The sequence below is a fragment of the Acartia tonsa genome, chromosome 2, assembly GCF_053477335.1.
Source record: "Acartia tonsa isolate MP-2025a chromosome 2, ASM5347733v1, whole genome shotgun sequence".
NCBI classification, from domain to species: Eukaryota; Metazoa; Arthropoda; class Copepoda; order Calanoida; family Acartiidae; genus Acartia; species Acartia tonsa.
The window spans coordinates 27,056,601-27,170,581 of NC_137261.1; the positions used below are offsets into that span (position 1 = coordinate 27,056,601).

Sequence of the window (113,981 nt, forward strand, 5' to 3'; positions counted from 1 at the left end):
ATTAAATAGTTTTTGTTGGAATGGTTAACTAATCTAAAAAGTCAAAAAAATGTGTCGTTATTATGTCAATTTGTCGATATATTCTGTTATCCGCGACCACTTTCTTTTGAAGACATATAGTATTCTCTACAATTAACTTTCTTTGTCCGTCCGTAACGCTATGGGGAAAATGCTGTAAGGAAGGGGACAGTTTATTACACTTGTCCCCAAAGTTTTGTTAAAGCATTCAACCTTCTAATTGTAATCAACAGAAGGGGCAATTTTGTGTATCATATTCATCATTGGGGATGTACACCAATTTAAAGACCATTGTCTTATCCCTTATCTTTAGATCCCTGAGAAAATGAGATTTTTTCTAGCTTCTTTGTAAAGATTATTACCCTTACCAAAAAAGCTTCCAGTTTACAATATACTTGGTCAATCGGACATGCAACATAAATATACATCATTTAAAAATTTGATTTTTATTTACTTCTCGCTTTTTCTGTTTTCCTAACTTACTTTGTCAGTTTGTCGGCATAAATTATTTTGTGCTTTGCTACTTATGGATGTTATCATTCTTGTTCTAATAAATATTCCATAATAGCTGATTGTGGCTTCGGCTGCCAAGGCCTGAGTTGTTTATTTCATGCAGTTCCCACTCTACAACAAGTGAGTGTATGTTTATAAAAAGCTTTATATGAAAACGAAGGTGTTCACAAAACTTCCGCGCTATGTCCAATGCACTTACACCCCCCTCCCTTCAGACCCCTCCACGACAATTTGATTTATAGCAGGGATTTAGAGATAGGACAATGGGAATAAATAAACCCCCTCCCCCCCACAACATTATCAATAGACAAAATTTAATTATATCTTTTTGGGGATTTAATTTTAGGGATTGTAGGTTAATTTGATTTTATTGTCCCTTCCTTTTCTCCCTGGTGAATGGTCTACATGAAAAAAGGGTATTTTTTACATATCATCCCCCCTCCCCCCCCAAGTAATATTTTTTAATCAAGTCTTTAAACTAAACTAAAAAGCTGTAATCTAATATTTTATGGTTATTGTCTTTAAATATTATTTTTGAATAAAAAAACAAATTTCTATTATAAGCAAGTTTTAGAAGTTTTTTTGAACAATTAAAATTTGAAAGAGACAGATATGGATATTCTAAAAAAATAAAAGTGAAGGAAAAAAAAATAATTCAAGACTGATTCATGTCAGATATAAGGTATAACCAACAAGCGAAATAAATCTAAAATAATATTTTGGGGGCAGATGGAGAACTCGTCAGTTTTACTATGTGTTGCCCCCCAACGAGAGCTGAAGATACGTTTAGGTTTCGTGATTTATTCGAATTAATTTCGTTGTTGGTATAAGCTGGATTCATGTATCGCTGAAATGAAAAGTTCTATCTTAACCAAGGAAGGAAGGGGACATTAAAATACTACTACTCTGGTAGTACCCTAAGTTAAAAAAATTTGGGTACTTTTAATGAATTCTGTCTCATTAGAATTGTTACGGTCTAACCTCTGCTAGGCCATATCGCTACGGGAATCTTTAATTCTGACCTAAATAAGAACATATGAAATTTTTTTTTAAAAAAAATAATGTACTTTGATTTGTTTATTAGTATAAAAATCCATGTGCCACTAAGCAGCGTCGTGTCGTCAAGGTGTTGCATGGCAAGTCAGGGAGGGAGGGGACATTGGGCTGTTTATTGCCCTTGTCCCCAAAGTTTTATGATAACGTTTTCTAATACGTATGCCTAACACCTTTGGGAGGCTTTTATTGAAGTTGGATTTGTTGGTTTATTCAGTTGAGTGTACAAAAGTTTAACCCCTAATTGTAATATTTAGAAGGGGTAATTTTGTGTATCATCACTGCTAATGTCCATCAATTAATGGTCATTGTCTTATCCCTTTAGATCCCTGATAGCGCGGACTTTTTTAGGTAGAGCGCCCAACTTTCATAATGGTCAGGTGTGGTTTCTTTATTTTTTTATTATCTGCATTACAGTGTAATCCAGACTTTTATTAACCTTATTATTTGGTGTGAAATTTATGTCCAAAAAGTTGAAGAAACCATCCCCAAGCGCGCGAGACTAACACCATGATAAACAAAATTTCAAATGAAATCTAAAAAGTGTAACATTTCAAGATTTTTTGGTTAAGGCAACTTTAAATATTTTTAAAAATCACGCTAACTTGGTAAAGTGGTAGGTTCATGTGTTGTGCATGTCCTTTAATATCTCGTAAACGGCTAAACAGCTCTTCCCACATTTTCAAGGGAGTTTTATTTTATTCCAGGGGTGTTTATAAGCTAATTGGTGGAGAAGGGAGTACTGTACGACACCACTTTTAGAAACATGTCCATAGACGTCCAAGCTTTTTATTTTTTTTTTTTTGGGGGGGGGGGGTAAATACCCCCTCCTAAATGGTTGGGGGTGCCAACGGCACCCCTAGGGTAGGGGTAAATTTTAAATGGGGAGGGGGGTAATCGCCCCATTAACCCCCCCCCTTGGACGTCTATGAACATGTCCCCGAGATAAGTATCCCCCACACCCCAAATAAAATTCTTTCTTTTTAAGAACAAAATTATCAATTATTCATAACACTACATTGGGCTATGGGCGCAACCACTCATTATTAGGTTCTATTGAGAGGGGTGGGGCAATTTTCTAGAGTGTCACATCTCAAGTGCTAGCAAAGATTTCTGCAGGGGAGGAGGGACCTTGAGTAGGTATGAGAAGACTTTAATTTCTCTTCTCGAGGAGGTGTTGACACTCAACTTCCCCCAGAATGAAATAGCAAAAATCCATGTTAAATGTATGCTGAGATTTTAAGCTTGTGATGGACAAATATAGTAATAGTTATTTATGGCATTATAAACAGCATTCCGCGGATATAAAAATTTACAATCATAAGATTAAAACGAGTTTTGTTATCCCCGAGATGTCGAAGGCACGCTAAAAAAACTGGTTTTAATATTATTATTGAACATTTCTTATATTCGTAGAAAACTGGATATTAATACGATAGGATGTATGATATTTAAGTGTGGCTGAGAACCGGTTCTTATCCACCGGAAAAAAATTTGTTTCGAAGCCATAATAGAAAATTATTGACTTGGTATAATCTATAAATGTTATATGATCAAACACTTTTTTAAAGAAATAATATTTATTTTTGTTTAGTTTCAATAAAGAATCATTAAAACATACATATTATAAAAATATAAATAAAACCTATTATCTCATTACAAAATTATTTCTATTACAATCTTTTTGATAACATCAAAAATATATCTTTTAAACTGCAATAGTTTTCCATAAAATAAATACATAATTTAAAAGTAAATGCGCTTTCCCCGAATGTGCCTTGTTGAGCAAAGAACCCCCCCCCCCCCCACCATACTTTCAAAATAAAATGAAAATAAGTGGAGAAGGTCTTTTATTTATTATATTATATTAGCCCCTCAGTTAAAGGCCCTGCAGGGTAAGGATTCCTGGAGGGGTTAGGAATAGAAGAAAAAAAACTATTTAATCTATTTAAAAAATAAGGGAGGGAGGTTCAGAGCTCGGCACGCACTTTGAGGGAAAGCATCAAAAATGCTCATACGCTTAAATTACAAAATATTTTTTACATACTTTCTCAAAATGCATTTGTTATCACTCTGACATTAAATATACATTAAAAACTTTAACATTTTGATCTTTTTTATCCAACTGTTAAAAACATTTATACTTGTTAAAAGTACAAATATTTAAATGCAATTTACAAGCTAATTTAACTACCCTGATAAAAAATAACATGTTTAATAAAATGCACAATCTTTCTGTATGACCGGTTTTGTTGAAAAATTAGTGGTAAATAAAGTTTATCAAATAATAAAAATATATCTTAAAGATAGCTGTATTTGATAAATAATAATAAAATTTTAATTAAAAAAAGGTTTAATTCCGCTTTTTAAACTTAAAAGAAAAATGTGAAAAAATCAACCAATTCATTGAATAATGAAATGAACGTGAATTATAAAACATTTTAAAATTCCTATAAGGTACCAGAAATTTCAAGATTTAAACTTAATAAATATCTGTTTAATGTACCTAAAGACGAAATATAAAAGGCAAGACAAGTTAATATTTATCTTTGTGATTATTTCTAAAACCCCTTTTGATCCACTGGTTTTAGAAAAAAAGGCAAAAGCATTTAAAAAATATATAATTAATAATACCTAGGTACTAACTTAATAATTTTTCTGGTTTTAAAATAAATTTTTGCTTGTATTTTTTTAATATAATATACCTTGCCCTATAATCTGAAGAAGCCTAAATTTGATGTAGTACAGCATGGTTTAAAATATATCTTGCTTCATGTTCAAGAACTTAATTTGGATCAAGTGCAGTTCACAGCAAAATGTTGCTGGTAACGATTATCTAAAAAAATCTCCAAAAAGACTGCTAACTGCCAAACGGCTGGACGTACATTTCATGCCTCACACAGTTTTAGCAGTAAAACAAGGCCTACAAATAATCTGGAATAGTCAAGATCCAATGATGCACAGGGAAAGCTTCACTGAAGAAAAAACGCGTAATATAAGCATTTTCTTGCGCATTTATGCGCACTGTGGGATGTGCATTAATGACTACTCTAGATAATTTGTAAGCCATCTCTTGACAGTTAAAATTTTGTTCGAACATAATATATTCATTCCACCGTTTGGCCGCTAGAAGCCTTTAAAGTTCATATATTTTGTGGAGATAATCCCTACTATGAATATTTTACCGTGAACTGTACTAGATCCCTTAATTTAATATGAATCATAGTTGAAATGCACAAGGAAAATGAAAACCTGCAACTCAATGTTCAAGACAAGGATAAGGATTCAACGATTTTTTTCGATTAAAATCATATAATATATGTATGTACTTTTTATGTTCACAGCATTTAACTTATTTTCTGTCGATAAAACCCTTTTTTTCATTTCATTAGTTTCTTTTCTAATATTTTTTAATATTTATTAATTTGTCCTTTATCACTGATTCGAACATATTACTTGCAGTAACCGAAATTCAAAGTAAATACTAAATAGAATTACACGATGTTCAGATACATAATATTTCAATATTCATCTTTATAAATATTCAAACTATAATATCAAAAATATTTGTTTCAGTATCAAACACCAATTTCTTTGATTGTCACATTTTCATAATATAAATAATCACTTGAAAATCAAGACTTGTTTCTTTCATTAATTACTATCTAAATCAATGTTTGCTTAGACAACATCTTCAGCAGACATAAGCAATGGGTTGACGTACTCGAATCCCTCGAATTCTGTCTGGTCAATGCGACCAATGATGCTTGGATCATCCGGTGTCAGCTGGACAGGTTCGTCTGTGAACTCTGGAGGGAAGTTTGTCAGGTCTTTATCGTTCTCTAGCCTGAAATTATTATTATATTAAGCTAATAATAGATTTATAACCAGAGATGGACTGTCAGACACAAAAATCCGTCAACTTAAAAAAAAAAACGAGGGAGCTACGAAATATTTGGACCATTTATTGTCCCCAAAACTATCTTTATGCTAGTAAATTTTTACTATTTATATATGCAAGAAATTATTGAACCAAAATGTGTTCTGACCAATAATATGGCTAGATTGTTCCTAAACTGTTTTCTTATTGGTCCAATTTAAGGATTTAGATCTCCGATATTATTAAAATATCTGATAATGTTTGGAAAGAAAAGGAAGTTGCGGGTTTCATCGTATTTTCACAGTAGCTTTAGAAAGGTTATTTTAGGTTTATTAGAAAAAGGAGAAAAGCTACTGCGAAAATACGACGAAATCCGCAACTTCGTTTTCTTTCCATGATCCTAATGTTTTTGTAAAAAATTATCTTAGTTTTATTGCAAACTATATTATTGACTTTCTTAAGAAGCACAAAGCAACAACTAAAAGACAAGCTTGATGATAATTTTAGGTTAAGCTAAAGTAAAGTAAGCCCCACATGGATAGTCCCCTGTAGGGCTAGAAGCATGATTTCTTCTTCAAAAATTTGATCATAGTTATAATAGCGATTAGTGTTAACAATTACAGCATGCAGCCTACCACTTTTTCTAGAAACAATAAATAAAGCAAATTTACCTAGGTCTATATGGGGGAGGAATTTGTTTCTGTTCTAATAGCTCCCACTCAATAGTTTTAAAGAAGGGGTGGGCCATGATCTCCATGAAGCCACCCTCCCTGTTGCAGCCCAATCTGTCTGCGGGGTTCTTGTTCAGGAAACCCTTGAGGATGCTGGCAGCTTTCACGGATAAGGATCTCGGGATACGGATGGTTTTCTCAAGAATCACCTGAAATCAATTAGGATAAGTGCATCATGAAAGATAAAGTCATTAACTTATATTCCAGTATGGCTGCAAAACTGATTAGGATCCCCTGGATTAGAACCGGTTCTCAGCCATACTGAGAAATCATGTATAGCATCGTATTACAGACGATTTTCCATTGCCGTTGACTTCAGCCCCTCGAGGCTAACAAAACTGGTATTAATCTTTTAATTTTTCACTTTTATATCCGCGGAAAGCAGTCTATCATAAAATGTGTAAAATAACTATAAACATTTTTACCCTAATTATTGAATAGCTGCACCACTTACAATTATGTAACTCTAGAACTTGTGATATGGGGAGGATTAAGATAATTGGCGATAAATTGATGTTCACTGAAATCCTCATTACGATAAATAAATTACACTTTCTTAGTTATTGATGAAAACGTTGATGGGACCAAAGCAAGGTTTCATAAAAGTCCCAAAAGTTTTTAGCCAACGAATTGGATAATGGTGTTTATAAAACTTTGGAGAAAAGTATAATATACAGTTCAATATCCATTCCCTCTCAACTCCCTCTCATTGATGACATAACTGTACAATGTACATTAATTTACCGTCCATTGTACTATCCCAGAAATCTATGGGTTATACCTACATCTGGTAAATTGTAAATAGTTAGCGTATAGATTCCGAATAGTATGTAAAGAAAACTTTTAATTGAAAACATTATTAACAAATAAAAGTTTCCATCAAGAAAAGATCAAATCAATCTTATATATAACTTTTTCTTAATACTTTTTTTTCTTGGCTTCTTAACTTGTTATAAGTTTTGGATGACTAGGTAGTTATTTTTTTTATTGCATTAATTCTTTCATATTAAAAATCTGAAAGTTTAAAAACTAGGTATTTGGTAAGTATAAATTTTTTTTTTGGTAATTTTAGAAACTTTTTTCCCCTTATTTTTTTTGTGTTTTTAAATTAACTTCTAGCGACTGCGCCCCTAGCATATGGCACATGGAAGGACACAAAAATAGCCTAAAACCATACATACCCACCCTTTTTATAAAAATAAAATAGCCTAAAACCATCCCGAGACCTATAAGTAGCTTCACTGTAAAGGAGGACCATATCGGTTTAGCGGTTAGAGATCCTTCGCTACAGACAAAAAAAAGCTTACTACTTTATACATTAGTATATAATTAAAGTAAAACAATAGAGGGGGGAAGGGGTTAAATAACTGTATTTCCCCCTCCCCGTGGACCCTGTGCCACATTAAATTGGATGTTAGTATATCAGCCTATAGCGTCGGAAATATTAACACAGCTCTTTCGCTACATAAGAGTAGAAAGCAATTTGCTAAAAAAGGTCCCCAACATAGGATCCAGATAGTTGTCTGGGTTATACATTTATACCTTATGTATACATTAATATGTGGTATTTCAAAATGTATTTTTAAATCTTGAAAAATATGGGTAGTTTTGAATTATTACATATACGATCGAAATAAATTCTTCTAAAAAACCATCATAATTTATGATCAAAACTTAAAACTCATTTTCAAATTTTATTTGTCTCTGAAGTCTTAAACATGTGTAGACAGCGCAAGGCATAAATTCTAAAGTTATAATAAGTTATCAGGCTTGAGCAATATAAGGGAATGGTATTCAACAATCAAATAATATTTAAGTTGTTTGTAATTGTACTTTAACTTTTTTCAGGGAGGGAGGGGAAATTGGACTGTAAAACTTAACAATGCTGGTCCTCAAAGTTCTATGAAATTGCTCTCCTATTCGTTGGCCTAAAAACTTTGGGTACTTTTATTAAATCCTGATTGGTTGGGTTATAAAAGCTGTGTCCAAACTTTTCAAGCAATAATTTTGATTTATAGCAGTGGTAATATTGTTTATCATCATTGGAGACATAAACACTGCAAATACGCACAAACAGTCCATAATTAAAACTGAGTAAAATCTGGAAATATATGTCCCTGTTCTCGGCTTGGAGAGGGGGAAATAGGAATTATAAATCTTAAGTTTGTGAAAATTTCTCTGTTTTTCTCCTTAAATAAGATAAATGTATTGTTTGTGTCTTGCAGGGATCTAAAGGGATAAGACAATGGCCGCTGAATTGATGTACATCCCCAATGATGATGCCAAAAATTACCCCTTCTGCAGATTACAATTAGTGGTTGAAGCGTTTAGATGCTCATCTAATTAAAACAACTAATCATAATTCAAAAAAGTCCCCAAATTTGTTAAGCCAACAAATAAGAAAACGTTTTTGGGGACTATTATAATAAACAGCCCAATGTCCCCTCCCACCCTGGTGTCTTTGGTGTTTTACAAGACCAAAAAAAAAATAATTGAAAAAAATAGCGATTCTATTAATAATCTATATAATAAGTTAAGTAAAATTATTTATATCTGTCTGTACCGAAGGATCTCTCTAACCGCCGAACCGATATGGTTCTCCTTTAGTGTATCTTCTCATAGATCCTGAAAATTTTGTGGGACAGAAATCACCAAAAAAAATAAAATAGCGCCGCCTAGCAAATATTTTTTTTGTAAACAGCTGATCTTAACATAGATTAAAAGAAAAATATTTTAAGAGCATCTTGAGACCTCTAGGGTGTAGCCTCTAGCCCTGTGTTATAAAGCAGTTGGTTTTTTGCATGTACTTTAATATATTGCTTATCGGTGAACCAACGAATGAAAAAAACGTTTTTTTAAGATCAAGTAAGACAGTATTGTCGGTTAGAAAATTTTGTTATACTAAACTATTATTTTAATTCATTCTTTTATGTGTACTACAGACTGGCCAGCCAATTTTGAAAATAAAAAACGTACAAAACGTACACACAAAAAATACGTTACGTACATAAAAAAACGTACAAAAAACGTACAAAACGTACATTCCTAATAAAAATGATGTTTATATTTTCCTAGTTACCTATTATCAAAACATTTAAGTCTACTAGCGGAGAAACACCATAACGGACCATAGCGGACTGACAGACACAAGATATCCTATTACTTTATTAAAGAGAACTAGCGCCTACTCTCCTAAAGACCTCTAGGGGCACTTGAGAAGGGGAGGGTTGAATTCAATAACCCAATTTTTTTTATTTTAGATTTAAAAAGAATAAGTAAAAAACATGGATAACAACATACATAAGTAGCGAAGCTCTAAAGTTTTATATAGACATCTGGAAAAATTTAACTATAAAAAATCAGTGAGCAATTAAAGTTCTTTTTTGGGGGGAGGAGGTAATTTTTTCTAAAGTCGATTTCTCTTGGAAGGGTGGATGGTGATACTCTTCCCCAAAATAGTTATAAAACTTCCAAGAACCTATGAGAAGCTATCCTGTTAAGGAGAACCATATCGGTTCAGCGGTTAGCGAGATCCTTTGGTACAAATAAACAGACATCCTGTTATCTATAATACAAAGTAGAAAGATGTCTGTCCGTCTGTCCCTTAAGATCTCGGTAACCACTGAACCGATTGGATTCTACTCTTCAGGGTATATACCTATTGGTCCTGTGGAGGTTTTAAGCTATTTTTTGGGGGGGTGGGACACCCCCACCCCCCCAAAAAACAAAAAAAAACAACCCCCCATTTTGTAGGAGATATCCTTAGTCCTTTGTAGAAGATATCCTTTGTGGAAGATTTCCTTTGTAGAAGATTTCCTTGGTCTTTATTTTTTTTTTTTACAAATTTCACCTTACTCTTTTTTGATCACCTCTTGGGGCAAAGCCCCTAGAGGCTAGGGGCGAAGCCGCTAGTTATCTAGAAAGTATATCCTATTATAAGGACCAGCGACTACGCCCTTAGAGGCCTCTAGAGAAACTTGATTAAGGGGGAGTTGAATTCAAACACCCAATTTTATATTTTCTATTTAAAAATAAAAAGTAAAACACAAGGATGACAACATCCTTAAGTAGCTAAGCTCAAAAGTTATGGATGGAAATCTGGGAAAATAAATAAACTAGGCATAGAGTAGTGTCATAAAAAAAAACATTTAGCTTATTCAAATAAATCACAAAACCTTTTTAAAAAGCGCAGCCGCTAGTAATAGGATATAGGGTTATTTTGCCTAATGCTAAAGATCTCAGAAAATACTAGTCTTTAAAACAATGTCTGTCTGTCTGAAGCTTAAGATCTTGGTAATAGCTGAACAGATTCGGTTCTACTCTTCAGGGAATATATCTACTGGTCCTGTGGTGGCTTTAGGCTATTTTCTTGGAGTGTGGAAAACCCAACCCCCCAAGAAAACCACCACCCCTTAATTTATTTTTGTAAACTAATGCAAATAAGCTGGGTGGGGCCTAAATGAAAAAAAATCATCACAATATCTTTTTTTCGTTTTTTTTTACTAATTACGAACAAACGATCCTATAAAGGAGGGAACGAATCCTCTAGAGGCTAGGGGCGAAGCCGCTAATCCTAGTAGTAAGTAAAAAGCTTTAAGTGTCCCACCCCCCAAGAAAATAGCTTAAAAATATTCCCTGAAGAGTAGAACCTAATAGGTTCAGTGGTTACTGAGATCTTAAGCTTCTAAAAGACAGACGGACAAACAGACAGACAGACATCATTCTACTTTGTATTATAGATAATATACTATTTTCGTAATACTTTTTATACAAATACAAATACATATACAAATACTTTTATACTTATATTTGATTCTTATTCTTTAAAAACTGAAGATACCAAAAAGTAAGACTTCTTAATCCTAAACTGAACACCATATGATATCTCGGAAAATTTACCTAAGTAGATAGGTATATAAAAAATTTGAAAAAAAATATTGTTAAATCTATTACAGGTTAGTTGCACAAAGTGCATTTAGACTTGAAAATAGTCAACTGCATATCATTTTCTGTTCAATTCTTTAAACTATATCTATAAAACATATATTTCAAATCCATAAATTTAAACTATAAGTTCTAAAAACATACATATATCACATATTTTACCAACATATTTTTGTTCTATGAAAATTTAAGATATTATTGAATTTATTTTTTATAATACACCTATAGTTATTGTTAAAATTTTCGTACAAAACATACAAATTACTTTTCTGCTAATATTTGATTCTTATTATTTTTAAAAAAACGTAAAACGTACAAAAATACAAATTTCAAAATACGTTACGTACACATATCAAAATAACGTCCAGAACGTACACAGATTCGATGCGTAACGTACAAAACGTACAAAACGTACACTCTGGCCAGTCTGGTACTAGCTGCTTCGCCCCTAGCCTCTAGGGGCTTGGGCCCCAAGAGGTTTAATCAAACCACATTTTCGTATTTTAGATTTAAAATAAGAATTTAAAAAAAACTTTTCTTTGGGGGGGAATTTTTCATTTTTTAGGGGGGTTGGGGGACGGGGTGTCCCACCCCCCAAGAAAATAGTTATAAACCTTCCCGGGACCTATGAGAAGCTACCCTGTAAAGGAGAACCCGATCGGTTCAGCGGTTAGCGAGATCCCTCGCTACAAACAAACAGACAGACAAACAAACAGGCAAACAAACAGACAGACAGACATCGTTCTACTTTGTATTATAGATTGCGAAAACTCTCTTAATGTCTAGGCAGTGTTTGTTTGTGTGGGAGGGGGAGGGGGGAGGATTGTTTGTGTGATCTTAGATTATTTCTATTTTCGTTTTATTCCTAAAATTGTAAATAATCTATTTTCTATAGGTACAAAGAAAATAAAAAGTAAAGGGTTACGTAAATGTTTTATACAAAAAAAAATTATTATTAAAATTGTATTCAGTGAATAGTCTTTCATCTGTTTGAAATTCAGTTTTCTTTTTAAGTTTTAAATACAAAACTTTTCTACAAATGATATTTTAGTCTTTTATAATTAATGCAATTATCAAAATATATTTGAACATTTTTATTTTATGGACACTTAATATTGGTGTTGGTCAGGATAGAAGATAGTTAAACCCAAGAAAGGGTTAAAACTACCCCCCTCCGACAAAAAATATCTTTGAAGTTTTTTTTCTTCTAAAACTAAAACCAATTCTCTGGGAAACCATACCACTCCTTCCTTTTTATAATGCGAAGCAACTATTATAACAGACTTAACTATTGAAAAGCTTTCGAGCCAAAAAAAACATTGAATGATTGAATAGGTTTGCTTAAAAATTAAAGTATGCACATTCATAAACTTCATAATGGCGAATCATGAAAATTGAGAATTTTTCCTTCTTTTTTCTTAAATTTGTTTTGTGATTTTAAACTTTATGGTTTTTCAGAAAATCAGAGATCTTTAGGGATAAGACAATAAATGATATAAAGATTTACATCTCCCTATGATGATAAACAAAATACCCTTTCTGTAGATAAAAAAATTTTAGTTGAAAAGTTTGGACCATCATTTTAATAAAAGTAACACTAGTTTTTAGGCCAACGACTAGGATACCGTGGTTATAAAACTTTGGGTACCAGTATAATTTACAGACCGAATGTTTTAGCGAACCTTCTCTACAAATCAGGACAACCCACCTGGAACAAATAGTCCTCAGTATTTTGATCAGGATTGTCGGATGCGCCTACAATATCGAACGGGGATCTTCCCGCCAACATCTCGTACAGCAGAACTCCCAGCGCCCACCAATCTACAGAGAAGCTGTAATCCTCAGCCCTACACAAAATAAAAAAGTTAAAAGTCGTCTTTAATTGAGTACAAGTAAAAAAGAGTACCTAATTACTCATGTGTATCTTGGAATCTAACCAAAATCATGACACTTTATGGTTAAATAAAAAAAAACGTTTTTAAAAAAAGCTTGATCCTAATGTTAATGATATGCAGGGCCCTAGAGAAAACGAAAAAGAAAACGTTTTTATAAGACTTAGGGGACTAGTGTAATAAATAGCCCAATGTCCCATCCCTTCCTGATGTTATGCGTCTTTTTTTAAAAAAAAAAGTTTTAATTAATAATATAAATACGTCAACATAGCAAGAATTAGTACTTAACTTATCTATCTATCTACTGACTGATCTAAAAGCATAGATATTTTACCCTAGAAGGTCAGTTAAACACAAAAAATTTCAACTTAAAAAGAACACCAGACATTAGAGTAAAACACTAAAGGGAAAAAGGGTTAAATAACTGTATCTCCCAATCGCAACCGTCTTGTGCGACCTTTCTATTGGGTCATTGAATATCAACCAATGGTATCGCTTATATTACACAGCCGAGTAGCAGAAAATAATTTAGAAGCAGACGAAAAAGGTCTTTGAAAAATGAAGGGAGGTAGTTGTCTGTATATACATCTATACTATAGATACCTATAGATACCTATAGATACTATGTTCACCAGACACTTACTGGTGGTTGAATCATTTCCGTGGTGAACAAATAAAAGCAATATTTTAGTCCCAAGTATCAAAAAATTGTTTTTCCTCCCATATAGTCAATTACCTTAAAATTTCCGGAGCGATGTAATTAGGAGTTCCACAGAATGTTGAGGTTGTGTCGCCAGTTCGAATACCCTCTTTACACATACCTAAACAGCAAGATAAATCATAAGATAGCGCAGCTACGTCATAATTTCCTTCATATATTTGTATTTTATGTTTGGATGTATACTAAAACTTCTTGTAGATCTTGTCTTTTTATATCTTTAAAAGGACAACAAAAGTAATTTTTTTCAGGGTATGCTTTTTTATAGAGTCAGGTGTGATTTTACTTGAAAGGTTGGTTAAAAACCTTCACGGGACCTACAATAAGCTTAACTGTAAAGGAGAGCCATAGCGGAACAGTAGTTACCGAAAGACACTCAAACAGATACACATCCTGTTACTTAATAAAACCGATGAAGTTCTCCTTTTCAGGGTGCTTAGTATAGGTTTTAGGCGATGAACATATTTAGGGAAAGTATATCCCCCCCTTAAATAGCCCTAGATGGAAGGGACGGAAACCCTACAAAGCAATTTAATTTTTTTCAAGACGTACTTAACCATGAAAAGCAATAAAGATATATTTATGATGAAAAAAACTTGATATCACGGTGACGCTAACGTTGCAAATTTTTTTTTGCAATGTCATTGAAGTAACCTATTCTTATAAGTATACTCAGAAACCCCACAAACATTCATATTGGGTTAAAAGCATGGGCGTGCGTATGGGGGGGGGGTAGGGGACAAAACTGTATCAAGTCAGTGCACTGGTTGAATGTGTAAATAATGTAAAGATTTGTAGTCATATGGAAATAATTAAGCAATTTGAATAGGTGGAAATTCAACTTTGAGGATTTTTTGAGGAAGACAATGGCCGATACATTGATGATACACAAAATTACAACTTCTTCAGATTACAATTAGTGGTTGAAATGTCTGGACACCTTAGTTAATTAACGAATAAAAATTCCCAAAGTCCCCAGTTTTTAAAGCAACGAATAAGAAAACGTTAATATAAAGCTTTAGGGACTAGTGTAATAAACAGCCAAATGTCCCCTCCAACCCTGGGGACTGGGGAGAAGCTGAGATAAAAACTTACCATAATCAGTAAGTTTGATATGTCCCTCATGATCCAGAAGTACATTATCCAGCTTCAAATCTCTGTAGATAATTCCCCGCTGGTGAAGATAGTTCAGCGCCAGACAGATTTCAGCAGAATAAAACCTGAAAAATAATAATACAAGGAAAAATCTCAAGATAATATGAAATTAAAAGCCTTCCTGGCCTCTCAAATAGAAGCTTGATAGGGTTCAAGGTTGACTATTTAATATTGTAATTTGAACATCTCCTAATGAATCAAAACCCTGTACTACAAGACAAACTCGTCTAAAAAATTAATAGTAGACCATAAATAATGAATGAAAGCTATTACCAATATGAAATGTTCATGTTATGTCTTCATATGCCTTGGTTTTATTAAATACATAGTATAAAATGATTAAATCATAAAATATATTAACTTTTAAAAATTATGCTAAGAACATAAATAAACATTAGTAATTTTCTAGTTAGTGCAGCTATTCTACAATTATGTTAGTTTACCTGGCGTGTTCTTCAGGTAGCCTGCGCTGTCTCTGCATGTGGAACATCAAGTCTCCACCTTGTACAATTATTTCTATTTACCTGGCGTGTTCTTCAGGTAGCCTGCGCTGTCTCTGCATGTGGAACATCAAGTCTCCACCCCGTACAATTATGTTTGTTTACCTGGCGTGTTCTTCAGGTAGCCTGCGCTGTCTCTGCATGTGGAACATCAAGTCTCCACCCCGTACTATTATGTTTGTTTACCTGGCGTGTTCTTCAGGTAGCCTGCGCTGTCTCTGCATGTGGAACATCAAGTCTCCACCCCGTACAATTATGTTTGTTTACCTGGCGTGTTCTTCAGGTAGCCTGCGCTGTCTCTGCATGTGGAACATCAAGTCTCCACCCCGTACTATTATGTTTGTTTACCTGGCGTGTTCTTCAGGTAGCCTGCGCTGTCTCTGCATGTGGAACATCAAGTCTCCACCCCGTACAATTATGTTAGTTTACCTGGCGTGTTCTTCGGGTAGCCTGCACTGTCTCTGCATGTGGAACATCAAGTCTCCACCCCGTACAATTATTTTTGTTTACCTGGCGTGTTTTTCAGGTAGCCTGCGCTGACTCTACATGTGGAACATCAAGTCTCCACCCCGTACAATTATTTTTGTTTACCTGGCGTGTTCTTCAGGTAGCCTGCGCTGTCTCTGCATGTGGAACATCAAGTCTCCACCACGTACAAACTCTATCACAAAGAATAACCGGGAAGAGGTCTGAAATAATTTTAAATTACTTGATTATAATCTTCCATTTTTATTAAATATTAGGAAACAATCTTCCTAGATGGTGTAAATATTTTACATTTCTTAAGTATTAATGTAAAAAAATAAAGTAGGAAGGGGTTAAATAAATGTATGTTCCAACCCCGTTGACCATGTGCCGAATTAGGTCTTTGAATATCAGCCAATACCGTAGCAAATATTAACACAGTCAAGTCGCTACAAAGGAGCAGAAAGCAATTTGCTAGCAGAAGAAATCTATACTTATACATTTATTCTTTAAGTAAAATACAAGTCACATTAAGATAAAGCTTTTCTTGATTTTTTTTTTATATGTATATTCTGTGTAGTTTTAATTATACATGATATAATATGTACTAAAATCAGCTATAAATTCTACCTGGAAGCATGAATGTAACCCAACCATGGATAATTACTGGCAGTTTCAAATACATGTTTTTCTGTTTGTACCCAGTCTATATACTATACACTACAAACAGCTATAAATCCTACCTGGAAGCATGAATGTAATCCAACCAGGAAGGGATGATTACTGGCAGTTTCGAATACATGTTTTTCTGTCTGTACCCAGTCTATATCTTCGTCATCTGTTACCAACTCTTTCTTTATCACCTACAACGAAAAATAAAAATTAATAGATTTAGAATAACAGATTGAAAATTGTATGTAATTCGATGCTATACATAACTTTTTAACTTTACTGAGAACTGGTTCTAATCCACAGAATATTAATCGGTTTCGACCCTATACTGGAATATGTTTCTACTGTGCTTTATAAATGTGGAACATTAAATTAAGTTTTCCTATTTGTAGCCCAAATACTTCTGTTCGTCCATTACATCCCGTGGGATTTTCCGGAAAGTTAAAACAGGTGGTTAGTTGTATGAACAGCAGGAAAGTTAAGGCAAGTGACATCAATTGGGTTGTCTTCTTGCTCTATAGCTGATAAGAAAGCTACTATATCTTATTATCCGGAATAAAATCCGATCATACCAGTCTTGAACTTTCCACAGTTACGACTTATATACAAGGGTCGTATATTAAGACAGTTTATTGTCTGGGGGTGTTGGTCCCTAAAGTTGTTTAGGTTCCTCTCTCACTGACACTTAACACATGACATGACAATTCTAATCCGAAATATTACCTTCATTGCATATATTCTCTTTGTTGATTTCAATTCAACCATTAAAACTTTAGCATAGGAGCCTCTGCCGATAACCTAGAAAATAACATGATTCAATTATGTTGTTACATTATTCTTTTTATCTTAGTGCAAAAGTTTCCAAAACAGTTACTGCAAAAAGTTCTTTGGATAAAAAAGTTAACAGGTAATAAAATATGGAGAAATTTCTTGTTTGAAAATTTTCAAAGGTTTTTTTTTTAATGCAACCATCTCGTAATCTATGATTAAATGGCACTTAGAATTCGAATTTCGATCTGAAATTTTTCATGAGTAATCCTTGGTAGGTCTATTTTCCCTAAATCGAACAAAAAGTTGGAAAAGTAACGGCTGGCGGCTCAGCCGTTTAGCCGTTTTTTGCCTATTTTCAGGGCAAATTCATCATTAATTACGTAGGAATCAACTTTTAAAAACATATTTTTGATTTAATTCATGTTAAATGATAGCAATGACCATTTTTAAAATTTCTAGTACCAACAGCTACCGGCTAGAACCGTTTGATAAGGTTTTTAAGCGAAAAAAATATTATATGGAGATAGGTTTCGTGACTAATGCTCTTAAGATTGGCAAAAGTTGGCAAAATAGCTGAGCCGCCAGCTGTTAACCGTTACTTTTCCAACTTTTTGTTCGATTTAGGGAAAATAGACCTACCAAGGATTATTCATGCAAAATTTCAGATCGAAATTCGAATTCTAAGTGCCATTTAATCACTGATTACGAGATGGTTGCATTAACCCCCCCCCCCCCCTTAAATTAGATTTGTTATTCTAGGTTTGATTTTTTGTATTTTATTGAAAACCTCTTTAACGAGTTAATTAATATTTATTTTTATAAATTGTAAAACAAACCTTAATAAGATCAAAGTCTGCCAGACTGACCATGTTGGACTTGGGTTGATTAGTTCCCTCTGCCCCAGCATCTTCACCTTTACAATAGATATATTAATTAGAGTAATAATAATAATAATGTTGGACTTGGGTTGATTAGTGTCCTCTGCCCCAGCATCTTCACCTTTACAATAGATATATTAATTAGAGTAATAATAATAATAATGTTGGACTTGGGTTGATTAGTTCCCTCTGCCCCAGCATCTTCACCTTTACAATAGATATATTAATTAGAGTAATAATAATAATAATGTTGGACTTGGGTTGATTAGTGTCCTCTGCCCCAGCATCTTCACCTTTACAATAGATATATTAATTAGAGTAATAATAATAATAATGTTGGACTTGGGTTGATTAGTTCCCTCTGCCCCTGCATCTTCACCTTTGTTGTTGTTGTTCACCTTTACAATAGATATATTATTTAGAGTAATAATAATAATGTTGGACTTTGGGTTGATTTGTTCCCTCTGCCCCAGCATCTTCAGCTTTACAAAAGATATATTAATTAGAGTAATAATAATAATAATGTTGGACTTGGGTTAATTAGTTCCCTCTGCCACAGCATCTTCACCTTTACAATAGACAGGTATATTATTGATTGTTTGAACATTACTAATTTGAAACTATACAGTATAAAATTAATATTCAACAAGTTACTCGTTTATTTTGGGTACCACTACCGGTATAATTTACAGTCCAATGTCCCAACACTCTGTGATTTAAGAAGGTATTATTGTTTACCTGCGCCAGCCTCGGCCTCTGTTACATTGTTGAGGTTGTTGAATGACTGTTCTGGTGTTTCGACCTCTGAGTGGTTGTGATGGTCGCTGGGCGGAGGGAGAGTGCTCACAGGCTGAACAAAAATTATGGAATAAGAGATTTTTAATGCCATTTTTATAGGCTTTCTTATGGTTCAACAAACTGGAATTTTTCCTATAACTTATTATTTAACTAATTGCGGAAAAGTGTCTTAAAACTGACAGGTTAATGCTCTCTAAAAGATTATCCTTATGACATAATAAGTGATATTTTCAAAGCCAAAAATTATCCAAACCCGACTTTTTTAATGACTTCCTTCATTGATGTGGGACATTTTGTATGAGAAAAATATATTTGGCGATTTTCAACAAATTCTGCCTTAAAAACCGGTTTTACCAAATTCATTTTTGGATCTTGACTAATTTAAAGAGTGTGCAAAAATGAGTACATTTTAAAAATCAAATTGCGCTGCTTGTTTTTATAGTAGTAAAATGTCACGCATACCGTTAGAATTACATACCGTTAGAACACATACAGGCTATTTGTAGTATAGAAGCTACATTGAAAAAAAAGAGAAATGTTGAAAATTTAAAGTAAGTTGGAACATTTTACCACGTAGCTCCTAAACTATACGTAGCACATGAATAGTTCTTAAACACCTAAAAACTAGAGTTTATGACGATTCTAACGATATGCATAACATTTTTCTACTATTAGCACAAGCCGTGCTATTTGATTTTTAAAAATGTACGCATTTTTGTAAACCCTTTAAATTAGTCATGATCCAAAAATCTTCCAAAAATAGGTTTGTGGAAAAACCGGTTTTTAAGGCAGAATTTGTTGAAAATCGCCAAATAATTTTTTCTCATACAAAATGTCCCACACCAATGAAGAAATTAAGATATAGATTATTAATTTCTGTCAATGGCAAGTGGGTTAAATTAAGCAATAATTTTAACTTATTAAAAAAAACACCCTGTATAATATACGTGGATTTATGAGAGGGGTAAATTGACGTCAATTAAGCTTGCTAGCATAGAACTCATTTACTAGTCAGTTTGTTCATCCAGTTGGAAAAGGAGGGGATGAGGTAAAGGGGGTGTAAGTGGGTAATCGGTATGTAAGCTATCTGCAAGTTCCACTTTATTAGAGAACATGAAAACCTCGTGTAAGATCCAAGTAATATTATATCCAGTCATTGTTTATTTTAATTATTAACATTTTTATGCAAAATAAAAATAACATGATTAATCTTATTTACCAAAAATAGATTTTGCAATTTTAATAATTAATTTAAGCTGTCAAACTGGATATCAAGATAGGGCGCCAGGTTTTTGTGTCTAGCTCTAGAAGAAAGAACATAAGATAGAAGAATAAAGCAAGGATAAAATTTTTTATAAAAGCAGAGTTTTGAACTCAGGATAAGAATTCATTTATCTTCTTGGTTTCTCAGGTATTAAAATTACTTTTTCAAAAGTATGGCTATAACACCGATTAATATCCACTGGATTAGAGCCGGTTATCAGCTATACTGAAAATCATGTAAAGCATTGTATTACAGACAATTTTTTTTTTTACAAATTTTGAAAAAAAATCATAAAATTAAAACCCCTGAGGTTTCAATCTTTTAATTTTAATATCAGTGGAAAGCTGTCTATAACACGATGCGATAAATAAAAATGATGTAAAAATTCAGTCTAAATGTAGAAATGACCTGAACATAACATTCAAATTCACTAGAGAAATGTAACTGGGTGTTTGATAAATAAAGAATTTAATCATTTCTAAATTGGGTATTCTTGATCTTTATTGATTTTTCAGACATAAAAATAAATATAGAAACACTTTGCTTCTAGAGCAAAAGAAAAATCTTACCCTCTGGGCACCACAGACCACCTTACTGAGTTTGTGACATTTCTTGTGGATAAGAAGTTTGCACTGAATACATTTAAATCCTTGTCTGCCCAGGCCCCAGATACGGTCTCCACAGTATTCACAGTTTGCCTTGCGGTTGAATCTTTTAGCCTGAAACATTGACTTGATAAATAAGAGATAGGCAAACCATATCATACATATGGTTCGGATCATGAAAAGAAAACGAAGTAGCGGGTTTCGTCGTATTTTACAGTAGCTTTTCTCTTATTTCTAGCAATTGTGGGGTCAATTTCCTAAACCTGCGGTGCAATAATTAACATTTACCTAACCTAACCTAAAATAACCTATCAAAAGCTACTGTGAAAATAGGACGAAACCAGCTCCTTCGTTTTCTTTCTATGATCAAATTCTTTTTAAAAATAATTATCATTTGTTCTGAAAGAAAATAGAATCACGTGTAAGCAGTCAGAGAAACCCTTTATAACTAATTTTTCATTCTCCAGAAGTTTACTAAGTAGGTTGTATAAGATAACTAGAAATATTTTCATAACACTAGATGTAGGTAACAAATATGTGACAAAATGTAAATGATATTTTGCCTAGGTATGTACATAAAAAAGCAGGGCTCGTCAGCCGCGCACCAGCCGCGTGTAAGCCTAAGTGAGATAGTCATATTACAACTACAGAATTCGGCAGGATGTCTGAACCTGTTACTTAACCAGACAAAACATCTTTTCAGAATTTATTTTTGGCCAACAAGCGGGCTTAAATTTGATGCTTATGCGCGGCTGAGTCGCGGCTGCCGAGCCCTGAATAAAAGGAAATACAAACAAATATTTTAGTAACTACATTAAAAAACCTAAGTATAGGTACCCTAAAATATTTATGATATTTTGTTAATGCTTAGTAAATAAAATAGAGGGATCATACTTTACCATGAGCATAGAAATCCTACAGACAACCAACCTTTTGATTGCACAAAGGGGTAGTTTCACGACTAGTGAACTTAATTTAGTGAACTACATATTTTTTTCTGTTCAATAGTTCGAACTTTACAATTTTCTACCAGGAAGTTTAAAAAAAATTAAAACTTGAAAATAATTTCTTTTTATTTATGCAACATAAATTGCTGTCCTGTTTTCATAAAAACAACATGATGACTATTTACGTGCTGCCTGAAGGATTGCTATATATTGTAATACAAAATTAAATATGTTAGATGGTATTCTTGTTACTTATGCTTGCAATCAAAATTTTTAAATGCAATTCATGTAATAAATATGACTAACTATTGATTTTAATTTTTAGTAATACAATAAAATGTCCAAAATGTATGTATAGTTTTAAATCAATAGAACCATCCCATCAATTCAACTTTAACCAAACATAAAACAACCTTATTTAAAATCATGCACAAAGCACATACTTTTAAAAATACACAAATAACTTTAAGCACGTAATTCATATCAACTAGGTATCAGTCTGAATTCTGATATGAAACTCCTCATCATTATCAAAAAGTCAGCCTTTTCACTATCTTGCTCATTTTAATACTCATATATGTATAACATAAAAACCAGGGATATAAAGGGCTAAGACAATGGCCGCTAAAATGATGTTCATCAGCAATGCTGATACACAAATTATCCCATCTGTTGATTATAATCAGTTGTTGAAACGTTTGGATACACAATTCAATGAAACAAGATTAAAAATTCAATAAAAGTCCCCAAAGTTATTAAGCCAAAGATAAGAATATGATAAAACTTTGGGGACTAGAGTAATAAACAGCCCAATGTCCCCCCTCCCTCCCTGCATGATAACACATATATATATCATGTAAATAAAAAATATAACACAAGCCTAACAGTCATCCAGAAAGGGAAAGAATAATGATAAAATCAATCTACAGTTCTTGTCCCCCATTACAATCATAAGCTAGCAAAGGCAAGATTTCATTTTGAGGCAGATTCAAATTCCTCGTCAATTGTCCCTTCCCTGATTCTTACACAAACAAAAACAAACATAAGCATAAAGGATGATGTATCATAATGTTTAACATTTGCAAAAATTTTGGCAACATCCCACCAAATTAAAATGTAACACATACTAAAAACAAATTACAATAAGCATACAAATTTTAGAATAGACTGTATTTTGAAGTAAAACGACGATATTTCAGAAACTTTGAATATTTATGCCTGCAAACTAATATTATTTTCAGTGTTCCCTCCCTCCCTACTTTATTCTTACTTATATAAATATTTGGGTATAGTCCCTTTCGTAACATCGCACCTTATGGGGCGATTCTTCGTATTTTTCACAGTAGCTTTTCTCCTATTTCTAGCCCCTGCGGGGCCAATTACCTAACCCTGTGGGGCAATCACCTAACCCAATATAACCTAACCTAACCTAAAATAACCCATAAAAAGCCATTTTAAAAATACGACGAATCGCCCCTTATGGGGCGATGTTACGAAAAAGACTATTCCCGAATATTTTTTCGCTCATATATGGGATATGTGTTTTTTTGTGCGATTTCTCTTAGGAGGGTGGTGGTACCCTCTTCAAAATAGTTATGAACCTTCCCAGGTTTTTTAAGACACTAGGTACCCTGTAAAAGAAAACCATATCGGTTCATCGAGATCCTTCGGTACAAGTACAGACAGACAGACAAACAGACAACCGTCCTCTTACTTTATTATAATCTAAGCGCGTATTAGCCCTCACATTCCTTTTGAAATAAAAGTGGGGTTAAAGAGAGTCTGTTCGAAGTTTGAAAGAAACTGAACATTAAATTAACGATATCAAGTTTTGACAGACAAGACATAAAAAAAGAGAGGAAAAAAAGAGTTACTAGATAAAATCCTACTAGAATCATAAAGTGAAATGAATCATTGTAAAAAAAATAAAGAAACTCCAATACCCAAGACATACTACTAATCTTATTGATACTTATTTTCCTTAAAAACCTTGCTGATTTTAAAAAGTTGCGCTTTTGACCCCCTTCGATCCCCTCCCCTCCCCCTTACTTAAAAGAAATACAAATTTTTAACTATTATATGATCCAAATAAAGTATACCTAGTCGTAAAAATGTGCAAAATAGCAAGATAAAAAAAACATAACATGCGCTAAAAATAATGTCTTTTCACACGCAAACAATTCATTTTATTATAACATAACATGTTCAAAGTAAAAAAAAATACCTACAGAAAATATGTTTTCTAAACATGATCTAACAAGGATGACAACATCCATAAAAGCGAAGCACTGAAACTGTAGGACAAACGGACATTAACACTTGTATAGTGTCTGAACTGAATAATCAGAATATAAAAGTATAAGATTCGAAGCAAAATTGTAAGTAAATTTGTTGAAAAACTGCTTGATACAGGATAATGTTTATGGACATACTTACATCTTTAGGACTTGATTATAGAGTTGCTTCGCTTAAAATATTGTTCTTTGTTATACCAGGAATCAACATACCAAAAATCAGATCAAACGGATAATTAGATCACATAAAAATTTGTTGTTAAAAAAGTAGAAAAATCAACATGTTTAAAATGGACGTACGGACATTCTGGTAATGATTATAGAGTTGCTACGCTTTCTAAATCGTACCTAACTACTACAGTAATCACCATGCAAAGTTTGAAATCGATAGGACAATTCTAACATGCCTAAATTAACGAACAAAAGCTAACTATCTCGGACGGACGGACCGACCCTAATTATAGAAAAGCTTCGCTTTTAAAAAAGGTGTATGTAAATATGAATCTTACCTGAAAAATATGACCATTAACCTTGTACATTTTTCGCCACCTTCTTGCCCCTCGACGATATATTGACCTAAAAAATAAAAGTATAATAGGTATAAATTGGAAGTTTTTTACCTTCAGAAACAACTTGCATTTTTTGAGGTGGGGGGGGGGGTATTGGCAGGGAAGGGAAAAACCCAAGTTTTTTTTTAAAAAGCCAAGAACAACCCAACCCGTAAAACCCCCCAAAAAACCCTTAAAAACCCAGGGTTTTAAGGTTTTTTGGGGTTTTATTGGGTTTTTAAAAAAAACCCTGGGTGGGTTTTTTGTATGCCCACCCTGGGTATTGGGGATAAGTTGGGTTGGGTAATGTAACTAAAAATTCGAATTCAAAAATAAGGAAGTTGGTGGATTTTAATGCTCGACCTAGCACTTTGAGGGAAACCGTTCAAATATTTCTATGAAAAAGGTATTAAGGATATCTCAGAAATGAATATATTATTAATTGAATATTACACCAGATTTTCATGTTCTCTAATAAAGTGAAACTCGCAGCGGGCTAAAATAACGATGACCTCCATCATCAACCCTCTTTACACCATTCCCTCTTCTCCTACTGGATGAACAAACTGACCAATAAGTGAGTTCCATTTTAGCAAACTAAATTGACGACAATTTTTCCCTTGTCATAATATCCACGTATATTCTTAGTCCATTAACTTAAAAATTGTATTTATTTTGCCTGAATTGCAGACTTGATGATAGCAATACTTATTGACTTAACATCCATACAGGGATGAATATTCTGCATAATTGACCCTGCAAAAGGAGGGGGGGGGGGGGGGGGGGGTTAAAAAATAAAAGATATGTGGTTGAGGGGAAAAATGTAAAAACTAAGAGAACTGAAAACATTTTTTTTCCATTTTTCTCCCCTCCTTGGTGTAAAGAACTAATAGAATATGCAAGAGGGCGGATAATATGAATAAAATTAAATGATCTGTAAACATTTTTCCATTTTTTCTCCTTCCTTGCTGAAAAAATATAGGAAAGAAAAAATAAATAAAATTGGAGCAGGGGGAAAAAATTAATCTTGTGCAGATGTACTGTACACCCTTGCCATAATATTTGCAAATTTACCTATCCTCTCCATGGCAAGGTTGGCCAGGTGCAGGGGGGAGTCCAGGGAACACGTGCACAGACAACTCAGCCTCTTTGTTGACCTCATATAACCTAGATGAGAGTACAATATTGGATATATTAAATCTATAATCTTATTAGAAATATTTTGAAGATTTAGTAGGTTATAAGTAGGTATACAATTTAGAATTAGTTAAATGTAGTATTAATATATTAAACGGAAAACTCATTAAGAGTATTGAAATTCAGTGAATCAAAATAAGTTCTAATGGTTAAGATTTCTGTGAAATAGTGGGACACCTGTAGTGCTCAAATCAAGGTTATTAAGGGAAGGAGGGGTCATAGGACGGTAATAAAAACAAAATCTTAGTAGTTGTCTCTTAAACTTTGGGTACTTTCATTAAATTTTGATAGATTGATTCTAAACTAATAGTGTCCAAACTTTTAAACCAATGTTTATAATCTACAGAAGGGATAATTTTGTTTATTGGGATTTTTAACATTTATGTATGAATCATTAAAATGGAAATGAGTACCTAGGTAAAAAAGGAATTTTTTTAAAATTCCATGATTGATTAGGTACACATAAATTTTAGACATAAAAACACATAAAAACAATAATTTAACACAAAAAAGAACAATGAAAGCTAAAGAATTAACCTGATAGCCTCGTCTAGCTCTGTCTGTGACTGGACTATGCAAGGATCACCCTCCTCATCAACCCATTTCACTGTCAGGTCCTAAAACAAATTATTTATTAAGCAAGAAAAATAATACAAGCTAAATATTAAACAGGAGAAAATATATAACAAAGTTAGGTAGAGGAAATTAAATTATGTTCAATCGTCAATGCAAAGACAGACTTGAATATATACATTATATTACATTGTTATATACCTATACAATGCTATGGTACATATACAGTAATTGAGTAGCTTATTTCAATTATTTTTAATGCTTTAATTGAACAATGCAAGATATAGGTTAGGTAGGTATTGTAACTATAATAAATAGTAATGTTTACTAACTTTGTAGGGAAAAAAAAAACATTTAAAGGGGGAGAGGGGTAGGTGCGAAAATGACACTTTTTGAAACCAAACCTAAAAGTCAAAGTAACACTTTAAAAAAAGGTACAGCACTGAAATTTGGCAGTTGCTCTCGAGGCCACTTTCCGCAGAAATAGGCCATTTTCGCCGAAAGTTCGTATCAGATAACTCAAAATTGTCTAATTTGTCGAAAAAAGGCAAACGAAGGCGTAACTCTTTTTAAAGCTGACTTATTTTGATTTTAGTTTAGGTTTGAAAAATGTCACATCCACCCCCCCCCCCCATTAAAAAAGTTTAATCACCTGATCTGGCATAAATCCACAGAGCTCCTTCATCTCTCTCATTAGGTTGGTGTAGGTCATCCCATGGTCGATATACGTTATGTATACCTAAATTAAGTGGTAAAATTAAACAAAAAAGGTTATATATGCCTAAATTAAGTTAAACAATGTAATGTGAGGTCTTCATATCATTAAGCTTAGGAAGGAAAGACATACTTAGTCAATATAGTAAGAAATTAGGATCATGGAAAGTAGCAGGTTTCGTCGTATTTTCAACGTATCTTTCTCCTATTTCTAGCCCCTGCTGAGGCTGTAACAATGCAGGGTCAATTTCCTAACTCTGCGGGGCAATCATTAACATTTTCCTAACATAAAATAACCTTTCAAAAGCTACTGTGAAAATATGAGGAAATCATCCCAAAAATTCAGATAGTTGAACTAACCTGTCCATTATAAGCAGTCTTAACCCTGATCTCCGGAATATCACTCTCATTGTGGGCTGTGTTACCTCCCCCCCTCATCACTTCGTGGGGCATCTTCACTGTCACTTTTACAACTACTACTGCCACTACGTTGATTAATTACGGTTGATTACTTTGCCAGTCATCAGCTGTCTTTTATTATTATTTACCTGAAAAAAATCTTTAAAAGCAACAGATTTAGCAGATTTTTGTTTGAAAGCAGAGCTTTCTCACAATTAGGGTCGGTCAATCCTTACCTTTAGTTTTAAGATATTTTGGAATTTTTCCTCTTCATTTAAAAAAAATATGATGATTCCTGTACCGGCTAGGTATAATTTAGAAACCATAATAATGTGTAATACGTTGCAATATAATTTTAAGCTTTGCGCGTACGTCTGTCTTTCTATTTGTTAAGCTTACTTTCATGGATGTTGTCATTCTTGTTTAATTGATATGTATCTAGAAAAAAAATTTGGAGCATAAACCAGATTAAATAAAATAAGAATATTATCTAGATGTACTTTATTGATATTTGCAATCTTCAATTCAATTTATTAAAGTACAACAAAAATATAATAAAAAGAAAATTGGAAAAAATTACATTTTATGCTTAAAGATTTCTATTTCAGTTGTAAATATAAAATATTTTGAACTATATTTTTATAAAACACATACATATATCATATTTGATATTTATTATGATTTCACTTTGTTTCAAATAAATCTGTATTTAGGAAGAACTATGGTATTTAATAGGTTTTAATTTGAGCATGAATAATTCTTATTTTACAAAGTTTCAGAGAGTAAAGGAAGGAAGAGGAGAGAAAGAGCTACAAGTACAGACAAGACGTGTATATGATGTAGTAAAAATTAAATATCCCAAGAATAGCAAAACAAATATGTCCAATTTAGGAATTCGTTAAAATATACATAGTTATATTATCCAGAATGATTCATTTTGCTTTAACAAGAACAAGTGACAAAAACTATAAATACCCCCCTATCATTTCTTAAAGTTGTGCAAAATTTTGTCTATGGTAGCCTGTAATTCATCACTGAAAATTATTTGACTACATTTCTAACAAAATGGAAAGATTGAGTTTGGTCAATTGAATTTATGAAATATTTAATTCAAAAACTCTCTTGGAAATTTAATTCGTATTTACCCTAAAAACTTGACAATCAAGATAAGCTAAGTAATTAAACACAAATATTACATGTTTCAAACCGAACAAAATCTCTGAATTTTAGTATCATCAAGAAAATACAGGTGTTTTTTTAGCTATTTGTTTATTTCTGCCGTAACGCAAACACATTAACTGACGAGGGGAAAGAGACATGTTGCGCCTGGGTTATGGAAAAGGAAGGGTCACGCGCCGCATAGGTGAGAAGGGGGAGTGGGAGATGAAAGGGCTGGGGGTGGGTAAAAGGTGAGTCAAAACTCCCCGACTACTAAACTACCTGACTACACCATATTTACTGCCTAGGCGGATATTTTGATACAAATGCGATCATGGATTATTTTTAATATTATCCTGGATCTAAAAAGAGCCAAATGATACCTAATCTTAAAACATCAACTCAAAAGTTAAATGCAAGTAAAATTAAATTGTAAAATTAATTAATTCGTAAAGAAACCAAGGACAATAAAGTCCAAAAGTAAAATTTATTAATAAAAGCAATTAAATAACCATAAACAAAACTTTTATTAGTAGGTTTAAACGTATTTTCCCCTTTAAATCCTTTTTTGTACTTCTTTCATTTTCAATTATCATTCAGAACATGCTAGCAAAAAGTGTAAGATAAAAAAAAGACAATTAAACAAGCCTATAAAATAGCTTCGCTCCTCATTAATGTTCGTGTTTTGGCATAAAGTTAAATCTATGTTATTCTTATTTAATGAATAATTTTATAAAACAAGCACAGGCATGTGCATAAATAGCGTCGTTTCTTAACTGTAATATAGAAAAATATAGATAGAACTAATATTTCAGGATATTTATAAATTAAATATTATGTAAAATGATACAAAATCACGGTAAACAAATATATCAAATATCACATTTACCATTATTTTTTTTCTATAAAACACTTATTTATAGAGCTGCTTCGCTTCTAATAAGCGTTTAGCCTTTACAAGTGTGGGTGATAAGAATTAGTAACCTAATATACTTTAGAGTTATGTATAACTATCAAATGGATTTTTATTCATATTACTAAAATTATTGCTTCAAGAATATAGGGATAAACAAATTGAGTCCTTGAAGTCGATTAAGAAATCAACATATATTCTTAAGAATTATTGTAGGTATAGAAAGCAGCGTGTCGGAGCCGTTTAATTTTGATGCGGCTCCGGCTACGTGGAGCCGTATCTGGAAATACGGCTCCGGCACCTACCTTAAAATTGATATATCAATTTTTGTTCATTATTGAATTTGATAAAATAAAATAAATAATATAAAATATTTTGCTTTTATTTGATTAAAGCTATATAAAAGTAGAAGGATGTGTGTCTATTTGTTAAGTAACAATAGTTTTTCAGTTTATTATATGGAAATAGACCGATGCCAAATTATAATATTACTTTCAAAAAATCATTTTTAGCTAATCTGGAGCCGGAGCCGTTTTTAACGAAAAATACGGCTCCGGCTCCACCAAAAATGTTGCTGCTCCCAGCTCTAAAACGCTGGAAAGAAGTTTAAAAGATATTTAACACACTTTTCTCTAGATGGTTAATCTTTTAAAAGCGAAGCTTTTCTATAGTTAGGCACGGCCGGTCCGTCCGTAACGGTTAGCTTCACTCGTTAATTTATACATGTTGGAATTGTCCTACTGATTTCAAACTTTTCATGATGTTTCCAATAACATTTAGGTACGAATTAGAAAACAACTTAGCAACTCTATAATCGTTACCAGAAAGTCCATTGAAAAGTCTTTCTTTCTAAACGAAATAACACCAATTTTATAACAATCCTATTTAACTGTTTTTTGGATTGTTTCCTACTACAACACGGTACAATGTACAACAAGCACTTTTGCAACAAATTTACTCACAATTTTGTTCAGACTTGTATCTTTATATTCTTCTTTTTTAGTTCTGACACATGTGTTAATGTTTATTTGTCCTACCTTTTCAGAGCTTCGCTTTTATGGATGTTGTAATCCTTGTTTAACATATATAATTCTATAGCGATTAAAGGATAAGCTAATATTTTGATGAAAAAAATGTGAATAATTTAAGCTAGAAAAAAAAATTTAAACATAAACCAATCTTTAAACTTTATCAATTTTTAAATGAATTAAATGATCTATTCGAGTACCACTTACAAGAATACTAATATCCTACTGACATAAAGGTGTTCTCATTTGCACATGAAGCCATACAAATTATCCTACACCTTTTTATATTCAAAAGAAATATTGTTTGTATTCTTTGATTTTATCCACTTTTTGCTAGTAATAATGATCAGATTTATGTGTTTTATTAATTTTTTTAACATACATACTATTTATGATAAAAGCAGCTTATTACAACTGATAGTTCCTTCCAGCGTTTCGGAGCCGGAGCAGCAACATTTTTGGTGGAGCCGGAGCCGTATTTTTCGTGAAACACGGCTCCGGCTCCAGATTAGCTAAAAATGATTTTTTAAGTAATATAATTTGGCAACGGTCTATTTCCAAATAATAAACTGAAAAACTATTGTTACTTAACAAATAGACACACATCCTTCTACTTTTATATAGCTTTAATAAAAAAAAAAGCAAAATATCTTATATTATTTATTTTATTTTATCAAATTCAATAATGAACAAAAATTTATATATTAATTTTAAGGTAGGAGCCGGAGCTGGAGCCGGAGCCGCTTTAAAATTAAACGGCTCCGAAACGCTGGTTCCTTCGCCACTAGATTAACTAAATAATCTAAGATATTTATAAATACTCCCCGAAAAGTAAATTTTGGATTAGCAATTTCTGATATCTTCAGCTCCAGACAAAAAACTTACTACTTTACTTTTTAGGAGGATAACTTCAAATCTTTTAAAAGCCAACAAAAATATTTCCATGAAGGGCTACAAAACCTCAACAAAACAAAAATGACAATCTCCACAAAACCATAGATCAACAAATCAGACATTAAAACGAGCATCATAAATAAATATAGAATGACAGCGCTATTAATATTGAGGAAACAAACAAATATTTCGGAGTATGAACAACATAAAGTTTATCATAAGAAATTGCTCTAAATGTAGCATTCTTTCTTAGTCATACTTATTATCATTATTATGTTTAAGGTTAGATTCTTAATGCAAGAACTATAAATTATCATTTTAAAATACACGCACCACATACGTTCTTATTTTAATTACAGAATTGCTTCGCTTTCACAGTAGTACCTCATTGTTACAGAAATCCTTATTCAATATTTGAAATTAATGATCAGAGCTAAAGACAGACCAAATGGCCAAAATGTTCTTTTCAGACAAACAAACATTACTTAGGACTAATATAGTAAAGTTACAGTAGCTTCATTAAAGCATCTTACCTTTTCAGCAAGCAAATTTAGATATTTTGATCAACACATATTATCTGAAATTTTTCAAAGTACAAGACTAAAATGCACAAAACAATAATTAAAAATTAAAATTTGAATTTATATAATTTCAATTAAAAACATTAATAATTAATTTAATTTAATCACACCTAGACATCTAAAAATGGGTGAAGTATTTTTGTGCACTATAGAGTAGGTACTATAAACTTTATATAGACTAGAATAAATATCAATGAATAACAATAAGATTTCTAAAAGAATGAATACAATAGAAAATAACAAGGACAAGACAATAATAAAAAGACGTGGCGTAGGAAGCCTAATTTATGACTGACAAAATTTTGTATTTTTGTGTTATAAAATTGTAAAGAAGCATTATTGGAAGCTTGTAATGAATGCCTATCATTTGTGTCTAGTTTATTTTTTTTACTAAGAAGCTCTTTTTTGATTTGTTATATGAAAAATGTATTTCAAGCATATTGATTTGTTTTTGTTACATTTGCTTTACTATCGTCTACTCTAAAATTTGTTTTCCAGTATCGCTTCGCACTATATACAGTTTTCTACGAATATAAAAAATTAAAACCAGTTTTGTTAGACCATACCTTCGGCATCTCGTGAATAACAATCTAATAATTGTACATTTTTATATCCGCGGAAAGCTGATTATGATACGATGCGATAAATAACCATTCTAAAACTGATCTAATAATGAAAAAATAGTGGCATAGAAATAAGCTGCATAAAAATAGAACAACAATGTGATAAGGATATTTTTATGTTGTGTAGAGTCTCCGCCTCTTTTGATTATTCAGTTTTCTTGACTCCGCCCATAATGGCTGGTCTACAGTCAGCTGCACACTTAGCTAGAGAGCTAAATACACGGCTGATTCCAATTTCTTTGGGTTTTTCTAGGCCTCGCTTGGCGCGTTGCTTCATAACACTCACAAATTCCCTAAAACAAAAAATAATCAAACATTGTATTTATTAGTCAGGGGTGTGTTATTGAAGTATCTATCATGTTAATTTATATTTATTTTTAAAATAAGAAAGAGTGACTTTTGAAGGTTTAATATTTAATATCAACAGTTTATTTGCGAAACAAAACCAGTGATTGAGAGCTTTGTTTACATTTACGATTTACCAAGTCAGCTGATTCTAGTACGACGAAATCCCTATTTAAAGTATTATCTCGTATTCATTGGAATCCAGTGGACAGAAACCGGTTCTCATCAATACGAAAAAAAACTATGTCTAGCCTTCGGCACCTCGGGGCAAAAACTGGTTTTAATCTAATAATTGTTCATTCTATATCCGCGGAAAGCGGTTTATAATACGATGAAAGAAATAACTAATCCATATTTGCAAAAAAAATCATGTAAGGCGTTGAAAACGATTAATATCCACTGGATTGGAACCGGTCTTCGGCCATACTAAAAATCAAGAATCGTAGCATAGAAAATTTTCTACAAATAGTAAATTAAATGAAAAATCTTGGGTGTCTTTGGGGCTAGCAAAAACCAGAATTAATATCAACAGATCTTTTTTAATATCCGCGGAAAGCTGTCTAAAATATAATTAGAATTTTACTTACTTGTTAGAGAGCATACCATCTCCATTATCATCAAACAAAGTAAATACAACATCAACTAAATGTTCAGACAAGTCGACATGGGCAACAGTCCTAAAAAATAATAATACGAATGAATCTTTTGTGTCAAATTAAAGCAACTAACCAACCTAATCTTTTATTGACCGAGTTTCGTTATTTTTAAGGCAATTTTTAAAAAGTGTCACTTGCATTTCCCCCCCCCCCCCTCACCATACTTAATTTTTTTGTATTCAAATCTAGCCATGTTTATTGTTTAATCAGAGAGAGGAAAATTGTTTATTACACTAGTCCCCAAAGTTTTTTAAAAACGTTTTATCATTCGATGTCTTAACAACTTTGGGGGCTTTTGTGAATAAGAGTTAAAATGTTTCAACCACTAATTTTAATCAACAGAAGGGGTAATTATATATATTATCATTATAGATTGACATCAATTTATGGCCCAGTGTCTTATCCCTTTAGATCCCTGTGTTTTATGCCTCTAGTTTAATAGTAACAATAATTTAGCTTGAATTACCTTGAAACATGTTTCATAGTTGACCGTTCAATAGGCGCGCCAGCAATTGTGTGAAAGGTCAACGCTGTATCAATGTCGTTTATACAGTAAAGCACCTTAAAAATAATATTATTTTATTTGCAAAATTATATTTGTCGGATAGTAACACTAGCGCCCAAAGTTTTATTATTCGTTCACTTAAAAACTAAAAGTACCTACTTATATTAAATTTTGATAGGATGGTTCGTAAAGTTGAGTGTTCTAACATATCAACCAAAAGTTTTAATCTTAAGAAGGGGAAATTTGGTCTATCATCATTGAGTTCGTACATCAATTTATCGTCTATTGTCTTATCCCTAGCGATCTCTACGTATTTTGAATATTTATAAAACTACCTGGTAGAAATTAAGATAATCCTTGAGTGATATTCCCTGGCTGGTCTCCGGATCATACGACTTTTTCACTCTACGCAGCATTTTCTGCTTTTTCTTGGGAGAAAATCCGGCGTAGGCAATCAGTAAATCCGCGAAATCCCGTTCAGTTATGCGTCCCTTGTCGCTGGGATCCTTGCGTTTGAATTCCAGCGCTAGCATCTCTTCTTGGAGTCTCAGTTGGAAGTCGAGAAACCTGTAGCAACATTAGTTTTCATATAAACTTCTGCATTTTAAACATGACAGAGAGACAAAAATTTTGGAGATCATTGTTTAGGAGGATAGAAAACTTGAATTAAACTGAATGCATTTATGGGAGTGGGGTTGATGTTTTAGCAACTTCATTGATTTTTGCATTTTTTCCGCTATAAAAGGGGGGGGGGGGGGGTAGGGAATGAAATATTTTTTCTAGTCGGCGAAAAAATTTAATCTTGTGCAGAATAGGTATACACTAGGATATATAAGTTAGAAGGAATTAATGTTAGGGGGAGATTTGAAATCTGCATCAAATTTTAAGGATTTTTTTTATAAAATTCGTTTTTGTATAATTCTTTATCTAAAAGCGGATATACAATTTAAGTTAATTAATTTTGACCAATAGGATAGGTGGATTAGAAACTACCTGGGCTCTAATTGGGTAAATGATGTACGACACTTTAGCTTCTCCAATCAGAGCGCAGATAGTTTTCAATCCACCATTCACAGATGTCAAAATTAAAAAACTTAAATTGTATTTCCGCTTTTAGATAAAGAATTACCTATACAAAAAACGAATTTTATAAAAAAAATCCTTAAAATTTGATGCAGTTTTCAAATCTACCCCTAACATTAAAATTCCTTCCAACTTATATATCCTAATATACACCCCTGTAATTTATAAAACTCATCCGTATGCAGAAGGTTACACATAAAATCAACTTTACTAACACACTTTAAATTTATAATTTAATTGGTAAAAACTGCAGCCCTAAATTACCTGTCAACAGTTAGTGTGCCAGTTTTTTCTTCACCAAAGAAATAGGAAATAAGTCCAGAGTTGATTCCCTTCAGTCAATAGTTAATAACTATAGATAAGGAATTATGTGGTTTATCACCAGTTAACCTTATGAATTAAACTTAAATTAAAGTTGGAGGGGGGGGGGGGCAGGGAAGACGACCCCCCCAATTTTTTTCCCTTTTCTTAAACATCTTTATAATAATAAATTAGGTCATCGAATTCAACTCCCCCTCCTCAAGTGCCCATAGCTGTAGCCACTAGTTAATTCTATAGTATTCTGTGCCTTGAATGTAGATCCAGTATTACCATGATCCCTGTGCCTGGCACCTGTACTGGAGCTAGACCGCAGCAACGTGTTTACCTGGCCAGGTAAAGAACAGTTCTTTAGTAATATACAAAATTCATCATCACACAAACATAACTTGGTGTCGCATAATCAAATGTCTGAATGATTGATTATGCTTGTAAACTCACAGAAAATTAAATCATTTTATTCAGAACATGTTATTTTTTATTTATGTAATTGTAAAGATCTGTTTCCTTTTCAAATTCTTCAGCATCTACGGTACCATCTCCATTTAGGTCAAACATCTTGAATGCTATCTCAAAGTGTCTAAAAACAGAAATTTAAAAAAAATACATTAATTTAGATTGGCGGATTTTGTTTTAGCTTTGTTATACTGATATGAAAGTTAAGGATGTTTGTGTCTGTTTTTCACGATCTCTAAAAGATATGGTCCAAAAGCTCCCCCCTCCCTTAACAATAGTGATTCCTTAAAAATAAAAGCAACTTCACTATCCTATAAGCTTAAAAATAAATGCATGTCTGCATGTACACTAGAATCTCGTGTACAGCCAAACCGACTTTTCCTCAATTTTCAGAGAAGTTTTATATTGTTCCCTAAAAGGTTTAAGGCTATTTAGAGAAGAATATAATAACCTTACCTGCGAGATGTAGAAAGAACAGTGAGTAGAAATATATAATCTGAGAATGAGATGAGTCCTCCGGCTCCCAGCTGGTAGAAAATACTTGATTCATCTAGATTCTTTAGTGGAGTCATGTTGTTGACAGCATCAGAGCTTATCTAAAACAAAATATTTTTTCTCTCCAATATAGGTAATTGGTTCATATTTTGGCTTAAAAACCTTTTTCTCTCATATACCTTTTTTGGATAAGTTTTTGTAATATTTATATTCTATACCTATACCTATAAAGGTAGGATAATATTATCATTTTAAATATACCAACATTAAAGATTATTTTTTTTATACATTTTTCTAAAATTGGCTAATTTATACTCAAGGATTCTAGTTCCGGCACAAACATACAACACATTTTGGATTCAGATAAATACAACATGCAAATAAATCGGTTTGACATAAATTACATTAGAATGAACAATTATGACGGGTTCAAGGAGACTTTAATGCGCACAACACCCCAAAATGTGACGGGCAGACTGACAGAACTTTTTGGAGACCTATGTTTTAGAGGTCCCAACGGGTATATGTACAAACAACGAGAATAGTTATTTCTCGCATCGTATTATAGACGGCTTTCCGCGGATATAGAATGTACAATTATAAGATTAAAACTATTTTTTTAGCCCCGAGGTGCCAAAGGCACCAGCTAAAAAAAACTTGTTTTAATCTTATGATTGTACATTTTTATAATCGTAGAAAGCTGGATATAATACGATGCTATACATAGTTTTTTCGTATGGATGAGAACCGGTGCCTATCCACCGGATTCGAATGAATACGAGAAATTATTTTAAAATTTTTGATGGCGTGTTGTGATAGAAGGCGTAAAAATTAGCTGAATAATCCCAAGCTGATTTGGATATTCCTCACTGACACAAATTAAACAGATTTTTTTATTACCTGGTGGTATTGATCTAGTCCAAGATGTTCTGGCTGTTTCTCTCCAGGTGATATTGACCTAAAATAAATTTTGTAAGAATGAATGTATGCGCCAAAAAACTACCTCACCGATATTTTATTGACATTTTAATTTAAGTTTGCAAAATTTTTTGTCTTCTATAGAAATAAAGCTGTATGTTGTATAGGTTACTGAAAAATTTAAATCATTGAAAGAAAACGAACTAGTGGATTTCATCGTAATTTCAGAGTAGCTTTTAACATTTTTGCTATTTTGGGTTAGGTAAATGTTAATAATTGCCCCGCAGGGTTATAGCCCCCGCAAGAGCTAGAAATAGAAGAAAACGTACTGTGAAAATACGACAAAACCCGCCACTTCGTTTTCTTTCTATGATTCAAAACTTTTTCAGCCCTGATGTTATAAAATTTTTCTAAATAATCTTTTGTTACCTAAGAAAGTCTTCAGGTGTCATCATGACCTCACCAATGCCCTTGTCATCTGTCAGTTTGTACGTGGCAAAGTAACGGAATACCTTAAAAGATGAACTCATATTTTCTTAGTTTTTCAAAACATGATTTGCAACAGGAAAATAGGACAGGTAAATATAACTTGTAAGGGTGCTTTCCAACCTATTTTTAATCACCAAATCCTTCCATCCTACTTATTATTATCATTTTATGAAAATCTTTTTTCTAGCCCCTACTCACTCAATCTAGCCCGCCGGATCTTCTTTTTAGTTAAACCTAACCTTACCTTAAAAACAAGGATGAAAATTTTCGTTGGTGGCCTAAATGCAATAAGAAGAAATCAGCCAAAGTTTCAACTTCTTAAAAGCTTCTGCATACTTTTTGTTAGTAAGATTAGGAAGGATACAAAGCAAATAACCTTTACTAATCCATAAAAAGTAAACTGTTTAAGGGCGATTTCTGGTGAATGTTTTAGGTTATCTTAAAATGTGTTATCGAAGTCAACATACCCCAACAATATTAATTAGCTTGTTACCTTATCAGGTGTTGAATATTGTCTAATTCTATTTTCATATTCAATAATCTTGCGATCTCTGAATCCTAGTTTATCCACCTTCTCTCCTTCCTCCAGACTCTAGAAATATATAATAAAAGTGGTTTAAAATAGAAGTATATAGGTAGGTAAAGACGTAAACCAGCTAAATTGAGTTGGAAAAGCAAAATAAATGTATCCCCCCCTCCAACCCTCCTCTGTCTCAAAAGTTCACATCTTTCATAATTATTCCACTTTTTTCTAATAGCTGCTGCGCCCCCAAAGCATCTAGGGGAAGGGAGGCAGTAAAATAGTATATTATAACAACTTAACCCTAAAAAATAATTTAAAAACATACAGAGATCAATGTAAAGCTTCTCTAAAATTGAAAACTTTATCGGTTCAGTGATTAATTACATCTAAACGGACAAACCATACTACTTTGTATAATACTAGTGGCAATGCCCTTAAAGGCATCTAAGGACACTTGAGGGGGGGGGGGGGTCGATTCTCAACTAGTTTTCTAGTTTTACAAACCCACAAGCAGACATCCTGTTCAAATAAGGATAGGATAAAACGTATACCAAGGATTTTACATAATTTATCGGTTTACCTCATTCAAAATTTCCACAGCTTCTTCGGCTTTAACAACAAAGGGATTTCCCTTGCCTGTCTCACTTTCTAAATAAAGGAAAAGAAATATTCAAGGATATGACATTTGAAGAATTTTTAAATTTTGTCCCAAATCTATTATACGGTGTCATGGTAATACTTGCAATTATTCTTATGAAAAAGGGGCAAAGTAGTATTCCTGGTAAACCTAAGTTTCTCTTTAAATAATAAAATTGAAGTATGATGTCTGTACAGTGTTCAAACCAACTAGGAGGGAGAATGAAAAGGAGGGGACATTGTACTGTTAGTTATACTGGAACCCCAAGCTTTATAATTAAATTATAATCTCTCAATTGTTTGAACTTTTATAAAATCTTAATTGGTTGGCAGAAAAACGCAGTCCTCAAACTTTTCCACCAATTACATTAGGTAATATACAGAAGGGATATTTTATTAATTATAATTGTGTTTGTAAATAAAGGACCAACCTTGTTTTTGATCAGGTTGTATTAGTTGTTTAACTTCTGGTTCCTCCGCAATGCCCAATGCAGTAGCCACCTCAGCTACTTCTTGCTTATACCTGGCAAATTTATCATCAGCTTAAATATTGATTGACATAAGTGACTATCAGGGTTGTCATATTGGGCATTTTTTTCGATAACGGGCCGCCCAATTGCCCAAAAGGGTTTTGGGCAAATGTCGTAAAAAGCATATAAAAAGGATAAAAAATTCCCTAAAACCATACCAAGACTTATTATTAGAAATAAAATAGCCTAAAACCATCTTAGGACCTATAAAAGCTCCAATGGAAAGGAGAACCATATTGGTTCAACGGTTTGCGAAATCCTTCTCTAGATACAAAAAAAGCTTACTAGTTTATATAATAATTAATAAAACCCAAAAAATAGGCCCCCCCCCAAAAAAAAAAAAAACGGTGTGTGCCCAAATCTGCCCATAAGGACCGATAAAGGGCAGCCCAAAACCGCCCGCCCGATTTGACAACCCTGGTGACTATTCAGCTAGGGTTTCTATCTAAAAACGTCAGTGTTTATGTGTGGCTGTAACCATAGTTTTAAAGAGTTTGGACCTTAGTGGTCCTGGATTAGGACTTTTGTTTACCAGGGCAAGCACATTATGAATTAACACTCTGTCTCGTGGGAGATTCTTTTTCATTACTTTACCCTTTCACCGAGTATGGCAGGAAGAAAAAATACTGTAGCTTCATTTTCAAGCCTCATCATTATTTTACCATATGGCTTGTACCATAATTCTAGATGAACTTTCTTTATCATTCATTCATTTATTTCTATCATATAACTAGTCACCAACTTAAAACTTTTACTAATGCAATTCTTTTTTGTTGTTGTAAATCTTACAAATAAATAGTAATTATTCGTTAATATTATTATTGATCTTGTTTTATCTATTAACATAAAAGGTTCAACTTGTAGAACTTTCTACCAACAGAAGTGAAAATGTTAAACAATTTAAAGAAAAATAAAAACACTTAGGTACACTTGATGCATGAATCCAGTGAAGATGTCATCTTTGAAAGTTAAAAAGTTTGTTAATAGACACTTTTTAGTTCCAGAGATAAAATGATATTCCTTTAAAGAACCTCTAGGTCCACATTATTTTATAACAATCAAATCAGTTACCTCATCTTGGCATCCGCCAGCATCATCATGTGGAAAAACTTCTCCTTATCAGAGATATCCTGTCCTTTCACCTGCAATTTTACATTTTTCTATGTAGATACATGCAATAATTCAGGTTCTGGAACCAAATGTAAATAAAGCCCCCCCCCCCCCTTAAAAAAGACTAATACCTAAATAACCTAAGCTTTGAACTTGAATCTTAGGCCTAAAAATACCATAAAGAAAAAACATCGTATAATGGAAAGAAAACAAATTAGCGGATTTCGTCGTATTTTCACAGTTGCTTTTCTCCTATTTCTAGCCCCTACAGGGTAATCATTAACATTTACCTAACCTAACATAAAATAACCCATCAAAAGCTACTGTGAAAATACGACGAAACCCGCTACGTCGTTTTGTTTCCGTAGTCCAAAATATCAATATCAGGTTATAAAAGGTTATTATTATAAACCTATAGGTGTGCCAGACATGATATTTTTAAATAGCTAATTTATAATACCTCCTCCCAGGCCTCCTTAAGAGCATCAATACCGGCCTCTCCATACTTGTCATACATAGTAGCAGCATAACTTGATGGAGTTTTTTGTAATGCGTCAGCGTGTTCCTTTATATTGTGATCAACAGAGCTATTGAAAATATTCTTCATCAGTAGCTAAAACAAAAAATAAATATTAGTTTCCATGGAAATTTATACATATATTTTAAAAAATAGGTATGTCATATTAAAAAAAAGATCACTGGCCATTATTATTAAAACATATAAGACCCATATAACAGTTTCAGTTTTCAGTTTAGTTAGAACGATAAAAATAATTCTTGATCAGGGGCTGGGATTCAGCAATTTAATTCCATTTGAAATTACTAAAAATTTGAATATTTTAGGGTGCGCCACTTGGCGTAAAATTTGTTTTGTGCTTTAACTAAAGAGAAGTGAGTAAGAAGTGTGGAGGGGGGGGGGGGGGCACAGCGGTCTAAGGCCGGACATTTCGCCAAAAATCAACATTGGAATTCCTCAAAATTAATAATTTATTTTGAAAATATATACCCTATCTCATATGAAAACGATGAGTTTTTGTCTTTTCAACTACTGGTTGATGAATTATGAACTTTGAAACATGAAGGTTCAGGATTATTTTCACGTCATGAATTTTGCCTTTTGAATTTTCACCATCTTTAGAAAAAATATTTTTTTTCAGTGTTACATTGATACAATGAAGTTTCTTAACCTATTTATATTCATAATATTACATGATATATTAGGAAACTGGGGTTTTAGATTTTTTAAAAACTTATTTCATCCATTTTATAGTTGCTTTTAAAAAAAAATTATGTCATTTCCTAAAAATTTTTGCAAAAATTTTTGGCAATATTTTTCAGTTTTTTGAGATTTTCACCAAAAACCGGGCCCCGCAACATACCAAACCATATATTATTCTTAATATACAGGTATAATGCCATAGTTTCATGTTTAGTTTAGGTTGTTGCAGGGCACGGTTTCTTTCAAAATTTTAACTTTAATTTTAGGGGCCAGACTCTAAAATTCCAATATAAGAAAAACATTTTTTTACAATTTTTTTATTTCCTCTGTTAATTTTAATTTCTGGTACATTGAAACTGCCCACAAAGAGCCTATGCTAGATTAAGAGACTTTCAGAGATTTAAAATGAATGTTTTAATTTTTTTAAGGGGGGGGGGGAGGTTTAATGCATCCTTTTCGTAATCCATGTGCAAATGGCACTTAAAATCGGAATTTCGTTATCAAACTTGGCATGAGTATTCCTTGGTAGGCCTATTTTCCATAAATCAAACAAAAAGGTGGAAAAGTGATGGCTAACAGCTGGTGGCTCAGCCGTATAGCCTTTTTTTGGCCAATTTCAGGGCAAATCCATTAGTTATTACGTAGGAAACAACTTCTTGAAACATAATTTTGCTTTTATTCATGTTAAATGTTACCAATAACCATTTTTAAAATTTCTTGTACCAGCCACTTAACGGCTAGAGAACCAGTTGAAAACGGCTGAGAGTGTCCAAGAGTATAATGTGTAGATAGGGCTTGTGTCGAGTCAAGGGGTAGATTTTCATGGGTGCTGAGCTTAAAAATTCTCTCAAAAATAGTAGGGGCTAATTCATATGGCAGCTGGGTAACGGCTGCTTCTCAGCTGTTAGCCATTTTACAAGACTTTTTAAAGATATTTTAACATCAAATGTTTAGGTATAGTCCCTATCCTAACCTAAAATAACCTAACAAAAGCCATCTTAAAAATATGACGAATAGCCCCTTAAGGTGCGTTGCCACGAAATGGACTATTCCCAAATATTTCAGTAGAATTAAACTTCTTCAATTAATTTTCGTATTCTAATTAATTTTATTGGATATATTAATAACAAAATTTTACAATTTCTAGATTTAGCTATTAAACAGCTGAAAACATTAGGTACTAGATTAAGTATTATTACTTATCTAAGAGAAAATAACTTCGTAAAAAAGGTGAAGAAACTTCAATTAGTTGTATCAAATGTATGTTGCACAAAGTTTGGTGATTGGGCATTTACCTTTATATAATCATTTCTACAGTAATGTTTATTAATGCTGCAAGGTTTTTAAACGTTTTATTGCTTAGAAACATCGAATTTAGGCTATCTGCCACTTAAGAAAATAGTATGAAATATGAAATTTTAGCTAAGTTTCAAAGTATTTTCTAGACCAGTTGGCTTTTGTTTTTCTTTTCTAAATGAATATACAAGTTGTATTGAGTAATAATAAGGCGCAGGCTTTTTATTTTGAACGATTCTATCAACTACAAGCTGAGAAAATTGACTTTGAGTAGAGGTAGGTGAAATGTCCACCAAAATGCCAAAATAGACCACTGTGGGGGGGGGGGGGGGAAGAAGAAAGAAGTGGAATGTAGGAAAATTTTCACTTAAAATTGTTTGTCACAATCATTGTCTCTTGTCCCTGGAAGTGATAAATATGTCGATGCAACTTAGACGCAGGGACAAGGATATGATATTCTGACAAACAATTCTAAAGGAAAATTTTCCCACAACCCTCTTTCTCTTTTCCTCCCCTTCTTACCCACCCCTCTTCAATTACATAAAAAACAAAATATACTTCCAAATTACTCAAAAAGGTTTCGTGATTTTTTTTGTAGAATTGATTGTTATAATAACTACCTACCCCTGACTTAGACGAACCTCATACAACAAAACATTGGTAAGTAATATATTTTTACCTGTAACACATAAGGCATCCAAGTTTCTTCTGGGTCCTCCGGTATAACATAGGACCAGTCAATAAACACTCCCAGTAAACAAAGCATCAAAAACAATTGGAAAAAATTGATAGGAGCGCGTAGTCCAATCTTCCTTCCGTGTGCAAACACATTGTCTGGCCTCGCATCCCATCTTTTAAAATAACAATACAAATGTATATATATATATGTGTGAGTATAGGATTTCTCTAACCACTGAACAGATATCAATGGTTCTCCTCTACAGGGTAGCTTCGCATAGGTCCTGGGAAGGTTTAAAGCTATTTTTATTTGTTTTTTTCCTACAATTTCTCTTGGGAGGATGGTGGTGCCCTCCCCAAAAATAGCTATAAAGCTTCCCATGAACTATGTAAAAAAAATTTTGTCTATAGTTCTTTTCAATAAGAAATACACATATTTCGTGAATATTATCGTTCTACTACTACTAAGCCTTAAAACCAGGGTGTCGGAGCCGTATAATTTTGATGCGGCTCCAGCTCCGGCTTCTACCTTAAAATTAATATATCAATTTTTGTTCATTATTGAATTTGATAAATAAAATAAATAATATAAAATATTTTGCTTTTATTTGATTAAAGCTATATAAAAGTAGAAGGATGTGTGTCTATTTGTTAAGTAACAATAGTTTTTCAGTTTATTATATGGAAATAGACCGTTGCCAAATTATAATATTACTTTAAAAAATCATTTTAGCTAATCTGGAGCCGGGGCCGTTTTTAACGAAAAATACGGCTCCGGCTCCACCAAAAATGTTGCTGCTCCCGGCTCCGGCTCCGAAACACTGCTTAAAACACACACCTTTACGGATTCTACCAAAAACCTACCCCTCTCTTTGTTGCTTCGCCCTTAGCCTCTAGAGAAGGGTGAGGGAGGTCAGGAAAATAGCCTAAAATCATCCCACGACAACTATAAAGCTTTTAAAAAAGTACAAATAATTTGGAGCATTATTTTCCAAGATCTTTGTTTTCAGACAACAAAATCTTACTGCTTTATATTAAAGGATACAATTCAATACTTATAAGAGAAAAAAAAACTTTATAGAATAGTTATTTATTTTAACGTATTATAACCAGCTTTCCGCGGATATGAAAGTGTACAATTATAATAAAAAAATTGTTTTTTTATCCCCGAGAGTCAACAACACTGGATTTAATATTCGTAAAAAACTTGATATAATGCGATACAATACATGATTTTTCAGTATGACATACAACCGGTTCCAATCAAGCGGATATCAATCGGTTTCGAAGCCATACTGGAAGACAAATTCTTACCTGAAATATCTGACATTCTGTCCAGAAAGTTTGCATCCCAGGAACTTGACACCTGGTCCAAGTTTAGGATATCCTCTCTGCACAACCAAACAGGTAGAAATTGTTCGCGGAAGGTTTACCAGCAGAAACTGGCGTCTTAAGAGTGCACCAGATGTAAAGTATTTAGAATATATTGTCATCTTGGCAATATTATTTCATCTGAAATCATATAAATCAAACATCTGAATTAATTTTTAAATGCACGATACGTCACGTGTATGGAATAGTTATTTATCGAATAATATAATAAACAGATTTCCGCTGATATTAAAATGTACAATTATAGGATTAATACCAGTTATGTTAGCTACGATACTGGAAACTAGATATAACAAGATACGATTCTTGATTATTCAGTATTGCTGGCTTAGAACCGGTTCTAATCCAGCGGATATTAATCTGTTTCGTAGCCAAACTGGAAAATCTTTTATAACCTGTTACACTAATAAACATAGGAATTATTTTCAAATAATCAATATCTTTCTTCATCTATATAATCCTTAAAAATCAAAGTTTATCACAAATTATCACAGAAATCGTTATTCAAACAAAGTAAGATCACATCTAATCATTTTCAAGATACTACATGCTATGTAAAAAGTATAAATCTAAAATAAAATAATCTCATGCAAAGGCAAAATTTTTAATGTATTCTTAATTTGTGTCAGTTGTTGTTTTTGAACATATTGACATAGTTTCTATAAATTTCCAGTGTTTCCTCGCTTGGTTCATTCGGTCCTTGTTCTCCAACCTTAAAATAGAAAAAAATTATCAGCTGTTATTGGTACACCATTCTACATTTCTAGAGAATGGAGAGATGGGACAAAACAGTGTTACCTTATTTGTTCACAAAACTTGGGTATTTTTGTCAAAATTTGAATGGTTGAATCAAAACTATTAGTTCCAAACTTTTTAATCATCCCCGATCTTTAGGTAGACAAAGTAGTGCTTCAGAAAAAAAACAAGATATAAATTGTTTACTGCATAGATGCTTGTGATGCGTAACTTTTGAAGAAAAACCTAAATCTAGACAGTAAACAACAAAAAGAAAGAAAGAATAAAGGTTGAAAGTCCAGACATAAAACAGTTACAGAGTAACTAGGTATAATACAATCTCTTGGCTCCAAAAAAAAACCAAGATAGATACCTTAATATAATTTTCATAAATTTTCAAGCTTTCATCAGAGATAGGTGGCAGGAGGCAATGGTCGTAGTCATGTACAGGTATAGGACAGGCACGGGGTCGCAGTATGGGTCGGGCCAAGGGATGAGGCACTGCGTTGGCTGACACTGTGCGAGAACCTTTAACATGAAAATCAATCATTTTGTGCCTTAATTTCTAATAGATAAGGAGTTTGTTATTTCGATAATCAAATATTATCGACAAATTTTCACTATAAATCCTTTATCCTCCATAGCTCTATTAAATAACCCAAAAAAGTCATACAGTTAGAAAATTCAGCCTTTTTTCTTTAAATGACCCGAGAAAATAACATTTGAACGGATCCTTTTACTAAAATCATACAGTAGGAGTAGATTTAGTAGTGAAAAATAAACATTTTAATTAAAATACTTTTTAGAAAGACAGTTTATACCAACAACGAAATTAATTTGATCGCAATAATCTGTATCTTTCACTTTGTTTATTCTACAGATATTGTCCCACTGTGAAATGGTGTCCATACAAACTGGCAAATATTGGAGCAAAATAGCAGCTAAGAAATTAATTCAAAATGAACACAAAATATTGTAAAAGAGTTTTATAAAAATAATGTATACTGTGTACTATATAAATATATATTTAATCATTGGAGCCTCTGTTAATCTTACACTATGACTGTACCCAGCCATCCTGTAATGCATTAACAGAGACTCCTGTTTATTGCAGGTTATTTAGATAGATATGGCTAGCGGCTTCTTAAGCGCTTAGATATAAGTTACATTCCAACAACATCCTTGTGTGTCATCAGTAAATCTTCATTCAACAGCATAGAGGCGTACACAGTGGGGGCTGACGTCAAACCAGCTCGCACCACAAACAAAACTTAGCTGTTGGAGAATATCTGCTGAACTGTAACAACACACAATACTTTGAAAGGTGTGTATACTTACGGATAAAAACCTATACGATATTATCAGCTATCGTTAAAGGCAACACTAAGACATTTTTTCTGCCCTCAATATATTATTTGAGAAATTGAGATTTATTTCGCTTGTTGGCTATACTTTATTCCTGAAAGAAAGAAAATAAAGATGTACCTGGCAATGGCCCTGAATCTCTGGAAAGCGCGGCATTCCTTCTGTACAACTGCATATCCTCCTTGTTAGGTGCTACCAGAGCTGATCCATATACACTCTCAAAACTTGGGAATACTGATTCAAAACTTATATATCCTAAAATATAAAAATAAGACAGTGTTAGAATATATAAGTTGCCTTTGACAAAGAAAACTATTGTGTCAATGTTGGGTAAGGTAATAATAAGTAACATTAATATATATCAATATGTAGGGATGTAATTTGTGATTAAGGGGGGGGGGGGAAGTTCTGACACATTTGCGTAAACGGTGATTATTGGCTTTATTTTTGGACTGAGAGGATAGGTTATTAGGGATAAAATCATTCTTATATGATGAATTTCCCCCAGATTTAAGATTTTTTCGATAGGCCTCCAGGTTCCGGAGCTCCAGGCCTCCAGGTGGTCTCTGTACAGGTAAAAATTAAAAATAATTTTTTTTTTTTGAAGAGTTAGAGGTTAACTTATAAAACAAAATATGCTTCTTTTTGATTGTTATTCACATATTTGAAGAAAAAACATACATATTTTGTCTCATAAGCTGACTTCTAACTCTTAAAAAAAAAAAAAATTTCCATTTTTACCTGTACAGAGACCACCTGGAGGCCTGGAGCTCCGGAACCTGGAGGCCTATCCAAAAAATCTTAAATCTGGGGGAAATTCATCATATAAGAATGATTTTATCCCTAATAACCTATCCTCTCAGTCCAAAGATAAAGCCAATAATCACCGTTTACGCAAATGTGTCAAAACTTCCTCCCCCCCCCCCTTCTTATTCCAAACTTCTACAATGGCAGTTGACAGGACTCAGTTGTTTATCACGTCAGTATTATGAGAATTAAATCGAAAACTAATTAAGGGGGGGAAACTTACATGGGGATGAAAATAAGTATTTATGTTTGGTCTTTGTTAAAATAAAAAAAAAGTAGGTAATAAATGTTCCTCTCCTATGAAACTGCTGATTCTATGATTTAATTCAAATGAAAAATAAATTTTGCTTTAAGTTATTCCTCAAAATAGTTACTACAACATTGCAAAACCTTTTGTTAAGTAAAAAATTAATCCAGAAAGTTAATGGATCAAAAAGTAACACTAATGGTAAAAACAGAATAGGCAATAACCTGACGTAGTTTCTCCTTCCAGACTGTCCAGCTCCGACTCGCTCCTCTCAGAGTCAGAACTGTCAGAACCAGATTGGTCGGAGTCATCCTCTGTGCTTGTGTTAGAACTCGTTGATTTTCCCGCCAGATTTGGGTTTTTCAACAGCAGGTTTGCCTTGGCGCTTGACATCTCTTCCCGCTTTTTTCCTAGCCTCACCCGCACACTAAAAATTATCTTGATGTTATTAGAGTAAAACACTAGAGGGAGAAAGGGTTAAATAACTGTATCTCCCCATCGCAACTTCTTGTGCAACCTTCCTATTGGGTCATTGACAATCGACAAGTGGTGTTGCTTATTTTAACACAGCCAAGTAGCAGAAGATAATTTAGAAGCAGACGAAAGAGGTCTTTGGAAAATGAAGGGAGATAGTTGTCTGTATATACATCTATACTATAGATCTGTTTTGATGTTAACATATTTATATAACAATACTAATCAATTATGCACAAACGGATAAATGACGACTGACAATATACTATTTCAAACACAAATATAAATATCTAAAACTAAGACTTATTCATTTTACCCATAATTCTAAGAGATTTTTAAATTAGGAAAATCAGCATGAAACCATTAAAAAGCTTCACACTCTGTGACAAGATCTTTAAATGATGAAGAAAGAGACAAGAAAAGAATAATATGGAAATTTCGAGTTGACTATTTCCTTTTTAGTAAGATGATTATTGAAAATATAACCTGAAGGGACTAAAATCAGTAGTACAGTTTGGCATATAGTCTCGTACAGAATGGTTTATCTCGGCAAATGCAAATAGATCCTGAAAACAGAGGTAAAAGTTATCTTTTATAAAAAAAAAACAAGATTAGTTTTCATGAAAACTGATGACTTAAAAAAAAATAAAAAAAGATCAGATATACAAATCTCATAGAAAGTATGGCACTAGAATTTATTGTGCAAACTTTTGGATAAACAGACATCCAATTACTGTATAGAACAATAAATATCGGCACTTTTAAAAGACCACTGTTTTTGAGGTCCATAGGACCATACAAGTGAAAAGAAGTCATTAAAAAGAAAGTGATGGAAAAAGAAAAAAAATATTTTTTTTCTTTTACAAAAAGGATTAAATTAGAGATTTTTTACTAACCTGTAGTACTGTTAATTCAAAAGGATGATAATAATCGTCTGTTATGTCGTTTATACTCTGTGCTCTTTAAAAAGGTTTCTTTCTTTAATAGGTAATAGGTAAAAATTTTCTGTAATTTTTCTTCATTTTTATTCATTAGGTAAAAACTTGCGGCTAGAGGCCTCTAGCGGATCGTCAAATGTTTTTTTTAAAATTAAGTTAAGATCACTTGTTAATCAAAAATATTTTTTTGCCGCTAGATGGGGTTGGTTGTGTTGTTTTCTTCAACTTCTCCCCCAAAGTTGCTATAAACCGTACCAGGGCATATGAGAACCTTCACTGTAAAGGAGAACATTATCGGTTCGGCGTTAGCGATATCCTTCGGTACAGACAAATAAACATCCAGTTACTTTACTAAAAGTATTTATTGCAAAAATTTACTGCTCTATAATGCTTAGAGTTCAGTAAAGTAGTAATTTGTGGATTTGGATGAAAAACTTTTAAAAACAAATATATCAATTTATTTTACCTACACAATTTAAACCAATTAAAATAGTTTGATATCGATCGCAGTTTTTGTAAAAGAATCTTAAAGGAGTAGTTTCACGAAATGCATTTGAACTTAATTTAGTGAACCGCATATTTTTTCCTAGTTAATGGGTTAAGCTACATTTTTTTATATAGCATATATTTGAAATAAATTAAATTTTCTACCGCGTAGTTTTTAAAATATCAAGACTTGAAAATTGTCTTTTTGTGATATATGCAATTTAAAAAGACGATTTTCAAGTCTTGATTTTTTAAAAACTATGTGGTAGAAAATTGAAATTCTTTCAAATATATGCCATATAAATGTAGTTTAAACATTTAACCAGGATAAAATATGCGGTTCACTAAATTAGGTTCAAATGCATTTCGTGAACCTACCCCTTTAATTCTTTCAGCTAATTTATCATAATTCAAATTAAATATGAAACCTTCCTGGAAAGCTCAGTACAAGTTTTGCGACCAATATCCAATGAGAAGGGAAGAAATTCTAACAGCTCTGGGTTCCACCATTGGGTCAGGGGTTTATATTCTCGTAATGCTTTCTAGAACATAAAATAATTATTCATTTTGGTACTAAAGGCGAATAATGTGTTACTGTTAAGAAACATTCCAAGAATATTTGAATTTATAACTAAGGTTTCCATAAACATATACCCCCTAGTGAATCACTGTGCACGCCACTAATTTTAAATTAATGTTAGTAATACCTAATAATCAAATTCCCCGTTGTTCTAAGCGTCCATTTTGTAATATACTTTTACCGTCGGTCTGTCAGTCATTATACAAAATATATGTAGTAAAAAATTAATAAATATATTAGAAAAGTTTCGTGATTTTTTTTCAATAGCCCATTCTTGATTTTAACAAATGCTTTTTAAATCTCCTTGACCGTATTCCTATCCATGATTTTTTTGTGCTTCGCTACTTATGGATGTTGTCATCGTTGTTTACAGTACAAAGTCTTACTTGATGATGTAGATAGTAATCAAAGTTGAAATCTTTCTCCCATATGGGAGGCTTGCCATGCTCGGGTACAAAGATTCCAAGAAATACATTCATTGTATTCTGCTTCTCTGCATCACTAGAATATACATAAGAATATATACAGACTGGCCAGCCAATTTTGAAAATAAAAAACGTACATAACGTACACAAAAAAAATACGTTACGTACATAAAAAAAGTAAAAAAACGTACAAAAACGTACATTCCTAATAAAAATAAGTTAAATAATTTCCTAGTTACCTATTATTAATACATTTAAGTCTACTAGCAGCTACCTGTAAAGGAGAACCATAGCGAACTGACAGACACAAGGACACAAGATATCCTCTTACTCTATTTAAAAGAACTAGCATCTACGCTCCTAAAGGCCTCTAGGGGCACTTGAGGAGGGGAGAGTTGAATTCAATAAAAAAAAACATGGATGACAACATACATAAGTAGCGAAGCTCAAAAGTTATTTATAGACATCTGGAAAAAAATTAACTTAAAATCAGTGAGCAATTAAAATTCATTTTTGGGGGGAGGAGGTATTTTTTTTTCTAAAGTCAATTTCTCTTGGGAGGGTGGATGGTGACACTCTTCCCCAAAATAGTTATAAAACTTTCAAAAACCTATGAGAAGCTATCCTGTTAAGGAGAACCATATCGGTTCCGTGGTTAGCGAAATTCTTTGGTACAAACAAACAGACATCCTGTTATTATGTACAAAGTATATCCTATTATAAGGACCAGCGACTACGCCCTTAGAGGCCTCTAGAGGAACTTGATTAGGGGGGGGGGGGGAGGAGTTGAATTAAAAACCCATTTTTTTATTTAAAAATAAAAAGTAAAAAACAAGGATGACAACATCCTTAAGTAGCGAAGCTCAAAAGTTATGAATGGAAATCTGGGAACTATATAAACTATAGAGTAGTGTCGTAAAAAATAAGCATTTAACTTATTTAAATAAATCACAAAACCTTTTAAAAATATATAATAACGTGAAAATCTAGAAATAAATTCAGCCCCCCCAACCAATAAGCAAATCTCAATGAAATTTAGTGGAAGTATTGAGAATGAAAACTAATACAATCACTGAAAATTACAACCGTCTATCAGGAATATGAGTAGAGAAAATCACAAAAACCTATACATCTAGGAATCGATCTAGCACTGCAACAAATAGACAAACCTTAAAGAAACTTTTTGAAAATATGTAAAATGTGAATTTATTTATTCCCTGAAAATTTCAGCCGTCTATCTTGAATAGAAGTAGAGAAAACCATGAAAAAAAGAAAATCTAGGAATAGATCTTCTAGCACCCCAACCAAAAGGCAAATCTCAATGAAAATATGTAGAATGTGAACTTATTCAATCAAAAAAAAGGAGCCGAGAAAATCACGTTTCTCCGATAGCATAACGGACTGACAAAGTGATAATAGAGTAGCTTCGCTAATAAATTTTTTAGTGAGGGAGGTGGGAGTAGACCACCCCCATTTCTGATTTCAATTTTAAAAAGAAAGAGAAAATAGGGGAAGGGTGGTGATTTTTTTCTAAGAGTAATTTCTCTTGGGAGGGTGGTTGTACCCTCTCCCAGGACCTATGAGAAGCTACCCTGTAAAGGAGAACCATATCGGTTTAGCGGTTAGCGAGAACCTTCGGTACAAATAAACTGACAGAGAGACATACATCCTGTTATTACGTACTAAGTATATTCTATTAAATAAAGTAGTAAGTTTTTTGTCTGATGCTTAAGATTTTCATAACTACTTCATACAGTTACCGAGATGGTTTTAGGCTATTTTTCTACTATTTTGAATACAGGTTCTTGAAGGGATATGGAAGGACAGAGAAAATAGCCTACAACCTTACAATGATCATGTCGGTTCAGCAGTTAGCGAGATTCTTCGTTACAGAAAAAAAGGATTTATAGGATAAATATATAATAGGATATAGGGTTATTTTGTCTATTGCTAAAGATCTCAGAAAATACTAGTCTTTGATACAAAGTAAATCAGTGCCTGTCTGTCTAAAGCTTAAAATCTTGGTAACCACTGAACAGATTGGGTTCTAATCATCAGGGAATATATCTACTGGTCCTGTGGTAGTTTTAGGCTATTTTCTTAGAGTGTGGGAAACCCACCCTCCAAAAAAATCAACCACCCCTCAATTTATTTTTATAAACTAATGCAAATCAGCGGGGTTGGGGAACCCCCACCGCACCCTGGGGCGAAGCCTAAATGAAAAAAATAATCACAATCTTTTTTTTATATTTTTTTTGGACAAATTTCCAACAAACGATTCTATAAAAGAGTGGACGAAGCCTCTAGAGGCTAGGGGCGAAGCCTCTAATCCTAGTAGAAAGTAAAAAGCTGTAAGTGTCCCTCCCCCAAAGAAAAACAAGGATGACAACATCCATAAAAGCGAAGCTCTGAAACGGTAGGACAAAAGGACATTAACACTTGTATAATGTCATAACTTAATAATCAGAATGTAAATGTATAAAAGTCAAAGCAAAATTGTAAGTAAATTTGTTGTAAGGATAATGTTTACGGACATACTTACATTTTTAGGACTTGATTATAGAGTTGCTTCGCTTATAATATTGTACTTTGTTGTTCCAGGAATCAGTATGCCAAAAATCCGACCAATCGGATAATTAGGTCATATACAAATTTGTTGTTAAAAATGTAAAAAAATCAACATGTTTAAAATGGACGTACGGACATTCTGGTAATGATTATAGAGTTGCTACGCTTTCTAACTCGAACCCAACTTCTATAGGAATCACCATGCAAAGTTTGAAATCTATAGGACAATTCTAACATGCCTAAATTAACGAAAAGAGCTATCCGTTACGGACGGACGGACGTACGGACCGACCCTAATTATAGAAAAGCTTCGCTTTTAAAAAGCAAAAAACCATCACAGGACTATTAGGTATATTCCATGAAGAGTAGAGCCCAATAGGTTCAGTGGTTACTGAGATATTAAGCTTCTGATATACAGACGGACAAGCAGACGGACAGACATCATTCTACTTTGTATTATAGATAATATACTATTTTTGTAATACTTTTTGTACAAATACAAATAAATATACAAATACTTTTATACTTATATTTGATTCTTATTCTTTAAAAACTGAAGATACCAAAAAATAAGACTTCTTAATCCTAAACTGAGCACCATTTGATATCTCGGAAAATTTACCCAAGTATATAAAGAATTTGAAAAAAAATTTCGTAAAATCTATTAAAGGGGTAGTTGCATGAAATGCATTTAAACTTGAATTTAGTCAACTGCATATCTCTTTCTGTTCAATAGTTTGAACTAAATCTATAGGACATATATTTCAAATCCATAAATTTAAACTGTAAGTTTTAATAACATATATGCATAATTTACCTACATATTTTTGTTCTATGAAAATTTAAGATAATATTGAATTTATTTAATACAATACACCTATAGTTTTTGTTGAAATTTTCGTACAAAACATACAAATTACTTTTCTGCTAATATTTGATTCTTATTATTTTTAAAAAAAACGTAAAACGTACAAAAATACAAATTTCAAAATACGTTACGTACACATATCAAAATAACGTCCAGAACGTACACAGATTCGATGCGTAACGTACAAAACGTACACTCTGGCCAGTCTGTATATAATTCTTTATCCTAAAAGCGGAATTACAATTTAAGTTAATTAATTTTGACATCTGTGATTGGTGAATTGAAAACTATCTGCGCTCTAAAAAGAGAAGATTGTGTGTCGTACATCATTCACCCAATTAGAGCGCAGGTAGTTTCTAATCCACCTATCCTATTGGTCAAAATTAATTAACTTAAATTGTACTTCCGCTTTTATATAAAGAATTATACAAAAAACGAATTTTATAAAAAAAATCCTTAAAATTTGATGCAGATTAAACATTAAAACATTAAAATTCCTTCCAACTTATATATCCTAATATACATCACAATATCAAAGACTTATAATGCCAATCTTACCGTCTTTTTGTACCAAAAAAGCATCAAAGCAGGAAAAGTTAAGTAAAGTCCTGGCAAAATTTAAATCAGAAGCTTTATTGGCTTAATTAATGAAACTTAATCTTGGCAAAAAATCACATCAATAATAAAGACTTTGAGTAATATTTACTTCCACTGCGCGACAAAAATGTTTACTTAGAGGTAATGCCTTGGTCAATTGCCAGGTGCAGCCCAAGCTCAGTTAGGACTCCCAGAAAAAGACGTACAATAAAAGAGTCGGTAGTTTGTAAGACGTTAGATCTCGTAATGATGCACTTCATTAGCAAGATTTAGTCCATATTATCCTACCATCAATCAATAGACTTGCAAGGTTAAATTACAAGTAAAAGAATAGATTTTCTCGCTTTTATTCGATTATTCTGATTAATATCCGGTAGATTACAAACGGATCTCAGATATACTAAAAAGTCATGTATAGCATCGAATTAGACAATTTTTCACGAATATTAAAATAAAAATAAAATTTTTGGGCATGCTCTTTATTACATTTAGCAACTTTTACCTTTAGGGCAGTTTTTGAGATAAATTTTGACAAACTTCCCAAAGTCCTAGGTTTACGTCCTTTTATGGCCTGATCGACTTTTCTGAGATCTTTCTAATGGTCTTGGTCCCATTTAAAACTGATAATTTTTTTTACCATCTATTTTTTTCAAAAAAGGACAGAGTTCGCCCCGCTTTACCCTATTTCTTATAGAAAAGAACTGCCTAAAAAATTTTTAAAAAAAGTTAACATAAATTGTTATCGTTCTACTACTGTTTATAACTTTACGGATTTTACCCGCATCATACTTTTCCTTTTATTCCCAGTTTTGATAGCCTGGGCCTTCGGTCCCGTATGGCAAACAAAACTGGTTTAATCTTAAAATTTTTGATTTTAATATCCACGGAAAGCTGTCTTTCTATAATACGTTACGATAAATAACTATTATCGAATATACTACTTAAAGAATACCTGAGTGTGTTACTATAGTATCTTCTCATTGTCTGCATTATGTCATTTCCTTTGCTTGTCCAGGGAGCCAATTTTCTATACACAAAAATTATTATTTTAGATTAGTTAGATATGTTCTATTGCATTATGTTAGTTTATCATCTAAAAGACTGTGGCACTTACAGCTCTTTTTTATCATCTTTTAGTGGGTTCCGCAGTACGCACATAGTCTCTATGGACTTAGTCCCTACAGGAGAATAAGGGAAACCAGCAGCTTTTTTGGAGGGGGGAAGTTTTGTCTAAAATCAAAATTGCAGTGTGGCCACAACCAAAAAATGCTGATACTGAAGAAAAAAAGGGAAATACTGAAAATACTGAATCCTAAAATAAGAAAAAATACTGAAATACTGAACAAAATAATACAAATACTGAATACCTAAGTATTTTTTTATATGATTTCTCATTTCAAAATTTCATATATCATAGCTTTATTATTAGGGGGATATTTTAAAGATCTTTTAATTTTGCCTCTTAAATTTTCTTGCACCAATTAAGCAGAAAATGACTGATAAATATTTTAAATGATAAAAAAACTTAAATACTTTTTAGTTGAGTTAAGAGCATAGACGTCCAACCTTTTTTTGGGGGGGGTGGGTAAAATTTTTGTAAGGGGAGGGTAAAATGATGCGCGAAGCACGCCGCAAATTTTTTTTACCCCCCCAAAATTTTGGGGGGGGGGGGGGTAATTAGCCCCCAGGAAATCTGTTGGCAGGGGTAAATTTTGTTTGCCCCCCCAAAATTTACCCCCGGGGTAAAATTTTTTTGGGAGGGGGTAATTTAAATTTATTAAATATTTCATATTAAAAATGCAAAAATTTTTTTTTGTTAGAGATTTTTTATTGTTTGGGGGGGTAAATACCCCATCCTAAATGGTTGGAGGTGCCTTCAATAATCATGCAAAGTACTTACCTTAGATTATTCATTCTATTAATAGACAAAAAAAATATCTGAAAAAAATACCTACCTACTGTATAAAAGCATCTCAAATATCTAAAAAATTTATATTTGAGATGAAATTGAAAAAAAAATGTATATTACCATAAAAAAGCATAATTAATGTACAAAGTTATAGGGTAATTTAAAGGAAAGTAAAGTGAGGCGCGAAAAGCCGAAAAAAAATCTGACATCAACTACTTGAAAAAACATCTTATTTATGCAAAATGTTTTGGAATTTAAGAAATAGGGTAAGGGGGGGGAAATTTCGGTATTTTTTCGGTTTTTTAAAAAAAAAAGTGGGGTAAATATTAATATTTTCAAATGAAACCAAGACCAGTAGAAAGCTTATGGAAAGGACTATCAGGTCCTAAAAGGACGTTATCCTAGGACTTTTAGAAGTTTGCGGAAATTGACCGCAAAAAAGTTACCGAAAATTCCCCACCAGCGGGAGAATTTTCGGTAATTTTTTTCAACCTAAAAAAATCGATGAAAAACGGCCAAACGGCCAGTCGAACATAAATAATCATAATTAGTATAGGTTATAGGGATTATCCACAAAATTTCATAATGATTGGACTATTCCTTCTATGTTAAAAATGAATTTTTTTGAAAGACGCGAATTTTCGATTTTTTTTTTTGAAAATTTTTTTTTTAAAAACTTAAAATTAATATAAGAAAAAAACGTATTTTATTACTTTTTAGGCCTGATCCTAAAAAAGCTCACATTGAACTATAGATTTAGACCAAAAAAACATGAAAATTGATTAAAAATTGACCACGATAATCGAATTTGAAGCAAAAGTGTCATCTTTGCAAAAAATCTTGACTACATTTTAACCTTAAAAAAATCGATGAAAAAAGGCCAAACGACCAAACAAGCGTAATAAATCATAATTAGTATAGGTTATTGGGATTAACCACAAAAAAATTCATAAAGATCGGACTATTCCTCCTATGTCAAAAATATTTTTTTTCAAAGGACCAGAAATTTTGATTTTTTCCTCGCAAAAATTTGCTTCAAAAAATAAAATTAATTTTTGTTTTGTTTTTTATCTGTTCTATTCATTTTTAGGCCTAATTCTTAAAAAATCCATATGGAATAATAGATTTGACAAAAGAAAACATGAAAACATGACCTTAAAAGTTGAATTTTAATTTCTTTTGAAATTACCGAAATTTCCCCCGGCGCCAATTTTGGTCATTTATGAAAAAAATATTACCCCGATTTTAAAGCTCTCAACAGATTTGGAAAGAGCGGGCAATTCTTAGTTCAAAAGGTTTTTACGGATCAGCTCTAGGTCTTACCAATTTTTGTGTACGTCGATCTTTACACACCTACTAAAAAATTTTTAGAAAAAAAAAATTTTCGTCCGACTTTGAGACCCTATAAGTACCCTTAATATTCATCTCACAAAAAATTCATTTTATACTTTTTGGTAGGCAATTTAATAAGGAACAAATTTGCTTTTATGTTTTTTTTTCTGTCATTTGAAAGGAACATGGAGAAAAGGGTCATTTAATGAAGGTAGGTCGAAATTACCGAAAATAGCCCCTTACCGAAACTTCCCCCGCCTTACCCTAATGAAAATACTGAATCATGAAAATTTTCAAAAACTGAAAAATACTGAATAAAATTTTCAAATACTGAATATTCAGTATTTACTGAAAATACTGAACCCCCAATTTCCAAATACTGAAGAATACTGAATATTTTCAGTATACTGAAAAATGTGGCCACGCTGATTAATTGTTTTAGTACTACCCCTCCAAGTAGCCAAAAACCTGAAAAGATGGGTCAAGATGTTTATAAGATGATCTTAGCGGACATACAGACAAACCAACAACCTGTTACTTCAGCATATAGTTTTTCTAACCTGTATGTTTTGATTCTATGAACTAAAGCAGAACCGCCATATTGAAGTGCAAGGGTATCTCCTTTAATGGTGATAAACTTTCATTTTCAAGTTTTGTACAGAATGTGCGGTTGAAAAAATTTAAAAGAACGATTGGGATAATTCTAAAATGCAAACAAAAAAATTACAACGGATTCCTTTATATGCCTAAAATAAGTTATAACAATTCAGTGATAAATGGTTGAATTTTGTTGAATTATCATGTAGTCCTGCCCTGCAAACCCTACCCTTGAAACCGTCCATCACCTCTTTTCATGCCCAAATAATCCCAACAATTTTAATCCTATGGACCAATTGCAAAATCCAACCCATGTACCTGCCTACCTAGTTTCACTAGCCTTAACCCAGCGAAACTTTTAAAAAAAGGTAGCAAGGTAGCATGCTACGTTGTTCGATATCGTTGGCGATAAACGTTGGAAAATCGGCCTTTCAAGAAAAGGTAGCATGAGAGTTCGCCATCGATATCTAGCAGAGTAGCATAAAGTAATGCTGCTTTTATTCGGTTCTTTCTAAAGTATAAAAGCCTCTCAGCTCTTTTTTCTCACTTCTTCTATTTTTATCCTCTCTCTCTCTTTTAATTTATGCTACTATTGTGTGACTTCGCCCAATACTCTGCCACGATATCGATGGCGAACTCGCATGCTACATTTTGCTTCAAAGGAAGATTTTCCAACGTTTATCGCCAAAAAATTAGGTGGTAATTCATGGCGAAGGGGATTGGAGGAAGCATGAGACTCGGTACATATATTGCACGAGCTCGATGGCGATTCCATGGCGAAATATCTTGCTGGGAATGGACAACAAAGAGCCACCATCACAACAATAATCATGTAGTACAAAACTTGAAAATACATAAGCTGGTCATTCCTTGATCTTCGTACATTTCTTCCAGCATTCGTACACAATCTGTGTCAAATTCTAATTGGGGCTCCTTCAAAACTCCTAAATACTATAGAATTTAAATACTTGCCATTTCAGGTAATTAGCTGGGGAAACTTTTTTGTAAACTTTATGTACTAATATAAAACATTACTAATTTACCTTTACTAAATTCAAGAAATATAAATAAAATAAAATGCTACCTAGGGCATGAAGTTGGAATGCTAGGGCACACTTTCCAATGGCAAACTGTGCCGTGTTTGTTCTATCCAGACAGTCCACACAATTGGTCCGGATTATACCTGTCTGTCTCATCTGATAAGCCAAACTTTCATCCTAAAACCATAGATATTACTATACTTAGTCTTAGTTTAAATAAAACCTGTATGTAGCATTGAAAACATCATTCAACATTTTAAAATGCTGTCTCAATTTTTTTTGTTGAATTTTGATTGGTTGGTTAAAACCAGGGTTTCGGATCTGCATTGATTTTTTGCGGATCCGGATCCTCAAAATTTGGTCAGTGCGGGTCCGGATCCGGATCCTTGACAATAAAAATAAAATCACCAAACCTTTCAAAAATATTTATTCTTTAATTCGAAGTCAAAAATACTTTTAATTTTCAAGTCTGACCCTAAACCTTAAAGATTGGCTCTCATCAAGAGAATGTCTGAGATTGTATATAAATTTAGGTAGATTTTTCCCCTTTTTCTGCATTTTTTTGAGTCTAAGGATCCGAATCCGGATCCGCATTTTTTGCGGATCCGGATCCTTGGACTCGAAAATATGCGGATCCTTGCATAAACTGGTTAAAACTAGTAGTGTCCAAACTTTTAAACCAATATAAAGGATTTTTTATTAGCATCACTATAATTTATATCATGTTAACGTCCATAGTCTTCTCCCCTAAGATCCCTGTCAAAATCTGACACTTATCTCTAATTTAGCTTCTGTAGTAATATTAACATCAAGACTAAATCCTGCTATATAGATTGTAGAATCAGAGATACATGTTAACTTTTAAAGTAGTAAGGTTTTTTTCTGAAGATTTTTTAGGATCTTAATAACTACTGAACCAATTGAGTTCCCTTTTTTAGGTAATGGTTTTAGGTGATTCTATTTTCAGATTTAAGTATTTACTAACCCCTTACTGTCTCTTCGATTATAGAGCCTCTAGAGGCTAGGGCATAACCGCTAGTTAAAATATATATAGAACTTAAAAACTACGTATACTGCATTAGTCTTACCTTCTCTTTGCTAGCTTTAATGAGGTCAACTTTGTGTTTTGACTGCCAAGATTTTTGTAGATGGACGAAAGGAGTTGGTTTACTGTGAAATATTCCAGTCTGTTTTACACATCTAAAAAGTAATAAATCAGATACAAAACAAAATTAAAGGCCTAATTGCATTTAAACTTGAATTAAGTGAACTGCATATTTTATCCTGTTCAATGGTTTAAACTAAATTTTTCTGTCATGTAGTTTTAAAAATATCAAAACTTGAAAATTGCATTCTTATGATTAGCGTGGCGGAGCCGCTTGATTTTGGTGCGGCTCCGGCATAAAATCAAGAAAAACTCGACATATTTTTTCCCCATAAAAAATATTAGGTAGTTATTTTTTACTTTTGAAGGTTTTAAAAGTTCAATTTTTGATATAAATGAACTTGAAAAACTTAAAAAGGGCATTTGCACATGACAAAACAGAGTTTCCAAATTATAATGTAGAAAAACCTCTTTGTTTATCTAGTCTGGAGCCGGAGCCGTTTTTTAACGAAAATTACGGCTCCGGCTCCACGGCTCCCGGCTCCACAACGCTGCTTATGATATACTATGTGATACACCATATATAAAGCTGGCTTATTTTCACAAAAACAGCATGACGACTTATTTAGTGATGTCAAATTGTTTGTTTTTTATTGCAATACAAAATCATATATGTTTGATGTAATACTTGTAACTTGAAATCAGTTTTCTGAATTACACTTCATGCAACTATCCCTTTCATTTAAAAATAAAAAATAAATAAGTTATTTCAAAAAAAAATAAAAGGATTTTATCTAATAATCTTTTACAGAATATCTAAATAATGATCCATAATGACTCCTCATACTTACTGGTAAGCAATGTTGCTAAGCCTTCCCATGACATTGGCCTCCTTGGCCTTGTTACACCTCGCCATGTCGAAATGGATATACTGGATCTTGTCCTTGCCAGGTAGAAACTAAATATTAACAAAATTATAACACTTGTCACGTGATATGTGTAGTAAAACAAAATTCATCTTATTATTTTTATATACAAAGAGTGCAAGGGGGGGGGGGGGAGAATTATTTGAAATCTAAACACTCAGAAATGTCTGTAGGTCCATCAGGAAAAGTGATTTTCTCGTATGCTATTCGGGCTATTCCAGATAAATAAATAGTTTTTATGTAAAGATTCCCTATACCAATGTACATCCAGTATCTAATTTACTTCATCCGTTGGTTTGCCAGTAATACCACAAAAGTACAAATATCAAAACAAATAAAGAACTTATGCCAAAGGCAGGGTTTCGGATCCGGATCTGGATCCGGATCCGGATCCGCAAGGATCCGCATATTTTTGAGTCCAAGGATCCGGATCCGGATCCGCAAAAAAATGCGGATCCGGATCCGGATCCTTAGACTCCAAAAAATGCGGAAAAAATGGAAAAATCTACCTAAATCTATAAAAATCTCAGACATTCTCTTGATGAGAGCCAATCTTTAAGGTTTAGGTTCAGACTTGAAAATTAAAAGTATTTTTGACTTCGAATTAAAGAATAAAATTTTTTTGAAAAATTTGGTGATTTTATTTTTATTGTCAAAGATCCGGATCCGGATCCAGTAGGATCCGGATCCGCATCCGGATCCGGATCCGGATCCGCACTGACCAAATTTTGAGGATCCGGATCCGGATCCGGATCCGCATAAAATCAATGCGGATCCGAAACCCTGGCCAAAGGCTTAGTGATTTGTTTTCTATCTTATTCTTGATTAATGACCTCTGACCACCTGCCCTTCACATCTTTCTGTTTGGATTTTCATCCATGACGTTTTGTGCTGTTCTACTTATGAATGTTGTCATCCTTTTTTAATCTTAAAACTCAAACCTGATTCAAATAGCTGATCTGTTTGACAAACTCTTCACTCAGCAAAGACTCATGCTTCCTACTTTCTCTCTTCTTCACAAGGTTAATAACAATTATGGGGGAGCCATGCCTCTCTAGAAGTTGGTTAAAGTGACGCCCAGCTGTCGAGGCAAATGGCTCAGTTGTTTCTATGATAATTGGAGGTTTCGGCTGGATCTTGCTAATATCCTAAAAAAAAAATATGATCAGATTATGTTTTTGTTACTTCTGGTAAGGTGTCAGAAAAAAAATTGATTTAAAAAAATAAAATGTCCTTTTTTGTTGCTGTTTGTATATCTGATATCAATATTAGAGTAATACAATAGTGGTGTAAGGGGCTAAATAACTGTATGCCCCTACCCCGTTGACCCTGTGCCGACTTTCAATTGAGTCTTTAATAAAATATCAGCCAATATTAATGTGTAAATATTAACACAACCAAGTTGCTAAAAAGAGCAGAAAGCCATTTGCTATCAGACGAAAGAGGTCTCCATCACTGGATCAGTTAGTATCTGTAGTATATATCTATATTTATACATTTATCAATGAGATAGTATAAATTGTGTTACCTGGGCCCACTGTGTAGGAACACTGCCCCGCATATGTACAAAGCTAGTACAGTTGGATAGACTATCACTGCCAATACTTGCATCAGAGGCTATCTGCTCAGTTTCCACCTGCAATTTGAAATTTTAATTAAAACTGCAAGTTGCCTTCCAACGAAAAGATAACACAAAATATTGAATTGCAACTATAGACAATACTTTAATGTAACGTAGTAAGGTTTTTTGCTTAAGATTTCAACAACTACTGAACTGATAGAGTTCTCCATTTTGAGGAAGCTTTAGTGCTAAGATGGGTCAACAAAACCAGGGATTGGTTATTTACCAGGGATTTTAAGGGATAAGACAATGAACGATAAGTTGATCTAAATTCTGAATAATAACAAAATTATCATATCATAGCTTTAAAATTTTTTATATCTGCTAGTTTGATAATTATAAAAGTTATAACAGAAATGAATATAGTAAACTAGTAAGCCTTATCAATCAGACAATGTAATTGTAGAATGTTTACCTCATTGCCTGTGTCACCATCATAATTAGCCCCTCTCTTGAGGAACCTAGTGCCAGCAAACAGGCGTGATCGACGGGCTATCAGGGTCACATACACAGGTTTTCCATAGATACTAACATTAGCCTGAAAATAAAATTTGTTAGGTACACCTAAAAGTTGAAAGGTGTAGACAAAACTGTAACTAGGGAATCAATTTATCGTTATTTTAGCCAGCTACAAGTTTCACTTTATTAGAGTACATGATAATCTAGTGTAAGATCCAAGTAATAATAAATCCATTACAACAATGTTTACCTGATCTACAAAGCCATGGATAATTGGAAGTTTCCACTCTGAATCAATATCGTGCAAATCTAGGTTTAAAAGCTATTATTTTATATTGTACAAGTGGCTTCGCCCCTGAAGCCTCTAGGGGCATTTGAGGTAGTAGGAAGAAGGGATTCAATGATTCCCATGATTTTTTATTTTCTAGTTTTGATGTCAGTCTTATTTTCTAGGGGCGATTTGTCTTGGAAGGGTTAAGGTAACAAACCCAAAAATATTTTTAAATCTTTTCTGAACCAATGAAACCCTACATTGTTAAGGAAAACCATATTGGTTAAGTTGTTAGCAAGATCCTTCTTCGGTACAGACAGACAACCTATTACTTAGTTTTATATAAGAATTTTAAACAAAACTATGGAATAAAACAAATCCAAAAAGTAAAGATACCCTTTAATAGATGATGATTCCAAACAAATTTGTCTTGATATCTGGAAATATAACAGAAATTTCCACTAGTGGCTCCATCTACATCACTCAACCTAGATATTTACACAAGTTAATTAAGATCTTAAGAACGGCTGGTCCAATAAAAAGCTATATTTTATCAAGGCATATAATAATAAATGGGAGTCTTCTTTCTAAGTTTTTGTGTACAAAATTTATCAAATAAAGTCTGTTCTCAGTAGCGTAGCTACTTTATAACTTGGAAATGTTTTTTCATATATGAATGGATCTACCTATTCAATAAACAATAAAATAATTATGTATACATATTGTTACCTAACAGGCTCAGGCATGTCATTTTGCTGGAGAAAAACAGGATTGCTCATGTTGTACTGTAAGGTGTGAGTCAGATCATAGCTGTATGAGAAATAAAAATTCGAGGATAAATCAGTTGCCTGAAATAAATATTATTATTATCTTAAAATTAACATAAATATCAAAACATGATATCAAAATTCTTATACGGTAAGCGGAATATTGAAATATTTTATGGTACTTTATTTCTATGGGCGATTTCTCTTGAGATGGTTGTGGTACCCTCTCCCAAACTAGCTATAAACCTTCCCAGGACATATCATATGAGAAACACATTGTAAGGGTGAAACATATCGGTTCAGCGCTTGAAGAGATCCTTTGATACAAACAGACAGAGATTCTGTTACTTTAATATAAGGATATTAGATCCTAAGATTCATTCTTTACCTGGAACATTTTTAAATATCTTTGTTCGTCTGGATGTTGCTCCTAAAATTTTAAAACTAACTTATTAGGTATAAATAAACAAACTTTTAATAATAAAAATCAAATTAATAAAACTTTAAAACATAATATTCAAACTGTGCATATAAATCGTGCCGCAATAAGTCTAAGAAATATAAAATTAATCCGATAAGTGCATTTCATATTATTACTCAGAGGGAGGGGACATTGGTCTGTTTTTTACACCTAAAAGTTTAAAAGTTTCTAAGGGGACTTCTATTCAATTTTGATTAATTGGTTCATTTTGTTGAGTGTCCAAACGTTTCTACCACTATTTGTAATCTACAGAAGGGGTAAATTAGTGTATCGTCCTTATTGGGAATATTGCTATTAAGGGACTAATGTTCTAACAAATAATTATTTTATCTTTATTCTATGGCTTCCATCCCACTTCCCTTTGGTTACATTCTAAAACCAGTTTTACCCAGAATTTATCCCGACAAAAAAGTCAATATTACAAGTTGAATCAAATAGCTAAGTCGGGGTACTTGGTTTTGTTAAGAAAAACCAATATTTTACCTTGTATTCATTAGGTATGTAAATCATTGAGGTATCTTCAACTTTGTAAATTGTATGTTGGCCTATCAAGCCAACTTTTCGTCGCTTTGTAATAAGGATTATGTAAAATCCATCCAAAAATCTAAACATTAAATAATCTAAATGGGTTTAATATCACACAACAATTCATAGGTATATTAAACATATGTAAAGGAAGATTGTGCTTCCTATTTATAGAACAATAATGGTGCTTCCCTACGAAGTGCCTCTCCCTTCACTTCTTATATTTTTCAAATAAATTTAAAAAAAGGGGGGGTGGGTGCCTTACCCTGCAGCGTTTACCAGTTCCCAATATAAACCAACATTACCTGACCAAACGTAAAAATCAAAAATATCCTCCTCTTTTTTTTTTAAATTTTCAAAATTAAAGGAAGGGGGAGGGGGTAATTTGTTTTGTACTCAACATGGCACTATGAGGGATAATGCCTAATAGTTATGTAATGGCTTTATATTAGGACAAGCGGCTTTGCACCTAGCCTCTAGGGGCTTTGCCCCAAGAGGTTTAATCAACTTATTTTTGTGTTCCATCCCCTAAGAAAATAGCTTAAAACCATTCCAGGGCCAGTAGGTATATTTCCTGAAGAGTAGAGCCCAATCGGTTCAGTGGTTACTGAGATCTTAAGCTTCAGACAGACAGACATCGTACTACTTTGTATTATTGATGAATGATGATAGATATTCTAACTGACCTGACAAATCCAACTAGACCAAAAGCCGACACACTCTTGGTCAAGCCAGACCCCATCTTTTGACCGATTTTTGACCGGTTGCCCACATCTATCATGGTCAACAGGTCACGGATCTCCCGGGCATTATATAGTGTCCGGTCATCTGATATGTCCAGCGTCTTCGATTCGGAACGGTCAATTTTTAATACTCTAAATAAAAAAAAACATTTTCATATAGGTATGCATTTGTTATAAATGCTGAATAGATTAAAGTTTGAGTTGTAATAGTTATTAATCGTTGCTAAGAAAACTGGAATTCATCTTTACTTTTTATTTTAATTCGATGCATTTTTTTTCAGTATAACTCAGAACCTGTTCTAGTCCAGCGGATATTAATTAATTTATAGGCCATACTGGAAAAAACTTTACACCTGAACGAGGTTTGAGTGTTGTTTGATCCAACAAGATAAAATTTAGATTTGGTTTGGTAAAGAGCCATTCTTTGAGTGGCTTTTACTTTCATTGCATATTGACCTGAAAAAAATAACAATTTTTATAAATTCAATGCAGACAAGATTTGAAGTATAAAATGTGCTTTAATGGAAGGGAAAGTAAAAAATACTTGAAAACTGTAAATATTGCAGGGATGGAACCATTTCTAAAAACATCAAAAATCTAAATTCCAGTAATAATATACCGTAATCTGCTGTAGTTCCAAAAAATAAAAAAGTGTAAAAATGAGTAAAGTTTTAGAACGTTTGTTCAACAAAAGCACATTTTCATTTGATCCGACATTACAATAAAAATATTGTGTATCGTCCCTCTAGTGACAACGCCTCTTAAGGGGCATTTTATAGTATTTTCACAGTAGCTTTTGATAGGTCATTTTAGGTCAGGTTATGTTAGGTTTAGTGATAGCCCCAGAGGGTTAGCCCCCCGCAGCGGCTAGAAATAGGAGAAAAGCTTCTGTGAAAATAAGACGAAACGCCTCTTAAGCGGCGTTGTCACTATACCCAAAATATTTAGTTAGACACAAAATGAAAATAATACCTGTATCACTAGGCATCTTTTTGTTAGCATCATGAGGTTTTTCCATCCTATCTTCATCATGTACTATTTGTTCAGCCATTAAATCAATATCTGCACTTTCTACAACATTCCCTTCCATAAACAATGAACTAGATGTAGATACATCCATTTTTTTGTCTGAAAGTGAATCCATTTTTTTTTGTTATAGACTAGATTAATGTAATAATTCTGAATGTAAAAAAAAACAATAAAAAAAATACATTTTTATCCTGTCGAAGAAAAAAATGCGCTAAATATAAAAAGTAACAAACAATTATTGAGCAGTTTCTTCCTTAGGTTGATCTGTAGGTTTTTTACTGACAGGTACAGCCTCAAGTTCCAGAGTTACAGGGCCATCATTTACCAGTGCAACCTATTGTGAAAAAGATAATTTTAATGAAAACTAAAGCCTTTCTAAAATGATAATAAGGGGGGGGGGGAAGTTTTGACACTTTCGCTTACTCCGTGATTATTGGGCTAGGTATTAAAGTTAGACTATAGGTTATTTGGGATAAAAGTTTACTTTTGGTTAGTACTTCACGGATTTTTAATTATTTTTTGGAAAACCCCACCCCCTAGCCCCCCGGGGCTCAAAATCCCCCTAAAAATGAACCTAACCTTAATTTTCTCAGGAACCATTTGACCAAAAGTGATGATTTCTTAAACTTAAGCTTTTATGCTTATAAACTAACTTCTAGTTTAGAAGTCACCCCCCTGCCGCCAACCCCTAGCCCTCCGGGGCTAAAAAAAACCCTAAAAATGAACCTAACCTTAATTTTCTCAGGAACCATTTGACCAACAGAGATGATTTCTTAAACTTTAGCTTTTATGCTTATAAACTAAGTTCTTGTTTAGAAGTCACCCCCCTGCCGCCAACCCCTTGCCCTCCGGGGCTCAAAAAAAACCTAAAAATGAACCTAACCTTAATTTTCTCAGGAACCATTTGACCAACAGAGATGATTTCTTAAACTTAAGCTTTTATGCTTATAAACTAACTTCTGATTTAGAAGTCACCCCCCTGCCACCAACCCCTAGCCCTCCGGGGCTCAAAAAAACCCTAAAAATGAACCTAACCTTAATTTTCTCAGGAACCATTTGACCAACAGAGATGATTTCTTAAACTTAAGCTTTTATGCTTATAAACTAACTTCTAGTTTAGAAGTCACACCCCTGCCGCCAACCCCTAGCCCTCCGGGGCTCAAAAAAACCATAAAAATGAACCTAACCTAAATTTTCTCAGGAACCATTTGACCAATAGAGATGATTTCTTAACTTAAGCTTTTATGCTTTTAAACTAACTTCTGATTTAGAAGTCACCCCCCTGCCACCAACCCCTAGCCCTCCGGGGCTCAAAAAACCCCTAAAAATGAACCTAACCTTAATTTTCTCAGGAACCATTAGACCAACAGAGATGATTTCTTAAACTTAAGCTTTTATGCTTATAAACTAACTTCTAGTTTACAAGTCAGCCCCCTGCCACCAACCCCTAGCCCTCCGGGGCTCAAAAAAACTCTAAAAATGAACCTAACCTTAATTTTCTCAGGAACCATTTTACCAATAGAGATGATTTCTTAAACTTAAGCTTTTATGCTTTTAAACAAAGTTTAAGTTTAGAAGTCGCCCCCCTGCCGCCAACCCCTAGCCCTCCGGGGCTCAAAAAAACCCTAAAAATGAACCTAACCTTAATTTTCTCAGGAACCATTTGACCAACAGAGATGATTTCTTAAACTTAAGCTTTTATGCTTATTAACTAACTTCTTGTTTAGAAGTCACCCCCCTGCCGCCAACCCCTTGCCCTCCAGGGCTCAAAAAAAACCTAAAAATGAACCTAACCTTAATTTTCTCAGGAACCATTTGACCAACAGAGATGATTTCTTAAACTTATGCTTTTATGCTTATAAATTGAGTTTAAGTTAAGAAGTCACCCCCTTGCCGCCAACCCCTAGCCCCCCGGGGCTCAAAAAACCCTAAAAATGAACCTAACCTTAATTTTCTCAGGAACTATTTGTCCAATAGAGATGATTTCTTAAACTTAAGCTTTTATGCTTATGAACTAAGTTTAAGTTTAGAAATAGCCCCCCTGCTGCCAACCCCTTGCCCCCTGGGGCTAAAAAAAACCCCAAAAATGAACCTAACTTTAATTTAAATTTCTTATTTGAAGAGTTAGAGGTACACTTATTGAACCAAATATGCTTCTATTTGGATGTTATTGACATATCTGCTGAACAAAAATATAATCGGCCTCCAGGTTCAGGTGCTGGAGACAGGAAAAAATTTAAATTTCTTATTTGAAGGTTTACTAATATGAAATTCCGAAATCGACCCACCCTAAGTAAGTTGTATTTTTTGTATTTTTTAACAAATAATTTAATCTGCAAGGTATTTTTTTCAGAGTTCTAAAATGGCGACAATATTGCTCACTGGAGATAAGTAGCTATCATATAGGATAACTTTAGATTTTTTATACCTTGATTAAGTTTCTTGTTGTACATATTTTTCATTTCTATTTAGTAACCTTTCATCTTAATTCAAACATTACACATAAGGATTTGTACCTGTTGAGAAGGCTCCTGGAGCCTGTCGGGAACACATATTGAAGCCGTAAACAATAAATTTGACTATATTATTTACTTTAACCTTATTCTATTTAAATACCTTTCCTCTAAATTTCAAACTAACCATTTTAGATATTCACCTGAACCTGGAGGCCGATTCTAATTTTTTCAGCAGATATGTCAATAACATCCAAAAAGAAGCATATTTGGTTTAATAAGTGTACCTCTAACTCTTTAAATAAGAAATTTTAATTTTCACCTGTCGAGAGTGGACCTGGAGGCCTGCAGCACCTGAACCTGGAGGCCGATTCTAATTTTTTTCAGGAGATATGTCAATAACATCCAAAAAGATGCATATTTGGTTTAATAAGTGTACCTCTAAACCTTCAAATAAGAAATTTAAATTTTTACCTGTCTCCTGAGTGGACCTGGAGGCCTGCAGCACCTGAACCTGTAGGCTGATTATATTTTTGTTCAGCAGATATGTCAATAACATCCAAAAAGAAGCATATTTGGTTCAATAAGTGTACCTCTAACTCTTCAAATAAGAAATTTTAATTAAAGTTAGGTTCATTTTTGGGTTTTTTTTGAGCCCCGGGGGGCAAGGGGTTGGCGGCAGGGGGGCTATTTCTAAACTTAAACTTAGTTCATAAGCATAAAAGCTTAAGTTTAAGAAATCATCTCTATTGGACAAATAGTTCCTGAGAAAATTAAGGTTAGGTTCATTTTTAGGGTTTTTTGAGCCCCGGGGGGCTAGGGGTTGGCGGCGACTTCTTAACTTAAACTCAATTTATAAGCATAAAAGTATATTTTTAAGAAATCATCTCTGTTGGTCAAATGGTTCCTGAGAAAATTAAGGTTAGGTTCATTTTTAGGTTTTTTTGAGCCCCGGAGGGCAAGGGGTTGGCGGCAGGGGGTTGACTTCTAAACAAGAAGTTAGTTTATAAGCATAAAAGCTTAAGTTTAAGAAATCATCTCTGCTGGTCAAATGGTTCCTGAGAAAATTAAGGTTAGGTTCATTTTTAGGGTTTTTTGAGCCCCGGGGGGCTAGTGGTTGGCGGCAGGGGGCGACTTCTAAACTTAAACTTAGTTTATAAGCATAAAAGCTTAAGTTTAAGAAATCATCTCTATTGGTAAAATTGTTCCTGAGAAAATTAAGGTTAGGTTCATTTTTAGAGTTTTTTTGAGTCCCGGAGGGCTAGGGGTTGGTGGCAGGGGGCTGACTTGTAAACTAGAAGTTAGTTTATAAGCATAAAAGCTTAAGTTTAAGAAATCATCTCTGTTGGTCAAATGGTTCCTGAGAAAATTAAGGTTAGGTTCATTTTGAGGGTTTTTTTGAGCCCCGGAGGGCTAGGGGTTGGTGGCAGGGGGGTGACTTCTAAATCAGAAGTTAGTTTATAAGCATAAAAGCTTAAGTTTAAGAAATCATCTCTGTTGGTCAAATGGTTCCTGAGAAAATTAAGGTTAGGTTCATTTTTAGGTTTTTTTTCAGCCCCGGAGGGCAAGGGGTTGGCGGCAGGGGGGTGACTTCTAACCAAGAAGTTAGTTTATAAGCATACAAGCTTAAGTTTAAGAAATCATCTCTGTTGGTCAAATGGTTCCTGAGAAAATTAAGTTTAGGTTCATTTTTAGGGTTTTTTTGAGCCCCGGAGGGCTAGGGGTTGGCGGCAGGGGGGTGACTTCTAAACTAGAAGTTAGTTTATAACCATAAAAGCTTAAGTTTAAGAAATCATCTCTGTTGGTCAAATGGTTCCTGAGAAAATTAAGGTTAGGTTCATTTTTAGGGTTTTTTTGAGCCCCGGAGGGCTAGGGGTTGGTGGCAGGGGGGTGACTTCTAAATCAGAAGTTAGTTTATAAGCATAAAAGCTTAAGTTTAAGAAATCATCACTTTTGGTCAAATGGTTCCTGAGAAAATTAAGGTTAGGTTCATTTTTAGGGGGATTTTGAGCCCCGGGGGGCTAGGGGGTAGGGCTATCCAAAAAATGATTAAAAATCCGTGAAGTACTAACCAAAAGTAAACTTTTATCCCAAATAACCTATAGTCTAACTTTAATACCTAGCCCAATAATCACGGAGTAAGCGAAAGTGTCAAAACTTCCCCCCCCCTTAAATTAGATCAGTTAGACGATTTAACGCTAAGAGAACCAATGAAATGACAGAAAGCAGACGCCGAAGTGGGCCAGATTAATTAGGCTCTGTTAAACGATTTTAAAACCACTAGAACTATTCTTCTAGTCCTATTTTTTACATGATTAAAGTGGTAAAACCCTGCCTGACTAACAAGAAATATACAATAAAACATAAAATTGATAAATAGAAAAGAGAGAAAATAAGTTCATAAAGAGAGTTTAAAAGGTGTCCTAAAGCTTAGAAATTCTTAAATATACAAACGGAATTTGTATTTTTTTACATTAAAATAACTTACGTCCATCATAGCTCCAAAAACTCCATTCTTAATTTTATCCTCTTTATGGGCTTTCTTCATTTCAGTAAGAAATTGGTTATAAAACTGACTGGATTGTTCTCCTGCCATTGCTGATCTAAAGTCAGGTTTATTTCCCTGATTATTTAAACAAATTGATGACTTTATAATGAAAATAATTGTAAGAAGACCCGAAAAACATACAAAAAGTTATTTTTTACATGTGCATGCTGCAGTGTTGTGGATCCGGATCCGCATTTTTTTAAGTCCAAGAATCCGAATCCTGGGGCATAAATTTATGGAAAAATCTACCTAAATTTATATAAAATAGTCACTTACAAATTTTGAAAATCAGACATTCTCGTGATGAGAGTCAATCTTTAAGGTTTAGGCTCAGACTTGAAAATTAAAAGTATTTTTGACTTCGAGATTAAATAATAAATATTTTTTGAAAAATTTGGTTATTTTATTTTTATTGTCCGCACTGACCAAATTTGGAGGATCCGGATCCGCAACACTGGCATGCAGCATGGTAAAATATGATTAACTTTGATTTAATTAGGTAAATGTTAGGGTTGGGCCGGATATCCGGCTGATTTTTAATGCCAAATATCCGGTAATCTGGCTGGATATACCGTAATTTGCCGGATATCGAACGTTGGCCAGGATATCCGTTATTCTGTATCCGGCCCAACCCTAGTATGTTATCAATAAGTTTTCCTTTCCTTCATAGTATGATATAATGTAAATTGACTGACACACAAGATTTCTGAAACATACAAGATCATTAAGTTATAGTAAACAAAAAAAATATATTCTAAAAATATAATTTTAGATATATACAGTATGACCCTCGAAAAAGTATCTTTAAGGGTATACAGCCCTTATTTCTTAATGTATCGTAATAAATAGCATATGTCCTTGTTCTCTGTACATTTCTACACAAGCATATATAAAAAAATTAATTTTACCTCCATTAACACTGGAGATTTTTAGAGCTAAAGTTTTGAAAAAGTGACTGAGCAAAAAGTAACTTTTAACATAAATTGACTTTTTTGGCAAAATTAAGATAGAAATCCTATTATTTTTGTTACTAGCAGAAACTTTATACAAAAATGAAACAAAAAATTTAGGTTTTAAGTTAAAAGTCTTTTTTTACACATATTTTTGAGTCTTTCTTGTGTAATGATATTTTGAAAAACTTACTTATGAGGCAAAATTGTTTTAGATTAAAAAACCAAATAAATCTTTATGAATATAGCAGGAATATTGTTTTTGTTTCATAATCATAACTTTAATAACAAAAAAGTTATAAGGAAAATAAAATTACATTAAAATGATTTTTTAGTCTAAAAAGATTAATTAACCCCCTATTAAGTGATTGAGATGTCAAAAAAGGGGGCGGAGCAACTGTCATAATTAATCCTTTTCTTAAATAAGGGTAAGTAAATAGGCTGAAATTTGCAAATAATCAATTCATTCAGTAGTATTTTTTGCCTTTAAAAATTTATATTTTTTGGTGGAATAAAAAGAAATAATTAGTTACCATGTTTTTCTTTGTTTATCATTCTTCAGTTACCAGAAAGACATAATGTAACCATCCAAAAATAGTGGAAAACAAAAAAAAATTATTTTTCTCAGTCACTTTTTCAAAACTTTAGCTCTAAAAATCTCCGGTGTTAATGGAGGTAAAATAAAAAATTTTATATATGTTTGTGTGGAAATGTACAGAGAACAAGGACATATGCTATTTTTTGTGATACATTAAGAAATAAGGACTGTATACCCTTAAAGATACTTTTTCGAGGGTCATACTGTATAAGTACATTAAACAATAAACTAAATTGCTCATTCTTTTACTAAAATTATTAGTGGAGAAGTTTAGTCTCTACTAGTTTGTACTACATCTTTCAGTCAACGAATAATAGAACGCAGGGACAAGGGAATGATATTCTGACAAACAATTTAAAGGAAAATTTTCCCACCCTTCCCGTTTTCCTCCCCTTCTTACCCACACCTCTTCAGTTAAATGAAATACAATCGCCTAGGGTAACATCCATCAGACAACCAACCCTTTGATTGCACTACATTTGTCTGAGAAGTCCTAACTTTGCATGCATGGTATGAGTTGCGCCTGTTTTGGGCCAAGGCATTCCCCCTAATCTAACTATTTAAGTCGTGCACCTAACATAGCAACAGTAAGAACCATTTTTAACGTCTTTAGTTTCGATTCAATATTTAAATATACAAATTATTGTTCCTGGAAGTGGGTACCTACCTAAATCTAAATCTTTAGCAGATTTAGCCCACCTCCTTCCCTGGTCATCATCCCATAATCTGAGGGTCACAAGTTTCCTCACAATATATTCCATTTCTTTAACTGTGTCATCTCTGTACAACATAGGCTAGTATTTTTTCGTTAAAACTTTTTATATTTAAGTTATTTTATTTATTTTTATGATATTCTAAATTCTAATACCTAAAGTTTAAGCTATAGGTAAAGAAAGCTTCTACAATTATCTAGTTAACTGAGTAGGTACCTGGGTAATTTGCAAATGAAAAAAAAAATACTTTAGTCCAACTTTTTGCAGTAAAGCAACAAAATGTATTAGATTACTGCATTAAAGTTTAGGTACAATGACAAGATGCAATTAGTATTAAATAAAAAAATATTTTTTAGACCTAAAGAAACATCAAAATCATTAACATATTGTTCAAAATATATTTTTTTAAACAAACCATCTGGTTGAAATTTGTTCAATGTTATTTATTATTCTAAAATTGCTGGCCTGTGTATTCCTATTAGAGCTACGATGCCTTTTCCAATAGAAGAAACTAAAATTATTTAAAACAATTTTCAGTGTTGGTTATTTCTTTTTTAAGAGTGTAATTAAATCAGGGTTGGAATATTAAACCCAACCCCCCCAAAAGCTGGTTTTGTAATATGTAATAATTAACGATATTTAAGACGATTTTTCCACTTAATTGCACTTTAAATCGAGATATAAATGGATCTTTAGGCATTCAGTCTGTAATAATAAAAAAATATTGAAAAAGGTGTCAGTGTAATTTTATACATACTTAATTCTCCATCAACAGTTACACTGCCACTCTTAACCCTTTGTACAACAGCCTTCATTTTTATTCTGAAAAAAAATTAAAAAATAAATTTTAGGTACATATAAAAAAAACAACAATTTTATTTATTCATAAAAAATATAAAAATTACATTCTCTTCTTAAATTTGTTGGATTTCTTGCTGCCTTTTCCTTTAGATTTAGTGGATGATTTTCTTTTCTTTCCTTTGCCTTCGCCGCCGTCGTTTTCATCATAAACATTGCGGCCAAAATTAACAACTTCATTTCCGATTGTTGTTGAGGTTTCATAAATATCTCTCTTTCTGCCCCTTAAAGAAAAGAGGTTGATTAATTTTTAAAAATACTATGGGAAGGGGGGGGGGTACTCGACCCCACTATTTTAATTCTAGTTTATAGTTCCACCCCCTAAGAAATTAGTTATAAACCTTCCCGGGACCTGTGAGAAGCTACCCTGTAAAGGAGAACCCGATCGATTCAATTAGCGAGATCCTTCGGTACAAACAAACAGACAGACAGACACCGTTCTAATTTGTATTATAGATTATTATCTAATAAAAAATATCTAATTCGAACATTCCATCCCGTGGTAAAGTTAAAGTCGTTACCTAGTGGAAAAAACTAGTCACTGAAGGTTTGCACAACCCAGTTAAGGTTCAATAAAAGTTAATAGTTTTTAATGAGATGAAATTGTAAAAATTTGGGGGCCAGTACAGGAATAAGATATAGCCAACAAGCGAAATCAATCTGAAATAATATTTGGGGAGCAGATAAAAAGGTCGGCAATTCTACTATACGTTGCCCCCGGCCCCCAATTATAGTTGAAAATCACGTTTGGTTCCGTGATTTTTTTCTCGAATTGATTTCGTTGTTGGTATAAGCTAGGACCAATATAATTCACAATTCAATGCCTTACCACCTTATATTTATTAAGAGGTAAACAAGGATGACAACATCCAAAAGTAGCGAAGCTAAAAAATTACGGATTGATGTCCGGAAATTTTAATGAATCTTAGTAAAAATATATGAAGAATGTCAACATAATTAATCCCTGAAAATTTCAGCTCTCTATCTTTTATAGGAGCCGAGAAAATCAAGTTTACCCCTTTCTGTCTCTGACAGACTGACAAACAGAACGGATTTTTCGAATTTTAGAGTAGCTTCGCTAATAACAATGAAATAGAAATAGCTAGCTTACTTTTCTTTTTTCGTTGTTCTAAATCTGATGAAATTATCTTCTTCAAAGCGAGTTCTTTCTTGATCTTCATCAATCTTCCTCTTTTTCATTGTACCAGCCTGAAACCATTATAGGTAATTTTTGTTGGAATTCATATATCTTTTCTCTCAGATGATTCTAATTTGGCGGAGACAGAAAAACATCCTTTACGGGGGAGGGGGGGGGGGTTGTGAATAGGCAATATTATAAAAAATACATTTTAGTAAGGGTAATTCACACCCACCCATCCAAATAAGATTTATCACCCGTCCCTATACCCCTACTAAAAAAAACTGGGACATCCTCTAGATTGAGATTGAGATATATCTGTTCTACATTTAAAGCGTGTCTGTACGTCCGTAAAAGATAGATAGAATTTTTGTTTATTATTTTATTTTAATTGTAATTGTTTGTGTTCGTTAGTTCTCATCTGTTGAACTTCGCTTTATCATCGTTTTTAAATAGTATTATCAAAAAAGGGAATTTTTGTGAGAAAAAAATATAAATAGGTAATATGTAATTTATTTACCCTGTTAGAAACTTCTTCAGGGATATCCAGGTACTGTTCTTTGATACTGTCCATAATAGATCTTGATAGCATGTGCTTCTTTTTCTTCTCACCCAGCTTCTCCTAAAACATTCGTAAACAATTTATTACATTGATAATAAACAAGTACCTGTCCTTTATAATTTGGCTTTTAGTTGCTGGGTATTTCTTAAGAGATAAACGGAGATGACAACTTAATCTTTTAACAACTAGGTAGTAAGTTAAGTAAAATACTGAAAAATGAATAATTTCTATGATTTTAGGCTGCCATAAATTTTATCAACATGGGATATGTCTAGAGCTGTAGCACTCTGGAGAGGAAAGTAGATTCAAAATTCAATATTGCTTTCTCATTGTCATTGCTTGAGCATGAATTGTTTTTTTGTGTGTTTATGACCAAAACTGTAGGGTTTATATTGAAAAAAAGTAAAGCGATTATTTTATTAACACCCTTTAACACCGCTAACGCCGACCACCGCCATTTCACTTACCGGATCTGCCGTCTTGTCATCCTGGAAGAATTGTGGAACATTGCGAGTAGGTTTATACACGCCATCCCTCTTCCTTCCAGCAGTGCCCGCCTTCTCTTCTTCATCATCACCCTCCTCCTCCTCCAGCTTCGACATCAGGCCAGAAGGATTAGGCTTGAACCTGGAAATTTTAAAATTTAATTTAGTTCAGAAAAGAATCCTACATTAACTATTCACGAGTGAATTAAAGCTGAGTAGCTTCGCTAATAAAAAATAAAGAGAAAATGTACATCCCCAATAATGATAAACAACATAACCCCTTCCTTAGATTAATAGTTAAAAAGTTTGAACACTACTAGTTAGGAACCGACAAATGAAAATTCAATGAAAGTACCCTTAGTTTTGGAGCATTTAAGTTTACACCATGAAACTTTCGGTACAAGTCTAATTAATAGTTGAATGTCCCTTTCTCCCCCCTGGGAGTTTCCTCACTTCTAATATAAGGACCAACCTTAAAGGATCATTTTTGTCTATAGTACCACTCTCTGCAATGTTGACAAGTTTGTCAATTTGGTAGCGCAGCTTCTGGTCAATTGGACGCACCTTCTCCAGCACGGTTCTATAAATAAAGATAATGTTTAAAATGTTTTATTATTCATTTATTAAGAGGTGGGATATACTTAGAGATCACGACGCGATAAAATACTTCAATTTATGGCTATTGTCTATCATTTTTATTGACTTATCATTACTTATATCAAACACAATGGATAGTAAAAAAGGTACTCAAAATAGAAAAAATTTACAACAGCAAAAGAATATTTAAAACTGTTTCAAGAATGCCATATAAGAATTTTACCTTCCCAGAATTTTTCTAAATTTTTTACGTGATCTCTGAATAGTTCTCTTTACTTTTTGTTTTGTTTTGTACCTGATTTCTACTAATCTATCAATTGCCTTTTCTCCTTCTAATTCTTGTCCATGACATTTTCTTAGCATCAGTAGACCAAGATTTGATGAATAACTAAAAAAAATTATCAAATGATTTATTATATATATTATCAGGGTGGTTGGAGATATTGGGCTGTTTATTACACTAGTCCCCAAAGTTTTACATTAACGTTTTCTTATTTGTTGGTTTAACATATAGGGGACTGTATTAAAGGGAGTGGACGGTTGTGACTGTTTATGAATCCAAAACCATTAAAGCAACTGCCATACCAAATTTGAATTTCAGTGCTGTAACTCTTTTTTTTAGTTGAGTTCCTTTGACTTTTAGTTTTGGTTTCAAGAAGTGTCACAACCGCCTCTCCCTTTGGATTGGTTGGTTCATTGAGTTAAGATTCCAAATGTTTTAACCACTAACTGCAATCAATCTGAGGTGCAATTTTGTTAGGTATCATTATTGGGCATGTAATTGTACAATGTACATCAATTTATCGGCCATTGTCTTGTCCCTTTAGATCCATGATATAGGTATTATTCTTTTAAAAATATTATACTTATTATCTACAGGGAGTAAGGGAGAGGACAATGGGCAATTAATTCAATTTAAGAGGGTTCGCTGAAAAGCAATGAAAACCAGATTTTTCAAGAAAATTTTACCAAAATTGTAAAGGGATCATGGTAACCTAATTTAGAACAAAATTAGTTCTAAGAAAAAAATCATTTACTTGAAAATTAAATTATTAACACATCACAATGTAGTAAACATTCTGTAATTAATCACTAGAAAAATCTTGTTTAGAACTACCTCAACCCTTCTGATATATTTATAACTGACCCCTAAACTCAAGCGGTTCTTAGATTATTGTTGTTGTTTTGGCTGTTCAAAGTCAGTTTCTGGTCCGGGTTGTCATCAGTAGGGTGAGGGGGGGGGGGGGCGTGGGCTTATGGTGGGGGCTCTGGAGGGGGGCGTTGGAGGGGAGGAAGGCTGGTGAAACTTGGATGAGAGGAGAGGAAGGCAGCTACATGGGTGGGATTTTGCCAGAGGTCCATAGGAGTAAGATTTGTAGGATTATTTGGGCATGAAAAGAGGTGCTGGACTGTTTCTGGGGTAGGATTAGCAGGACAGAATGGGCAGTTGGGGGTAAGAGAAGCGTTGATGGAATGGAGGTAGCTTTGGAGTTTAGGACAATAGTTGGATCTTAATTGGGAGAGGATGGTTCTGTAGTGCCTTGGGAGTTGGATTTCGGATTTCTCTCTCTCTCTCTTAGATTATTTAATACATAAATATTATAGTAGAGTTTCTATACATGAAAAGACATTTTCTTGGGAAAAAATATTTGTTAAAACCAGCGATAAATAACAAACTTTTCTGTCTGCATATTCAAAACTAGCTCAGCTAGTTAGCAGGGCATTGATGCGCAAGTCCCCAAAATCAGTAAGAATCTGCTGTATTCGTGCACATTCCCTTTAAGCCAGTCCCCAAAGTCTGAGACTTCTTAAAAATTGAATATTCGATCCATTGTCCCCTCCCTTACTCCCTGTATTATCTACCTATTTATTTTATACAGAAACCAAAAAAAAATTTCCTTGTAACTCATTTAAATTAAAATGTTAGGTATTTGGAAAATGTGCTGTGCATATCAGAACTATAAAGCTATTATTTTCAAGCTTAGCGTCCTTCACTCAGCAACTCAATATTTAGGCGTAAAATAAATCAATCCTTAAGTACATAAAAATAATAGGAGGAAAGGTTTGGATACTGTCCATAAAAACCAATGAATTCAGATTGATTACCAACCAAAAAATTTGAAATTGATGAATTGCCTATCCCTGGAGCTGAATTGTTAATTATTTTCTAATCTTTGTGTGTTATGAGAATACTGGATTATAATGCTGGGTCTTGGATGATAAAAAATCTGCAAAGTACACAACAACAACACATAAAATACATCTTTAGCTTACGATACCTTGCAAGAAGTCTGTTCTTTATGTCCAGAAAACTTATTCCTTCTGTAGGTGGTTTCGCTTTCACAAAATCTATAATATCTTCAACACAGAATCTAAACAATTAAAATTATTTTGCGGAAAACTTGTCAACTTTTCTTATTTTTGGTGTAAATTCCTAATACTGGGCAAGCAGTCTGAGATGTTTTTAGGGAGTATTGGCTTTTTTGTTTTGATAAACTGGACATACATGAATAATTCAAGCATAAAAATTCAATGTTATGATGATAGTTATTTCTAACATCGTATTATAGACATTTTTCCGCGGATAGTAAATATATTATCATACCAGTTTTCTTAGTTCAAGGCCGAAGGCCTGGGCCAAAAAAACAGGAATTAATTTTATGAATTTTTATTAATTTTTCTTGGAAAATTATCTTGTATAATACGATACAATGTATGATCGTTCAGTGTGGCTCGGAACCGGTTCTAATCCAGTGGATATTAATTGGATTTCCAGAGCCACAATGAAAAATATCTACCTGGCAGATCTGGCACCCTGTGATATTTCTCTCAACAGTTTCTCCATCTCCTTCGCATCATTTTCTATTTTGGCGGATTCACTTTCGTTTAACATTGTCATGATGTTTTTTATCTGAAATTACATACCTAGGTATTTTTGTTTGTTTTAAATTTTGATGTAAAAATAGGGTCGCTTGTATTGAAAAGTAAGTAGCATAGCTCATTGGAAGAAAGTCATTTATTACATTTTATATTTTGATGTTTACTGTACTAACATAAAAGATAATTAAAATTTTCAGGACAACCAGAATGATGTGAAAGAAAGGAAATACAAACCTATCCTATTGTAATATAAAGTAAAAAGGATTTATTGTCTGAACCTAAAGATCTAAAAAAAATTATAAGTAAAAATGGGTTGTACTTCATAGGAGAGCTTTGTATTTATCTACGAGACAGACCAACAGTATTGACTTATGAAGCAGCAATGCTTTTACTATATAATGTAATTCTTCAATTCTTCTCTTCATTGTAGTCTTGTTTTCAATTCTTGGACTTCGTAGGTTCGTTGACATATGAGGTATTCTGATACTAAATGATGTAATACTTCTCTTGATTTTGAAGTGGTCTTTAATTCTTAGATTTGTTGATGTTGATGTTTTTTACTTCTTCAGAATTTATCCACAAAGGCCTCTGCAAGCTGACTCCTATATCTACGCTAATATCTCTTTTTTAAAAGCGAAGCTTTTCTATAAAGGGGGAGGGGTTAATGCAACCATCTCGTAATCAAGGATTAAATCAGAAGTTAGTTGCGAAACTTGACATGAGTAATCCTTGGTAGGTCTATTTTCCTTAAATTGAACAAAAAGTTGAAAAAGTAACGGCTAACAGCTCGGCCGTTAAGCCGTTTTTTGCTATTTTTTGGACAAATCTGTCATAAATTACGTAGGAATCAACTTTTTAAAACATATTTTTGCTTTAAATCATGGGAAAACTACCCAAAACTATCTTTTAAATTTCTAGTATTAGCAAATACTGGCTAGAAACTTTTGAAAACATTTTTGAGCGGCAAAGAGTATTATGTGGAGATAGGTTTCGTGACATTTGCCCTGAATAGAGCCAAAAAATGGATAAACGACTGAGCCGCCAGCCGTTACTTTTACAACTTTTTGTTCAATTTAGGGAAAATAAACCTATCAAGGATTACTCATGCCAAGTTTTGTAACGAAATTCGGATTATAAGTGCCATTTAGTCATTGATTACTAGATGGTTGCATTAACCCCCCCCCCCCTAGGGTCGGCCCTCCGTACATCCTTCCGTAACAGATAGCTTGTTTTGTAAATTTAGGCATCTTAGAATTCTCCTATCGATTTCAAACTTTGCATGAAGATTTCTGTGGTATTTAGGTACGATTTAGAAAGCGTAGCAACTTATAATCGTTACCAGAATGTCCGTATGTCCTTTTTTATCTTGTTTATTTTTAACTTAATGTAAGTAATTCTTAAATAGTATTCAATTGTATTTAAGAAGTTTTGCAACAAATTTACTTATGATTTTCAAAAAAAACACTTTTCAGTTCTGACACTCTACAAGGGTTAATGTTCGTTTGTCCTACCTTTTCAGAGCTTCGCTTCTATGGATGTTGTTTAAAAGGTTTTAAATCTTATGCCAAACATCTCAGTATTAATCGTATTTAGGGTTAACAAAGAAGTAAATAAAACTACAAAATATTTGAAGAGTTTGACTTAATTAATATGCCTTAGGGTTATTAAGAGAAAGCTGTTTTACTACATTATGAATTAACAAGGGATAGGTAAATGAAAGATATATAACAATCAATATTAGTATAAAAAAATGTCTAAAATATATTTATTTGTCATTTGCGTATCCCTGTATCCTAGAAATTACCGCTAACCATCAACTTTATTATTTATCCAAAATATTTGCTAACAAAAATACTAATTGGGCAACGGAAAAAAAACTTTTAAATCCAAAATTTCTATATGAAAACAATATATGTTTCTCATACACTGATACTAAGCAATTTTAATATCATGAAATATTTCTTTACATATTTTGTTGATAGCGGCTAAACCTCTAGCATGTTGGAGAGAAAGCAGTAAAATTGACTTAAACTAAAATAGCCTAAAACCATCGACGGACCTATTTGAATCTTCCCACAAATGAAAAACTCTTAAACAGGATACCTAAGCCTAAATCCTTTAGTTTTAATTCATTAACATATTTTTCAGCTAATTTTAACTAACTTGCACGTTTAAATTTGCTTGTTTCAATTTAAGCAATATAAAGTTATAGGTTGTTAAAACCCGGATTTTAGTTTAATGCAACCTGCCACAAAATATAGAAGGAAGCAAATACATACATTCAAAAGTTGGGAAGCTGAAACTAAATCTATTCACTTACAAAATTTCATCTGTTACAAATGAATAGGATAAGTAGACGTACTTACATAAACTTAGCGAATGAGCCACTAGAATCTAGGGAGTATGTATTTAAAGGAGGAGGGGGTGGGAAGAAAATAGCTTAAACCAACCATCCCATAACCTATTTAAAGCTTTCCTGAAATTAACAATTCAAAGAGATTATGGCTAGGGAGAATTTCATATAAAACTATTTTTAAAAGCAAAGCTTTTTTATAATTAGGGTCGGTCCATCCGAACGTCCGTCCGTCATTAATTCAACATGTTAAAATTGTTTTATTTATTTCAAACTTTGCACGATAACTCATATAACAATTCGATAGTTTTAGTGTTCGTGTTTTCTTTCTGATTTTAGAGCTTCTCTTTTATGGATGTTGCCATCATTGTTCTTTTTGAGAGTTTAAAAAAGAATGAAAACCTAAAACAGTATTTCCTCAACAAGGTGACATATGGTTTCATCCTCCCAACTGAACAAATAGATAAACACGCATATGAAGCAACATGGACCCGGATGAGTTTTTAAGTTGCTAAAATTCAAACATAATTACTTTTATGCCAAGAAAAGGGGAGTGAGGTTTATGCAGGTACTAAGGGATAAGTAAACGGACCTAAAACTATGATGATCAGGAATTTGCGTAGACACAACATTAACGCATTTAAATGGCTTAGATGATTTATGTCCTTCCATTTTAACCCTAATAACCTTACTTGAAATAATAAAAATTAAACCAATTTGCTAAATCGAAGTCCCCAATGCAAAGCAAATTGAAAAGCAAATAAATATTTGCTTGAACTTAAATTTTCAAGGTTTGGTAAAAAAAATCAGCCGTTTAAATCAACATGTATCATAGTTTAACTCCTTTACCATAAGAAAGTAAAAAAAAAATTTTAAGAACAAAGAATAGTTATTTCTATCAAAGTATTATAAACAGCTTACCGCGGATACTAAATGTAATTATAGGATAAAAACCAGTTTTTTAGCCCTGAGATGCCGAAGGCATGGGCCATTATTTTTCACATATTTACCTATTTCTTTATTACGGGGTAAATCAGGTCTTATAATAAAGATAGGAAGATATAAAGGGGAGGAGGGGGTGGTTTGTAATAATAATCTGTACTGCCAATTAACATTTACGTCAAAGTCGCATAGTAACACGTACTATTTCTTAAACTAGTAGCTCTGTTTCTAGCCTCTCGGGATTTCGTAACCCCCCCCCCCCCCCTCAGGGGGTTCCCTCCTAATTAAAGATTGTCAAAATATCCTGGTTTGTAATGATTTGGGGAATTCCAAATTATTTAAAATAAAATTTACTGTTATTCAAAGAACGTATTATGCTTAACCTAGAGTAATACCATAAATAATAAGCGATGTAAAGAAAAATGCCTCGACAATTAATAGGCCAACTTTGTTGTTTAATCCCCTAAAACATATAACTCATTACTTCTTTTTATTTTAATGCTACTTTTATAATATATTATATAGATCTTCCCAAATAAAAATTAAATTTCTTACAACAAAACATGGATGTTATAGGGCCTTTTAAGATCTTATTTCACCAAAAGAGACCCTATATTAATTATAATGTAATATCAAATTGAGTAAACTTGAAGACAATCCAAAATAAATTAAACTTTTGTACACCTATCTTCATAAGAATAATTTTTGTATAAAAGCATCATTTGTGTTACAATATACTCCAATTGCGTTAAGACTGTCAAAGAATGAACATCTCAAGCTAATATGTAAACATAACTTTAAAGCATTCCTTATAAAAACAAATAATAAATTAATTAAACTGAAATTAAGTTTTGTTATGCATGGAAAAGTGAAATTTTTTGGGGTTAAGTGAACTTTGAACATCACCTATATTCCCCCCTTTCCCCTTTTAAATACTCCCTTAAAAACAACCATTTTCTTGTAAACAACTTTCCCTTTTACCTTTTGAAACATGGCTAACCTTGCCTACCCCGCGACGAGCCCTCATTCCCACCTATTCCTTATTTTATTTGATATAGACACTGACAGCCTGATTCTTTCCCAAATTTCTTTGGGCTACTTTCGCCTGCCCTAATTTCTCTCTATATATCATCTTTTATTGCCTAACTATGGTCCATAAGAAAATATTACAAAACTAAGTTTAATATAGTTAACCAATTTTATAAAATAGTTAACTTAAAAGTGGTTTGCTCCCAAAATTGCAAAAGGTTAGCAAAGACTTTTTTTTCAGAATTGTGGTTGTGAAAATTTACATATAAGTTTGTGCCCAGGCGCACGCACAGTAGTAGTAACCACTCAACATTCATTCAGATCAGACGTGTGTGTTTGATTCCGTGTGCATATGTGTTAGTGTGTCTTAAAGCCATAACACACACACACACACACCCATACGGCCCGCGCACGCACGCAACTAATATTATACTATTTTCTTTTTGTGCTTTCTCAGTGGACAGAAGTTATTAAAGAAGGTGGAAGCATAAATACAAGAATATGCGGACAGTCTGGCTTTTAAGTTTGTCTGCAGCATCATTCATCAGGCAATTATTATTTTATAACATGTAGTTTTTATAAAAGTAAAAGTTTAATTGAAGAGTATACCCTATAGTGTGTCTGAATGTGAAAGGAGAAAGTTGTATCCACTTGAATCTTACACAAGTTATATCTTGACTTTATATGTACTTCTCAATAACAATACAAGTAATAATTTTGTTATTTACATACAAAATAACCTGATATTCTAATGTGTTTATAATAAAAGGTATGAAGTAAAATAAGAAGCAATAATTTTAATGTATGAAAAATTAAGTCAACTTATCTAAAACCTTTGCTGATTTTAAAGCAAAGTACACTTAAAAAAAAATAGATTGACCAAAAGTTTATGCCTAAATTGTTTGACTTTTTGTTTTAAAGTATTGCCAATAAGTCATACTCCAAATAAGTTTAGTAATATGCCGCTAAAAAGATAAAATTTTAAGTTTTTGATTAACTAAATATGCACAGACAAATACTAAACTTCCCTGAAATTCCACACAACTTAATACTTTATAGCATAGGATAAGAATTGAGATATTATTTTGTAGAGGGATAAAGTGACTCAAAAATCAGCATGTGACGCCATAAAAAATGAGGGAGATGAGAGAAGTGGGAAAGAAAACCCATAAAAAAAGATGAAAAATCCCTCATTTTTATGACGTCACATGGCTGATTTTGAGTCACTTTGTCTCTTAACTATTATTTTGTAAATATCCTAAAATTTATATAATGTCTGACAACAACTTAGATATTTTTGTTATTATTTCTTGTTAGGAGATTATTGGGTTAAAATAAGTTTTAAATTAAGCTAATGAGGTTTTTTGATAAAATATTAAACAAAATTTTTACTTTAGTGTTACCAACGGCCAAGATGATTCAGCTGCCTGGCTGGCAGTTATCAACGGTGAACAAGAACAGCCTATTGTCCCCCAACAACCTATAGCACCTCAACAGCCAATTGTGCCTCGGCCACCTCCACCTGTAGGTGGCAGACGAAGTCAGCTGTCGGCCCCTCCCCCTCTTCGCAACCAGCCTCCCCTACAGCCTGCAGTGAGGCCACAAAGACCACGCCCCTTGCCTGGCAGAAGGCCGCCCCCTCCTCAAAAGAGTCCGCCCCCTCCTCAAAAGAGTGGAGGCATCATAGATGGCATTAGGGATACTATTACAGTAAGTTATTTACTACCAGCGAGAGAGGGGACAATGGGCTATTTATTTTACTAGTCCCAAAGTTTTATTACAGCTCTCTCCCATTCGTTGGCTTAACAACTTTGGGGACTAAAGTGAATTTTGATTGATTGTTTTATTAAATTGATTCAACGATTCAACCACTAATCTTAATCTATGGAAGGGATAGTTTTGTGTATTATCATTGGGGATGTACATCAATTTAGCTATTGTCTTAGATCCCTGAGTAGAAATATTTAGATTTAACCATTTAAGGGTGGGGGGGGAGGGGGAGACTCAAAACCATTAATCTATATTGTCATTGTAATCTCCATTTTCTTAATCAACTTAACAAATAATGTATTGAAGTAACATTTCTTTTTATTTAAAATAAACAGGAGAAAGAATTCAATTAGACACTGAATTTGTCCTCTTTCCCACACCCCCTCAAAAAAATCTAAATTCAACAATTTTTAAGGGTGCTGTAGGAGATTTGAACTGCGCAGCCCAGAACTTATATGCTGAGGACAAACTGGAGGATCCAGCTTTCATCAATTATCAGATGCAATGTCTCCTGGACAGAGGGGAGTGTGATGACATTGGAAACCTTGTCAAACGTAAGTTCATATTCAAAAATATCAAAAAATTAAGCAGCTAAGAGGACATATTAATATTAGTTAGAGGGATAATGATTTATATTCCTTTTTTCCCCAATCCCTGTCTTTAAGTTCACTAATAAATTGGGGGCGAAAGGGACATTGGATGCTTTATCAAATCTTGATTGGTTAGTTCAAACTAGCAGAGTACAAATAATTCAATCAATAATTATAATCTAAAAAGTTTTTTTGACCTCTCCCAATAATAGTTGAGGATCAGACCAATTAAAGTAAAACGAAAGGATATTTATCTGATTGGAACTCTTGCTATAAATAACAGCAAAAATTCATTTGTCAATCTTAATATAATTTTTTAGGCATGGCTCCCGATATTATTCGTGGAGGTTGTCCTCCCCCTTGTGACGAATGCAAGAAGAAACAAATCCAAAAAGTGATGGCCACCCTTTCCAGAAAATATCCAAAGCAATTCCATGACATGCTCAAAAAGTTTGGAAACAAAAGATTCTAATAAGCTCTCAGTCAAAATTCTCTAATTTATGTGTGTGTTATTTTAATTAAATAATGTTCTATGGATAAATTGTAAAAATCAAATGATTTTCATCAAAATTATTCTATGGAATAATTTTTCATTAGAAGTATAAATGTATTTAGTTTAAACTCCAAAGATAAGGGAAAGTTGGTGCACAAAAAATACAGCAAAATTTTACCAATATTTGTTAAACAAATATTCATTCTAACATTCCTTTATCTCTGGAGTATTTTCACGTCTTGCCATATTTATATATTTTATAGTTATTGTAACATTCTTCCAAAATAAAAACAATAAAATTTGAAAAGAAGTAGTTTTTTGAAGAATATTTTTAAATGAAGGTAAATATCAAAGTAAGGTTATGTTATATTGGAAACTGGATAGCCCGCAGGTTTATGGCACAGCAGGTATAGGCCCCGAAGAATCAGGGCTCCTGGCAGGGGTTGGGGAAGGACTTTAAAAAAAATACCTTATCTTGTGATAAAAATATTATGAGTGTAACATATGATATTTATATGAATAGAATTTCCCTTACATTTTCACTGGACAAAAATTGATAGAAATTATTTCCAACATGTTTCAAGTGTTAAGTACACAACATATTATTATAAGTGATTCTATTGTAATTTTTTAATCCCAAATAATTTCTGATTGAATCTCATACAAAATTTCAGTGCTCAAACTCTTTTTTGGTTAAGTTTCTTTGTGATTTAGGTTTGATTTTAAAAAGTGTCTTATCCTCCTACCCTCTTCATTTCAAACATAAGGGGGAGGGAGGAGGGTTATTGCTCAATAGACACTTTGTTAGTAAATACTACAAGTATACTGTTTTTTGCATTATAATACATACATAGAAATCTAAAAAGATAAAAACAAAATCAACACTACTAAACTAACGCAATCCTTTCTACATCTTTCTCATACCTAAGAATATTCAAGAAAATATATGAAATGTATGTTTATTTTAATCTACAACATTCAAGTACAAAACGGGATAGAATTTCTCATTGCGTTTTATTCTTTTTTTTGAGCCATTCAAAGGAGTAACGTCCACACGGGTGAGAAAAAAAGTAATAAATAAAAAAATACAGGTATACAGTAACTAACTTAACAATTACAAAAAGTTTTTTAAAAAAAATAATGCCTTACTCGTAACCGTTTCTTAGCAATTTTTAAGCTAAGGGAAAAATGTAAAGTATAGAAAACAAATAGAAAATTATGAAATGAGAAGTTTATGATTTTTTAGAAGTTTTTATATTATGAAAGTAATACTTAAAACTTGATATAAACAAAAAAAATATTATTGTACAAAAAAATAACAGCCTGTGATATGAACCAAAGTAATTTTTAGATATTTGATATCCGGGTTAAAAAGACATAAATACTTGTGTAATTAAACATTTATAATTGCTTTAAGTAAGCTTTTTTCTTCATTCAATCATTTAATATTTGATGGGAAAAAAACCGTTTCTGTATTTATGTTCAATATTAGACGTACAATTGTGATAGAAATAATAACAAAAATGGTTAAACATCCATCATACAATCTGATATACAATTACTGGATTAGTTTAGAAACAGATATTAATCGATTTTATCAATTAAACTTTTTTATGTTCCCTTTCTATAACCCCTTTCTCATTGCTTTTCTCTCTTTTTTACAAACAAAATCGGTTAATATCTGTCCCCTACCAACCGCATGGGTATTATATTTGGAATTAAAGTAATTTGGTGTCTTTTAATAAAGAAAAATAACATGAAACTAATAATAACTAAAGTTGCACCTACTTTACCGCATTTGGTAGACCAGAAAGTGCTAAAAAGCGCCAAAAGTGATGTTACTTTTTGGTTTAGCAGGCGACCATTTTGAAGTTTATTTGTTGGGAAAATTGTTGATGGATGATACTAACAGAACTTCCAGCGGTTACCGCACTCGTTACAGAGGACAAAGGTGGTCATAGGTTCATCAGCTGATCTGGTCTGGATCTGGTTGTAGGTACAGTTGTTCTTTCTACACTTGCCACACTTCAACATGTCAGTCTTGGTGCCCTGGACATAAAATGGTGGTTATTAAATGTGGCAATGGGAGATGATTATAAGAACAATAAAAAACAAGTGTCAAGTGCAAATATAAGGTCGACTTTATTAAAAAATTATAAGTTTGGTTTAAATAATTCAAAATTGTTTAATTTAGCGGGAAAAAGAAAAAAATGGCGGGATTTATTATTATATAGCGGTTTTAAGCGCCAGCCGTTTCTTAACAGCTACATATTGTACCCCATTAAAGCAACTGCCATTCCAAATATTAAAAACATATTAACGGAAAATAAGCATAAATAATAATTTTCAATGGTGATATACACTAAAACCTATTTTGTAGATTTGTGTGTTTGATTAGCCATAGTTTCTTTAGAGTTTAGAGCTAAGACTCCTAGAGAGTATATTGAGACACTTTTGCATTTTGCTTTAGTTTAGAACCAACTAATCAAATTCCAATAAAAGTATCCAACGTTTTTTCAATCCATGTATAAGATAACTTGGTTAAAAAACTTTGGGTACCGTGCAATTGATAGTCAAATGTCCCCATCATTCCTGTACAAAAGTAAAACTATCTGACCTGTACAACTGCCAGCTGAGATTCATTGATACCCTCCTTGACGAAGGCCTCTCTCTGCTTCTTGATCTCGTCATTGGCCATCTCCTCACTGGTCATCTTGGACAACCTCTCAGCTGATAGGATACCACACAACAGGTTCATACGTAACATGGGGTTCTTCTTGTCCTATAGTAATATTTCTTATTTAGTGTTTGAGTATTCATTCAGAAGGAACATTTTCTATAATCCAATGAATCAAATACATTTAACTTTAATAAAGCTTGTAAAGTTTAATGAATTTAATTAAAATAGGAACTCGTAAAACTTTTTTATTAGGTATTAATTGTCAGTGTCACTTAAGAAAGGGGTGGGAGTTTGCATATTTGTAGGAAACGAAATCAGGGGTAAATCTTTGGACTGAGATAACGGGCTAATTTTTAAAGATATTGAACCAAAACTTTTTGTAAAATTTCTCAAATGAATGAGTCTACCTGTAAAACTTGAAAAATTATATTTTTGCCCTTTGATTCTAGAAGCTAGGGGAGTAAAACAACCAAAAACAAAATTAAATTGATTGCTTTATTTTTAAAGATATTGGCTATATTTTTTGAAACATACATTATTTCTAAAACAGAACTCAATGACATTTTTAAAATCTTTGGGCACTTTCCTCCTAGGGTTAGGGGTTTAAATACTCCCCCCCCCCACATAAAAAAAAACAAGTTAATTAAGTATATGCTTTAATCTTTAACTAGCGGTATCGCCCCCTAGAAGCCTCTAGAGGCTCTGAAGGTAGGTGGGGGAAAAGTCGACCTCATCCCATTTTAAATTTGAGTTTCAAAAAAGTAAAAAAAAATAATCTTTTGTGGGGAGGGGGGTATAGACACCCTCCCAAAAAATAGTGAAAACCTTCCCAGGACCTATAAGAAGCTTCACTGTAAAGGAGAACAATATCGGTTCAGCGGTTAGCGAGGTTCTTCGGGACAGACAAAAAAACGCTTACTACTTTATATAATAGGATGGCTAGATTATTTTAAACTTGCATTATTTCTAAAACAGAACTCAATGACATTTTGGAACTTTCCTTCTACGAGCTATGGGGGTAAATCACCCCTTAAACGTAAAATCGTAAGTATTAATTCAATACTTTTCTTTAATTCTATTACAAAAAAATTTTACCTTAAGGTTGAAAACTCTGGATCTCACTTGATTTTTGTATTTTGGGTTAGTTTGTTTATACTGGGCAAAGATTGCCTGTTCCAGATCCGTAGCTATGTCCTGACATTTCTCTTCACTGCATCCCTCTGGTAACTCACCCTCTCCCTGAATAAAAATCATATACTAGTGCACATGACTCTAGAGGTCTTTATTGCACTTTAAAGAAGGAGGAGGGTGGTAACATCTTAATTCCTACAACTTAGTATTAAAAATATTTTTTTTTGTGGGCGGGAGGGGCTATTTCTCTCAATAGGGTAGAACTACAACCTCTCCAAAATAGTAAAAAATCCTGTAAACAATAAGAAGCTTCATTATACAGTAGGGTAAAATCGCTCAAGTTATCTTAAAGGACAAACAAAAAAAATTAAAACTTTCCAAAAAAAAAAGGATTGAACCTTTGGAGTACAGTTTTGGCAGGGACAAGGGAATGATATTCTGGCAAACAACTCTAAAATAAATTTCTCCACAACCCCCTTCTCTTTTTCCTCCCCTTCTTTCCCACCCCTCTTCAGTTAAATGACAAAAACAAAGTATACCACCAGATACACGTGATTTTTTGTAGAATTGTCTGTTAGAATAGCTGCAACTGAGTTTTGCTTAAATTATTATTGAAACAAATAAATAGGCCAGGAAACTTAATGGTGGTAATATTCAAAACGCATAGACTAAATGACAATAATATGATATCTGTGCATTTGAAAACAAGGATGATGGGAAGGGGTTATGGGCGGAGGGAAGTATCCGTATAGCTAAAAGTATCATTGGAATCTCAATGTTAGCAGTTCTTGAAATCCTATAAAATAATTTGGTAAGGATTTATGTCTGAAGCGTAAGATCATTGACATCGCGGGGCCGATGTATTTTTTAAGGGAATGAAAACCCCCTTCCCCCTCAAAAAAATTTTTTTCAACAAAAGATAGGATTCCTATGACCAGTATCATTATCGAATTCAATCCGCTAGTAGTCCAAGAAACCTACCTTAATTGCATTTAAAAGCAGCTTCCTGCAGCTGGACCGAACCTCGTCCAGATTATAATTTCCTCCGCTAGGTGTCGAACTCGTCTTTACAGGTTTCTCCTCCCTTTTCTTTTCTTCTTTCTTTTCCTCCTTTTTCTCGGCGGATTCAGGTACAAGTTTTTTCCAGGCTTTGATCAAGCTTTTGGCGACAGTCTGGGTCTCTTCGTCTGTGCTGCTTTTCCTGTTAGAAAAGACGAATTTAAACAAAAAAAAAGTTCAGAACTTCTCAAGCGAAGAAAGCCTAGAAATGCTTAAAACTACTCCCAACACATTTTAAAGCTTTCCTGAAAAGTACAACCATTAATTTCAACAAAAGCTTTTTCGAGATATCTTTTTTCAGACAAAAATCCTTAGGTACCTAATACTTTTTACTTTAAGTTTCTAAACGAGGTAGTTCCACGATATACAAATGAGATAATTTGGTTATACCAACATTTTGTATATCTAAAAACACTTAAAAAGCTAAAAAACAAGGATGACAACATCCATAAAAGCGAAGCACTGAAAAGGTAGGACAACCGGACAGTATAGTATCTGAACTGAATAATCAGAATTTAAAAGTATTAGAGTCGTAGCAAAATTGTAAGTAAATTTGTTGAAAAAGCTGCTTGAAGCAGGATAATGTTTATGGACATACTTACATTTTTTGACTTGATAAAAGAGTTGCTTCGCTTATAATATTGTTCGTTGTTGTCCCAGGAATCAATGTACCAAAAATCAGATTAAACGGATAATTAGAACACTTGAAAATTTGTTGTTAAAAAAGTAGAAAAATCAACATTTTTAAAATGGACGTACGGACATTCTGGTAATGATTATAGAGTTGCTACGCTTTCTAAATCGTGCCAAACTACTACAGGAATCATCATGCAAAGTTTGAAATCGATAGGACAATTCTAACATGCCTAAATTAACGAATAAAAGCTATCTATCTCGGACGGACGTACGGACGGACGGACGGACGGACCTACCCTAATTATAGAAAAGCTTCGCTTTTAAAAATCATATAAATTGTTATAAACAGGTATTAGAAACATCAATTTGAATAGATATTTATAAATCTTTAATCTTATCGTTAAATACTGCAAATTGTCGCAATTTCAGGGGTGTATATTCTGCAAATTTGACCCAACTGAGGGGGGGGGGGGAGGGGAGGTAAAAAAATAAAAAATATGTGTTTGGGGGGGGGGGGCATAATATAAATAAAATAAAGAGTTCTGAAAATATTTTTCCATTTTATCCCCGTCCGAGCTGGAAAAAAACTAGGAGGGAAAAAAAATATAAAAATTTGCAGCAGGGGAAAAAAATGAATCTTGTGCAGAATCCTACACCCCTATTTTCTAAAATTTTTCTTTGAATAGGTAGGTACAAAAATGTACAGAACACCTAGTTTTAAGTTATAAGAAAACTCCTATCTTTGACGTTAATTGATCTTTTATATAAAAACTAATGGATTCGCCTCAAACATAAAGAAGGGAAGGGTAAAAATATAGCCTTAAACCTTTCAAGACTAGAATCTGAAAAACAAACTAGCTGAAAACCATCCCAGGACCTATGTAAAGCTCCTCCAAATGAAAAAAAAATCGGTTCATTAGCTATAAAAATCTGAGGCTACAGACAAAAAAAATCTTACTACTTTATATTATAGGATTCATTCCTAGAGCAGACCTAAACTCCACCTACCTGAGAGCATTGACGGTCATACCAATCCTGGTGCTAGTGAGTATGTTCAGGGTGATGTCCAGCTTACCCAGGCTTTTCAACAGGTCCAGAGCCTGGGTGGTGTCCTTCGTCTCCGTCATCTTCTCCAGCTGTTTCCGGATGGAGAGTACCTCCTCCTCGCACGACATTATGGCAGTCTGTCTGTAATTTTATTACAAAATAAAAACAATCATTTTTGTATTCTGGCTCTGTATCGTATTTATTTGATTTTAAACATTTTTGGATGTTTTTTTTAATAGTAAATGACAATTTATAACGATGCAAGAAAACAAGATCTAAATGAACCATGTTGTTTTTACTTTTTTTAAAGCCAGAATTATAATAATATCATATAGAAAATAAAAATGCAATAACAAGAAAAATATATTTTGGTGTTTTTTTTCTGGTAAATTTTTTAGTACCTATATAATTTAATATATAAAGTGACAGTTCTATAAGAAGCTTATGATCAACAGTTACTAATCCCAACTTTCTAAGTATTTATTTAAAAAATTCACTCATAAAGTTAAGACAAAACAGAGAGAATTATTCTGTAGTTTTAAAAACTGAAGAAGAAAAAATTACTTAACTTGATATCTGAAGGTTTAAAAATATAAGTAAAGTTTTGAAACTAGTAGATTGTAAAATACCTTTCATAGAACTATACCTTTAATGGAATAAACAAACAATAACTATGTGATCACATAAATAAACTAAATAATTAAATTAATAGGCCAAGACAAACGCAAAACTATCTTGAAAACTGTTGTGTAAAGTTATTTAAAAATTCATATGTAATTTACATTAATAAAAACGAAAATGCTAAAACTATTAATACATTTTACTGTTCCATTTACCCGGGTTACATTGATTTTACTATTACTGTAGAATATCATATTTATTACTGGTTATATTCAAAATATTAGTAAAAAGTTTGAACAAGTAATATTGAATTTTTAATAAACTAGGTATTATTTAAGTACCTATAGGATTGTATTTTGAGTAAAATAAAAAAGTTTACAACATGTATTTTATGTAAATTAATCATTTATTAAATTTTTTTAGTTGGTAACCTTTTTCAGTTTTATGCATTTTGATGAAATATTTTGGTATGATTTTACGATTGCATTTATGAGCAGATATACCAACTGTTGTGTACGTGGTAATCATAAATATGCTAACAGTATTTATATGAATTATGTGCAAAAAAGTTATTATTTTAAAAAGTATCAAATCATAAATTCATAAAGTGCTATATCCATTATAACTAAATCATATCAAACCATCCTCCACAATCTAGAGAGATTTAAGAACAGCTTCAACGTCAGAATAAACCTCTTCAGGAGTCTTGGTAGCGTCTATCTGAGCCACAAAACCTTTCTCCTCGTAATATTTGATAATGGGCATTGTAGCATTTTCGTAAGTGACGAAGCGTTTCCGTAAACTTTCCTCGTTGTCGTCAGTTCTTCCTGAGCCAGCAGCGCCACGAGCCAGACAACGCTCTGTGCACACCTCTTGCGAGCAGTGGAAGAATAGAACTTTCTTCAGATTCACCTACAGTAAAATATAAAATTTACAGTGTGATTAAGCCCTTAAAATTAAAGAATAAGTATACAGAATTTTGGTAGGTAAACAATCAAAGGCTAAGTTTGCTGTAAGTAAGTAGGCAAAACAGAAATTTAAATTTTTTAAACTTAAAAAGGGGCAATATTTCTTTTTGTGGGGTTTAGGGTGTCCCAACTCTCAAAAAAATAACTTAAAATCTAAAGAGTCGAGCCCATTCGGTTCAGCAGTTACCGAGATCTTAAGCTACAGAGGAAGGAACGAACAAACAGACCAACATCCTTCTACATTTTAGTCAAATAACAAGCTTAACAGGGTAGGTAAGTAAGTTTTAACATATTAAAAAGTTACTTACTTGTATTTCAATACCTATTGCATGTGTATTATTTTTTTCATTTTTAAAAGCGAAGCTTTTCTATAATTAGGGTAGGTCCGTACGTCCGTCCGAACGTCCGTCCGAGATAGATAGCTTTTATTCGTTAATTTAGGCATGTTAGAATTGTCCTATCGATTTCAAACTTTGCATGATGATTCCTGTAGTAGTTAGGTACGATTTAGAAAGCGTAGCAACTCTATAATCATTACCAGAATGTCCGTACGTCCATTTTAAACATGTTGATTTTTCAAATTTTTAACAACAGATTTTTATGTGATCTAATTATCCGTTTGATCTGATTTTTGGTCTATTAATTCCTGGGACAACAAAGAACAATATTATAAGCGAAGCAACTCTATAATCAAGTACGAAAAATGTAAGTATGTCCATAAACATTATCCTGTATCAAGCAGTTTTTCAACAAATTTACTTACAATTTTGCTTCGACTCTTTCGATACTTTTATATTCTGATTATTCAGTTCAGACACTATACAAGTGTCAATGTCCGTTTGCCCTACCGTTTCAGTGCTTCGCTTTTATGGATGTTGTCATCCTTGTTTTCTAAGTAGGTATACTTAGAGAATAAAGTTGTGAATTCAAGTTGAACTTTTGATTAGGGTTATAACTTACTTTTTCTCCCATAACCCTATTCCATCCAGAGAGATTATCCTCATTCCTTGGGAATCCATCTATCAAGAAATCATTCTTCTCAGATTTATTCATAGCTCTCTCCAGCAGTGAGCAGGTGATCTCCACAGGAACTATGGTTCCGTTGGTGATATGATGCTCAATCAGCTCACCAAACTGTGACCCGGGCGCTTTTCTTTCCTCCCGCAAGAGGTCGCCAGCAGAAAGGTGGACATAACCGAAATTTTCTACTATTTTAGCACACTGGGTGCCCTTGCCGGCTCCGGGACCTCCAAGAACAAAGAGTATGTTTGGCTTGCTCATCTGGATTAAATCATAAAATAAAGTCTCCACTCAATGTTAAGAATTATATGCAATGTACGGCAAACAGACAACAATGAATATCCTAATCATCTATTATATAGAGATAAGCTTTAAAAAGGACACTTTGTCTACAAAGTGTGCACAAAACAAATAAAAGTTTTATCCAATATCCAGACATGGCAATCTGGACTTAAACTCAGAAACCGCATCCGTGTTAGGTTCCATATGATAATGATTAAAAATTAACAGACTTGTCCAAAATAATATGACAATAGATTTTATGATTTCCTTGTGTGTTGATATTAGTCTAGCTGTTAATTTGTATTGGCTAGGGCTGTTTGGTTTTCTGTATTAAAAACATTGTTTAGTTTGGACGTTCATGCATAAATATTTCTATAGCAACTAATTTAACTTCTTTTTATGCGTTATAATCTAGCTATATATACTTCCTACGTAGAGAAACCATCCTTTTGAAATTTTCAAACAGCTGCTCCAGGCCTGTTTAAGGCCAAGGCATTGCATTGTTAAAAGGTCTATCTTTTGACGAAGCAGCTCTTAGGAAATTTTTGAATAATTTAAGAGGTCAATACCTACTAAAAGGCTTTAACAAGCAAATCAATGTTATTTCCTAAATGTAAATTTGCAGACAGAAACAAAATTTCTAATAAACATAAAAATTGAACAACTGTTAAAAACGCATAAGCACACGTACAAGAAACAGGTGTTATTCTGAAATTATTTGTTATTATCAACCAATTAATTAGGTATCACATAGATTAATATTTTCACTACTAATACACAAAAATTAAGCGCGTCACTGTAGAGAATAATTCAAAGAGATCTATTAGACCATCATTCTCGACCGAAAAGCATCAAATCAAAGTACTCACTTACGTACTTTATGACGATACTAAAATACCTTCAATTACTATTTTTTTCTTCAAATTATCACTAATGTGTTATTTTCTTTATGCCGCGCTACTTTAAAACTTAGTTCAATTATTTTTGTAAAGCTAACAATAAAATTATCGCGGCTAAAATTTCTCCGTTATTATACTTCACTAAATAAAACTTTTAAGTTTTTATTACTATAAATTTCACATTTACCATTTATTTTAAGCACAAAATTTTCACTTTTATTTTTTCCGATATATAACTGATATTAGTATAAGTAAATATAATTTGAATAATTAAAATGTACAAGTGTGTTGTTTTGATGAAGTGAAGCCATATGAATTAATAATAGATGATTGATTGATTGCTTTTGCGAGATGCGCAAATGCCCCGTCTAATTGTGCGGCTAATCTTTGGAAGGTCGTCTTTTGAATAAGTTTTATTTGGCCAAAACATTAAATAATGATAGTTTATGAATTAGGTAACTTTTTGGAATAGAAATAGTACCTTTATTCTTTTTGGTTTGTCAGTCAAGATCCTTTCTAAGGATCCTAGGGGCGAAATCACAAGTAGATACATAAATTAGAAAATGAGATTACTTTAAAATATTTCTAAACAAATCTTTTATATATATTTTAATTTTATGGCTATAAAAGATAAATAAATATGATATGTTTTTAAAACTATTTATTCATCAAAAACAACGATAAAAATGCATAATAAGCTGATTTTTTATTTAAGAATAAATTTAATGGAAAAAGGACCCAGTAAGTTATATATTGGATGCTCAATCTCATTAGTACATAGATCGAATCTTCGCCAAAAATAGCTGTATATCTTAAATAGCAGCTGACAAACATAGTGAAATAAAGAGTAGCTGCGCTACTAAGAACAATGTGTCAATCATATAGTATTTTTATTGTAAATCAGCATTTTACATAATTTTTCCATAAACCAAAGGAAAGAAGTCTTCTTTGAAAAATTTGTCTCCAAGATTCAAACCTCCAGTATATGGTGGAGATATCTAAAATATCATTTAACAATCTAAATTTTAAGTTGATATCTTTATTGTATTTATAATTAATATCAGAGAGTAAAAGACCAAAAAGTTAGAATTGTTTGGTCCTTTTTGAAAAGGTTGAATGATAATAAAAAATGAATACATTTTACCTCCCATCTTCTAGTGGCAAAAACGGCATTTTCACCAACCCACCGAGTAGATAAGACACGCCTAAATATGATGATAGCTTTTTAATGGCATTTACAGCTGCGAGCTCCTAATAATTTTAGTAAGGCAGCTATTTGTAATAAAAGAGACCGAAAAAAGCTGAGGATTTAGAAAGAAAAAAAAACAGTTTCTTTCCATGTTGATTTTATACCTGTGAGTATCTGAAGAAAAGTTTCCTCTGGCACCATGCAAAGTCAATCCATTGAATATAACTATGTCCCCTGGCTCACAGGCCCACTCTATAATCTAAATGAAAAACAATTAAATTTATCTCATAACTAGCACTTGAGGTGGTTGAATTCGACCCTCAAAATTTTTTATTATAGTTTTTAAAAGAAAAAGAAGTATTTATATATTTTAGGAGGTAATTTTTCTCGGGCAATTTCTATTGGGAGAATGATGGTCCCCACCCCCTAAAATGGATTGAAACTTCCTAGAAACTATGAAAAGTATATTGTAAAGGAGAACCATATCGGTACACACAGATACAGATCCTGTTCCTTTATTAAAAGGATATTCAGAATAATGAATACTTATTACTCAAGATCACTAAAATCTTATGTTTGGCTTTTCTAAAGTATGACCTTGAAAGAAAAAAAAACAGATTTCGCGGCATTGTAGATTAAGTTCTTTAGGTAGAGTTGGCGAAGATAGTCATCATACCTTTTCATTTTCCAGCTGTTCATCAGAAGGAACATTTGTGTAAGTATTTTTATCTCCATTTTCTCCATCTTTCATAGGATAATTCTTTAAAGTAGCAAATTTTCTAGGATAGAACCAGCCCCATTTATGGGATCCTGCTACAAACCTTAACTGCGGTTAAAAATTTTAGTCTATTTGATAAGAGATAAAAATATTTTCTAGACTAAAACTGCTTTTTAAAGTTTTTTTTATGTTATTGTATTATACTGATTACTTTATAAATATTAAAAAATGAAACATAAATCAAAAAAGTAATTTAAAGAAATTGTCCTGCATATTTTAGCTCTTAAATTTTTCCTGGATAAATTCATTCGCCTTGAAGATTTTTCTTTTAAAACAATAGTATTTAGGAATTTTGTATGCAAAGGGATAAAAAGGAGGCAAAAAAGTATGCTAAAAACATTCTAAGGCTTAAACCTAAAAAATAACCTAAAACCATTACAAGACCTAGGCGAAGCTTTAACAGCTTAATCCATTCAGTGCTTAGTGAAATCATAAGCTTCAAACAAAAAACCTTACTACTTTATATAATAGGCTAAAACCTACAGTTGATTGAAGTGGAACTGTATCCACAGGCATCCAGATACTGCACATTTGATCTCCATCTATTGGATAATAGGCCTAAAATACAAAAGTAAAAAAATATTTCATGTATCAATAAATAAAGTAACCTTCGCAAACTTTCTATAAAGCCCTAGCAAATCTTGAATTACCATAAAAATACCTATTAAAAAAAAGACTAAGCTCCTTTTAACCTAACCTGATTAGTTCAAAAGCAATTTTTTAATTTTTTATATTTTTAATTGTAGCTATATATCCCTATAAGAAAACTTAATACAAAGCATATGAATTGCAGAAAAAAAGTCGAAAAATATTTTTGATCTACATATTTATATTGAAAAAATAGCCCAAGACTTGAATATTGAAATAAAATAGCATAAAACCACTCTGGGACCTATGTGAAGCCTTCCTAAATTAGAGAACTTTATCTGTCCAGTGATCATCGAGTTCTTAATCTTTAGACAAATTGGCTTGGCTCATGTTTCCAATAGACTAAGTGTTTACCACATGGTACTTATAGACTAAGCATTTATCTGTAAATTGAGTTTAATGAATTATTGTTTTACCTGATCCTGGTGCCATGGGGTTGGATGTTCAGCCCCTAAAAATGTCAAAATTAGTAACAACAAAAATGTATTTTTTTAAATGTTAGTATTTTATTTTTTTCCATGAATTTACTCCATAACCTATTATGTAAAGTAGTAGGATTTTTTTGTTAAGATAGCGAGAACTGCTGAACCGAGTGATTATTCCATTTCAAAGAAGCTTCAAATAAGTGCTCGGATGGTATTTGGTTGTTATGTTTTCAGATTTAAGTATTGTTATGGTTTTACGCCATTTTCTGCCTATACATACCCTTCGAATACGTAGCCCCAAGATGCTAGGAGCGCAGACACTAGTAACTTAAAAAGTACTATATAGTAAAACTTTAATTAGCAAAAACTCTAGCATATAACAAAATCATTTCTTATACCTGAAAAACACAAATGAAAATATTTTCTATATTTTAGGTTAAGTGGTATTATATTTCGTGATCTGTAAAATTTGGTGTCCATATAAAACAAATTATACATTTTTATATTTTTTGCCAAATATCTTCTAAAAATTTGGTTGACGTATTTCTTATCTTCCAGTTCTTTTAAAATTTTCTTTGCCTCATATTGCACACTTCTTTATCTGTATTATCTTGTCCCTCCCTAACATTTAAGTTTTGTTTAAAAATGAATATTCAAGAAGAAAAAAAACTTTGTTAAAAGAAAACGAAGTAGAAGGTTTCGTCGTATTTTCAAAGTAACTTTTCTCCTATTTCTAGCCCCTGCTAGGGGCTTTAACCATGCGGGGAATCATTAACAATTATCATCGTTTACCTAATCGGGGAATCATTTACCTAACCTAACCTAGAATAACCTAAATAATCAAATGCTGCTGTGAAAATACAACGAAACCCGCTACTTCATTTTCTTTCCATGATTCAAAACTTTTTGAGTGGCTGGTAAAATTTTTGGAAATAATTCATTGGTGTATTAGCTATTTACCCTAAAAACCTTTCCATGACTGCATAAAGAGGAGTAAAAACAGTTTTTTTGCATCAGACAGAAAGACATCCTATTATTTTCATAACAGGATATACACACAAAAGAATTGTTGAAGTGTATAAATACCAGAACAAAGTAATCAAATATTTGACGGGTAATTGTTCACAAAGATGTATTATCTATCGCAACCAATATACAAATACACACATAATAAATACACACACACACACACATTATCACACACAATTTCTATGCCATTTGAATTTATTGAGTCACGCCTTTGAATTTTAATTTTGTGTAGATTTTTCTTCTATTCATATTAAAATCAGAGAGTTTTTCAAAAATTTTATAATATTTAGATGTATAAGTTAAATAATTAATGTTTTATTATCTATAATACAAAGTAGAACGGTCTGTCTATTTGTTTGTCTGTTTGTTTGTAATGAAGGATCTCGCTAACCGCTAAACCGATCGGGTTCTCCTTAACAGGGTAGCTTCTCATAGATCCCGGGAAGGTTTACAACTATTTTGGGCTGTGTTACAACCACCCTCCCAAGATAAATCGCCCCTAGAAAAAAAATTACCCTCTCCCTCCCCAAGGCCTCTTCTAGTTCTTTAAAGTAAGAGGATGTCCCTCTGTCTGTGTGTAGCAAGACGAGATTCAACCCCTTTCAATAGAAGCCTCTAGGGGCATGGCTGCCAGTGTCAAATAAAGCAATAAATTATTTATTTATTTTCAAAAGATTTAAAACGATGTTTATCCCTCTGAAAAAGATTTAAATATTTTTATCATCATTAGAAATAATCTTTAATCATTTAAAGGTATTTTTTTACCTGAATTATACCAAATTGTTCAATTAAGTCAATTTTACTAGAACAAAACTTAGATCAAACAGACAACCAACTCTTTAGTAAGTATGGCTTATACTATACCTGGCTCTTTATTAAGAACATGTTCATGATAGAAGACAGAGTAGCTGCTCCCCATGATGGCTGCAGCTATCTCACCAATTCCAGAGCAAAACACAAAATCCCTTCGGTTGAAAGATGTCGTCAGTATTAGTATAAGAAATATCTTAGGTTGACTCGGGAATGTGGTACAACCAATAAGCGAAATAAATATAAATGTTATATGGGGGGCAGATAAAAAGGTCGTCAATTCTATTATGTGTTGCCCCCCAACGACAGTTGAAAATCAAGTATAGTTTCGTGATTTATTCCCGAATTAATTTTGTTGTTGGTATATGCTTCGGTAGACTATTAGATGTAATCTCGTAGGTGATAGAAGGTAAATAAAAGAAAGTTTTACTGAAGAAAAGAGCTAGTTGTTGTTTTACATTTAAAAGCGAAACTTTTCTATAATGAGGATAGTTCCGTCTATAACTGTTAGCTCTTTTCGTTAATTTAGACTTGTTAGAAAAACTGCATTGATTTCAAACTTTGCATGTAGTTTCCTATAACAATTAGGTACGATTTAGAAAGCGTAGCAACTCTATAATCGATACCAGAAAGTCCGTACGTTCATTAAAAACATGCTGATTTTTAAACTTTTTGACAATTTTTTATGTGATATAATTATGCTATTTATGTTCATAATTAAGTCCTAAAAATGTAAGTATGTCCTTAAACAGTATTCTGTATTTATGCGGTTTTGCAAAAAAATTACTTACAATTTTGTTTCGACTTTATATTCTGCTTAACTATTCATTTCTTTCACTCCACAAGAGTTAATGTTTGTTTGTCCTACCGTTTCAGAGCTTAGTTTTTATGAATGTTGTCATCCTTATTTTTGAAATAAGAATACAGTTTAATTTGGTAAAACTCCAAATACTAACATCCCTGAATTCAGGTATTTTCTGCCAGTTACAATAATCATTGAAATATGCTCCCTAAAAATACATATCCAATGGGAGTATTATCTTTTACCTAATTGGGGTGGGATTCTCCTTTGCTTTCAAGTGATCATTTAATGGCAATACTCTAACGCCTACTGGTGGTTATTAGGTTAATCAACATTCAACAGCCAACCCTCTGATTGTACGACCTTTGTCTGAGAGGTCCTAACTGTGCATGATAATGATTTGCGCCTGTTAATGGGCCAAGGCATTCTTCCTACTCCTAATATTTATGTCGCGCACCGGACATAGCATCAGTAGGGACCATTTTAAAGTCTTTTGTTATGATGCGGTGTCGGGCCGAATTAAGAACCACTGACCTCCCCGACGACGAGCAGATGCGCTATGTGTTGAGCAGATGTTAATGATGATCGAGGATGAGAAGACGATGGGCTACACAAACAAACAAACAATGTGTTGAGCAACGGTCGCTGGTTTAGCTAATAGTAAAAAGTATTGCAATAAAAACCTTAATTTTACTTTCACCAATGTTCAAAACATAAAATATTAATGTATGATAAAAATAAGTTTAAGGAAAAATGTTGTAATATTGTATTTATTACCTTTCCAGAGCTTAGATTTTCCGAATATTGACTAGGATCTTCAATATTTTTCTAAAATATTATTTAATATTATGATACATTTTTTGGGTTTGGTTAAGTTTGGGAGATGTAAATAATTTCCCTTTTGCTTTTAGGATATAATAAAGAATTAATAAATCCCACATTCATGTAATTCAAAGAAATCACATGAGTTGAGAAATATTACTGAGCTGGATCTTTAAATGTGTAGCCGTTGGCGTGGCTGTAGCCGTGGCCGTAGTCATGGCTGTAGTTGTAGCCACACTAACGGACTGTGGTCACTTTTAGCGTGGTTAACCACGCTACGACTACGACCACGCGTTGCCAATATGATTTAAAGATCGCATTTTTTTTTGTGGCCACGGCAACGCATGGTTAATATGATTTAAAGATCGCTATTAGGTTGGTGGCTGTAACTCTGACCACGACTACGGCAACGGCTACGCTTTTAAAGATCCAGCTCTGGTAAATCTTCCTGGAAAAGAGGACTCAGCTCTTTGATTTCTGAGATTTTTAACTGATAAGCAAACTCCCTAAGAGGCGTGTATCAAACCCCCTGGGAAAATTAAAGGTGGTGGTGGAAACTCCCCCTACACCCTATTTGACAGAGATCTCTACTTTCCTAAAAGAGTCAATAAGGGTGTAAAGTTTAAAAAGTTCTACACCTCTATAAATTAAGGGAGGTTTAAAAAGACATTTTATATTGGCTATTTTGGTTTACACCACTCTGAATGTATGTTTTAAACAGTACCTAAGCCTCACATCCCCTTGCGATAATATAAAACCCCACTCTCTCGATTTTGGTTGAAAAAAGGTTTAAAATATCGTTTAAAGGAGAGTGTCAATATTTTCATACCCGCCAAGCAAAATCGTGTGTACGCCAACAGAAAGGAAGGGGACAATGGGCTGTTTATTACAGTAGTCCCCAAAGTTTTTAATAATATTTTCTTAATCGTTAGCATAACAACTTTGGGGACTTCTAATAAATTTTGGCTGGATCCTAAAGTTAAGTGTCTAAACGTTTCAACCATTTATTACAATTATCAGATGTGGTATTTGTGAATATCATTAATGAAGATGTACGTTAATTTATCGTCCATTGTCTTATCCCTTAAGATCCCTGGTACGCCATTTACCCTATAATTTTTAGAAATACCTGTATTCCAATTTGAATCTTCTTAATCCAATGTTCATCAAACACTTTTGGGATATACACAGCTCCATCTCTTTCATATGCAGCTTTGAGATTATCTTTTATCTCATCTAATATGTCATCCATTTTTATGGGTAAATCTAAAAATGATTCAAACTAACAACATTCATCATCATCGCCTATATTCTCTTGTTTCCAGAGCATAGGCCACGCACAATGGTTCTCGATTTTTCTATGGATTTAGCATCAGAAGAGGCATCGCTGAAAAAGGATATTTTCTCATCTTCCAGTTCACTTAGGTCTTTGGTCTACCTGGTTTCCTAAGAGTGTGCCCCAACCATCTCTATTTTCTCTATTTTATTGCCAGTTTGATGTCCGACATATCACTGCGATCTAAAGCTCAGCATTTGTGATCTTATTTGGCCAAAGGATCTTCTGGATTCTCCTGAGACATTTATTTATGTTTCTGTAGCTCTGAGACCACTGCTGTGTTTAGGAACCAAATTTCGGCCCCATACAGCAAAACAGAGAGAACATTTGACTTGAACAGTCTTAACTTGGTTTTTATGGAGATTTTTCCAAATTTTGAAGATAAAAACTATGGTATAATGTTATTTATCTTTATTTACGTTTCATAATAGTAACGGATAGCATTTAGGATGTAAAAAAACCAATCGCTTACAATTTTCCTTTTAAACCCTACAGTAATGGTCCAAACATTACACAAATTCTTGTGTAATTGCAAAATCAAAAAAAACATTAAACAACGAATTTACTTACCACCACTGGGCACCAAAACTTGAGTCGTAGCCCTACAGAAGAAATTTTCTTTATCCGGCACTTATGTATAAATATTCAATTATTATAGATACAACTTTGCTTTAAAGATGTGGTTATCCTTGTTTAGCAATTGTAACCTTCTAATGGTGCGATACTTATGATGTAATTATCAGGGATCTAAAGGGATAAGACAATGGCCGTTAAATTGATGTAATCCCTATGATGATACACAAAATTACCCCTTTTGTAGATTAAAACTAGTGGTTTAAACGTTTGAACACTAAACTTATGAATCAACCAATCAAAATTCACTAAAGTCCCCAAGTTGTTAAGCCAACGAATAAGAAAACGTTATTATAAAACTTTGGGGACTACTATAATAAACAGTCCATTGTTTCCTCTCTCTGCATAATTACGTTTTTATAACACAGTAAATTTAGATAACTTCACTTAATCAATGATTATTCAAGAATGATAGAAACAAAACATCAATAAAAGTGATAAAAATGGATTAACTATTAATTGGATCTTAAACCAGATTATAATGTACTCTTATAAAGTTAAAGGCGTAGCTGGCTAAAATAAATATCTTCCTCTTCTACCCCCTTAACCCATTCCCTTCCTTCCCACTAAATGAACGAACTGACCAATAAATGATGTCTATTTTAGGAACTTAAATTTTCTCCGTTTTTTTTTCAAAATATCCACGCATATTGTATATCCATTGTTATAAACTGTTCATTGACACATATGTTTCAAGGATAAAATCTAGTTTAGTTTAGAATCAAATAAAAATGTACTAATTTTGTGATAACAAATTTTTTGATGCACAAAATAGATGATTTCTAAAAACATTAGTCTATACAAAAAAGTAGTGAAACCGAAACAATCAAAGAAGCAGAAAGATGATTTTACAATTAACTTTTGTGTTATGTAAGTCTTCTCAGCTTCACTCTTTTGGAATTGTGGTCCTTGTTTGATTATGTCATGTCATTAACAAGGATGACAACATCCATAAAAGCGAAGCTCTGAAACTGTAGGACAGACGAACATTAAATCTTGTAGTGTGTCGGAACTGAAAATACAAAATAATAATACATAAGTTTTGACAAATATATACGCAAGTTTGTAGCAAAATTTCTTAAATACAGAATTCAGTTTAAGGACATACTGACATTTTTAGGAAATGATTATAGAGATGCTTCGCTCATAATATTGTTCCTTATTGTAATTGGAATCAGTTATCCAAAAATCAGATCAATCGGATGATTTTATTATTACATAAAAAATTGTTGTTAAAAGAGTAAAAAAACAACATGTTTAAAATACGGACGTACGGACATTCTAGTAACGATTATAGAGTTGCTACGTTTTCTAAATCGTACCTAACTACTACAGGAGTCATCATGCAAAGTTTGAAATTAATAGGACAATTCTAACATGTTTAGATTAACGAAAAAAGCTATCCGTTACGGACGAACTGACCGACCCCAACTATAGAAAAGCTTCGCTTTTAAAAGAATAATAATATCATATAATACAAATAAAGTAAGAAAATGCTAAAAAATCAAGTTCTCTAAAAATTAATTCTGTTCCTAATTTTTCTCATTCATATTAAAAGACGAAACTTTTTGTTTTTCCCAGCCAAAAAAAAACAGAAGAAATATAAATCTAAGGCAAAATTTTTCTTCCTTGCTTTATTTTGACAAAAAACTTTCTTGACAAATTTTAATTCCCCTGCGATATAAGTTGATAATCTACTTCTGGAAAAGTTTTTAAAGGGCATCTCTGAATAATGCAAACATTATCAAAACTTTTACAACAAATTCAGTTTTTGTGTTTCCATTGTTGTAAGTAATGAAATGAAATGTCACAGCTGGTCGCCAGTTTTTGTGACATTTATAAGTTTGGTAAAGTTTCTATATAAATAGCACTGGAGTTTTATAATATTTTTGCTATAAGTTTATTTTATCATATGAAGTAATCAGAGAGAGAGAGGGGACAATAGGATGTTTATGAAACTAGTCCCCAAAGTTTTATAATAACGTTTTTTTATTCGTTGACTTAACTTTGGGACTTTTACTTAATTTTGATTGGTTGGTTTATTAAGTTGAGTGTCACTGTCCAAACGTTTCAACCACTAATTGTAATCTACAGCATGGGTATTTTTTTGTTTTAACATTGGGGATGTACATCAATTTATCGGCCATTGTCTCATCATATGAAGTAATGCTATTATAAATTATGTGCACAATATGTATCAAGGAAAAAGCTAAATTAAACTTGATAAATAAAGTGTGTTTTAACATTTTTAAAATCACAAAACCTTTCCTGGAAAATCTAAAGCTTAAACTAAAGCTAAGACTTTCGAGTTAAACTTTCAGAGAAGCTCCCCCAAGGTTCTGATTTATTTTATAAAATGTTCATATATGATTTTTAAAAAAAGAATCGTAGAATCGGTAATTGGACAGTCTAACAAAAAATTTTTTTTACAATACTGTTCAAATAAAAATTTTAAAAAGTTATCTAATTATTGCATATTGTCTTTTAGTTATTGTACTTTATAATCTTCTATATATTCTATTTGTATGAAGAAAAACATATGAAGAATGAAAAAAGCATTATTATTATCTTTTGTTCAAGTTCAAGTCAGGAATTAAGTAACAGGTTTAAAAACTCCACAACAACACAAATGGTATTTTTGATAGAATAATTGTTATGTAAAGAATTTAGTTTTGTTATAGTTCTTTATAAAAAAAAACCTTTCAAGATAGTAGATTTTCTAAAAGACTGCAAAAGAATGGACATTTAAAAACTTTTTGTCGTGGGAAATTGTTTCCCTTCAATTACTTAATCCTTTATCCTAAAGTTCAAGTATGTATAAAGATAGAATCAAGGAGGACAATAACATTAGATGACATAGCTATGGAAAAACTATTGTAAGTAAAGGTTAGACTCAAATTTTATAAAATAGGATTTTTTTCTATACATTAAGATTTAAACCGCTGAACCGATGGTGTTTTTCAATTTAAGGAAGCTTTACATAGGTCCCAGCAGGGGCGTCCAAGATTTTTTATTTGGGTTGGGTAACATTTTTTAAGGGGGGGGGGGGGTAATTTGTGTTTAGGGGGGGAGGGGGAAGGCACGTAAAGCGCGCCGCAAATTTTTTTTAACCCCATTATAGCCATTTTATTAGTCACTAGATGTCTTTAGACCACCTTTGTATTCCTTTCCACTTCCTGAAAATACAGTGCTCTTATTTATTTGAAGCAAGGCCGTATCTAAAATAGAAGCCTACGGTTTAAAGTTTACGGCAGATTTGCTTTAGATTCTGTTGCAAAGATATATTTATTGTATTTTAATATAAAAAAGGGACGAAAAAAGAAATAGCGTTAGAGACAGAAAAAGAGACATACAGGATTTTTTTAACAGTAGCTTTGCTACTAAAAAGTGGGGTATATGATGGGGTGAATAAAAGTACTGAAGGATACATACTCCTACTACACAAACTCTACAAAAACACCAAAACTTCCCTCCAAGATAAATAGATAATATTATTCTTAGGGAAAAATTTAGTTAAATATTCATGTCTGAGAAAAGTTTGGGTCTTTATCTAGTGTAAGCTCTCTCTCTCTTCATGGGTTATAAAGAAATCAGAAAAGTATTGCATTATGGTTTTTAAACTATTATATTAAAAACCAGCGGCTACGCCCCTAGAGGCCTTCCCGGGACTTGTGAGAAGCTACCCTGTTAAGGAGAACCCGATCGGTTCAGCGGTTAGCGAGCTCCTTCGGTACAGACACACAGATACACAGACAAACAAACAGACAAACATCCTGTTACTTTAGTATAAGGATATTGGTGAATTATAAATATTAATTTATTGTGTTATTATAATAAAAACACAAGCATTTAGCATTATTAGAATAGAGTTATACAGTTGATAAAAGATTCTACTGGAAATATTTCATAATGTTCATAAAATACCGGTATTAATCTCATGATTGTACATTTTTTAATATTCGTAGAAAACTGGATATAATACGATGCTATATAAAATTTGTCAGTCTGGCTGAGAACTGGTTCTTATCCACCGGATATTAATCGGTTTCGAAGCGATACTGGAAAGCATTTTTTGTTGTTATTTGTTAGTTATCATTAAATTGGAAACACATATTTGAAAATTATTACTGTTTTTCTGTTAAATCCATATCTATGGATTTTATCATTATTGTTAAATTAAGATGTAGTTATATAGATATCTTACATACATACATTTACATCAGGGTTCTAAAGGGATAAGACAATGGCCGATAAATTGATATACATATCCAAAAATGAGTCACTAACTTACCCCTTATGTAGCGTAAAAAAAGTGGTTGAAACGTTAGAATACTTAATAAACCAACCAATCACAATTTACTAAAGTCCCCAAAGTTTTTAAGCCAACAAATAAGAAATCGTTATTATAACTTTGGGGACTAGTGTAATAAACAGTCGATAGCCCCCTCTCTCTCTCTGCATTTACATATGTGTTCTAAGATTAATGGAATTTATAGACAGATAATGGATAATGGTATACCAATTTAGATAGATGGATAAACAGTATTACCATGGGTTTACCAGGTGTTTACCAGGTGTACTGCATGTACGGGGTGTACTGCATGTACAGTGTGTGTATTAACAAGGATGACAACATCCACAAAGTAGAAGATACGAAGATAAGAATATATCATGCAGACAAAAGAACTTTGAAAAGCATAGTGTTACTGAAATTTAATATAAAAATAAAAGAATATTATTTGAATAGGTCTTTATATAGCTTAAATCTGGATATTTCATATCGAAATAGTAACGTTAAGAGTCAAGACTTGATAATAGAGATACTTGCACCATTGCATGGTGTATATTTCTCCATAATTTTAAAATATGGTTACAGGAATCACGTAAAAATTTGATCTCAAAATAATCAACTTGTTTCAAATGGACATTTAAAAAAAAGAATTGGTACGCTTTCTAAAATGTACCTAACTTTTCAGGAATGATCATGCCAAGTTGAATCGATAGGACAATTCCTTCATGTAAAAAATAACTATTAGATCTAGCTGTTACAAACATATCACATTCTATAATCGTTTGCAGAAAGTCTGTATGACTTTAATATAGTGCTTATTAAGTTTTGACACTCTACAAGTGTTCATGTCCGTTCGTCGGTTTCAGAGCTTCGCTTTTATGGATGTTGTCAGTCATCCTTGTTCTTAAAAAATTTTATAGGGAAGATAAAAATGATATTGAAATAAAGATTTTGAGAGCTAGTACTAGATAGATAATGATACGAAGATAAAGAATAATGAGGACAGGGAAAAATAATAGTAAAATTAATAAAAGAATATATCATTATTTTCTATCATAATTATCTTGATTATTTTAATTTTTAGTTTTTCTTATTTTCATGGAATTATTTGAAATAGATAATTAAAAAAAATATTTGTGAACTTTGAACGAGCTTTTTGCTTATTTTAGTTAATATACATTTTCAAATTTTTTACATTAATAGAATATTTTCTGCACTATTATAGTATTTATCAGAATATGCCTCCCTTGCCCCTAGTAGAGGGTGTTAAAGGGGGCACATGGTAAAAATCTCGCAACACCAAAACTAATCTATTTAATCTCCTTTATATAACTTTTTACATTAGCATGTAACGAGAGGCACAACAAACTTGGATGTATAGAGGAGTAATTTTCCCTACTACAGCTGGGCTGGGTATAACACAAAAGGGGGAGAGTCTTAAAAGTTCCCAAATTTGCTGCCCCGAAAAAAAAGGGAAGAAAAAGAGAAGCTGGTTACAATAAATTAATTATAAACAAAATGTGCCATTCTTATGTTGTATACTGCACATATTATTGGATATTTTTCTAATTCTAATAAATTGATTATTTCAAAATATTTTTTTCACAATTAATGATCATAGATTAGATTTTTTGTACTTCCTATTA

The 113,981-nt window shown here is 32.7% G+C and overlaps 9 protein-coding genes across 28 annotated transcripts; 1 reads left to right on the plus strand and 8 right to left on the minus strand.

Moving 5' to 3' along the window:
* Positions 1-3,145: 3,145 nt before the first annotated feature.
* On the minus strand, positions 3,146-32,118 carry aPKC (protein kinase C iota type). Of its 12 annotated transcripts, none has more exons than XR_013876038.1 (19): positions 32,056-32,118; positions 27,491-27,678; positions 27,069-27,155; positions 26,381-26,460; positions 25,721-25,813; positions 24,608-24,674; positions 20,822-20,971; positions 18,929-19,040; positions 18,149-18,225; positions 17,265-17,339; positions 16,613-16,732; positions 15,996-16,093; positions 14,845-14,969; positions 13,768-13,852; positions 12,848-12,986; positions 6,136-6,344; positions 5,098-5,431; positions 3,573-3,709; positions 3,146-3,345 (listed from the first exon to the last, which is right to left on the minus strand). XR_013876038.1 is itself a non-coding variant. In XM_080150248.1 (17 exons), the coding sequence occupies exons 2-17, from the start codon at positions 27,581-27,583 to the stop codon at positions 5,266-5,268; spliced, it is 1,776 nt and encodes a 591-aa protein (XP_080006374.1). In that variant the 5' UTR covers positions 27,584-27,678; positions 32,056-32,118; the 3' UTR covers positions 3,445-5,265. The 12 variants fall into 12 exon arrangements, 1 of the variants encoding a protein (XP_080006374.1); XR_013876002.1 differs by lacking the exon at positions 3,146-3,345 and adding an exon at positions 4,770-4,836 and having other exon boundaries at positions 3,445-4,368; positions 5,041-5,431; XR_013876008.1 differs by lacking the exon at positions 3,146-3,345 and adding an exon at positions 4,290-4,368 and having other exon boundaries at positions 3,445-3,709; positions 4,770-5,431.
* On the minus strand, positions 32,096-45,478 carry LOC145308082 (calcium uptake protein 1 homolog, mitochondrial-like). 7 transcript variants are annotated; one of them, XR_013875952.1, is made up of 18 exons: positions 45,298-45,478; positions 43,985-44,156; positions 41,251-41,403; positions 40,752-40,822; positions 39,582-39,673; positions 39,095-39,162; positions 38,485-38,583; positions 37,932-38,014; positions 37,485-37,542; positions 36,546-36,685; positions 36,140-36,213; positions 35,884-35,960; positions 35,580-35,647; positions 34,568-34,799; positions 34,194-34,288; positions 33,659-33,748; positions 32,755-33,019; positions 32,096-32,583 (listed from the first exon to the last, which is right to left on the minus strand). XR_013875952.1 is itself a non-coding variant. In XM_080150247.1 (17 exons), the coding sequence occupies exons 1-17, from the start codon at positions 45,474-45,476 to the stop codon at positions 32,872-32,874; spliced, it is 1,899 nt and encodes a 632-aa protein (XP_080006373.1). In that variant the 5' UTR covers positions 45,477-45,478; the 3' UTR covers positions 32,569-32,871. The 7 variants fall into 7 exon arrangements, 1 of the variants encoding a protein (XP_080006373.1); XR_013875958.1 differs by having other exon boundaries at positions 32,740-33,019; XR_013875946.1 differs by having other exon boundaries at positions 32,569-32,613.
* Positions 45,479-45,952: 474 nt separating this feature from the next.
* Positions 45,953-68,400, minus strand: FIG4 (polyphosphoinositide phosphatase FIG4). The gene is made up of 25 exons (XM_080150246.1): positions 68,214-68,400; positions 67,595-67,697; positions 67,185-67,373; positions 66,457-66,577; positions 65,881-65,922; positions 65,455-65,573; positions 65,122-65,213; positions 64,705-64,763; positions 64,411-64,533; positions 63,903-64,010; positions 63,316-63,522; positions 62,300-62,406; positions 61,432-61,543; positions 60,388-60,520; positions 60,171-60,247; positions 59,267-59,325; positions 56,418-56,492; positions 51,394-51,508; positions 50,860-50,969; positions 49,900-49,963; positions 49,490-49,569; positions 48,754-48,956; positions 47,596-47,730; positions 46,484-46,638; positions 45,953-46,087 (listed from the first exon to the last, which is right to left on the minus strand). The coding sequence occupies exons 1-25, from the start codon at positions 68,383-68,385 to the stop codon at positions 46,001-46,003; spliced, it is 2,847 nt and encodes a 948-aa protein (XP_080006372.1). The 5' UTR covers positions 68,386-68,400; the 3' UTR covers positions 45,953-46,000.
* Positions 68,401-76,346: 7,946 nt separating this feature from the next.
* LOC145308200 (neuroguidin) lies at positions 76,347-82,433 on the minus strand. Its single transcript, XM_080150250.1, has 8 exons — positions 81,971-82,433; positions 81,452-81,544; positions 79,468-79,560; positions 79,048-79,155; positions 78,558-78,717; positions 78,049-78,150; positions 77,502-77,599; positions 76,347-76,614 (listed from the first exon to the last, which is right to left on the minus strand). The coding sequence occupies exons 1-8, from the start codon at positions 82,069-82,071 to the stop codon at positions 76,434-76,436; spliced, it is 936 nt and encodes a 311-aa protein (XP_080006376.1). The 5' UTR covers positions 82,072-82,433; the 3' UTR covers positions 76,347-76,433.
* A 3,663-nt stretch (positions 82,434-86,096) lies between these two features.
* On the plus strand, positions 86,097-89,539 carry LOC145308253 (uncharacterized). The gene is made up of 4 exons (XM_080150253.1): positions 86,097-86,924; positions 87,774-88,086; positions 88,562-88,700; positions 89,057-89,539. Exons 1-4 carry the CDS (start codon positions 86,878-86,880, stop codon positions 89,206-89,208), a joined length of 651 nt encoding a protein of 216 aa, XP_080006379.1. The 5' UTR covers positions 86,097-86,877; the 3' UTR covers positions 89,209-89,539.
* Positions 89,540-90,174: 635 nt separating this feature from the next.
* On the minus strand, positions 90,175-95,953 carry TfIIS (RNA polymerase II elongation factor). 2 transcript variants are annotated; one of them, XR_013876074.1, is made up of 6 exons: positions 95,744-95,953; positions 94,022-94,241; positions 93,005-93,148; positions 91,847-92,011; positions 90,922-91,278; positions 90,175-90,790 (listed from the first exon to the last, which is right to left on the minus strand). XR_013876074.1 is itself a non-coding variant. In XM_080150251.1 (5 exons), the coding sequence occupies exons 1-5, from the start codon at positions 95,908-95,910 to the stop codon at positions 91,135-91,137; spliced, it is 840 nt and encodes a 279-aa protein (XP_080006377.1). In that variant the 5' UTR covers positions 95,911-95,953; the 3' UTR covers positions 90,175-91,134. The 2 variants fall into 2 exon arrangements, 1 of the variants encoding a protein (XP_080006377.1); XM_080150251.1 differs by having other exon boundaries at positions 90,175-91,278.
* On the minus strand, positions 95,923-98,674 carry Cmpk (cytidine/uridine monophosphate kinase Dak1). The gene is made up of 2 exons (XM_080150252.1): positions 98,332-98,674; positions 95,923-97,315 (listed from the first exon to the last, which is right to left on the minus strand). Exons 1-2 carry the CDS (start codon positions 98,650-98,652, stop codon positions 97,058-97,060), a joined length of 579 nt encoding a protein of 192 aa, XP_080006378.1. The 5' UTR covers positions 98,653-98,674; the 3' UTR covers positions 95,923-97,057.
* Positions 98,675-100,445: 1,771 nt separating this feature from the next.
* On the minus strand, positions 100,446-104,714 carry LOC145312766 (uncharacterized). 2 transcript variants are annotated; one of them, XM_080152012.1, is made up of 7 exons: positions 104,506-104,714; positions 102,604-102,638; positions 102,023-102,097; positions 101,438-101,587; positions 100,926-101,020; positions 100,717-100,777; positions 100,446-100,570 (listed from the first exon to the last, which is right to left on the minus strand). In XM_080152012.1, exons 1-7 carry the CDS (start codon positions 104,558-104,560, stop codon positions 100,481-100,483), a joined length of 561 nt encoding a protein of 186 aa, XP_080008138.1. In that variant the 5' UTR covers positions 104,561-104,714; the 3' UTR covers positions 100,446-100,480. The 2 variants fall into 2 exon arrangements, with proteins under 2 accessions (XP_080008138.1, XP_080008137.1); XM_080152011.1 differs by lacking the exon at positions 100,717-100,777 and having other exon boundaries at positions 104,506-104,649.
* A 609-nt stretch (positions 104,715-105,323) lies between these two features.
* On the minus strand, positions 105,324-107,827 carry LOC145312490 (uncharacterized). Its single transcript, XM_080151749.1, has 3 exons — positions 107,205-107,827; positions 106,031-106,081; positions 105,324-105,461 (listed from the first exon to the last, which is right to left on the minus strand). Exons 1-3 carry the CDS (start codon positions 107,325-107,327, stop codon positions 105,324-105,326), a joined length of 312 nt encoding a protein of 103 aa, XP_080007875.1. The 5' UTR covers positions 107,328-107,827.
* Between the last annotated feature and the right edge of the window lie 6,154 nt (positions 107,828-113,981).

Bases quoted from the DNA above. Each gene is read 5' to 3' on its own strand.
- LOC145308253 (XM_080150253.1), top strand. From the start codon at position 86,878: ATGCGGACAGTCTGGCTTTTAAGTTTGTCTGCAGCATCATTCATCAG. The intron at 88,087-88,561 runs GTAAGTTATTTA...ACAATTTTTAAG, and splicing joins GCATTAGGGATACTATTACA to GGTGCTGTAGGAGATTTGAA. The intron at 88,701-89,056 runs GTAAGTTCATAT...ATAATTTTTTAG, and splicing joins CATTGGAAACCTTGTCAAAC to GCATGGCTCCCGATATTATT.
- Cmpk (XM_080150252.1), bottom strand. From the start codon at position 98,652: ATGAGCAAGCCAAACATACTCTTTGTTCTTGGAGGTCCCGGAGCCGGC. The intron at 97,316-98,331 runs GTAAGTTATAAC...ATTTTACTGTAG, and splicing joins ATAGGGTTATGGGAGAAAAA to GTGAATCTGAAGAAAGTTCT.
- LOC145308082 (XM_080150247.1), bottom strand. From the start codon at position 45,476: ATGACAATATATTCTAAATACTTTACATCTGGTGCACTCTTAAGACGC. The intron at 39,163-39,581 runs GTTGGTCCTTTA...TCCTTTATTTAG, and splicing joins ACAACCTGATCAAAAACAAG to AAAGTGAGACAGGCAAGGGA. The intron at 38,015-38,484 runs GTAACAAGCTAA...TCATCTTTTAAG, and splicing joins AATATTCAACACCTGATAAG to GTATTCCGTTACTTTGCCAC.
- TfIIS (XM_080150251.1), bottom strand. From the start codon at position 95,910: ATGTCGTGCGAGGAGGAGGTACTCTCCATCCGGAAACAGCTGGAGAAG. The intron at 94,242-95,743 runs GTAGGTGGAGTT...CTTTTCTAACAG, and splicing joins ATGACCGTCAATGCTCTCAG to GAAAAGCAGCACAGACGAAG. The intron at 92,012-93,004 runs GTAAAATTTTTT...ATATTACTATAG, and splicing joins CCAGAGTTTTCAACCTTAAG to GACAAGAAGAACCCCATGTT.
- aPKC (XM_080150248.1), bottom strand. From the start codon at position 27,583: ATGCCCCACGAAGTGATGAGGGGGGGAGGTAACACAGCCCACAATGAG. The intron at 20,972-24,607 runs GTAAGATTCATA...TCAATGTTTCAG, and splicing joins TTAATGGTCATATTTTTCAG to GCTAAAAGATTCAACCGCAA. The intron at 16,733-17,264 runs GTAATATTTCGG...TTTTCGTTGTAG, and splicing joins AGAGAATATATGCAATGAAG to GTGATAAAGAAAGAGTTGGT.
- LOC145312490 (XM_080151749.1), bottom strand. From the start codon at position 107,327: ATGGATGACATATTAGATGAGATAAAAGATAATCTCAAAGCTGCATAT. The intron at 106,082-107,204 runs GTATTTCTAAAA...ATAATATTTTAG, and splicing joins AGATTCAAATTGGAATACAG to AAAAATATTGAAGATCCTAG. The intron at 105,462-106,030 runs GTAATAAATACA...ATGTATTTTTAG, and splicing joins AAAATCTAAGCTCTGGAAAG to GGAGCATATTTCAATGATTA.
- LOC145312766 (XM_080152012.1), bottom strand. From the start codon at position 104,560: ATGGGGAGCAGCTACTCTGTCTTCTATCATGAACATGTTCTTAATAAA. The intron at 102,639-104,505 runs GTATAGTATAAG...TGACATTTTTAG, and splicing joins TGTTCTTAATAAAGAGCCAG to GGGCTGAACATCCAACCCCA. The intron at 100,778-100,925 runs GTATAAAATCAA...CATCATATTTAG, and splicing joins TTTTCTTCAGATACTCACAG to GCGTGTCTTATCTACTCGGT.
- FIG4 (XM_080150246.1), bottom strand. From the start codon at position 68,385: ATGGATTCACTTTCAGACAAAAAAATGGATGTATCTACATCTAGTTCA. The intron at 65,574-65,880 runs GTAAAGAATGAA...TATTTATTTCAG, and splicing joins GATATTTAAAAATGTTCCAG to GCAACTGATTTATCCTCGAA. The intron at 65,214-65,454 runs GTAACAATATGT...GTAAATATCTAG, and splicing joins GACATGCCTGAGCCTGTTAG to GTTGAGTGATGTAGATGGAG.
- LOC145308200 (XM_080150250.1), bottom strand. From the start codon at position 82,071: ATGACAATGTTAAACGAAAGTGAATCCGCCAAAATAGAAAATGATGCG. The intron at 78,151-78,557 runs GTAAGTGAAATG...CGAATGTTTTAG, and splicing joins ATGACAAGACGGCAGATCCG to GAGAAGCTGGGTGAGAAGAA. The intron at 76,615-77,501 runs GTAAGCTAGCTA...CTTTTCTTTAAG, and splicing joins AGAACAACGAAAAAAGAAAA to GGGCAGAAAGAGAGATATTT.